The sequence below is a fragment of the Myripristis murdjan genome, chromosome 3, assembly GCF_902150065.1.
Source record: "Myripristis murdjan chromosome 3, fMyrMur1.1, whole genome shotgun sequence".
Lineage (NCBI taxonomy): Eukaryota > Metazoa > Chordata > Actinopteri > Holocentriformes > Holocentridae > Myripristis > Myripristis murdjan.
In genome coordinates this window covers 30,754,618-30,898,796 of record NC_043982.1, presented here as the reverse complement: position 1 = coordinate 30,898,796, position 144,179 = coordinate 30,754,618, and the positions used below count along the sequence as shown (strand labels likewise).

General features: G+C 41.7%; 5 protein-coding genes across 10 annotated transcripts; 4 read left to right on the top strand and 1 right to left on the bottom strand.

Annotated features, from left to right (window-relative positions):
• Positions 1–11,691: 11,691 nt before the first annotated feature.
• map1aa (microtubule-associated protein 1Aa) lies at positions 11,692–37,035 on the top strand. The gene is made up of 6 exons (XM_030047659.1): positions 11,692–11,811; positions 23,338–23,420; positions 25,434–25,574; positions 25,703–32,738; positions 32,870–33,096; positions 33,612–37,035. The coding sequence occupies exons 4-6, from the start codon at positions 25,865–25,867 to the stop codon at positions 33,765–33,767; spliced, it is 7,257 nt and encodes a 2,418-aa protein (XP_029903519.1). The 5' UTR covers positions 11,692–11,811; positions 23,338–23,420; positions 25,434–25,574; positions 25,703–25,864; the 3' UTR covers positions 33,768–37,035.
• Positions 37,036–40,593: 3,558 nt separating this feature from the next.
• On the bottom strand, positions 40,594–82,160 carry ppip5k1a (diphosphoinositol pentakisphosphate kinase 1a). 6 transcript variants are annotated; one of them, XM_030047759.1, is made up of 31 exons: positions 82,080–82,160; positions 78,839–79,402; positions 77,771–77,966; positions 77,338–77,428; positions 77,154–77,239; positions 75,814–75,968; positions 75,053–75,154; positions 74,164–74,325; positions 73,928–74,049; positions 73,697–73,798; positions 72,330–72,416; positions 72,161–72,236; positions 71,928–72,037; positions 70,481–70,566; positions 70,228–70,353; positions 67,665–67,786; positions 66,069–66,251; positions 64,933–65,074; positions 61,188–61,411; positions 60,121–60,248; positions 59,852–59,966; positions 59,652–59,759; positions 58,263–58,379; positions 58,023–58,163; positions 55,636–55,729; positions 53,714–53,839; positions 50,503–50,565; positions 46,748–46,927; positions 43,882–44,019; positions 43,679–43,792; positions 40,594–43,260 (listed from the first exon to the last, which is right to left on the bottom strand). In XM_030047759.1, exons 2-31 carry the CDS (start codon positions 78,980–78,982, stop codon positions 42,623–42,625), a joined length of 4,278 nt encoding a protein of 1,425 aa, XP_029903619.1. In that variant the 5' UTR covers positions 78,983–79,402; positions 82,080–82,160; the 3' UTR covers positions 40,594–42,622. The 6 variants fall into 6 exon arrangements, with proteins under 6 accessions (XP_029903619.1, XP_029903583.1, XP_029903593.1 ...); XM_030047723.1 differs by lacking the exon at positions 46,748–46,927 and having other exon boundaries at positions 58,023–58,379; XM_030047733.1 differs by lacking the exon at positions 46,748–46,927 and having other exon boundaries at positions 58,023–58,379; positions 78,839–79,073; positions 82,080–82,144.
• Positions 82,161–98,377: 16,217 nt separating this feature from the next.
• On the top strand, positions 98,378–111,726 carry LOC115356509 (aggrecan core protein-like). The gene is made up of 18 exons (XM_030047710.1): positions 98,378–98,459; positions 98,632–98,723; positions 99,128–99,419; positions 99,944–100,118; positions 101,004–101,131; positions 101,292–101,585; positions 101,819–102,130; positions 102,292–102,466; positions 102,578–102,705; positions 103,650–103,943; positions 104,051–104,149; positions 104,254–105,825; positions 105,979–106,092; positions 108,099–108,257; positions 108,386–108,468; positions 110,353–110,497; positions 111,065–111,247; positions 111,435–111,726. Exons 1-18 carry the CDS (start codon positions 98,435–98,437, stop codon positions 111,506–111,508), a joined length of 4,344 nt encoding a protein of 1,447 aa, XP_029903570.1. The 5' UTR covers positions 98,378–98,434; the 3' UTR covers positions 111,509–111,726.
• A 4,332-nt stretch (positions 111,727–116,058) lies between these two features.
• Positions 116,059–132,255, top strand: znf408 (zinc finger protein 408). The gene is made up of 9 exons (XM_030047770.1): positions 116,059–116,199; positions 118,641–118,905; positions 119,973–120,031; positions 120,655–120,860; positions 122,458–123,341; positions 123,885–124,094; positions 124,448–124,571; positions 127,257–127,490; positions 130,357–132,255. Exons 2-9 carry the CDS (start codon positions 118,645–118,647, stop codon positions 131,160–131,162), a joined length of 2,784 nt encoding a protein of 927 aa, XP_029903630.1. The 5' UTR covers positions 116,059–116,199; positions 118,641–118,644; the 3' UTR covers positions 131,163–132,255.
• Positions 132,256–138,500: 6,245 nt separating this feature from the next.
• On the top strand, positions 138,501–143,678 carry LOC115356636 (alpha-2Db adrenergic receptor-like). Its single transcript, XM_030047857.1, has 2 exons — positions 138,501–138,885; positions 142,512–143,678. Exons 1-2 carry the CDS (start codon positions 138,559–138,561, stop codon positions 143,676–143,678), a joined length of 1,494 nt encoding a protein of 497 aa, XP_029903717.1. The 5' UTR covers positions 138,501–138,558.
• The last annotated feature ends 501 nt before the right edge of the window (positions 143,679–144,179 follow it).

The following is a 144,179-nucleotide window of genomic DNA, read 5'->3' as shown; positions in this document are numbered from 1 at the left end:
GATTCAAAGGAAAAGGAAAGTAATGGAAATTCCTGAATTCAGCAAGCTAGCACGCTGTGATTTTGATTTGAACCGGTGTGAGGACTTTTAAAGAATGAGGGACAGACCAGTCACTTACAGTGGGGAAATTTTGTGACTGGTAATAATGCTTTTCTGAGGCTGTGCTGCCTCAATTGCCTCAGAAGGCTCATAGTGCTATCGGTGGTTTGGGTAAAAATGAGCAAACCAATACAATTGATTTTTCAAAGGGTCATGACAGGAGGCAGGAATGAGACAGGACTGAATGTGTGTGAGTGAGTGAATGTGTGTGTGTGTTTATGAGTGTGTATGTGTGCAGGGAGGGTAACAGCTCAGTAATTGTGGACCTAAAGGCGCCATGAGATGCAGTGTGGTGAAAGTAGCTGATAAACAAGCTTGTTTTGCTTATTGATGTGCTTCATCCTCTATTGTGATCTGCTGTTCCAGGAAACATAATGTGTTTTTACGGTATGTTGGTTCCTATATTGCATTTAAGGTTGGCTGGATCTCTATTAAGCCCCCAGGGAACACCGTATTTCACATCCCAGCTGTAGTGAATGAGGTGGGACAAGACAATAGGGTGCTACATCAATTACTGGCATGGAAAGGTCACATTGTAAAAACTGATCACATCCAAGCCATAAAAATATCTATTCAGAAGGATGAACATGCTTAAGCATTCTTCTAGTGGTTCCTTTCACGCTAGAAGCATTCAGGGTGTGTGGGTGATTTAGAAATAACAGTAAAGATTTTCTCCACCAGTCAGGTCTGTTTCCACTTTTCAGTAAATCTCACAGTGCCCACAACGTGTTGCGGGAGTGCCTCGGCTGCCTTACTATGGCCCCTCCTAGGCTGTGCCTTGAATACTAATACCCAGCCAGTGGAGCAGTGCACAGTCATCATGGCCGACAGTCTCACACAGAGAAAATGCAAAGGAAAGCCTGAAATCTAAAAATATTTACTACAGAACAATTCTTGTGATCACACAGAATGATGAAGATGAAATGTTCGTGGTTTATCTGCTTTTAGTACTGATGTGGGAATTGTTTGAAAGTGACCACGCCAAAATGACACAGATACATAGGGACTATGTTTAGAAGTTTTATTCATCAATTAGTCAGTCACATTAATGATCAATTATCTGATTAATCTTTTTTTTTTTTTTTTTTTTTAAATATATACAATTTTGCTTATGAAGATAAAGCCCAAATGTGTTTTGTGTCTATTAAAGCTCTAAGACATGGATGAACGTTTAAAGGGATAGTAAACTAAAATGTGTGATTTTTCATTAAAATGGCTGAAACAGAGAACCTAAAGTCCTGTCCATGTGGATAGGACTCCTCTGTCAGTCATTCAACTACATAAACCTGTATTACTGACAAATAGATGAAAAATAAACAGGAAATAGCCCACCTCTAAATTATATATATCATCACTGATTAATCAATTGTCATTAACATGTCATTAATGAATCAAATTCTTACTGCCGATTAATCAATCACCGATTAATCATTAACATCCTTATAGGGCTACATGGGGAATTCCAGTTTTCCTTTCAGCCCTTACATTATCAATCAATTTTTTATTGAAGCTCTTGTCTTCGGACTGAAAGAACAGAAGAGGCGCAGTTCCTCAGCAGGAAAAGACAGATTTAGATCCAGGTCACACTGCGATCCACAGTGTCCAAATCTATATGTCATCTCTTCTACGAGGAAAACTCTCTTAGAGGAGCCATACTACTGTAGTGACTCAGCATTTGTCCCTAAGCTCCGGACAGAGATGTATATGAACAGTATCCCAGTAAATTAGCAACTTAAAATAACATTCTCTGATTAAACCATCCTGACAGACAGAAGTCCCCTGACACAGATGCAGAAAGGCTTGGGCAGCCAAAATGGCACTGACTTCCCTGATGGGTGGCATATGTGCTGAAAGACAGCCAGTGCCCATGAGCCTACAGCCTTATTAAAGTTCCTGATTTATTTTCACTCTGCCCGCCTACAATAGAGCAACCTCTCGCATGCACATACACACAGTCATCTGTATAGACATGCAGCCACACACTCGGGCATGCACATGCACGGCAGACAGGGAGGCAGACAAAAAAGGGAGAGGAGGGTTACTCACAGAGTCTGGGTGCCAGAGGCAGGAGAGGAGATGATGAGATGCTACTGTAAGACATTTAAAGGGAAAGACCACCCTAAAATAATACTAAATTAACACTTAAAAACAGTTAATGGTGACATGCTTTGCATTTCTGGACCCGCTCACCCGATTCAAGTGTTATCACACCATTGAATGGACGTTTTCTGTTGTAATCACTCCTACAGGTATGGGTTGGTAGGTCCCTACTGCACCTTTGAGCAGGTCAGAAGGCTGTTATCATCTATTCCTATCATCAGTGTCAGTGTCATCCAGTCAAATGGGACCCTGGAGTCAGACGTACTATGACGGAGTACAAAGACTGATGAAACTGGTTGCTTAAGTATGTGGTTGGGGTGGTGGATGGATCAGTCACATGGACCTTTGTTTCAAAGACCTGGGATTGAGACTCATTTCAAGCTAGAGCTTTGTTAATTTTTAATTAGCTAGCAATGTTAGCCAATGTTATATTAGTTTTATAACCTTAACCATGACCTTTTCCTAACCTTAACCAAGGAGACAGATGATCACAGCCTTCTGACCTACTAGACTGTGCAGTAGGGACCCACTAAGTCATGCTTTGTGGGGGTGATTATGACTGATAACACCCTGGTGGTATAGCCAAGCAGGCAGTGTTAATTTTGTCAGATGAGACTAGACGAAATATATTCGTCAACGATGGGTTTTTTCATGACGAAAACGAGACGAAGACGAGACGAAATCAATACCCTTAAACACTGACTGTGACGAAATTAACACGCATTTTTGTTGACGAAAAAAGACGAGACGAAATCTACTTCATTAAATAAAAACTTAATAAAAAGTCTCTTTCCTTTTTCGTCATAGACTAGCACATACACGAGCACATGCACTGTCACGCACGCAGCGTGCGAACGTGGATACGACGTAAATCATGCAGCTTTCCTCCTGCCTCTGCAAAATTGTTTAATGCGCACAGCAGGATTACCGGCCTCGTTGCGCAATCAATAATCAACCGCATATCAATAAAAGTCGGTTCATAATCAAAGTACAGCAGTCTATGTGCGCGGCGCACTTGTCAGATCTGGCAGACCTGGCGGCCAGCATCACGCCGGCACCGGTTTGTCGTTATCAGGCTCAACCAGGTCTGGTCTGCCGGATCTGACAGCCGGGGACTGGGGAGGGGGGAATTTTTGCTTTAGCATGATATGGGGCCAAATGGACCTAATGTGAGCAGGCCCTTAAATTACAATCCAAAAAGTGCATTCATTGGATGCGCGTTAGTTTTTCTCCTCCTGCGCTCCTGTGTGCTCATGCCGGTGTGTGTGTGTGTATGACTGAGGAGCAGACACCCACCGGCGCTGTCTGAAGCGTAGCGCGGCGCGAACAAAGTTAAAACCTGCTGCCAATCAATACACAGTCATTTCACGTGTTAACCTATGTTTCAATAAATGTATTCCTGCCTGAAACACACTGAACAATAGAAGATAAACTTATTCCTGATTTGAGATGTTGTAGCTGCATGTGGATCAATATGCATATAAATTTTTTAATTTGATTAGAATATGTCAGGCTTTATTTAATACCTATTTTTATTTCAGATCAGAAAGGTGGGTTTCTCATGTTGTACTTATGGCAAAAGAGTGTTTTAAAAATATATTGGTGCATGTTCTGCTATTTTTTTTTTTTTATCTTGACTGTTTTAAAGTCCCAAAGAGTTGTTTAATCATGTTGGTTCATAATAAAATAAGCAAATTGGAACATGGATGTTTTTCTGTGAATATCAGACCAGGCACCTTTAGCAACGTAGCATTCCTAATCATTCAACATGTGGAGCTACTTCATCAGGTAATAATCACATAAACCTTTGAGATGAGTGAAAAAAGACTAAAATGAATCTATTGGTTAGACAAGATTTTTTAATTAACATTAGTGTCAATCTGAATTCAAAGACTAAAAGACTATTGACTAAAACTAGACTAAAATACTTTGGAATTTAGTTGACTAAAACTAGACTAAAATACTTTCAATTTTCTTCGACTAAAACTAGACTAAAATGCCAAGACTTTTTGTCGACTAAAATGTGACTAAACAAAAAAGAATACAAGTTCACTAAATATGACTAAAACTAATAAGGGCATTTGACACAAGACTAGGACTAAAACTAAATTGAAAAATAGCCGACGAAATTAACACTGCAAGCAGGTAACCCATTTTGGTGGTTTGGTGGTCTAATTTCCTTATTCCCAACACTTAAAAATAACGGAGGGGCAAATCCATTGTAAGAGGCAGATTCACATCTTCTTGACTGGGAAAGGCCTTGCTTTTTTGCTCTTACAATGTGTCTACTAATATAACCCACAGGTGAACAACAAGGTCATGCGCATTGTCTGGGGGTTGTTGAAGTGCAGTCTGATAATCACTAACTGAGGTAGATAGACAAAGTAGGTCGCAGGAGAGCATGTTCACAAAAAGTTGCAGCACTTGATTCAAAATATGTCCTTGGATTCAGTGAATATCACACACCGATGATCTATAATAGTGTATTATTATAGTGCTTACAGTGTAGTGTAAGAGGGCAGTGTTTTCCTTCAAGTCAGTGTTCACATGAGTTAATAAAACACATTTTATAAAATAATTCATTTTAAATGTTGACATCATTGGACAATGTCTGACAAGAATTCTTTTCATGCCAATTTAAAACCATTTGTGGCCCTTTACAACTATCTCATAGACCTCATCGAGTCCCTATGGAGCCATGCAGTACTGATGGACTGTTACGTCATGATGAAATGGATATGTTAGACCCATAGGTAATCAGTCCATCCATCACAGTGTTGTCCATTTGTCAATGATGTCTCAGAGAGCCTATCAGTCTCCAGCATACCTTCTCTCCAGCCACCGGAGGGTTTCCTTTTGCACTGATTGAATGATGAGGTACAGGGACAGTCTGGCAACATGAAAGATCACTTTGCATCCCTGGAGAGGAGGAGGAGGAGTCAGTAATAGTGTCCATGAATGCAGCTGTCGCCCACACTATACAATTAATAAAGACTCAGTGGTGCTACAACCTAGACTGATGGTGGATAAACAAAACCTAGCCAAATGTACCCCTCATCAAAAAGCTCTCAGGGGAAATGCATTCAACAGTAGGCAATAAAGCTCAGTGGATGCAAGCATATGGCTCAGTACATACATGCAGGAGTGAGCCAATTTTCTCACAGCCCTAAACCTAATGTAGGAAATTCAGTAAAGACTGAGGGAACATGCTGACGCTACATCTACATCTACACACACAGTGAATCTATGCATTTATACAACCAACTAATCAACAAAATGTCCATTTATCAACCACTTCGGTTGACAGTAACATGTTAGTAACTACTAAATTAACTGAGGACTTATTTTCTGGCAGCTAGTAACTGAGCATGCTAGCTGTTCTTGTTATTTTAGTCTGCTATTACCGTATCAAATTAGAAAGTTACTTTTGTGTCACATTATTTAAATTGTTGCTTGTGCCAGTAGAAAAATCTCCAGGGATTTCACGCCTACAACATGCTACTAATTGCTAGAACACAGTTTAAATCTGCTAGATAAAAATGGAATTGGTTTATTGTTTTAAAAATAAAGCAATAATCATGTATTGCATTTTCTATCTGGTCAGGGATGCCTTGGCAGGACAAGCCATATTGCTATGACATGGTTGTGAAGTGAGTAATGCAAAAAATCCCTTTAATTAATTACCTGTAATAAAAAGTAATTTTGCATGACATACTTCCAAGAAAGCTGTTAAAAGGCATGGCATTTGTGCTGTATTTTATTGGTAAATCAAACATGGACATCCGGCAGCAAGCTAATTTAACAGTTCATGCAAAAATTCGTTATTAATAACTACTAACACATAATAAAGATGCATGTGCTTATTTTCGTACTGCTGACTGACACAAAACCTGATTTACGTTGTGAAGGTTAAAAAAAGGTTATCATCCTGTCATAACTCAGTCATTTACACAGCAACATTTTCAGAATTGCTGTCATAATTTTCCAAATGAATGACGTTCATGTGAAATTTTCAAGTATGGAATTAGTTTTTATGGTATGTCCAATAGCACGTGAATGAAAGGAGTGTTTGCAAATAATAGACTTCAATACCCCATGCAGTACACACATACACACACACACACAAAGGCTGACTGAGTGTTCATGGAGCGTGACGGACATTATAGCAGGCTGAATCTGACAGGCACAGAAAGATGAGTGATGGCCGCCACAGAGTATAGGCTGTCCTGGGAGCTGAGCTTCAAAATTAAAGGCTCTCCATACACACACACACGCACACAAACACACTCTTACATGCAGAGCACATACATGTATTACCAAACACCCCCCATGTACACACAGAAGACATGCTGGCAGTGAGAAAAAAAGAGCAGAGCAAACAATGTTCACAGAGAGATGGAAGCAGATGCATCGTGAGTGGGCAGTAACATGGTATTGCAGTGTCAGCAGGCATAGTTTCAGCTTTATCATTATATATACACTATATGATTAACTGCACTCTCTTGTTCTCTTTATTCTCTCTCTAATGCTCTTTCAAACACCACCCCACCTCAACCCCACCCTCCCTTGGGCTATTTGGTAACAGCGCTGACCCCACAAAAGGGCTAGTTGTGAGTTTCTCCTCAACGCAGCACACTCTTACAGATCTGTCTCTGTATTGATTTGTGCCTGAGACAGACTCATATGTACAGCAAAGCACCGTGACGTGCTTTGAAGAGCAACTGCTGCAGGTCATACAAACCACCGGGGTATTGATTGCTATTGGTTTAAAAAAAAAAAAAATCTTTAAAGGGGACAACTTGCAATCTGTGTCATTGTGAGGTATCTAATGCATAGTTAAAAAGTTAATGATGTGCTTTCAAATTTCCAGAAGTCATAAACAGAGCTTGTCCTGGGTGGGGTTGGGAGATTGTGTGGACTGTTTAATAATTCAGTAGCTGCTATTGATCTGTCCCTCAGCTTCTCTGCAGTGAAGCCCGAGCATCAGCAGGAAGGACCCCTTGCTCCAGTGTCTTTCATCTGGACTGCACCTGACAACATACACAGATACATGAAAACACTTGCATACACTGATACATACGTACACAGTACTAGCTGCATATGAGCGTGCATAAAAGCCAAGTAAGAAGACCTAAATCAAATGCGAATGGCGGTGAAATGGCTGTATCACCAGCTGCTTTGTGAAAAAATCTGACACTGATGGGATTTTTATAACATTCTTGCATTTGTAATTTGGCACAGTACTCGGAAAGGCGCTGCATCTTGTTACTGATGAGCTCCAGAGTTGCCTGCATCATTTGTAGTGGGTGACATGTTTACTTGCTTTGTCTTACCTTGGCTTTTAATGCTATTCCTGCTCAGAGTGGATTCTTAATGATCTCATGCTTAGGAAAGTGAATTAAATACTGCTGCTGCCTTTCAGATGAACTGCACGGGGCACAGAGGATGAAGTCATTCAAGTTGAAAGCAGCCGGTGCTAATACTCCAGCAGACCGCTTAGAGGCACATTGCTCTACATTACTTACTTACCAGCCATGTGACCTTGACCAGCTGCTATGTGGGCATGTGTCCTTCCATGTGTGTATGAGAAAACAGAGTGATGTAAGGAGGGGAGGAGGGAAGAGAAGAAGGCTGGAATAGTTGAGATATTCAGTGGAGAGCAATTGGCACGTCGGGAGAAAAGGGTGTGGCAGGCTGGGTATCTGAACTGCCTGCCCAACAGCTGTCTGACATTTAGAGGAGACTGTATGTCATCTGAGATCACGACGTATCGACTTTGCTTATGACTAATGTGGGTTTGATGCACGGGAATTTCTGTAAAAGCTCTTTTGTAGAAGTGTTTTAAATACCACAGCAGCCATCTCTATGGATTTGTTGTGAATTAGTCGAAGACCTGAGACTTTAGATTGTCAATACACCCATTAGTGGAAGTTGTTATTTTTTGTGATTTTGCATGCAGTCGATTTGCTTTTTCACCAGTTTGTGTGCAGTCCAAAGTCCTTCAGAAAATATGAATGTGCTTCCCCAAAAGTGCCAGAAATAACACATGGGTGGAAATTATATCCATGAAATACACTATGTCTCATGGGTTAGAGTCTTGAGCTTTTGGTTTTGTTACCAGTTTTTACTAACAAAGTGTTAATCAGTTGGGAAAACAGACTACAATGAGTGACTCGTATATTAACACATCTCATTTTTACCAGGATGCAGTTAGGTCCTGTGCTGCATATCTCCAAATATGATTGATGGTGGATCACCATGAAATTCAGTGACAACATTCATGTCGCCTAGAAGCTGAAACCTACTCATTTTGGTGACCCTATGACCTTTCCTGTCGCACCACCAGCAGGTCAAATGTTAATATTGCGCACAATCTTAAAAGTTCTTTTTTTTTTTTTTTTTTTTTTTTTTTTTGCATTGCTGCAAAGCTTTGAGAGACAATCTTTACACACCTGGCCTGTATAAACACCTCTGCACTGAGGCATCTGTGTTTGAAATAATATTCTTGTTGCTTAGAATATAACCATGTAGGCAAATTCAGAGCTGTCCAAACTCATGTTTTATATACAGTGGTCCCTCGCTATAACGCGGTTCACCTTTCGCGGCCTCGCAGTTTCGCGGATTTTTTTTTCGTGCAATTTTGCATGCTTTTTTTTTTTTTTTTTAACAGCGCATTGTGTTCTGCGTCCTGATTGGCTAAGGGAGAGGCCGCGCATTGTGTTCTGCGTGCTGATTGGCTAAGGGACTGTAGACCATTGTCAATCAATCTCCTCCGTGCCGTGTCTCCTGTACAGTACAGAATGCGTTCATTCTATAATACTGGACTTATTTTTCTACGAAGGTTTGAACTTTGAGAGTGTTTAAACAAGAGAGAAAAGTGAGAAAATGTTAATGCCTGTCTGAGAAAAGTGTATAAAGTGTGTAGTGAGGGGTTTTACAGCCTTAAAACATCTATAATAATTGTAAAAAAAAAAGCTGACTACTTCGCGGATTTCGCCTATTGCGGGTTATTTTTAGAACGTAACCCCCGCGATAAACGATGGACCACTTTAATACTAAACTAAAAACTGCTAACTAAAGTGTTAAGATGCATGGTTAAAAAAGTTTTAAAACCCTTGTTTCAGTGAAACTTCTTTCTAGGAAAAAAGTGTCTTTTCACATCAGGTTGAGGTCCTGAAGGGTGAATCTCTGCTCTTATTTACAGCAATCACAAACTAGAGAAATGACACTAACATCAAATATAAGTGTTTGAAATGATCTTGCCTCTCAACTTTGTGAACTATTTTTGTATCAAGGAAAACAATCCCTGTGTGATCCAATAAAAGCTGAGACAGTTTCTCTAAAGGAGAAACTGATAATGAAATGTCTAGACTAGGTTTTGATTCTGCCACCGGCTTGAACACTGTCATCCATCGCCCTGAGTGAGCATCAACCCCTTCTCTCTCTCTCTCTCTCTCTCTCTCTCTCTCTCTCTCTCTCTCTCTCCTTTATTCTCAGTCGAATGTTGTGATTCATGGCTTGTATTTTTGGGTTGGGTTGGCAGAGCTTAGAGTCTATTTCGGTTTGGCTCTGTCCCACCCAGCAGCTGCTGTTTGAGTCACAGCTGTCTGAGAAGTCCCCATCCCAGGACAGACAATCCACTTGCTTCCCATAGAATAATAATAACCAGCTATATTTGTGAAGCTGAACTATTTTTATATATTGTCCACCTCCCAAATACGACTGGTCTACAATTTGGGCTTTGCCTCCACAACAAGAAGATGCTAATGTGTAGAAATAGAGTACATGTACAGTATAATATAATGCAGCAAACTCCAAAAATGAGCAGTGTGTCATAAAAATGATTGTACCTTGTCAGGAAGTATATTATAGAACAATTTTATATACTGCATTTGTTTTTGTAATTAAAACTTAATATTTAACAGGATTACTCCATAATACTTGTTACCTGTATTCTACTCCTCCTCCTCCTCCTCCTCCTACTACTACTACTAATACTGATAATGGCAACAATTGTAAATGTTTTACAGATCACTTATCAACCATTCTTTACTCCGTTGCCTCCCCACCTACTGTAAAGAGCATCCATTAAACAAAAGAGGAGGATGAGCTGTGGGTCACTACTGTAATCCTCAGCAGAATAATCAAAGCATCCTGCTGCTGTGATGGGACTGATGCAGCAGCCATTTACAAGCAGACATGCAGAGATATGAAGAGGCTTAGGGGACACATAAGGGAGGGAGGACATTGTTTTAGGATCCATTTGTTTCATCTTGGCTGGATGCACATGGAAGCAGCCACTATAACAGCCATTTAAGGGGGGAAAAAAAAAATCTTCCTCAGATATCCTCACACTGTTAGATTTCAAAGCTGCGCTGCTGAATGGACTCCAGGACTTATTTTGTGATTGTGTTCCAGTTAGCTTTATGGTGCCGCTACCCACTCTCTCGATCATCCTGCCTCATCTCCTTCCACTCCAATTAGTGATTACCTACATGGTAAGCACTTACTATATATACACTACATGACACTGCATTATTTTATGGCAAACCCTCATGAGAAAGACCTGTAGTGATCATAATAAGTAGGCTATAATATCCTGTAACTGTAACACAGGGTATTACTATTGTTTAAAATACACTCAGTGTCCACTTTATCAGGTCCACCTGTACAGTCTAATGCAGTTCAGTGCAACAGCTCTGCCATAAATTTTGTATTTTAAGAAAGTTTATAATGTTCATTTTTTGCTGACATTGTGGAGAATGTGAAAATTTAATTCTATGTTTATTACTGAGGTTGTAGTTTGACAAAGTGTTGTACTGGACGACATTATATTGAGAGGTGTTTTTAATTTTTTGTGCTCCCTATTTATATACATGAGGGGTACAGAATATTAGAAACAGCTCTCAATAAAATGCAGTCCAGTTCAACAGCAGCACTAACTATGAGCTCAATGCCAAACATAGAACTGAATGAACACCTCTATTACTGTGACAGAGAGAAAACCTGAGCATTATAGGCATCAGAAAAGTAAACTTTATGGCAGAATATTTGTACTGGATGGTATTAATTAGATGGTGCAGGTGGACCTAACAAAGTAACCACCGAGTGTATATGAAAGGTGTATGTGCACCTTATGAAGCCTTATTTATTTATTTATTTATTTATTTATTTATTTACCATTGACAGTATTTATTTACCATTGACAGGCACAAAACTTGATTTCCCTTTGTGGTTGGGGGCCAAAGATTATCACTGCGTTATAACTAGCAAACTCGGGCGCCAAATTTTTATATATATTTATTTATTTTTGTATATATTTTTTCTTTAAGTAGGAAATGCTGTTATTCGATATCCGAAAGCGCAGGTAAGGTTACGCGTTCTCAGAAACAGGAGCCTCCGACGGGTACTTGAAGGCAACATGAGCCACATGACAGCGCGGTGTAGGTGGTAGCTGAGCTGAGCTGAGGTACCAGGCCGCCTCATCCCTCATCCCAGCAGCAGCAGCAGCAGAAGCAGCGGCGGCGCCCCTCCCTCCCTGCCTCTCCTCCTTCAGACCTGCTGCCTCTCAGCCGACAAGCCGCTGCGCTCCTTCAGCTTCGCCGCAGAAAGGTAAGCCAGTCCACGGTTTCATACGACAATATTCACACCATCACACCTCAGAGGAGCTCCAGGAGGAAGGCGGTGGATGTCGGCGCTTTTTTCGGTCGCTGGCGTCCTCTCCGCCGTCATGTAAGACGTGAGAGCGAGCGGCTGTGGGAGGACAGAGCCTGGACTAACCCTGTCGGATGTGTGGAGCTTCAATAGTACTGGGCTTGGCGACTTGTTTTGTAACACCGTACGGGCGTTCTAGCGCGTCACACCGCCTGTAGATAGTCGTAATCACTGGAGGAATCTGGTTGCGCGTAGAGAGGATTTTATTATTGATAATATCGGTGACCGTAGGGTACCAATCTGCCTTGGTGATGTTGGAGGCCAAATAGGCTAATACATGAGATCCCGTGGATTATAAACCATGGTAAGCTTCACATCTTTATTCCAGCTGTAATTAGAAAACCTCACCGTGTCGAAAAACCACTAGAATATTCCTATAATATTCCTATCGCGATTTACGGCGTGTCTGTGGTGCTCCTGCATGGGCCAACAAGTTTATTGACCTTGTCATACCGTCAGGCCTATTTCATGACCTCTCACAGAATCACTACAATATTCTCATAGGATTAAAAACCTAATAATTTTGCCGGGGTATTTGTGCGCCAAATATTTCAAATGTAGGCTATTGTAGGAATAGCCTACTAACTGGTTCTGTTCGCCAGACTCTTCCATATTTTCTATCACAGTTTGAACAGTCTGTCCCCATACTACTTTTAACACACAGTTTATACGCATTTGTCAGTGCCCTGGTCTTAATTCGGTTGAATAAAACTGGGTGACCTGATTTATAAGGTGGGAAAGCGGCGCATATCTCCTGACCCGAAGGCAACAGCTGAGATTCATATGGACCACAATCCCTACTAGTGTGAATGTTTACCACAGCAGCTTAGCTGTAAATGTCAAACCTGTAGGGACAGCTGTTCAGACTAATTTCACTCACAATTAACCAAATGAATGAAACTGTCTAAAAACAGAGAGGTCGCCGACTGGGCGATATATCTGTATTATATTGATATAGATATATGATATAGAAAATATTATATCGATTTTGGATATTGTAATAAAATGATAGGGTGAAGAGTTGCCTTTTTCCCGTTCTTAAAAGCTGCATTACAGTGAACAGATGCAGTTTTTTGAACTTTGTTGATTGTTTTAATATTTTGTTATGGTAGTTCTTGGTTAAAATGAATGAAAAATGCCTTTTGGTTGACATCTCAAGTCATCTGTTAAAATCTGTTAAAAAATATAATCACATGATGGACCTTGACTCAATGTCATGCAGGCTAAACTTGAGTGAATGAGACAAGATTGTGTTTATGTTTTAGTCTCTTCTCATCCTTAGTGCCCACCTCCCCTTTAAAAGACCCTCCCCCTCTCTTCCCACCCATACTAATGTGTGTGTGTGTGGTGATGTCCCAGGATGCTTCAGGGTGTGTGAGGTGGTATGCTGAGCTTAGCACAATTGGACTGGGTGGAGTGTGGCTAGGCTGGATGCGCAGGAGAAGGGATTGTTGTTGTACTTGCTGGTGAGATGTAGCCGTGGTTCAAACTGGGTGGTGCAACATTTCACCCCACCAGTATGAAACCAGAGTGAGCAACGGCCTGTTATTCTCAAAGTAAAAAATCAGCCAAAACACTTTCTTCGCAGGTTAAAATATCTCTACTTGTGAGGTATGTTGCATTTAAGGGCTTGCAGGTTTTGGTGTGACATCCTTAGAATCAAGCAGCCAGGGTTTTCTAGAGCCGCCATTTTGCAGAGATGTTAAGTAATCATACAGGGAGAAATCCACCACAAAAGAGGCAGAGATACCAGCCTCTCCGCTGACTGTAGTCTCAATAGACCAGCACACAATGCAGCCAAAAGACATGTCGTGTTCTGAGTTTGGGGCGAGACACTCACTTTGTCTTGACTGGAAAAACTTGGTTTCTTGCTCACACTATTAGGTCTACTGTGTAAGTATATATGTATGTATTGCTCTCTCCCCCCATGCATGTAACTCTCACAACATGAAACAAGTTCAGGAGAGTTCAGAAATATTCGATGAAATGTAGGAAATCAATCACTCACTGAAATTGACGCGAACTGAGGGAGACTGGGCACACCAAAAAAGTAAATCACAATGCAGCATCACAAAATAACCTTTGGGATCCACTGAAAATCACAAGGATCCCACAGTGTTTTTTTTTTTGTTTTTTTTTTTTGCCGTTTACAGTGCATCAGCAGAGAAGGCACAGACCTCATCCATTTGACTGGCAAGACATTGTTAATTCAGGCTGTTGTTGATTTTCCTGTTTCTATTATGAATTCACAAAAACACATAACTAATTTGACCTTGACAGTTGTATACATAGAGTTTATTCCATGTTATTTACATGCAACATATAGTGCTGTTGGTGTAGTATTTCTATACTGACACCCAAGTAGCAACACAGAAACTTCCCATTATGACAAGTGGAAGAAGTGTTAATGCCCAAATTAAAAACACAACACCACTGAATTATAAAAGTGTTTGTATTAATGACTTCTGTTGGGAAACTGCCTTTCCGTCTAGCTTCAGTGTTCAGAAACCTATTAGGACCGTAGGTGGGAAGAAGGTAGCCTTCAGAGAAGCCAGCTTGGTGCATTTTGGTCGTGCTGTGAGCTGTAATTAGGCTCTGATCTGTTTACCCCCACCTCTTCACACTGGAGCTTTGCATGTTATCCATCTCCCACAGACCACATTTTGATGAATCACCTTTGAATTCTCTTTCATTGCACTCAAACAAAGCGTGGAAGAAATGCTCATTTAATTAGGTCTGTTTACTTTCAAATTGCACTGCATTAAAGGAGTTTTGTCATGATTTTGTGTTCAAATACACTATGGTTCAGGGCAAGTATAAAGATCTTAATGATGTTTTGAAAATACAAAAAAAATAGTTAAAAGTGATTTAGTTAAAATGAATCAATTAGAAGATTAATTCCTTATACACAGTTCATCCTATTAGATATGCATAGACTCTCAACACGCTCTTACCACGCATAATATGCAATTTGTCTTCATAAAAGATGACAAAACATTGGATCTTGTTTTCGGCTGTGTTGTTGCATCCCTTCTTTTATGAGAACGCTCTTGATAGCCACTGAAATCAAGGTTTGCATGATGCAGGAGGCCGGCAAATAGCAAACTAAGTAACAAGAGGTGACGGTAACCTCCAGCATGCTGCACAATCCTCCACATCAACATAACACAGCTAGCTGCATCTTCCTGCGATGATTTGATCTGGAGCTACTGGACAAAATATCACTTTTGACCTTTGGGTGACCTTCACCCTTGACATAGATACTCCAAAATTTAATCACTTCATCCTTCATCCTTTATCCCACTCATTACTTGCTCCTAAATTAACTTTAATCCGAATCCGTCTGTTAGTTTTGAGTTCTCTTGCTAACAGGCAAATAAATAGACTCTTGTCCCCGTAGATTTTTCTTTTTAAGGACAAAATTAAGAAGACAATTGTTTTACCTTTTTGACAGTTTCGGCGTGAATCTTCCGCCTTCATCAGAAGCGGAAGGTGGAAGATTCATGCCGAAACTGCCAAAAAGGTAAAACAATTGTTTTCTTAATTTTGTCCTTAAAAAGAAAAATCTGTGGGAATTTACTCAGGACATAATGAACTTACACCACCAATAGACTCTTGTGGTTGCTGAGGTAAACTGCCAGGATATTCAGATAGTTGGCCATGCTGGGAAGCTTGTGCTTGTGTTAGGTTATCCAGCTAAGGCCACTTTAAGCTAACTGGCAACATAGATTGTCGCCACTAATGTCTCGAGTAAAAAGTCAAGTAATAAAATAGATATTAAATAAGACTAATTTAAAACATACATTTTTAAGTTTGAAATTTAAGGGGCAATTTGGTGGCTCACCATTTAGATTGTGTACTAAGACTAAGTGGCAGTGGCCTGGGCTGGAATCCAGCCCAAACCCTTTGTTTCTGCATGGCATCCCTTCTCTTTGCCCTGTCTGTCCTAGCTCTCTCCACTGTGACTGTCTAAGAAAATTAGATCTAGATCTAGTCTAAAAATTATCTTAATCATAAAAAAGTTTGAAATGTAGAAAATTTTCAACATACCCATCACTCCAGTGTGAACAGAGCCATTTTACTCAATGGTGCATTGTGTTTATTCCCTGCTGTGGAGGCCCTCTGGTGGAGCCAGCAGAACTAACAAACATGAATTGTGTACAAGACAGAAGTCCTCCCAATATTGAAACATGTTTGGGTTCCAGCAGCAGCTCCACTAATTCAAATGAGGCAAACCTGTTGAGTGGAGGCTTTCCAGTTCAAATGCTAAGAACCGGCCTAACTGGAAGGATATCAGCAATTGTTTAGCGTGGGAAACAAATCAGGACCATGCCGAACTGTGATGTGTTCACTGGAGTTAGTCAGGGAGTGTCTGTAAAAAGAGGATGGATTTATGAAAATGAAACGGTTTTAAATTTAAGTACTCAAACAAAAGCAAATTATAATGTATTTGATAAACATATGTAATCATATAAACAGAGGAAGATCTTAATGCCTTAAAGTAAAGCTCTTAAAGTATGGGATGTTTATGATGGCCAGTTTTTTACAACAACCAGAAAGTCAGGCCCCATTTTACAGTGTGAAGAGCTCTGTCACAGCTCAGGGTCTAATTCAGCCGTTTGATTATTCTCCTCAAGGCTCACTTCTACACTACATCCGTATACTGCACCTGACAATGAAAGTAGCAGGTCCAAATTATCCACATGTGACTGTAATGTCTCTCTAAGGGCATGCACAGTACAGTGCAATTTTTTATTATTAACCCCGTCTGTGTTGATTGTAGTCATGACTCACTCCACTGTTCCTCCTGCCTTTACGATGCCGCTGCTGGATATGGAACCAGTCCCAGCTTGTGCATTTTCTGCAGAGATCAGTTATTAACTGCCTGACAGAGTTAATTGATGTTTTTCTTGACTGGCTGAACGCTCTTGCTCCTCTGTACAATTACTACAGCTCTCTCTGAGTGCTAACCTTCATCTGAAAGCAGCAAGTCCATGTCCGCTCGCTTGGGGTGGTTGAAAAGCATTCTGGGAAACTAGGAAGCAGAGTTAGGTGAGACAGGCTGAGAGAAAGTAGATACACAAAAAATGTAAATTACAATATTTTATCACAAAATATCTGCACTAATGACGATTTACTGAAATCTCCCATATGCAGTTTTTGAGAGCCTGGAGGCGTACAGCTCCACTTAGAGTCAAAACAGAAAACTTTGCTGCATCAAGAATCACTGTTGTCATGTGAAAACCTCGTAACTCCAACTTCTGTGACAGACGGGTGAAAGCAAGGTTTCACCCGACAGACACGATATATCATGAAGCAAGGACAACACTATAATAACTGAGACGGCTCTTAAACAGTGTGCCTATCTCACAGAGTTAGATGATGATACCTTTCATCCTGACTACTAATTTCCCCCTGCCTACTTCCTGTTTGTCCTCCCATTCTATCACTCTGCACTCGTTCCGTCTGCTCTTCATGTATTCTTAGGAGTGGAAATGCTAAATCACGAGAGGCATTGTTGGAAATATGGAGTCACACAGTGACATATGTGGGACATGGTCCACTTTTACCAGTGGGGTTCACAAACACACATGCGCACACACACACACACACACACACACACACACACACACGCACACACAGCTGACATTTCCCTTGGCCTCAGGTGGTGTGAAGGCACACGAAGCTCTGGCCTCCACTAGTGAGTAGGCAGAAAATTTGTCTTTACCAGCTAGGGAGATACCTGCTGTAAAGCACTTCCCATCATGCATCAGAGGCACGAGTGTGTAGGCTCGCTCTCCTCTCCTCTCTCTCTCTCTCTCTCTCTCTCTCTCTCTCTCTCTCTCTCTCTCTCCCTCTCTCTCCCTCTTTCGCTCGCTGTGTTTTACTTTATTCCCTAATCCTGTAAACACCCACTCACTCACTCACTATCAGACATCTCACTTACATCTCCAAGTGCAGTACATGGCTTTTGTTTTGCACCTCGTTTCCTTTTGTAAAGCAAAGTGACACTAGACCAGTTACATTTTCTAAAACACTGTGTATGTGTGTGTGTGTGTGTGTGTGGGAGGGGGCTGTGTACACAATACAGTAGGACTCTGTAGGAGTTCATATGGCGGTGTTAAGTTCAGAAGGTTCAGTACAAGAACATTTAGTATGTGTAAAAATCAAGTTAAAACATGAAATTATGAGTAAGCACTCATCTGAGAGAGAGAAAGAGAGAGAAAGAGAGGGTGTTTTATATTGGTATAGTGGCCACATATGGGCAGAGTATTAAAAGCCATATGACTCAGCACATTTTTGTCTAATTATAGAGTAATTTTATATTCTAAGCATACCTGACATACCTATTAATTTTTAATTAGAATGGCTTTTCTAGCGTGACATTTTGGGGAAAAAAGACTATATTCACGGGCCAACATCATTCACTGTAGCTAGTCGAGTAAACTGACATCAAAAACCTCCACTTGCACATTTGTGAAGATAATCTTCATAAAAAATTGCAGAGAAAATTCATAGCACATTTGTTCCAAAGAACTGACATGTTTGCACCATAGCTTTAGTATGGGAAAAATAATAAGAAATACCATCATACTAATATAGCAGTGAGGTTTTGATATTCCTCTCCAAAACAGAGTAAACATATTTCAACAAAAATAAATGGTCTGGTGGAATGGCTGTTTGTTTTTGTTTTTTGTTTTTTAACAATAACATCTTCTGTGAACAATGCATCAAATGTTGAAATGGTCAAAACCTGAAAAGATGGATTAATGAAGAAACAAAGAAAGAAAGAATGACAGAGAAAGAAAAGAGAGGGGAATTTTATAATACAACATACATGAATACCAAAATATAAAATACAAAGGGAAGCTGTAGTTTTTGATGTTTACTCCGCCTGAGCAGTCAGTATTTGCCTTAATTAACAATGATAAATATTAATGGGATTCTCATACGTGCGTACTGTTGTTGTCTGTTAAGAACATTAACAGTAGCAAAAAGATGGAGCAAAGACGTTGGTGAATTGGAATGGGTGACTGGATTTTATTTCATTTCTTTTTTATCAGGGAAATGTTGGCATTGAGTCCCTCAGCAGGATCCAAGGCAGAGAGCTGATGCCAGAGCAGATTATAAAACATTTTTAACAGATTATTTTTCATGGTGCTCTGCTTTATTAGATAGTGTGTCTAATTGAGGATGAAAAGAAATAATGGGGAGAGGGCGTGGCATGCAGAAAAGATGATTGACGTTCACATTGCAAATAGAGATTAGTCAGTATGGCTTTTTGTCGGACAGTAAAATTATTTTTGGATTGAAGCTGCCAGTAGCTGATATTTTGTATATCTACATTTAACTATACAAGTATTCAGTTACGGAATTTATTATGCCACCGGCTGCATAAAATCCCATCCCCTCCCCCATCTATGCTGCTGACTTACAAGTTTCCATTGACCATTGAAAAGCCAATTTTGCCTCGATATATCTAACCCTGATCTCCAGTGCATGGTGCCGTACAGAATGCACTTTATCCTGTTTAGGCCACAGGGCTGCCAAAAGGTCACAGTTTTACCAGCATCGCCCCTCCAGAACATTAGTCATCGCTGCGTTAATCGTGCAGCGTCTGACAGCCAGGCAGCTAGGAGGCATGAGCCACAAAATTTTGACGAACATTTGTTTTTGTGTTGATCGTCTGAATAATGTGTGGGCGCAGGAGAGGCTTAACAAGACATGTTAACTTGAATAGGAGCGGGACGGTTTGTAGGCTTCTTAGACTGGCAGGGTCTTTATATTGTTTGCTTCAGGTTGGATATGTTTTGTCATAACACAGGTGTGCAGCTAGGAATTATGGGCCCTGTGCACTGGAAGTGATGGTCCCTCCTCTCCATTGTCCCATCTGTGACAAACATCCACCGTATGTCCACCCGTTCAGAACTGAACACAGCTCCATACATTGATTTACTGAAAGATTATCAGACACAGTCCTGATTGAAACTCTGGCCTTGGGTGACAGTTAATGCTGACCAGCTGCCAGGAGCATCTTTCACCTGGAGTAATCTGTTCCACATCTGTCAAGAGAAGACTATTTAGATTGTACAAAAAAAAAAAAAAAAAACTTTTTTTTTTTTTATTTCTGCTTGTTCCAGTTTTTCCTAGGTAACACAACAGCTTCTGTATCATATTTTTATTTTATGCACCACCATGAGGTCTGATGGATATAATGGACCTGCGATCGACAAATGCAGTGCAAGATTTTCTTGTGAATGCTCCTGAGGCTACAATTATCGACCAGTTCTTTCAGTACTGGGTTATGGTTATAGCCACAACATGTCGGCCTATGTGTTTTTGGTTCCATGGCAACAGCATTACCTGAATTCACCTTATTCTCAATCAAAATACAGACGCAGCCAGTTTCCTTTTTTAATTTTTTATTTAAAAACTTGCAGGTGTTGTTCACCAAAATTACTTTGGTGAAAACTCTTATATATGTACAAGTACGTGGTCGTGAGTGACTGAAGGTTCCAGTTTGTTTGCAGTTTTGAAAATTTCAACCAAATCCTTTTTTTATAACCAGAGCAGTGTGAAATAAAGCATTCATGAATCGACACTTGTGGACCACCAAAGATATTTTGCTCCCCCACACTGAAGAGCTCTCAGACAGCCTTGGGCCCTGGGTATTCTGGCCTCCTGTCTCCCCCACTACAACCCCCCCACTACACAACAGATATTGTGCTTGGTGAAATTAGTTTAGATTTATGAGGTGCTGTAAAATCACATTCCCATGTTTAACACAGACAGCAAGTTCAGTATTCCTATTGTGCCTCTGGTTCCTCTTCATTGTCAACAGGGAGCGAGACCGGCAGAGAAAAGGAGAAATTATCTGCTCTGCATTCCTTTGGAAAGATGTCAAGGTCGTAGAGACAGATGCTGATGATTCTCATTGTGATTGTGTATTATAGAAACACAATATTATCGTCTCTCTCCAGCAAGGCCCACTCTCTCTCATCCATTCTCCATGGATAAGAGCTCAGGGTAATGTCACAAGACTTGTCTGTGTTGAGCGAGTTGACATAATGACAGCTCCTTACAATGTGAGATTGGGTTTTTAGTTAAGCACTCCTCTGAGAACCCACATTGCTGAAGTGCAGCCTTTTTTCCTGCACCTTTATAAATATGTTTTAGTGTTTCCAATCTCATTAAGTGTCTGTTTGGTATTGTGGTGTTGCTGGGCTTGGCAGTTGTTTTCCTGGCAGGAACATGGCACCATGTGCTAATGCTGTCAGATTTATATATCAAGACTTCCTGCCACATTGTGCACTTACTGCCAGCAAACTCTGGGATGGTGTTGTGACACCTGGACCCATTTGTTTTTCCTGCTTGGAGCAGTTACTAATCAATACAAGGTGCAGTCACTTTAGGTTTTAGAACAGGTATGGTAATTGGATGAAAGATGAATTAGTCAAGTGGCAAATTATGATACCAGATGTTTTAGTGTTTTTCAGTATTTGGTAGTAAAAAAGCACAAACCACAGGTACTCAGGCCTGCTTCACATTTTGATCATCAAAAGGGTGAATAGTGTATGATGATTAGTTTTCAGACTATATGATCACTCGACTGCTGAAAAGGACTTCACTTTTTTATGAAATGCCAGAAATTAAATATTGGCTTTGTTTTTTTGTTTGTTTTTTTCCTCTCCCAGGACTACTCAATTCATAAGTCAAGGTACAATGTGTATACTGCATACTGGCTGTCGCTCTGGTATTATTATGCTTATATTCACCCAGTGTCCCTGGATAAAAACATACAATCAGTTCCACTCTATTTGTCTGTTGAGATCAGAGAAAAAATCAAATTGTTAACCTATTTCCGAGGTGAATGTGACAGCTACAACTACATCTTTAAACTAGGCCACACTATGTTTACTCACGAAACATATGCCACTGATCTAATTTTAGCTGTTTGTATGCACAAATTGGCTTATGGATGTGAGTTGCTGGCTGACACATGCCCCCAGATACTGGAAGAGCTGTTCTAATGTTAAACGCCACCCACAGCAGTGCCTCATGTATCTGCCTTGTTTATGGATGTAAGGTTCGTGCGCTGACCCAACATGTAGCCCCCTCCTCAGATACAAAGGCATGTCATTTTCCTTCTGGATTCCTTTACACCTCTTTGTCCTTGCTTCCCTCTTTCAGTGGTGAAGGAAGAGAGAGAAGCGCCGTGCCTAGCCTTCTCACATTTTGCTGGGGCAAGAGTCAGTAAGATCTTTCATGCTAAATATAGATTCCCTGATGAAGCGCCTCCATGTTTATAATACTGCTGCTGCTGCTGCCTTGCCACTTGCCTTCACCTTGCGTGTGACGCTGTGTGAATACTCTCATGCAGTATGAGCCTCCTCTCTCCCCCTCTCCCCTCCCTCTCTTAGAAATGCTGCAATGCGTCTCCCTCCGCCAAGACTGGGTCAGTGTAACTCGGCTAGCGGCAACAGCCAGATAAGCGTACCCATAGCAACTGCCAATGAGGTTTGTGGCTGAGGGATTTTTGCGTTATTGTTGTAATTGTATGGGAAGAGAGTGCATTCACAGGATTAAGCTCGTTGGGGTGCTTTGGTTAACGAGAGTGGAGACAGAACATGGCAAAGGGAGCAAAATGGGGGGTGGGGAAGTAGCGGTGTAAGGATGCTCATGCACAGCCATGTGTGCAGCGTAATTGTGTTTGACAAATGCTGGACGACAGCGTGTGGTATTGTCAGTGACTGGACCCGGTCATGTGCTCATACACGGCACAATTGTTGCCTATAAAAATTCTGCTTGATTCAGTTTTTCTCATTTATCTCATAGATAAAAAGCCATAAGGAAAACTCCATTCTCTGATGCTCTTTTACTAAGACACTTCATCGGTCCATAATGTTGAGTGCATTCCAGTAGTTATTTTGTGATGAGGTGTTGATGAGGTGAAGTAATTTACTTTTTTGGTTTACCCTTTTCCCCACCTCAACCTGCCTCATCTACTTCTCCTCCAGTTAATAATTTTCTACATTTCCCAGAGTGCCTTTTAACAACGTTGAGAGGAAGAGCATGAGAGTGGCTGCATTCGGTAATATCTAGCCTACCCACCAGTTTGTGAACATGTGGCTGCCATTATGTCCGTCATGGTGGCCACACCCTGACAATGCTCTGGAAAGACTGACACCGGAGCCTGATGTGTGTGGGTGATGAGTTAGAAAGCTCAAACATTTTCTGCCATTAAACTCCATTGTAGCGGCACTGGAAATATCTTGTGACAGCAAAAGCGCATCATACAAAGGCTCTGTAACTCAATAATATTTTATTTTTTAACCTTAATAGATTCCTATATTTAACAGTGTTTTTTGCACAAATTTTGGTATTGTAGTTATACAGTTTATTTTACTGCCTGTTTTCCTGTAGGCCAGCGAATCCTCCAGTACCAGAGTGATGTCCTAGAGACAGTTGTGCTGGTCAACCCATCAGAGGAGACCGCTGCTTCAGAGGTGAGTCAGACCAGGATGATGCAGACAGCACCATACGGGGCGATGATGACCAGATGCTCTGAACAGTGCAGGATCCTTCAGGATTTTGGCCTTTAGCCCTGCGTCACTCAACAAGAGTGAATCTGAATGTGAATGTGCTGCACTTTGATAAAAATCATTGCGAGGGGTTTCAGACCAAGTTGTTCAGTCTAATATAAGTTGGGTTCACCCACACACAACATAGCAGCACATACTCCTCACCACTTAGTCCCAATGGGAAGTGGCTGGCCAATCCACTAGGGATCGTCACTCCTTCAGTTCATTGGTGAGGTCTTCGTCAGCTGAAGCCCACAGTGTGAGACATAGTGATGTCTTTGATAGCTTTCTATAAATAAACCCACTCAAATGCTGCACATTTTCTTGCAAACTGTCAGTGTGAAAATGAGTCAAGTGCTTGTTTGGTGGCTGGACAAAAAAGAGGGGGAGCTTCTTGCACACTTGGATTTGGATGTATTTGGATGTTTTGTTTCAGCACATTCCGTTGTGAGGACAAATTTAAATTTTAAAATAAATTACAACAACTAATGTTAGAAATCTCAACATTTTACTTTAGGTGTCAAATGAACATGACATGACATGAATAAATTATTTTTTGACCACTATATTCACATTTCCAATATATGTCCTTCCTAAAAGGAATGTTTGACCTTTAACAGATTTAAAACTGTCATGATCTAAGATTATGATTACGTTTTGTTGGTATTTTGTCATTTGACAGAAGAATCAGGCTGAATTCAAACCCAGGACATTGTGGTTACATGGTATACATCTTCACTCAATGGGCCACCAGGACACCCTGTAATACTCCATTTTGATTTGAATTCTTCTAAAATCCAATTTGTTCTTAAGTGGAGTGTGCAAGTTTTGTTTAATTATTATAAATACAACAACTGTTCAGTGTTGTCTGGATGACATAAGTTAGAGGACAAATTTATTAGCTCTCAAACTCAAATGCTCAAATCAAATTTAGAAACATATGGAAGGATGTATATAAAATATCAGCTTTGCATTATGTATTTACTGTTATGCATTTCAGTTCATTTGATACTGTGAAACAGATAGACAGTCCCTGATCAGGATTAGCCATGAAAGTCATTAATCCCATTATGTTTTCCTTTAACAGCGTAAAGTAAGGCATTACTGTTCCAAATGTAAGTCACAATTACTGAATCCAACAGATAATTCATAACTTGTGTTATACTAGCGTTTTAATCTCTTTATTTGCACAATATACATCGATTCCCCTCATCTTATCCCGACTTCATATCATGTCGGAAATGTCAAAATTACCAGTAGCCTAAAGCAACAAGCGAACAAGCCAACAAAGTCGATTGTAAATACAGTTCTGACAGTCTGAATTTAAACATGCCTCAAGTAGTTTTAGATTTCATGAGAAAAAGCTTATAGCAGAATAGCTAATAGGCCTTTGTATTATTTGGGGAGCAATGATATCAGCGATGGCTGATTAGCCCTCTGGGTCAAAGACAGTGATTTACTGTCACATATTTTTTACCTGTCATGGACCATCCTGTCGGCTCTATCTTTATTAAAACACTTAAAAGAGTGATTTTGTGCCTGTCATTATTCAGAGTAATTTGGCTAGTAATGTCTATTTGCCTGATAAAGTAGCACAGTCGTTTGAGGGCATAACTCAAAATTAATGTAACTAGTAATGTGCTTATTTTCCTCAAGGAGAAATTAGTGAAGTAATTCATCACTTTGTGAAAGTATAAAAAGTAACATGTTATTTAGTGTATTTTTTCAGTAATGACCCCCAAACTGTCACTGACACATCCTTTGTAAGTTGTTGTACTGCTCAACAAAGGTCAAAATGTCAAAACTCCATTTCAGCTAACACCTCTGTTAATAGGTATGGTTCAATTAGAATTTTTGGTGTTGATGAAACAGGAAACATGGAAACTATGTTAGTATAAAGCATTAATCTTAACAGGGGCTTCACCATCCTCTTCCCAGATCCGTTCTCTGATTACTGATTCTGCTGGGCAGAAGTTGCTAATACTGAGTGGCCAGAGCTCTGACCAGGGAGGTGACGTCATACTGCAAGGTGGAGCCTTCACCTGGAAACACTTTTCTGACATCATCTCTCATCCTGAAGTAAGCCGTGTACACTGTCTGGCCAAATACTTGCTTACAGGGTACGTGTGTAAGTCTGTGTGATTATATAGCTTACCTGATGTCATGCATCTTAGCTGGTGTTCTTTCTTCTGTGTCTGTGTTCTCAGGTGATTGAAGTCCTGTCCAGGGCATCTTCACAGCAGCGGCCCAGGCTTACTGTTTCCTGCCAGGGAGACGGGGGCTGGAGCTCCCTGGGCCACAGCCAGGAGCAGCAGCCTCTCCACAATCTTTTAGAGTACCGCCTGAACCCCGACCCGCAGCTCCCCAACATGGAAGGAGTCACAGAGTTCACCGAGTATGTTTCAGAGACAGTGGATGTCCCATCCCCGTTTGACCTTCTGGAGCCCCCTACTTCTGGCGGCTTTCTGAAGCTGTCTAAACCCTGCTGCTACATTTTCCCTGGTGGCAGGGGGGACTCTGCTCTGTTCGCTGTCAACGGATTCAACATTCTTGTGGATGGAGGGTCTGAGCGGAAGTCCTGCTTCTGGAAGCTGGTACGTCACCTCGACAGGATTGACTCTGTCTTGCTCACCCATATTGGGGCAGACAACCTCCCAGGTATCAATGGCTTGTTCCAGAGAAAGATTGCTGAACAGGAGGAGGAACAGACCCAGGGATCTGGCTCCGGCACCTATGGTGACTGGATGAAGAACCTGATCTCTCCTGAGCTTGGGGTTGTGTTTTTCAATGTCCCAGAGAAGCTGCGGATGCCTGAGTCTACGCTAAAAGTGAAGCGAAGCATTGAAGAGGCATCTCTTACATTGCAGTATCTCAATAAGCTTGGTATCAAGCCAGAGCCTCTTTACAGGGTAGTCAGCAACACCATTGAACCAATTACACTTTTCCACAAACTTGGTGTCGGAAAGTTAGACATGTATATCCTAAACCCTGTAAAAGAAAGCAAAGAGATGCAGTTTCTAATGCAGAAATGGGCTGGAAATAGCAAGGCCAAGACAGGGATTATGATGCCTAATGGGAAAGAAGGAGAAATATCTGTTCCTTATTTAACATCAGTTACAGCCCTCATTGTTTGGATTCCACACAGTCCTACGGAGAAGATAGTGAGGGTGCTGTTCCCTGGAAATGCACCACAGAACAAAATCTTTGAGGGCCTTGAGAAACTGAAACACCTGGACTTCCTGCGATATCCAGTAGCTACCCAAAAAGACATATCCTCTGGTGCACTGCCTCCTATTATTAAACAAACTAAAATTAGATCAAGAACCGATAGCAAAGAGAGCCTCAAATCTTCACCCAAACCGCACACTAAAACAAGCAAGAAAGAGGTTAGCGGGCAGGACGAAGAATCTAAGAGTGACTTGGTCAAAGAGAACAAAGTAGAAAAGAAAGAAGAGAAGAAAATCAAAAGTGAGAGTGCAAAAGCCACCAAACAACAAAAGAATAGTCAGGTGGCCCCTGAGGCAGCCAAACTAGAGAAAAAGAAAATTTCTAAGGAAAAGACTGTCAAGAAGGAAAAAACATCCAAGATGGATGAGAAGAAAGACAAGGAAAAGAAGGAAATCAAGAAAGAGAAACGTGAGGTAAAGAAAGATGATAATGTTAAAAAAGAAGAGAAAAAGGATAGTAAAACAAAGGAGGATAAAAAGAAGGACCCAAACAAGCCAGAGCTGAGGAAAATTACCAAACCTGACCTAAAGCCACTCACCCCTGAAGTGAGAAAAACTCTGCACAAGGCTAAGGCTCAGGCAAAGCCCAAGACAGACAAAAATAAAGCAGTGAAAGAGCAAACTGATGAGAAAAAAGCAGTCACCAAGAAGGCCCCTGAAGAGGCACCAGCAGCTGCGTTGGCAGACAGGTCCATTGTGTCCTCCCCAGAGGACCTCACTGAGGACTTTGAGGCTCTGAGGCAAGAAGAGCTCTCCAAACTTGGGAGTGAGCCCATCCAGAATGATGTTATGTCTGGGCATACAGATTTCATGGATACTAAGCTTCTTTCCATGGTTTGCCCTGATGGGAAAATTACGTCCACAGACACTGAGACTAAATCTCCTTTGCCCAAACAGGAAGAAGACAACAAAGGTAAAAGTGCACCAGAACAGGATGCAGACATGGAAAAGAAGGACGTAAACGATAGCTTTGACAGAAAATATGAAGAGGAGAAAATGGAGAAATATGGCAAATATCCCACAAAGGATGACATGAAAGACAGATCTAAGAAGAGTGACAGCTCAGAGGAGGAGGGTGATGTCATTGAAAAAGCTGAAGTAGAGGGAACAGAAGATGATGAGGAAATGAAATATAAAACAGAGGAAGCAAAAAAAGAGAAATCTGGAAAAGAGTGGGACACCAAGCCAACTGAGCATAAGCCATTATCAACCATTGCCCCACCTGGGCAAGCTGCAGTGGCTTCTGCCTCAGATCAGTTCTCTTTTATTCAAGATGAGACCATCCCTGGTTACTCTGAGACTGAGCAGACCATCTCTGATGAGGAAATCCATGAAGATACAGAGGATAGGATCCCACAGCTGCGTTACGATGTAGGTTCTTATGACATCTCCGTCCCTGATGTCCCCGGCACCTTTGACTCCATGCATGGTATAAAAGAGATGAAGAGCTCAGTCGTGTCTGATGTAGCAGATGTCAAACCTAAAGGCTTCATGGCCAGTCCTGACCCTGTGCTTGCAGCCTACCCTAGCATCATTGCTGCTCCTCTAGCAGAGGAAGAGCACATCTCCTCTGCAACATCCATCACAGAGTATGACAAACTGTCCTCATTTGCCACATCTGTGGCAGAGGACCAGTCCATTGCATCAGTGACAGCACCTCAGACTGAGGAGACTGGGAGGAGCTCTCTCCTACTGGATACTGTCAACAGCGTACCATCCCGCACTGAGGCCACCCATGGGAAAGACTATCTACACTCTGCTGGAACTATCTCTCCCACTTCCTCTCTGGAGGAAGACAAATGTTTCAAGTCTCCCCCATCTGAGGAGTATCAGCCCATCATTCCTGAGATGGAGGCTGGTGCAAAAGTTAAACCAGTCCATGAAGAAGAAGATGAGGAAGATGAGGACGAGGACCAGACTCCTAATGTTGACATTCCTTTGGGTAAACTCCAAGAAGGCTATGAACATGCCACCTCCATAATGCTTCAGGAAAAGGAGAAATCTCCCTCTTCAATCATGCCTTCTGCCCCTGTCTCTACCACACAGTACTCTCTCACAAAGGCTGGTGGAGAAAACGAGGCTCTCTTTAGTGAGGAGAAGTCAAAGCCTCTCTCACCCCCTCCATCTTTCTCCACTGGATTTGATTCTGGATCCATGCAGGAGAGTGAGGAAAGGTGTACAAGTCCAGATGACAGCACCATGAAACTGACCTCACCCACACATTCTGTGCCTATCAGCAGAGGTTACTCTCCGACTGAAGAAAAGCCCTATAACGAAGTGGAAGAAGATGACACTGTGACCAAACTGAAAGCTGACACACAGAAAACAGAAAAATCAGTTACTATTTCAGACAGTAGCTCCGTTATTGGCTTGCCTGGTGACCGGACAACTTTTGAAGGATCTGAGGAATCTGATGAAAATGGTGAGGATGACTATTATGTCAAAAAGGATCTACAGCCCACTGTTAAAGCTAAGTTAATGGAGGAGAAAGAGGGGAGGTTCTTAGATGATGACTACACTTGTGAGGCAGAGTCTTTGAAGAAGGAAAAAGACAAAGGACTCTTGGAGGATGAAGACATCAGATCAAAGTATCTGCAGGATACACAGGCCAAGCCCTCAGACAAGACACAGCTCTCTGGTAGCACAGATGAAAAACCAAAACCACAAGTGATGTATTCAGATGAAGAAGAAGATGACGAAGAAGAGGAAGAAGAGGAAGAAGATGATGGTGATGATTTCCCAAGTGGGTTAGGATCTAAGCCCTTATCAGTGGATCAAGGCAAAGCAGACATAAAACAGGACAGCCAGGAGAAAACGGATAATATAGCATTTAAAGAGCAAGAGAGAAGTGTTCATTTCAGTCTCTATAATTTCCCAGAAAGGGAGAGCAAGGAAAAAGGGTCAGGAAGAGACATGAGACAAGACACTCCCTATGTGCATGGCAAAACCTTTTCTTACAGTGACTTTTATGACAGCAAAACAAGCTCAGTGGATTCAGATTCATATCAACAGGATTCCCCAAATAAAATGCAGAAAGACAGTGCCAAGAGTGAAATGGATTCACAGAAACCTAAGCCCCCCTCCCCATCAGCTTTGACAGACAAGCTCTCAGAAAAGGAGGGATTCACTGACTCTTATGGAAAAGATTTCTCCAGCTCATCTGGGCTTGGTGCCAAGAGCCCACCTGCTTTTGAGAGAGATGATAAAGATAAGCAGCCATTTGAATACAGCAGAGAGACCAGATTCCCTTCTGTGGCTGATAGACCTGAGGCCTCATCCACTTCCTTATCATCAGAAAAAGACATCTATTTTAAAGGCCAAACTGACAGTGTAAAATCCCCTACATATTCCTCAATGACAGCATTTGATGCAGACAAACCCGCTGTTACTAGCTGCCTTGAGAAGGGAGCATCTTTGGAGATTGATATGCGAAAACTAACTGCAAGGGATGAGGAGGACTATGATGATGATGAAGTTGTTGTCGATGAAGATGATGAGGACGATGAAGATGAAGAGGAGGAGGAGGATGAAGCTGCTAGCAGTTCAGATATTGAGAAAGGGGCCAAAGAGAAATCTGAGAAAGAAGTAAAAAGTCCAGTCAGTGAAATGCTTGGATCAAATAAACCTGAATTTTTGGTTTCTATGGCTGGCTACGGCTATGACAGCCAGGGGAAGCCAAGCACCAAAGAAAGCAGCCCTAGCCCCCCCTCAAAGGGTGAAGTTGACTCCTCATCCCTCAGTGGGAAGCCGGCAGATATGGGAGCTACAGGTTTCTCTTGCTACTCCTCTGGATTTGAATATTCATATGGAGGTGGAGAGAAAGACTCATTTTTATTGAGTCAGACAACAGATAAAGGCAAGGAGGATTTCTCTCTGAAATCAACTGAGGACAGTTATTACCAGAATGAGAGAGCAGATCCTGAGTTTGAGAAACAAAAGACACCAGATCTTTTGAGTAAGAGAACACTGGACACAAGCTTCCAATATTCTACTACTGCAGCTCCTGCTTACTCCTCTTCTTCTGCCTACAGTTACTCCTCCTCCACCTCAGGCTCTCTCTCCACCAGCCGTCAGTTTGGGGAGGAGCTGGAGACACCTGCCACTGCTGAGCCTCTCTTTGAGTACTCCTCCTTTAAAGACGAACACTCACTGGTCATGGACTCCCCGTTCTCTAGTTCTGGTGGTGTAAAAGATGAATATCTGGAAGTGTCTGAGAAGCAGATGACCACTACCACAGCAGAGTCTACCTCCAGCCTAGCCCGCTTCTCGCCCTTAAGCCCTTTTGAGGAAGTCAAGTCTTTCCCCTCTCTCTCTTCTGCTGCCTTGACTGAGGAGAAAAAGGAGCATGCAGCTTCTGTGGGTGCAGCTATGGACAAAGGCCCTCAGTCAGACTGCTTCTATAAACCTGATTGGTCTGAGGGGTCCAAACTGGACACAGCCAGTGGGTTAGGGGCCACAGCAGCACCTTTTTCAGAGCCCCCAGACCTCTCCAAGGACAAAGAGTCAGCCAGTGCAGCTCTGTTTGGCATCACTTCCTCACCACGCCCAGACATAGCAACCAAACATTACTTTGAGGAGACTGACAGCAGTGAGGAAGAGGAGGATGAGGAACGTTACATGCGTGAGATGACTCAGAGGTCTCCTTCCAGCAATCTGGCTGGTGGTGTCTCATTCTCCGACAAACCCAGTGCCCCTACCTCCAGTGGCAAGACAGGTGGCACACTTCCTGATGTACTTAGCTCCTACATGTCCTCACCTCTCCAGGTCAGCAAACCAGATACAGCCAACGGCCCCACAGAAGTCAGTATGAGCTCACCGATCACTGGTGGAGTAGCAGCCAGCAGTGCAGACTCAGGCCCGACTAAGGCTGAGCCTAGAGAAGGAACTGGTTACAGGAGCTCCTATGAGTGGGAGATGGCAAAGCCCCAGATGGGAATGGTTCCTGGAGACTCCCCTCCTCATTACCGCCATGAAGATGAATTTGAAGAGGAATGTGAGATGGAACCAGAGCGCCCTGCCCGCCCTCTCTCTCTCTCCTCAACAGATCAATCATTCCGCTCTCCATTCTATGCAGAGGAGTGTAGCCGAGGAGGGAGGGATGACGATGACGATAGTGACCAGGACCTCACTGTAGATGCGCACATGGGAGCCACCTCCTCCTACACCAGCCGCACCTCCCCTGGCTATTCCTCCTCTGATTACAGACAGCACAAAGGGGATCTCTCACCTTCCTTCATAAACCCCTGCATGCAGCAGCTGTCCAGCGATGAGGATGAGGAGGAACAAGGACGCAGAAGTGACCAGTCTCAGGAGGGTGATGAACACGACCTGTCAGTCAAGAGAAGGGCTCACAAACAGCCTCATCATCACCAGTCACAGAGCAGGGATGGCAGCTCTCTGCACCAGCCTGGGGGGATGTCAGTAGGTCTGGGTCTGGCTACTGAGGATACCCCCCCAACCTCGGTCAGTGAGTCACTAGCTTCTCAGTCAGACTCAGATATGCCCCCAGGCACTGAAGAATGCCCCTCTGTCACTGGAGATGGCAACATGGATTCAGACGAGGATGCGGACTACATGCCTGTAGATAAATCCTCTGCTGTGGGAGGAGGCAACCATCACTCTGCCTCCAGGGGGAGCCGTGACCCTCCTCCCGCCCCCCTCATGGACCGCTACCCACACCCTCCCCACCCTGATGTTTGCATGGTGGACCCCCACTCTCTGGACAATGACCAGAGTCAGGCCCAGGAGGGCTCAGTTAAGAAAGAGCTGAAACCCAAAGGCTTGAAGAAGACCTCAGGAAAAACCAAATCTGCATCCCCAGCCAGGCGCAAGAGGTCTCCCATGCCTGTCAAACAGACATCATCTCCTCGCAGTGCCTCACTGAAGAAGAAAGAGGCAGACAAGAGCTCTAGGATGTCTCGTCTCTCGGATGGACAAGGCTCCAGGGAAGATGACGTCTCCAGGTCCAGCTACAACCCTGGCAAGGGGCTGACTAATGGTGTCAAGAGCAGCTCTGGTGAGCAGGAAAACTAAAATTATCCTGAGACCTTGAGATTTAATACTATGAGATAGTGTATTGGTTGATTTTTTTTGTGTGGCAAAAGTAGTTTTGAAAATACAAACTCTTCTCTTTTGTCATTCATTTAGGTTCTCAGAAATCTGCCTCAGTGGTTGCCCCTGGTCTTCCTGTTTATGTGGACTTGGCATACATTCCCAACCACTGCAGTGCCAAGAATGTAGACCAGGAGTTTTTCAAGCGTATTCGTTCTGCGTACTATGTGGTGAGCGGGAATGATGCAGGAAGTGGTGAACCGAGCCGAGGAGTCCTGGACGCACTGCTGGAGGGAAAAGCTCAGTGGGGATCAAACTTACAGGTAACATTTGGAAATTTACACCACTTTAGACTTAGTAGTAGTCTAACATGATTTTTAGGGTTCAAAATTAGTGCCAAGTGCTGAAGGCTATTGCTACTGTATTTACAGGATACACAGTGAACATTCTCAAACTTTGACTCTGCCGGCCATCATATGTTCTCAATGACCATGGGCTAATCAAAATAAATTAAGCAATGGCTCTGTATGATTGGCTGCCTGGCAAAGTGGTAATGGTTAAACTTCTCCCAACTTGGACATCTTCCCGTGTGTACATTAATTATCTTGCTGGTAAAATCACTAAAATTTCAAACACTGTGTTTTTTTCTGTGGAAGGTATGGTTCTCTATTCTATTCTATTCTATTCTTCTCTCTGTTAATGCCTGTCCCTCCTGAATTTCTCTCCAGATGTATCAGACTTTTCATTTGCTGAAATCTTGTCAACCCTCTGTTTTCTGTGTTTCTCTCCCTTCTCTCTGTCTTGTCTTTGCTCCTCTGCCCTTCCTCGCCCTCCTCAGGTGACGCTGATCCCCACCCATGACACAGAGGTGACCCGTGAGTGGTACCAGCAGACACATGAGAAACAGCAGGATCTCAACATCATGGTCTTGGCCTCAAGCAGCACCGTCGTCATGCAGGATGAGTCTTTTCCAGCCTGCAAGATTGAATTTTAAGAGCCCCCTTCTCTATGATGCTACACCTGGCTTCCCCTGTGTAGATCTGTTTTTAATTGCTCTTTTCTATAGCCTGATATGCAAATCTGTCTCTGCTGTGGGCATCTAACTAGGTCATTTTGCCTAAAGCTGAACCAGATCTGGCTACCAGTCTACTCTTTTTTTTTTTTTTTTTTTTTTTTTTTTTTAGATTTTTATTTATGTACAAGCTTGTCTTGGCTATCATCATCATTTGTATTACAAAGGTGCTTTTCTGACAGCCGTGACCATGATTATTATTTCATCCTTTGAAATGGAGGATGCAGTTTTTCTGTCTTTTAACTGATTTTTTCTTAACCCTTTGAGACAATGACCTATTTTATCTATTAGCCAAGACAATACTTGCTCACAGCCAGCTGTAAAAAAAAAATATCAGTAATACTTGGGAAACAGTGTAAAAGGTGATGCTCGGTTCCTTCACTTCTGATTGGCCTAAATCAAAGCACAAGATTGCCCTCCCTTGTAACTTGAAATTTTAAGCCAGCAACATATTACAGAACCCAGACATAAAATCTTTCATCATACAAATGATTAAATCAAGACTTTTTCTGACTGAAATGATTATTATAGGTTGCCAATTGTGGTCGTTCTTACTTTATTTTCCTTTTTTGTCCGTCGGTCAGTCGTCATCTAAAACAATGATAGTCCTGTTGTTGAACTTTGTGCCTACTATTGACATAGTGACATAGAAAATGTTCCAAATAGATTCCAGCAGTCTTTTCAAAATGTCCTTTGAATATATTTGCTGTAGCATAGGGGACATCATATTCAAAAGTTGTATCGTAGTCGTGAATTATGATATTGCCACAATTATCTCAAAGTGAATACCAATTGTAAGAATTTCTCAGTGGCTGTTTTTTTTTTTTCTTACAGTGAATTCTAACTCTAATAAGTTCTAATTATTTCTGCATTCTTACTAGTAGCTGTATTTTTTCAGTGTACTTCAAGAAACCACATCATTCCAGTGGATTTTTTTGGTGGTGAATGGCATGATAGAGGATAGCACCAATTTCAAATGAGAATGAGAGAAGTACAAAACGGACAAATCTTTGGATTATGCCTGTTGAAATCATTATGTACAGAACACTTTACTGTGTTCAAAGCTGATTTGAGGGGGAAGAAAAAAGACTGTTGCAAGCCGCTTCACAAGAGAAACCTCTTATTGGTCTCTGTGTCAATATGACCCTTATACAAATGCTGTGTAAAAGAATGAAGAATGTATTCCACTACAGCAATAGGAACATGTGGCTGTGAGGAGAGCAGACTTGAGTTTTTGTTTGCCTGATGAAGAAAATGTGGTCTGGTTTGATAGGTGGTAGAGGTTAGACTGTCACCCACATGTGCCTTTCTGTCCTGGTGTGCTGGAAGGGAAATGTAATGCAATGCAAGGTATATTTGTTAGAGTCAGAGAACTTTACTGTAAATCAGTATGCAGCATATCTATGGCTCTGTGGTATAGGCTTAGGCGAGCTGGTCTCCACTGTTGTTGTGAGTGTGTCAGTAAGATCATCAGTGCACCACAAGTAAAGGCCCAGTTTGTACATATTAAGTGGCACTTTTAGGCATCAGTTCAGTATTTCAGAGTGTCCTAGGTTCCCTGGAGCGACCACTTGCCAAGAAGCACAAACAGCAAACTGTTCCCAACAAAGCAACACGTGCGCAAAATCGTTGTCTGCCCAGTGAAAAATACTCAAACCTACAGTATGATCCGTGTTTTTCGTGTTATCTAATTTAGTAACCTAATGTTTTATAATTACTTGCACTGAAAGTTGTGCTTTTTTAATCTCTTGTTTTTTTTTTTGTTGTTTGTTTTGTGTTTTTTTTGTATTGATTACTTTTTAATTAATGGAAAGGATAACTTGTGTCCTGAGTTAGTGTTTTTAGGGTGTTTATCTGTGGGATGAGAACCCACATTGTTTTTTTGTTTTGTTTTTGTTTTTGTTTTTGTTTTTATTTTTTAGCCAAAATCACCTCAACCCATTGACTCATTGTTTTTAAATGTACAATTTAACTTGATATTTCCAGTAACAATTTTAATTTCAGTGGTAATTCAATGGATGGTTTTTTAGTAACAGTTTACTAACTTACTGTTATGTGTAAATGTATTTTAATTTGATGTTGATGGTTTTATATTTTTAGCTGTGTTTTGCGATTCAATAGATTGAAAGTTCAAAATCAACTTTGTAACAAATGGACCAACAAGGCTCACTCGCTGAATCACAACATTGGTGCCATTTTACAATCACAATGGAAATCCAAATATTCTGCTCCATATTATTTCATAATGTCAACAGGTCCAGTGACAAATGCGCTTAAATAATGACGATATTTGTCTCTAAAAGACAACGTGCAACAGATTCCAGTGAGTGCTGCAAGCCGCGAGGGAAGCAGAGCATGACATTCGGGGAATGACCTAGATCTCAGCGGTTTCAGGTGATTTGAATGTGAAGAAGCAGATTACCTTTACGTTCTCTATGGAGGACTTTGATCTCTCGGTTGCCTTGGTTACTGTATGGTACATCTGTATCCCACTGACTCATCAGTTACACTGGCATCAACAACAGTGTCCTTACTGTACCCTGCGCACGTTTCAGCTCTGTGCAGTGCGGAGAAAGTCCAAACCTTTGTTTTCTTCTCACCATCTATATCTGCACAACCTGTATGTAGAGTAGCCCACAACAGCTCTTTTATTTTATTATGAAGAACAAGTCAGTGAATGTTAGGATACTTAGTCGCCAGATGAACAACAAACAAGTTTGATTTCTGTCTGTACAGAGAAGACGATAGCGTTGTCAGTACAACAACAAACAGCCGTGTCTGTCGGATTGAGCCGAGAGGGATTTCGAGTCGATTTGCATCGTTGCGTAGCTCCAGTAATGGCTCTGATAAAACAGGGTTAATCATGACATCAGTATTTTCCTAACAGCAGAGGGATCAGTCTGCATACCCATTACGCTGAACAGGCAGGCAGTTTAACCAGTCAGTAAATGATGGTGTGAACAATGTAATCTTTGCATTCCTATTAAAATACTGCATCATTCTAAAGGCTAATATTAACACTACTCACATATGAGCAGACCACTCAAAAACCAGACTGCCAGACAGAGGGACTCCGTTCACTCTGCCAGTACATTTTTATCTAGAGGATTTCCTATTATTCACACTGACTTTTTTCAGAGACAACTAAGTACAACCATGTATAACTGTTACATTTTTGTATTGTGGAAAATAAGGGGGGAAAAAAAAGAAAAAAAATAGCTGTGGCATTCAGACTCTGAATCCTGATGTAAACAAATCATCATAAAGACTGTTGGTTTCCAGTGAGCCCTGCTTGTATGTGCATGTGTAATTTTAAGTTCTCCTGTATTGTAATAGTTAAAGAAAACTGACTTACATTGAAATGCTATTTTAAATGATGTATATTTAAGAAGCTAAGCTGTCTGGTACTGAGGAGGCACATGTAACCTGGCCGTGCTATGCTGTAAAGAAAGCATTGTGATCGTTTTTCTCCTTTTTGCTTCCTAGTTCTACTTTCGACTCTTGTTTTAAGTGCAATATTCTTCTCTATCTCTCTCTTTAAATGCTTAAAAGAAAAATAGAACTTCAGCAGATTTATTGTAAAAGGGAAAAGTGTGGTGAACAATAAAACATCATTTATTGAGGAAAATTATTGCCCTCTCTTGTCATTGCATGCCATTTCATGACATAGCATGAAACTTCTATCACCGTTCATCTTTTCATGAGAGAGGTTATTAAAATTCTTTCATTAGAGTGTTCCTCAAAAGTGTTAGGGCTTATTATTTGTTAGAATGGGACCAGTCTTCAGCCTCACTCACCATTCACTGCCGGTCCCCCTCCCAAATGCCTCTGAGTTTAGGGATGATGTCATGCTGCAGGGTCAGAGGGCAGTCTGAACAGTGTGGGGTTTGTTCTGCCAAGGCCACTGGGAAACAGGTTGTAAACCCTTTCTCCACCCTTTCTGAATAGGCATCGAAGCCCCACTGCAGCAACAGTACATGTTTTTCATGCATATGCACAAGATGAAAAGAGACAGCAGTGATTCATAGAGCATCAAGCCTCTGTCTTTCAGTTTTGCATCAGAACTGCAACAGTTTGGGGAAAACTAGCCCCTGGTGTGTCTTTGTAAAACACAAACAAGACACTGTGTGGTAGGAACGAACCAGGGAGTGTCTGAAGGCAGGCTGGGAGTACAATCCCTGCTTTGAGAGGCTTGTGAATGAGCACCGAGCTGCTGAATAGCAATGCTGGCACAGCCTGAATGGCCACCCCGATGACATCACCTCCAAGATCACATGAGCAGGGTGTAGTGATGTTACCACTGGACAGTTTCCCTTTTCTTTCTTTAATACTGTGTTTTCTTTAATGAGGGGCGGCACCGGGCTGAGGCAGGCTGGTCAGCAGACACGACCACAACAGACACTGCAGACACACAGATCTGTTATGCACTGCTTAGTCAAACGTGGAGCAGTGTGTCTGTGTACTATTTTGTCTTTTATGCTCTTATCATCCTATTCCCTTTCTACCATAGTTTTAACCTTTGAAAGAAATAATTGGATTTAATTTTACAGTCATTGACTCATATTGATAAATATTTCTACTGCACTGCAACAACGTATCTAAAACATGAGAATGGATTATTAGTATGCTGCTACCTTCCTTCTTGGCAAGGCAGGTTTATTTGTGTAGCAGTTTTCCAAGACTACTCCTTTACTTGTATCTGTTCTCTTCAACAAGAGGCTACTGACATCAACTAGTAGAGGCTGGACAGGACAGACATGCTGAATCATGAATCATTTACTGTAAGTGAAACCAGTGCAAGAGTGAGAGCATTATTTATTCGCCTGGAGGCAGGAAAAAGTCTGGCTGCACATCAGAATGTCTTCATTGCACAGTTGCATCCTCACACTGACACAAGGGATCGCCAAGAAATTCAGTTTGACTCCAAACACATCAGGAAATCAGAGGAGTTTCACTTGCAGCCACGTGGAAGGTGAAGTCCTGCACATTATAGGGGAGTGGGATGTTGACATGGATGGGAAATAAAACAATAAGAATAATTTCTATAATAAACTTTTTCTCAAAATTTTCAATATAGTTATTTTCGATGATACACAAATAACCAATGGCTGGAATAGAAGTCTGGTTGTATGGCCAGTTACAAGTGGACACACACACACACACAAACACACAGGCACTATATATTATATAGCATAATCAGCCCTTTGGTTTCTTCAGATTGCACTCAGAAGCCGAAAGTTGGCTTTAAATGTGACATAATAATTATTTGATATGTATTGAGATATGAAATTTATCGACTTATATGATACATTTTGAATCTGCCTTGCCTATTCTAGATAAATTAATGATACCCTTATAGTGTGTGTTTTTTTTATTTATTTATTTATTTATTTATTTTTACTTTAATGCATAAATGACTTAATTGCTTCACAGCCTGGCTTCACAACTGACTCTATCATTTGTTCTCTTTTTAGAAACATTTATATTTGTGTAGCATGAATCTAATGCATATTTAAGCTTAGATGCACTTCTAGATAATGAAACACGGAATAAAAAGAGGGTTTAAAATGGCAAAGGCTGTGCCAGATAGAGTAAACATGTTCAAAATCTCAACTGTTGGGGGTGACTTTCCTGATGCATTTCTAAAGCTCCAGTGTATAGGTGTCTCTCACCCCTTTCTGTCTGGTTGTTAGTCTTAGTAATGAAGGTATGATGAGGCCATCAGCCCGGCCTGAACATCACTCTCCCCTCACGGCGGTGACCTTCACAATGACAGCACACACTGATTATGCTGACTCCAGGCTTCTGGCTACATTTACCACAATAAGATTCACTGGGCGGTGTAATGCTATCTGCCTTCAGAGGTAATGCTTGTGTATTGATACAGTCACGAACCTGTTGACATCTGAGGAATATAATCAGCAGGGAATAAGACACTTGGAGTCATTATCTAACACTAGGAGTGAAGAAAACCTGATCCTGATGTGCTGTCCTTCTCAGCTGACACTTAAAAAAGAAATGTTCTGCAAAACCGTCTTTGAGTTCAGCTAATATATTATCAGCGAAGTTCAGTGCTTGCTCGTAATTATTTTCTGACCGAGTATTGCAGTTTGCTTTCTTGGTATGCCCATTTTCCACCAGCCTGCCTTGTCTAAAAGTGATTTCCTATATTGCTATTTATTTATTATGCTTCATACTTTGCTATCCACTTTGCTGCTGTAATGCTGGAAATTTCCCCACTGTGGGACTAATAAAGGAATATCTTATCTTTTCCAAAATGCTTTTTTCAAAGTCCAAAAGAATGGACCTGAAACTCCTTCATGATTGTAGGCCTTGTTGTTTGAAGGTGCACAAAGTAGAATTACGTTAAATGATAAAACACTGACTGCATTTATTATGTTTTTATTGCCTAGTCAGTCTGACACCTGCGTCTCTCATTTTGGATGTGCGTGCTTCGTCTTTGCTGTCTATGTGGTTCTCATCATCAGCCTCACTCACTGCTAAATGATGTGCTTATATCAAGTTCTGTCAGTTCAGTCTAATCAGTCCCTATTTCAGTCAACCCTCATAGTGGATCTTTGATTCTGAGGAACTGGCACAAAACGTGACATTTACCACTGATGTTTCAGATGGCTGCACGTTTTTCTGCTATGACAGGCATTCATAGCTGTGCTGGAGATTTCTGCAGCAAAGAGCAAAATATGCCAAAAAATGTAAGGTAAATCAACAAGAGCTAGAACAGTTCAGGTATTTTAGGGTGGATTTTGTCTTTAATGATCTTCACAAATCCAGTGACCAGATATACATGGATGAGATCATTCCAGAGGAACACTTTATTCACAACATCATGACATTACAAAGAAACCGTGTTTGCCAAAAATGTCCACACACCATCGGGTTGTTCAACCCACATACAGTAAGCACAGAGTTGAGGGAGACACACGTTGTTTTTGTTTTCAGCCAGGTAGAAATATCAGATGTAGCGGAAGTAAATGCATTACAGTTCACAAAGCTTACATAAGAGAGGCGCTGCAAAAGTTCAGCAGGGAGGGTTTCATTAGATTAAGTAGCCTATTAGTTGATTCATCCTTGATGATTGAACTGGATCTCTCAGACCGAAGTTAAGCAGGTTTTAGAGTGCCTACGCTGCACGTTAACACCCACAGAGCGAGTCCAAGATGCACATAGAGACAGGAGCAGATTGTGGTTTCATCTGTATGGAAACAGGCCCACTGACAGGATGATGCCACAGCGTCAGTAACTCATTTGTTGTGTTTTTCACAATCATCTCAACAGTACATCATAATGCAATACATCAGATCCCATCAGTTAAATACAGAATCTTATTTCAGCTTAAGTCGTCAGTCTGCACAGCCTAACAAGCATGTGCATTGCACCCCCCTCCCACCCCCCCAACCCAGCCAAACCTCCCAACAAACATATGCCTTGCTACATACTTGCAGTATTGTGCTTGCAGCAATAAAACCACAGAAAACCAACTAAAATGCCCCACCTGTTTGTTCAGAGATAAAATGTTTGATTTAGCTTTCAACTTTTCCTACATAAAGAGGTGATTTTACAAAAATATACAATAGCTATGGTACAATTGAATTCTATTTTTCTGATGTATTGGCATTAAAAAACGCCGAACATTTGCAATCTGCAATTTCAAAATAAATATACTTTTCTTTCTCTATGATTTCCTAATGATTATATTAAATCTTAGATGAGGCTTAAGGACTTTGGCAATAAGCAGTGCACATGTGGTTGACCTGGAATTAAACACTTTTTATTTTACTGGCAGCAGCAGAGTTTGGGCTATTGTCACTCCTCAGCAGTAACTTTGCAGCTCAGCTTTTTAATAAAATCACCAGCAGATTCTACACATGCAGTGCTGAAAAGGACGTACACCAGCATTTGTTAAAAACAAAGGAACCAAAAGGGCAACCACTTAGCTGCTGATTGTAATTTCTGTGGTATTTTCACTTCTTGTTTGTTCCATTAGCCATTTCCTGTGTTTTTCACAAATGCAGCAACTTCATAAGTCACTATATCCCATCATAAACGGGGAAACAGAAGGGTCTTGGTTTATATATTGCAGTCGGGATAAGCATCATGACCCATGCCAGAAAAACAACTTCCAATTCTGCCACCTAGTGATGTTGGCAGATCTGAAAAGAAACAATGCTAACACCAAGGTTAAAGCTTCACCTACTGTAGCTTTTCATGGGGAACAGGACAAAGGACGCTACTCTTGGAGTTTGGATGTTTTCAGCAAAAGGGATGTGTGCAACAGCATACAAGCGACAGCAACACAGAGATTTTCAAGTTAAATACCATTTTAAAGCTTCACTTTACAACAAGTGGCTTTCTACAACCTAACAGATAAATGGACAGGGTTGTTGGACTGTAAGGAGGCTCAGTGGTTGCACTGGTATCTGACCAGAGTGCTTTACAGAGGCACTGAACAGTATGTATGGCATTGCCATATGATGATCCTACACTCAGCCTAGTAGATAGCGCTGCTCATACGTAACTGGTGGAGAAGCATGAAGAACAGCTGCCTATTACCTAACATACAGTCAATACAGAGTCAGAGGGGAGGAAAGGTTGGTCTGCTGAAGCTCAGTACAATGCCCCACTGCACAGTTTGAAAACAAACATGCTCCAAAAGTTACAGTAGTTATAGCTGTGACCAGAAAGCTTGTGATGGACCTGCAGGCTTTAAAGAAATGTAGCTTCTTGTATTCTGTAGCTCTCCAAGCCCCAGGGAACCCCTACGGCTCAGCTGTGTGAGTGGCTCCAACCTCCAGAGGTGTCCCAGGATGGGACATGCTGCCTGGGCTGTCTCTCCACAGCTCCACTGACTCCTGGGTGTCAAAGAACTCATCTGGCCCCTCAGGAGACTGGGGTGTCTGAGAGCTGGAGCCTGCCTCACTGCTGCTCTCTCTGAGCTCTAGCAGCACAGGTAGAGAACCTGGGAGGCCACAATAACCCTCCATCCGACCCAGAGAGAGTTCAGCAAGTGGGGAGCAGGGCAACCTTAGGCTGGGATCTAGAGTGTCATCATTGGAGGCCTGTAGTGCTGCAGGAGTCTCACCTAGGCCCTCCTGCATGTGTTCAAGATTCTTGTTCAAAGACTGGTGCTCAGCATTGTCCTCTGCTGGGTTACAGGGAGAAAGTGGGTCTTCTGAGGGGCAGGCTAGAGCAGAGAGCTCAGGGCAAGTTGGGTCAAGGACTTGTGAGCCAACAACAGGTGCTGACTGGGAGGAAATGTGTTGACAGGAGTGGGTCTCCTCGCTGCTCTGAGGGGTGAGGGAGATCTTATCACTAAAGCTGAAGCGTGGGGAAGTGTCTGCTGTGGTGGGAGAAGATGGTCCAGCGCTGGACACTGTACTGGACGGACCACTGCTATCTGCATGGATAGAAAATAAACCCACAGTGCTAGTGTAAGCCAATGAGAATATGGGCCAGATGAAACACAGAACAAATTTAGCACCTCTCCAGACATTTATTATGATGCATTTAGCTCAGCACATCCATGGAGGACAAAAATACAATCTGTGCACAGCACAAAGAAGTGGAAAATTAACAAGGCAAAGGATCTGATTTGAACACTAGAGAGTATGTCTTCAGTTTCTCTGTTCAAGACAAGATGACAAGATAGCAGTGACAGGAAGTGAAGTGGGACCTCTGAGTTTAGCAAACCAAGTTTAGCACAGATTGTAATGGGCAACATGTTTCCATAAATAATCTACAGAGGCCTAAAACTGAGAAAGCCAAGGGAGGCCAACCTAGAAATGTCATTAACACAGAGATGTTGTAATACTTACACCAAGGAGGCCTGTCAGAACGAGATCTGAGTGACATGGAGGAGGAGAGAACTCTCTGAGGGATGTACGAGTCCACTGACGGCTGGTTCTGGGTGTCAAACATGGCAGACAGAGCTGCAGGGACAAAGCAACAACGACAGATCAAAAATGTGCTTAGGACTGCTTTAATGATGAATGCAAATGCAAACGTGCTCATTTCTTACCTCTGGTAGTCCTGGAGTGTGCGTCCCCTGCGCTCTCACACACGGCGGTGAGGAACTTGTTGACCTGTTTCAGTGAGAGGCAGTTGTGCAGCGTCTCCAGGGGATAGATGGAGGGCACCATGGAGCAGCCCTCAAAGCCTGCAGCAGAGGAGAGAAACCAGGCCCACAGGTACATCAGCCTTCAGTTAGTCTGGGCTAACAAAGGAGGACCAGGTAGAACCACTTCAATTTACACCCAACAATACCACCCCATGCCACCCATACACCTCAACATACTGCTCTGAAGTCCTGCAGATCTGGACTTCTTGGTTCCAGTCTGAGAAATAATACATTTCACAACACGCTTAGTGAAATCAGGTATCACTTTGGTTTGGAAGAGCTAAAAACAGCTGGACCTACTGTGAATCCCTGCCAGCCTCTATGGTCATTTCCACTCAGGCAAGTCGCAAAACCATGCTACATGTCCATTCAACATGAAACCATAACAAACACTGACAAGTCTTCACATCCTGTATGTCTCACTCCATTTACGAAAGCAAGCAGATCTCAAAAACATACCGTTTGCCTTTTGCCAAGCAGTCCTTTCTAGTCAGTCCAAACACCATCACACTGCAGCTCTAACAGCACCATACAGCAGTCAAAGCTGTCCATACTGCAGCAAAAGTCCAACAGGTTTATGGAAAGGCAGTTCATCCACTGTTAGTTTACCATCAATGCGCATTTCACAACAATCACAGAGAGCCATTTACAGTCACAAAGCATTAAACCACACCTTGCCTCGATTATCTACACCTCTGGAGAGGACGTTTTACTGACTGCAAAGCCACTCGGGTGTGAGTATGCCACAGATAGACAAGCAAACACCACATGCTGGTTAGGGTCTGATAGGACAGCAACTGGCATTCAAATTAAACTCAAACACAACTGGGGCACTGATTCAAAATACAGACCACGCATTAGATTAGAATGTAAGCTAGATTACAGACACTGTTTACATTATCTGTATCGAATAAACATGAGTGTGCAGGCTAGTGAAACAGAATTATCTGCATATAGAGTAGGGTTGAACAATTAATCAAAATTTTATCGCAACTGCCATATGGCCATGTGCACCATCCAAATCACAGGAGTTGCAATGCTTTGATAGAGGTAAAATGTGTCACAAAATACTGTGATAAATGAATTGCTGAAGTATTGTGGAGCTACAGAGATTCCCTGGCATATAAATTGAATTCATCAGACGTTAGAAAACATGTTTGTTTTGTTCAGACCACAGCAAAAATTACATTATCATCATCATTTACATTTTTTTCCCAGTGAATATGAAAATCATGATGGAAAAAAAATAACATTCCCATTAAAATCATTAATTATATCACAATATATGTCAAAATAATTGCTATATATTATATAAAGATATCCTCCAGCCCTAATATAGGTAGGATTAACTACATTCTACTGCCAAAATCGTCATGACCATCCTGACTTGAGACAGCATGATGCCTTGTCACAACAGCAATCTGTTTTTGTGAGGCCTAAACATCAGCATTCAAATATCAAAGTGCCAATCCATCATGTGCTTGAGTTACACGCTGTGAGCATGTGTGAGGAATAAGCAAACACAGATTCATACAATACTGACATTACATGGGTCAAGACTGTTTTTTCATTGCTCATTACTGTCAGGCAGAGCGTCTAAGCCTTGCAATCACTATGCTGTGCAATATGTTGACATGTCATTAGGGTGGGTGATTGTGGCTTTTTATTAGCTTTTGGTGATGCATTTAGGTATGTGATTTATTATATGATTTGGGTATGTTCCATGTTTGTTGCTGCCATGACAATAACATTTCTTGTCAGGATAAATTAAGTACACATTTCTTTATCTGGGTAAATGAGTGAGCCTCACCACCTACTCAGATGACTTGCTTTCACTGACCTACGATAAAATACTCCAGAAGTTCAAGCTGTGTTTCTGTTGCATTGGGTGAAATCATTAGCTACAGTAATGACAGATTGCCTTGTAGTGGTTTATCATCTAGTATGAACCCCTGAGAGACCAGCTTGCAGAAAACACACCATGCAGCAGCCATTGTTATGGAGCTTAGCTGTAGGAGTTCTGTGAGTGTATGTGTGTGTTATAAGAGGGAGTGACAGAGAAAGTAGGCACACCACAACACAGGGTCTGAAATTACTACCTGTCTTTATCTCCTCTCAAACTCTGAAACTATGTTTCAAAGTGCTGTCCTGAATATTGTGAAGACTGCTGCACTTCATGATGAATGACAAATTTGATTTGTGGTATGTAAGTGAGCAAGCTTTACATTAACCCAAAGGACCTGATTGTACTCACAAAACAGCACTGAAGATGGGTAGAGTAATATAAAGAGATCAAAAATATCTATTTATTGTTTTAGCCAGTAAAATATATTTTGGCATAGATTTTTTACTTTGGCAAATGGGCCAAAAAGAAAACTTTCTATTTAACTTGTGTTCACTGGTAACATAAAAACTCTAATCTGATGAGCAAAATTACAAACTCTGTGCTCTGACTCCTATCAGGGTTTACAGATTATTGTTAAGGGGAAAAAAGTGTTAGGATTTGGGGAGAAAAAAGCCAAACACTGCAGGAGGGGAAAAACAGTGGTTGCTATAGTGACACAAATGCCCCAAAATCCAATTAAAAACAACTTGCACCACTCCAGTTTGCCATCTGCATAACCAAAGTATCAGGCAAGCATGCAGAAACAAGAGGCAAAGCACAAGAGCCAACTGCAGAACAAGCACAATCCAAAACTAAACGGTGAGCAGTGGTTTGACGGGGCTTGAGGCTGAAATAAGGAGGGCGGGGGGGCCGAGGGCTGACCGTAGAGATATTCTAGGGGGTCCTGGCCGGAGATGAGCCAGTTTCGGAAGAGGCGGAGGTGGTAGGAGCACTGGTGGAGGTGGTGGGCCAGCGCCCCGTCCAGAGAGAGATGCCGGCCCAGGCTGGGGTCGGTGGAAAAACGCCTCAACAACTGGGCCACTTGGTGCTCCTCCAGGGGCTCTGAGGAAGAAGAGGGAAAGCGAGGAAGGACAGAGCAGTGGAGGAGGAGGCGGAACAGTGTAGAGGAGATGAAACAATGGAATATAAACTAGCAGGAGGGGATCAGTGGAGGCACAGATGAGAGGGGCGATAAGATGGAGAGAGTGCAAAGGTAGGAGTAGGTAGAGAAAGAGGGATGAGGAGAGGGGAGAGAAGGGAAGGAAGAGACAGAGCAGGGCATGGCAGTGTGTGTGTGTGTGCATGTGTGTGTGTGGAAGTGTGTGGGGAGGGTGATGAAAGATGCAGCCAATAGCTTATGCTGTCCACCACACGCAGCAAAAGAGCAGCAAATCACACTGAAGCAATATTCTACACTGAAGTCAACCACCGCCAACACCTCTGCAGAACCTCGTCTGTTCCAGTGCCACAAGCCAAGCTTAGAGCAAGAGAAAAGGACATTGCTCCTCTGCAGTATCTCAATAAAACCCTTACATCAGAAATATGTACAAGAAAGACATTACCACTACGATTATCACTGATCCATGTAATAATGAAACCCCACAGAGGAGCAACTGCGATTCAAGTGCATTGATAATAAGCAATAAAAGGGTCTATCAAAACAACAACTGAGAACATGAACAGTCTCCCAGCCACGCTTTCAGTTTTGTTCTCCAACAAAGAAAGAAAAGTGGAAGTTGTTACACATGCAGAGAAAGCTTGTCGCGACATAATCGATTGGGTCAATCGATTTCACTTGTCTGTTTCTGTAAAGCTGCGGTTGGATGCTGGACATAAACACAAAACTGCATCGTCAGACTGTCGTACCTGTCACAGCCCCCCATTGAGATGGGAAAACTGATATGATAGACGCATCATCCTGTGTCCCTAAAATGAATGATAAGAACATACTAAACCAAATACAGTGTGTGTGGAATCCCAATTTGGACTGAAGGACTTCACATGATACTATCTTTAAAGGGATGGTAAACTAAAATGTGTAATTTTTTCTTTAAAACTCTTTTTTGTCATCATTGGGTGTAGAAAACATGGAACTGTGAGAATCTGAAGTACTGTCTATGCACTGATTTCTCCTGAGTAAAATGCTTGGGTTTGCTGAGGATTGTAAGCCACTTTCACAGGTACTTCACAAGTTTCACTGGACAGATCCAATCAGAACACAACCTCAGCTTTTATTCCTACCGCCCTGTTTGATTGACTCTTCAGCTGCACTCGCTGTTATCCTCGGCTATCCTCAACAAATCGTAGTGAGTAACATTCACCGTTAGCCTGTTAGCACGGCACAGCTGATTTTGTGCTATTCCTGGATATAAATCCATCATTTTGCCCCGGATTATTTTACCAGTCTAAGACTATATCATCTAATATAGAGCTTTAGTGAATAGTGTGACCCCACTGTTCACTTTTCTCACATCAACTCTACTGCCACAATTCCCCAAAGTGAAGTTTTTATCAAGTGTTTACAGCAATGCTGTAAACTATATAAATCATTTCCTAACATATTGTTTCAGTGCTACTAAGACCTATGGCTATTTCAACCCTACAATTGACTTTTGGGAACTTTCACATCTTGGTGGAGGATGAAGATATTGGCAAAGAATAAAATCTATGTTTTCTAATTGGGTTTACCATGCCTTTAAGTACTCACTTATCATGGTAGTTTGAACTTTTTGCAGTTAAACACTGTTGTCAATCCAAGAGGATCATGTTTTCTATGAGCTCCTGGGCATTTTCAGTGAAATAACTGCATCTCATTGCCTTGAGTGACAGAGCACAGTGGACTATGAAAGCAGGAGGCAGGTATCTCACACAGTTCAACACTCTCCTCAAAAAGACAGCTCTCATAGCTGTTTTCTACCAGGACACTGCATCAGTGCTGAATGAACACACCAGTTTTCAGCAGTCACAGCAGTCCAGTGACCAAAAGGACGATGACTTTCCTTTAAAGGAAGTGACCCGTCTACATCTACAACATGCATCGACACACAGAATCTTGACTGACCTCCGCTTGTTTATTTGAATCACTGAAACCTGTCCATTTTCCAATAAAGAGGGATGAGAATAAGTGAAAAAAGTGGTGCCTTAAATTCAGATTATATAGCTAAGTGATACACTGACAATATAGTACCTACTGTAGTAACATACAACTTCCCACTGTCTATTCTCCCCTGCCAGCTGACCATCCATATTTAAATGATCAAAAATCAATAAAAAAAGCAATGTGCAAAGGAGGAGATATTCAGTGGTAGCCACAAACATTTTCCACACCAAAGAACATTAAAAATGTTCATTTAAACAACTGACTTGAACATTTGCCCTTATTTTGGGTCTTGAACATGTTTTGCAACCACATTTGTGCACTGAAAACACTGGAAAGCATGTGCCCTCTCAAAAAAAGAAAGACCAGAGTTGCTCCAGTTCACAACAGACACAGGAGATGGGATGAGCAATGCTTTAACCCTTTCCCAGTTTATCAGTAAGAGCAGATCCAGGCTCAATTGGTTGTGACTGAATACATTAACTGTAAGCCAATTAATACAGGCAGCACTGATCAATTTCGTAGACATTACTGAGAGAGAGTCAATGAAACCAAGGTCAAAAGAAACAGGGGAAGGGTTAAACACTGGTGAGCTGTTGGTGGTGTTTTCACAGATGGGTTCCTGCGAGATGGCCAGATGTGTACATTTTCAGTAATTACAGTATATAAATAAACACATATCCACACACATACCCACACACCTATCCACTGAAAAAATACTCAATCATTGGGTGATGGTGACAAATTTACAAACTTTATGCAGGATGTTACACAGGGTTCCCACCCTTGGCTCAGAATAAAATTACTTCCTGGCATGGTCAAGCTACTATTTTATAGAGTTAGTTTTAAAAGGGACGATGAAGTTTTGTTTATTTTTCCCCTCCAAGTTTAAATAGAGATGATGAGGCTGGATTGCTGGATTGGGACAACCAGGGCTTACTAATTACTTACGTTAATAAGTTTCCTCAATCACAAAAAAGTTTCATATGTTTAACAACTTAAATTTCTACAAACTTTCCAGCTGGCCTGTAGTTTCTGATTAATAAACTGAATTTAAACATTTGGGCCTCCTGATCCTGGTAAGCTTGACTCGGCCTTGTGTCAGAAAAGCAGCCACTTAATGTTTGTAACATCTGATCGATACCTGTCTGATATCTAATGCAATCACTGCATATAAAACACACAATGGAGTTATTTTTGGTATGCTCCTGTAAGGCCTGTGTAAAATTCTCTGACATTCCCTCTCTGAAAAACATCTGTCTAAATTTGTATGATATTCCACACAGATTCCTTGACCAGTGGGAACCCTGGTTAGAGAGAGAATGTGAGGTAGTGTTAGAAAAGTAAGAGTCCAAGCATATGGGTAGACAAAATAAAGAAATAAACTCAACAGAAAAAGACTGAAACCTGGAATGCTGGAGGGCCATGGCAATAACCATGTGAAATAAAACTCGGAAAGGTCAAAAAAGCAAAAGTTTCAAGACATGCAAGACAAAGGGAGGTGAAGAAGTGGAAATATACTTGAAAGAAGCAGACGTACCATTAGTCGGATGCTTTGCAAACGACACAGAAAATCGTTTTACTGCCGGCATAGACAACAACTCTGAGGAAATAAAAAAAGTTCACTAGTGTTACCAGGAGCCACAGTGACTGATAGCATCTTGCATCAATCCCTACTCTTTTCTGATGAACGCAACAGTGTAAAAAGGTGCTTCTACACAAATGAGTGCTTTGGGCTTACAACAAATATCTACTGTGGTGCATGAGGAAGCCCTGACTGACCGGCCAGGAAGCTTAATGTTCAAATACAGCAGTGTGTTTTTAGGGCAACACATGGATGAAATATCTGCTGATGACAAAATGAGATGAGATGGTATCAATTTAGAAAATGAAGACAACGGTGACACACAAGAAAAAAAGCCTCCCCACTTTCCTTGCTCTTCTTCCTGCTTGAGGTCTAACTATGGAATACAGTGGCAGAGTGTGCAATATACTGCATATAGTCCCAGTGAATGGTTTAGGCCATTTCAGCCCCTCTGTCATGAAAAGTGACAAGAGGCAACAATGAATAATTTCCACCGGTGGACAAGACTGGGTTTAGACTGAAACCCCTGTAGGCTAAAAAGCTCCAGCAAGCCAAAAAAAATAAATAACATAATAAAATAAAAATTAAAAATTAAAAAGGACCAACAGTAGCCTGACAAACCAGCATGTACTGAGCCAACTAGGTTTCAGGCCTGCTGACAGGGCCAATCAAATTTCACCAAATGGGCCTATGGAATCACGTGTAAAACGCTTCCCTTGATTGTCGAAACTGAGGTGTAACAAGATGGATGACAGAGACCAAGACGAAGACTACATGTAAGACACTGAACGACCACGAGGATGGCAGCTGAATGAAGACAAGGCCTGTATGATACCACAGTGACACCTAGTGGACAACATGACAACAGACATCATGTCAGCTAGACAAAAAAAAAAAAAAGGTTGAGCAGGAACAGCTTGATGCCCATTGTTTCAAAGCATCATTAGCCCCTCCATGTCATATCAACTCTATACTTGATGTGCAAAAATATTATACACTATCAAAATAAAGAGTCTTCAAATACAATTTTAGCTCAGTTACAGTCCTTGCCTCCAAACCAATCAATTGTAGAGAAGTATGTGTAAAAATTAATACAGGTTTATGTGAAATTGCTGTATGACCTTTGGTGTTACGTAGCAGTATATTCTTAAGTTTAAGAGATATTTAATGATCACGTTCCCTTATGATTATATGGCTTTTTTTCCCCAAACTGAAGGCCAGTGGGATGGTTTCACTGTTGGCTACTAGCAATTTTAACTTTCTGCAATCTGAATGAGTGAGTCTAAGAAATATTTTTATGTCTTAATTGTGTTGCATCAGGTTCTACCATTTGACTGTTTTGCTGCAGGTGTCAGATCGACTAAGCTATGCATTTACTTGATAGCAGTGGGCTTGCAGTTTGTAGATTAGGTGTTCATTCACTGTACTCACAAGAGGAATTTGATGCTGAACTGATTCAAATGGGAATTCGTACTCGTGGACCATGAATGAAAATATCGGAAGATTATGATTGTGAGGATCAAGGGGCAGTTAACCATTTCTCATATATACAGAAGTCCTATAAGAATGTCAGAATATGATTTCTGTGTAGTTCAAAATGGAAAGACAAATTGATACCTCGGTACTTAACATGTCAGACTAACAAAATCCCTTACAAATTTCAGTACTGACTGTACTTTGCAGGTGTGAAATGTTATGATATGGTACAGGCTTGCCAAATTAGTAGCAGATGCAACCATACTTTTTCTTGGAGAGCAACAAGGTTACATAGTCTTAATAATTTCTAACTTCAAAAGAGACGCAAAATGCTGTTTAAATGCTAAAGCGGTCATCTTCCAGTGTATCCTGAAGCTCTCCAGGTCCAGAGCTGACCACCTCTGATCACAAGTACAGGTAACAATGAATTTAATGACATAAAAATATTCATGAGAGTAATATTTTCCTTGACAAAAGACGAGACAAAAACTTGACAACATGAACTTTAACCAACAGTGAAAAAGTTCAAATGATGTTGTATTTTGCTTAGTAAAACATTGAATGACATTCATTTGGAGATCAATGGGTGTTCACTTTGATGAAGCCTTTCTTACACTTGCTTGTGCTCTTTACTGAGAGAGCATAAATAAACTGTCCCCTTCTGCCCATTCTCTTAACCCCATGAATGAAAACTTTTAGTGGGCCTAATGCACCCAATGTGCACATTCAAGAAGAGAAATAAAACAAATACATTTGACTGAAATCTGACTGTAATGTGGGAAAAAACATGGAAATACCTTGTGATTTTGCTGACTAGAAGGAAACAAATCTAAAAGGTCAAGTTTGTTGATCAAGTTTGACACTGTTTACAGTCTCAAAGGTCTTTACAGACCCAGAGGTTATAGGAAACAAAACGACACCCCTTGAACTGAAACTTGACGAGCAAGAAAAAAATTCTAAAAAGCCCCAACAGCCGAAAGAGTTAAAGACGGAAGAAATCTTGGGAGAGATCACAGAGAGGGGAACCCCTTCCAGGCCGGCCAGGACTGCGGTGGGTGTCAAACGGTCATTGTAAAATGATAAAACTACTAAAAACATTATTATAATACACTGTAGACCTCCTGAGGTGAATAAGAGCACATTTTTGCCCATCATCCATGTGTTGTAATTTTAAGATTTTCTCTTCATATTCCTCTCATTATTTATTGAACATAGTGATATTTATTTCATGTGTATGATAATATCTGTTCTTTATTCATTCAAAAGTTTCATTTATTTCATGCTGCAGCTATTTCTCATTCTTTTGTCCCATTATGTTCTATTGCTAATGTTATTTTACACAGTCTTTATGGTGTGATGTGATGTTATTCATACTTTTTCCACAGTTTAATCCTTTTTTCTATTTAATTTAAGAGCTTAAAATGTTAGTTGTACACATTTAAAAACCACCCATTTTCTTTTTCTTTTTTTCTTTTTTTAAATACTCTCTTTATGCTTGCTGTATCATTTATGCCCTGTTGGAATAGCCTGATTGGCCCTCAGGGATTGTTAAAGATTTATAATTTTCTTAAAACTAGTATACTTTTATCAACAGTTTAACACTAAAAGTAAATGTAGTTTTGCCAACAGCGACACTACCCTGCAGCTGCTCTGTACAGGTTAGAAAAGGAGCTTGGACTGAAACACATACCGTCTTTGTAGGACAGACTGCCCGTGGAGAATTTTTTGCGGTGTGCGCGTGCGTAGTCCTGCAGGTTGGGGGCGCTAGAGGAACCACCTAGGACAGTGGTACTGAAGAGCCCGGCACACTGAGAGCCTGCGAGGGGACGGGGGGCGGTTAGTCACCACTACACAACATGCAGTTATTCAAACAGTGGAAAAGAAGAGAGCAAGAGAGACAGAGAGAGAGAGAGAGGGAGAGACGTGGCTCAGACCAACGTCTCTCTCCATCTCAGGCCCCTTCTGAGAAGTTGGAAAAAGATTTTAGCAGCCACTGAGTCAGTCTGTGTCTCCAAGGAAAAATCGACCCTATGAAACACTGTTATGTATCAGCAATGTGTGATGTTCAGCACATCCAATTATTTTGTTATGAGGTGTTTGTCGCTCAGTTAATGTCTCTCTGCTCCAAACCGCCCCCAGAAAACGGACCTGAACTTGCTGCATTCAGCTGTGGGGTTTTTGTGTGGGTGGAGAGAGTTACAGTGATACCATCGAGAGAGCAAAAATCTGTCTTGTAGATAAGAAGCAAGTTGGCCTGTACTTAATATCCAACACCTTGTGGCTGCACTGCATTCTGGTGTATTCAAGCAACTGTTAGTGGAGCATCTCTGCCTCTTCGCTGATGGATTTCATCCAGTATGACTATGCAAAATGGCTTTTCTAGAAAGAACTCTTTTAATCTGAGATGCCAAAACCTGAGGTTTATCGTTGATGTTTCAGATTACTGAAATATTTTTCAGCCGACAAAGTCCATCATGGCGGCATGAAATATCTCAGCATGGCATCACTTCATCTCTTATCCGGGGGAATGAGACAAATTCAACACCAAACAACAAAATGGACCTCGGGATGCCAAGTGTAGCACCAGCAGCTGTTTGATCACAGTGCTAAACAGTTTTCAGGTGGATTTTTCCCATTAAAAGCCACTAAGTCAGGTTAGGCTTAAGCTGAAAGAGGAAGTTATCAGGTTACTATGATTAAAAAGAGCAGGCGCTGGTATGTTAATCAGTCCAGAGCTGCAGGCAATAGTGGTTTACATACAGAAAAGGAAAACACTGTAACTCAATAGAGAGCTTAAAGCCTCAATCCAGATTCTGAATATGCCACTTGCCCCAATACCCAGAATGACTCACTGCTGTCGTCTATCATGTTTCTTTCAAGAGAATGAAAAAGCAATTTTACAGTGAGTGATTCATTTCTTCATACAGGAACTGACAGTGTATGTCAACACCATTTGAAATCAAATTACGTTTTGAGAGCATTTAAGCTTCCCGAGTTACAGTGGAACTTGTGGAAAGTTGTCTCGATTACTTATTAAAGAGCAACATGTGTAGTATGTGTTTACATAATTGGTATGTGGAATACCAATTACTGAAGTTGTATGCTAAACAAAATGGCTGCTTTGGGAATTCAAGCTTTACGAAATTACAAGCCGCCTGGTTGTTACACATAGGTCATTATTAGTATTGATGTTAATATTAAAGCACCACAATTTGAGAAATTCTGAATCTAAAAACAGCTACTGTATATTTATATGTTGGGGCGGTTAAAATTGTATTAAAATTGTATCCACAATAGATACACAGATAACCAGATAACCAAAGCCATCATTAATTCAGATCTAGGTGAATATTGGATTTCTTTCAATACAAGCAAAAACAAAAAATACACATATTTACAAAATGATGATTTTTAAGTGATTTTAAAATCAGCCGACTGTGTACAACTGTAAGCATAGTGAGAGTCACAGCGCATCTACTATTTCCATTTACAATCACCTCCCTCCAGATCAAAGCACATTAACAAATCAGTGTTTGTTCCTCCCACCCCGAAATCCCCTCATGCTGTCATCTATAAACATAGTTGCTATGGCGACAGAGCAGAAACACCTACCTAGTCCACTTTGTTTCATCTCAGGGGACTGACGTGAGCAGGATGAGAACAGACGATAACTGCCTACTTTGGAGGATGATGTCTCCGACAGAACCTGTGAGAAATATCACACACACACACACACACACACACACATCAGACAGTGGTAACAGGCTTACTGACAGCATCTAAAATCATACACTGATCCCCTTTGCTAGCTGAAAAGTGAAATAGGACCTTGGTCCAGGGGAGAGGACAAAACCATAGCAGTGGAAGGTCCTGGTCTATAAAACACAGTTTAAAGCAGTAATTAATCAATAATTAATGAGGAATTAACCATCTTTACAGAGGTACATGGGTATCAGACTGGTGTTTTTATGTATGACAGCGTTATAATGAGTGATAATGTAACTCTTTAGGTCCACAGTGACAAAGAAACTTTGAAAATCACTTAGTATCAGTTAGAGATTTCCCCGAGTAAATAGTGTATCCGGTGTCCAAAGTAATGTTGCATTTTATAAATGAGCATTATCACAGAATTTCCAATATATTTTAAACAGGGTAAATACTGAAGGACAAGACATTTTGTGAAAAAACGGGAACAATGATAATGATGATACAATTGAATACTTTTAGCGTTCTTAACCTCCTTACAGTTCAGAGCATTTCTAAATGCAAATGTAGGGCCAGAAATGATATCCTGCCTTCAAACAAGATACACTATATTACCAAAAGTATTCGCTCACCTGCCTTTACTCATACTATGAACTGAAGTGCCATCCCATTCCTAACCCATAGAGTTCAATATGATGTCGGTCCACCTTTTGCAGCTATTACAGCTTCAACTCTTCTGGGAAGACTGTCCACAAGGTTGAGGAGAGTGTTTATAGGAATTTTTGACCATTCTTCCAAAAGCGCATTGGTGAGGTCACACACTGATGTTGGTCGAGAAGGCCTGGCTCTCAGTCTCCGCTCTAATTCATCCCAAAGGTGTTCTATCGGGTTCAGGTCAGGACTCTGTGCAGGCCAGTCAAGTTCATCCACACCAGACTCTGTCATCCATGTCTTTATGGACCTTGCTTTGTGCACTGGTGCACAGTCATGTTGGAAGAGGAAGGGGCCCGCTCCAAACTGTTCCCACAAGGTTGGGAGCATGGAATTGTCCAAAATGTTTTGGTATCCTGAAGCATTCAAAGTTCCTTTCACTGGAACTAAGGGGCCAAGCCCAGCTCCTGAAAAACAACCCCACACCATAATTCCTCCTCTACCAAATTTCACAGTCGGCACAATGCAGTCTGAAATGTACCGTTCTCCTGGCAACCTCCAAACCCAGACTCGTCCATCAGATTGCCAGATGGAAAAGCGTGATTCATCACTCCAGAGAACGCGTCTCCACTGCTCTAGAGGCCAGTGGTGTGCTTTACACCATTGCATCCGACGCTTTGCATTGCACTTGGTGATGTGTGGCTTGGCTGCAGCTGCTCGGCCATGGAAACCCATTCCATGAAGCTCTCTGCGTACTGTACTTGGGCTAATCTGAAGGTCACATGAAGTTTGTAGCTCTGTAGCAATTGACTGTGCAGAAAGTCGGCGACCTCTTTGCACTATGCGCTTCAGCATCCGCTGACCCCTCTCCGTCACTTTACGTGGCCTACCACTTCGTGGCTGAGTTGCTGTTGTTCCCAAACGCTTCCATTTTGTTATAATAGAGCTGACAGTTGACTGTGGAATATTTAGGAGCGAGGAAATTTCACGACTGGATTTGTTGCACAGGTGGCATCCTATGACAGTTCCACGCTGGAATTCACTGAGCTCCTGAGAGCGGCCCATTCTTTCACAAATGTCTTGTTTCACAGTCTGCATGCCTGAGTGCTTGATTTTATACACCTGTGGCCAGGCCAAGTGATTAGGACACCTGATTCTGATCATTTGAATGGGTGAGCGAATACTTTTGGTAATATAGTGTATATTCCCTTGAGGGAAGCAAGAGAGAAATAATCATCATTTAAACATTTAAAAAAAAGGAGTTTAAGAGTCCTGTGAAGTGCATGATTATTTTGGACACCAGATACCCTAGATATTCAGAAAGAATATTCAGTTCCAGTTGCTCTGAGGAAGCACACCAGGGCTGAAACATTAGCATGAACAGAGTAACTTGTTAGAAAATTAAATGCTGTGATGCCTAGTGATGAGTGTTCCTACTGATACTGAGTGGAAGATTAACTGCCTTATTTTTTTTTGTCTACATACAAAGTCTTGCATAGTAGAGCATCTCGCCTCTCTCCAGTGTTGCAGCACCCATGGTACACAAACAAAAAAAAGCTCTGAAAATGACTGGGGCAAGAACATTTTGGTGGACTGAATCCATTCCTTTCTGCTGCCTAGTACCATTTGTATGTGTGTCTCACCTCCATGGACCCAGTCTTGCGATTGCGAATGAGTGGGGACCTCCTCTGAATGCTGATTGGCTCAGATAGTGGAACAGCCCGGTCAGTCTCGTCACGCGATAGGTCCTCCAGGCTGCCAGGGTCAGTGTGTTTCTGCCCATTCTGAATTTGGGAGAGTGACACCAAAGGGAAAGAAGACACATGCAGGTATTTACAGGCAGATACACAGTGAGAATGTTTTGCTGCAATTGCGACCGCTACCTCTGCAGAGGCAGGCCTGAAGCCGAAGCCTGTCGGTGCGTTCTCCTCCTCCTCGACACCTTTGACGCCCGGGCTGAAGTGAAGCTCCACGTGGAAGCGCTCCTCTGATGTGAGGTCCTTTAAGGGGACAATGCAGACATTCTCATCAGATATGCACATTAACATTATCAACATGGTGTTATAATTGGCCTTATAGTTCATGTCTCTTGCAGTATTCAATGCATGTTAAAGTTCAATGCTTCTTGTATTATTCAGAACAGCTTGGCTATTAGCAGAAGGTAAACAAAGCTGGAACCAGACATATTTTCTCTATCTTATTTGTTAGGTCTATTGCATTAGATACACGCCCAATCAACATACATACACATAGCATCATACATTCCGAGATCAAGGCATGGACAGTGGTTGGCCTGTCCATGTCCGGTAACTGGCCAATTACTCTCGGTTGCGTTTAAAGTCCAACCTATGTACGGGGCAGGCCCAAGCCCAAGAACATAAATATGTATCATTTCCTGATATCGATACTCATTCTGACTGAGATCCTGCGAGAGCTCTGTCACACTGAGACCAGCGCTGCTTTGCTTTACATGTGACCAAATAAATATTATATCTGAGAAGCTGAAGATTGACTCCGGTCTGTCCTTGGGCATTCAACAAAAGAATCGGGTCCTAACAATGGCAACAAGAGACGCGTACTCTGTCATGTTCCATCATAATCATAGAAAATCACAGTTCATGGTAATCATAGCTTTTCAGGGGCTCCTCTTATACCTAGAAGCTAAAAAACCATTTTGAAAACTTTTATTCATTATTAATGAGCCACTGGCTGATGATTGATTGGTAATACTGGCCGCCTCTCCTTGCACCCTGGTATTAACAATGACAGTCATCTCAAATAATTGGTTTATTTTTCAACACTGGCTTGTTTTTCTGGTGACATAATCTCCCACAGAGAACTTCATGAAATAGCAAGGAGGACTGCGCCTATCTTATATCATCATTTGAATAATATTCCAGACTGCAACATTCATGCCCAAACTAGGAAAAGCCTGTTTTCTGTAAAAGCCCTTTTAAACAGAAGCAGTTATGCTGATGAGGTGGTTAATTAGACATGGGTGTTATTATTCTGAACTTGACACTGTAAAGAACTATAGAGTAGTAGTAGTTTCAGGAAAATCAGTTCTTCACTTTTACTATGTAAATTTATGCAGCACAATGCTTTAAAGTCTAATCTGCTGTATGGGGGATCTGTGGTATGAAGTCTCTGTGTGGTTTTTCAGTTACTGTGTTCATAAAAGTATGTCTACACACTATCTATCCATCCATGGTGACATAATGTCCCGTGAACCATGTACCATGTTGTCTGGACATGATAAGCAAAAACAATACCTTATTGTTGTCCTCATACAGCATGATTACTATCTGGGTCATGTAGTTGAGTTCAGACACAGCGCTGAGGTAATCCATGGCACGCTTCCACTGCTGGTCGTTCTCCTCCTATTATAAACACACAGATAACATCCGCTTCAACTTTTACCCCTGTGTGTGAAAGATTCATGGTGCTATGGGGCTGAGGTTTGAGCACTTACATCTAGCAAGCCTCCATAGCGGAAAATGCTGAGCAGGGAGTGGACGTGACTCTCACTGGTGAAATATAAACGTGTCCGGACATGACGCCCAGGGGACAAGACTCCCCGAGAGTATCTGCAAACAAGACATCACCAAATCAGGTCATGGAAAAACTCAGCATGGTGTGTTTCTCTTAAAAGAGCATCCCATTAAATTCCATTATAATATGATATAAGGTTTGAGGAATGTTTAGGTGAGCCTTGATCACGCTAAAGGCTCTCACACTCACAGAGGATGTAGTTTGTTGACCGACTCATCCTCGTGGGTCCTCTGCAGATCAAGCTGGATCTTTCTGATCAATGGAAGGCAATAGGCATATGCTATGTCCAGCTTCTCTGCTTGATTAATACCATATTCCTGATAAAAACACACAGGAAACACAGACAAAATACACAGTTTGGCTCAGCTGATGACAGACTGCACTTATTTCTCAACGATAATTCCTGTTTTCACCCAATACTGAGTAGACTGTTCTTGGGCATGAGAGGTGAAGCTAAAATGAATGGCTTGGCTTCTGGTAATCACTACAGAAACATTTACTGAATTGGACAATACATATGATATTTCCTAAATATTGACGAATTTATTTAAATACCTGACAACTTTATATTAAGTAAGATGACAATGGTTTTGCCCCAAATTGGAAACACTCCTTAACGTTACAATGAAATGGCACTGTGACAGCCTTTTGCATCCTTAATAGAGTTGGCAAGCAGCGTTCTGGAAGTAAAATTCCCATTCATATTTTCCACAATGAATGTGATAAGTGGCCATGAAAAGACCTGTTCCAGATACACTATGACTCACAATGTTATTATATGATGGTATCTGTTGCTCTAGAGGCCATTATTTACTCTGATGTCAACTTTGTTTTTAAAACATCAACTTTACACCCAATGCTAATGCAGAGGTACTACATTAAGTTGTATCACTCAGAGAGCTGTTACCATGGTGATAAGAATGGCATTGAGTGTGTGTGACAGTTTATATGGAGAAAGTTTTCGTTTCTTGTTGCTTGCATGATTTCGAATCAAATTTTTGTGTTTCTTAGCCATGAGGGAGCGGGCGTCTGCAGGGGTGAGGGTCATGAATAAGTAATTATTTTTTTAAAATACGACACATACACAATCTTATACCTTGCCCTTTTTTTGTGATGGCACCACCACATCACATATTGTGGATTGTCATTATCTTGAGAACAGCTGCAGAAAAAACATCTCTTTGCTACCCTGTCCAGCCCCCCACCCCGCCCTCAATTCCTCCCTCCATGCCTCTAGTCTTCCTTCCCTCTCTTACCTGTGGGATGACGATGTCGGCCAAAGCGCGGGACAGTCTGAACAGCTCCAGCGTGTCCTCCAGGCCCAGGGTGGAGTTGTGGATAACATCATATTTAACACAGTCGTAGATGTCGGGTATCTTACTGATGTCGTAGCGGCCACTCTTCATGCGAAAGTCCCTCTCCAGCTTGGACCAGCGCTGCAGCATCAGCTCCAGGGTTTCACTGTGGTACAGCTGCAGGTCTGAAGGGGAGAGGACGAGAGAGAAGACAGGAAGGATGTAGGAGGACGCTTTCTGTAGGATTTTCACTGTATGCATTGCTGAAATCAAAGCTGTAATTTATTTTTTCGGAAAAATACATCAAGTTCATCATTCTGAATCACAAAGTTGGCCTGCAACAGAGAGGACGACACCGTTTGATTTGAGATAGCAAGAATTTTATATATCCAACTCATTGTATATCCAACTCATTGTCCCATACCCATCACTGTGTACTTTATGATCTGGTTTCCTGGCCTTCATTAAGCCTGAGGAGAAAGCAGCATTGGTATATCTTTATGTACAAAGCCATGCTGGGTAAACTCCCTTCATATTTATGTAATCTATTATCATTCACAAACAGCTGTTATAACTTTCGTTCCACTAGAAGGCTGCTCTACCAGGTACCCAGGATTTGCACGGCACTTGGTACAGCAGCTTTCTCTTATTTTGCGCCATGGTCATGGAATAATCTTCAGAACACATTACAACTTAATGATTTGGTCTCCCTGGGAGAGTTCAAAGCTCTAATAAAAAACTGTGTTACTGAAGAGTGCAATTGCTATTCTTAAGCTGGATTTTGTTGCATGTGTCTGTTGTCCTTTGTCTGTTCTTAACGTGTTTTATTTTAGAACTCTGTAATGGTGTGCTCTTCTTGGCCAGGTCTCCCTTGAAAAAGAGATTTTAATCTCAAGGGATTTCCTGGTTAAATAAAGGTTAAATAAAAAAATAAAAATGTTGAGTTTTTAATCTACACTTGAGCCTAACAGCCCAGAGAAGTCATGTCACCATTTGTCTCCGATTAGCATTTTTAAGACCTCTATTTTCCGATATGGAAGTTAATTTATATTTGAATAGAAAGTTTTTGATACAACTTCTATTGAATTATAAAAGGCAACACTGTCTTCATCACAAAAAAAGATAGATATGCTTCCACATGTGGTACCGCATGTCCTGTATGCATACAGGAAAAAACAGATTTAAGCCATATTCACTTGTATCAAAGTAGAAGAAATGGAAATACCAGCAACATAGTATGTGCTTACAAGAAAAAAAAAGATGTCAGATGGTATCCAAAATACTATTCTGATATTACATGAATCTCAGTGCTTTAAAAATACAATAAAAATGTTTTAAATGAAAATAAAAACACAAACAGCCCTGTCTATCAATCAAGCGTTGAGAGGGAGCTGAGAAGGGCCAAAAACAGCTACAAAAGGAGGCTGGAGAGCAAACTTCAGCTGAATAACGCCAAGGAGGTGTGGAAGGGGATGAAGAAGATCACAGGACTTAATTCATCTGGTCCAGCTGTGGAGGGGAGCCATGATCTTGCCAATGAGCTAAACCAGTATTTTAACAGGTTCGACTCAGCCCACACCACCGGGATATTGGCAGGGCATGTCTCCTCTAACAGCCCAATCCACAACCCCCCTGTCCCCACCCACACTTCGGCTGCTATTCTCCCCTTTCCCCTTCTTCCTCCCCAACCTGCCACAGCTGCTGCAGGGGTCAGTGCAGGAGGCAGCATAGCCCCCTCCCACCCAAACTGCCTGGCGACCCCCTTCCACCCCCCCAGTCCAGCTTTTACATCGAGGCAGGTGAGACTGGATCTATCCAAGCTGCGTGCCAACAAGGCAATGGGCCCAGACCACATCCACCCCAGACTGCTCAAGGCATGTGCAGGACAGCTTGCAGAGGTGTTCCACCACATTTTCAGCCTCTCACTGACACTGAGAAGGGTTCCTCAGTTGTGGAAGACCTCCTGCATCATCCCAGTACCAAAGGTGAAACATCCTAGAACTCTCAGCGACTACAGGCCAGTGGCGCTGACCTCACATGTTATGAAGGTCTTTGAGAGACTGGTACTGCAGCAGCTGAGGCCCCAGGTGAGCAGCTCCATGGACCCCCTGCAGTTTGCGTACCAGGCCAAAGTAGGTGTGGACGATGCCATCATCTACCTCCTGCACAGGGCGGGCTCGCACCTGGAGGGGTCGGGGAGCACAGTGAGAGTGATGTTCTTCGACTTCTCCAGTGCGTTTGACACCATCCAGCCCTTGCTGCTTGCAGAGAAGCTCAACGCCATGCAGGTAGACCACAGTATGGTGGCCTGGATTACAGACTACCTATCCAACAGGCCACGGTACGTCAGACTGCAGTCCGCACGGTCTGATGTGGTGATGGGAAGCACCAGTGCCCCCCAGGGAACAGTACTGTCACCGTTCCTCTTCACAGTCTACACCTCGGACTTCAGTTACAACTCTGGAATGTGCCATCTCCAGAAGTTCTCTGACGACTCCTCCATTGTGGGCTGTATCAGCGAGGACAATGAGGAGGAGTACAGACAGGTGGTGGGGAGCTTCGTCCGCTGGTCGGAGAAGAACCACCTCAAGCTCAACATCACCAAAACCAAAGAGCTGGTGATGGACTTCCGGAGGAGCAGGAAGCCCCCAACCCCTATTACCATCCAGGGGGAGGAGGTGGAGATAGTGGACTCCTACAAGTTCCTGGGGGTTTACATCAACAGCAGGCTGGACTGGAGGGACAACACTGACGCTGTATATAGGAAGGGCCAGAGTCGCATGTACTTCCTGAGGAGGCTCAGGTCCTTTAATATATGCAGCAGGCTGCTGGCCATGTTTTATCAGTCCATGGTGGCCAGCCGGGTGGTTGGACTGCAGCTGGACAGTGTGGAGGTGGTGGCGGAAAGGAGGATAAGGGACAAAATGAACAACATCCTGGAAAACCCCTCCCACCCCCTCTATGAGGAGCTGTGGCTGAGGGGGAGCACCTTCAGCCAGAGGCTCACTCTCCCCAGGTGCAGGACGGAGCGGTTCAGGCACTCCTTTGTACCCACAGCCATCAGACTGTACAACAGTGCCTGAACACCCCCTCGCTTCACACACACGAACACGCACGCACACAAACATACATGTACACACGTAATTACAGGGACAGGCCCCCAGCACCGTAGTGCTTTTACCTATTTATTTATGGTCTGTGACCATACTGTTGTCATTTATTTATTTATCATGCACAGTGCTACTGTGATTGTGTGTCCGGTTTGTATATGGTGTCTTGTATGTATCTGTTACTTTTGCCGCTGTGACAATTTGAATTTCCCCTCCGGGGGATTAATAAAGTCTTATTCTATTCTATTCTATTCTATTCTATTCTATTCTATTCTATTCTATTCTATTCTATTCACTGATGGACTATTCTGGCCAAAGCCTACACAGTAATGCTACTTAAAACTCAGAACTGTACGGAAAAGTCATTGATGGTTTAAAAGTTGTTCATGTGGGGGCGCTCAGGTAGCTCAGCGGGTAAGAGCGCATACCACTTGTTAAGGCTGAGCTTGGATCTGGGTATGAATCCGACCGCAGGCCCTACTGTGAAAAAACACAATCTAAAAAAAAAGTGGTTTATGGACATCAAACAGACTAAAACCTTATCATAATTGCAGTTTACTCTGTCTCTAAGTGTGTGACAGTGGAATTTGCCTCACCAGCAGACTTTGGGTCCTCCATTCTTTTGCGGATCTGAGAAGTGAGGCTCTGAATGAGGGCGTATACCATGTCACATGTGTTCACTGGGTTTTGGACGATCCTCATTGAGTTCACCAGAGAGGCACTACAGGTTGGGGCAAGCTGTAAAAAAACAAAACAAAAGGCTTCAGCAATTTTCACATCGCGATTAAACCCGAAAAAGAAAAAAAAATCCTGTACTAGAATAAGTTACTTTGTCATTTGGTTTCAGTGGAACAAAAAGAACAAAGGATATTATTCCTCAGCAAACAGTAAGCTTAAAAAACAATCCTCTCTGCTTTCATTATGACCAATTATCAACCCACTGCATGATCAAAGGAGATAATATCACATAAGACTGGGGCCCAGCTTATAAGGTAATCACCTGTCTCTACACATTTTACCAGTTACCACACTGTACAAAACTGTTTTAACCCCTGGTGAACCACACAGCTTAAAATGCATGCCTACTACAACTTTCATATGGTGCTACTGACTCTTGCGCAGCTCCTCTGACACAGAGTGAGGTGTGTAGTTTTGGACACAAGATGTGACCTATGGGTCATTTTCTTTCATTGTGGAAATTTTTAAAGTCAGTCTGGGGATTTAAATCAGATTCAAAACTACAGCATTTTGAATTATTAACATACACCAGCCTTTTGTCCTCTGATTCAAAACTAGCTATTTATACTAAGTTTTCAAGTGTGTCTGTTTTTTTTTTTTCTATCACTGGATAATAAATATGATAAGAGACGAAGTTGTATCACATGGAAATATTACTTTAGGCAAATCAAGATTATTGTGCTAAAAGCGGAGGTGGTATCTTTCCACTCATTCCTTAAATAAAGGTTATCAAGGCCACATTTTGAGATCTAATGGCAGCTGTGTGGCATATAATGCAATTCATAATAATGTCTAGGACATTACGCATGCCTCTTGATTCCAAAAACAACCACTGAAGGCTGCACTGGAGCTGCCTGCAAATCTTATTATTATATAAAGTCTCTCAGAGTTATTTTCCTCCTTCGACCAGGCAGCAAGCCATCCCACCACAGACAACCGCTTAGCTGAGAGTCTGAGACTCAGTGGTAAACTGCAGATTGTGGAGGTTAGTCACCCTGTCATAATCCTCCTCTGTGAAATCCTCATCTTTCTGCATAATCTCGTGGAGACGGGCCTTGACGCGGTGCTGACAGCTGCTCAGCGAGTCACTGTCGCTGTCCAGCAGCCCGTTCATGTTGGCACTCTTCACCATCTGCACCAGGATGGGTGTCAGCTCCCCTTCCAGTGCCAGCAAACCCTGGTTCACACAAATACACACACATAAGTTAAGGTGTAAAACCATCTCACTAACATCTTGATAGGCTGTTATTGGTGTGCTGCATTTCTCAGAGAACAATTGCCATCTGTGGCCAGCACTTTGACAATGACTGAGAGCAGCTGCCACACCTTCAAACTAATGAGCCTGACCTGTTCCACAACTTATGACATTATATAACAAATTACTACAGTACTGCACATCTATAACTTTCAGCAGCTGTAAGCAAATGCCTAAGTGATAATAAGCTGTATATGTATTCACTCAGCAGAGGCAGCAACAGTAGTTTGTTTGGAATAAACAGAAGAACTAGGTTGTTACCATGAGCACAGAGACACAATTATTGAACAGACAAAGCAGAGCATTCCACTTCCAGAAACTCACAATGCATTAACAGAGCACTCAAGGAAAAAGAGACAAATTAATCATTCACAAGAAGGCAAGCTGCTGAAAAGGAAAGTGACGGTCTCTGGGCAAAAAGCAGTGTGAACATTGCTGCTGCCTTTCCAGGATGGGAAGCACTCTAAGATAAGAAGAAAATGAGCAGTGATGCAGATGGGGCTCTTTTGTCTTTTCGACTGGTAGAGTCACAGTCTATATTGAGTAACTTAATTAATGTGGTGGGCCATTCCCTACGCTGGTATGCAGCTTCTCAAGTCTACTGCACTAACTGCACTGACTGGTACATACTGAAATGAACTGAAATGCATCATTCCATGTGCAGCAGGAAGAGTTATGTGCTTCTGTGCGATATTATCAATCCCACTCCAACTCTTGGCAAAATATGGCTACATGTTTCAGGTTAGGGTTATGGTCGGTTGAGGATTTTCCTTGCTGTTATATCTCAGTTCTTTTTCTAAATTTTCTGACCAATCAGAATTTTCCAATGGTTTGCCCAGAACTCCGGTGTGATTCATAATCACATATTTAAAACTGCAGACCTTTTTTTCACAGCGGCAACTTTTCCATCAAATAACAGGGTAAACACAGGTGCTACATTAATTGAGGCTCCATTCCATTTAAGTGGACCATAGTCTTTCTGGTGAGCCAGTATGAACAACACCAGTGCCCTGACTCTGTTAGACCTGAACAGAACAGAACCTTAATTAATGTCATTAGTAACATCTGTGTTTACCTGCTATTCACATCAAAATGGCTGCTGTGAAAGGGGTCCATTAAAAGCTTTCACAAACTGGGTATAATTTCAATCATTATGGCGTTGTGTTACTCAGTGGTGGAGAGCCGTAGCAAAACAGAAATTCCATTAGAACATCTGGATTATTCCTTTTTCTCTGCATGGAAGGCTGTTACAATGAAATGGTTATGTGACAATGATGATTAGCAGATGTTCTTCAGCCTCACAGACGGCACCCCCTGTCCGTGACCCCTGGGTACCTTGGCAAAAGCAGCAGCCGTCATCTGCACCCTTCCTTCGTCAGAGGCATAGATCTTGAGGTCGTGTCTGTAGGTGCTGTGTAGCCGCAGCAGCCCACAGCCGGGGAATCCAGCGTAGTCTCCTAGATGGACACCAAAACAAGAACAGCATTAGTCAACAGAGACCTTGCTGCCAAAGGCCACAGTATACTAGCTGGTCGTTCTCCCTTTCCTTTTCTGGTTCATTTAATCTCTGTTTCAACTCAGCTCTTTTCAAATGAATCATCCGGGGGCTCGGCTTCTGAATCCTCATACTCCCTCGGCAACCTTTGTCGCGCTTTCATCACACACTATTGTTCATCTCCAAGTTTGGTCACTGCTGATTCCAGCCTCTATGGGTTTTCTGGTTTCCCCTTAAAAGTTCCCTGTTTAATCTTTATGCACCACACATCTACACACATTTGTATGCGATGGCATGTTCAACTGTGTTTCTATTTTGGGCAACATTGACTTTGCTGTAAAAATACCCCCACATGGACCAAGGTTAACCTGTTTACAGGAGTTTACAACCAGGTGGGGTTGGCTGATGCAAACAAGAGAGTTATTAGAGAAGTGGAAAAGACAAACATACAAACATATAAACATACAGACATACACAGAAATAGCCAGACTGATTACTAGCGCAACAGAATAAAAAAAAAAAAAACAACTAGATGTGGGACAGAACATAGATGAGGCAAAATAAATTCGGGTAATTAAAAGATTAAAAAACACTCTACACATTAGAAGAATGCTGCAGTTTACAGACAAATATATAAGAAGTCATTAAGACAATATTTATTTCTGGAGATATTCTTGTTGCAATAGACAAGTGTAATGGCCTTTCTGGCCCATGTCTCTGTCATCACTTCTCCACTCTCCAGCTCACTCTGTCTGTGTCTCATTTTGACTTTATATGGATCAGTGGCTGCACCCACTCCACAGCATGGCCGGCTGTGTGTGCATGTGTGTTTACGTATGCTTTACATAATAGTGACACTTTTTGTGTGAAAATTACACTCACCACAGATTTCCTCATGAGTAAATTCACCGACTACCAGATGGCTTCTCATTTTGGAATTTTGAATATGAGGGGAAACGTCCCGAGTGGACGGATGGAAGTGAATGGAATGTTCTTCACAAATGGCAACAGGAGGACAACACAAAACCAGATGGTTCACCATTTTTTAAAAGGATGGTAAACTAAATTATGTAATCGTTCATTTAAATGTTTTTATTGTTATCACTGGGTGTAGAAAACATCATGAAACTGTGAGAATCTGAAGTCCTTTCTGATCGTAGAGAGAGGCCTATCAGTTGATTTCTCCTCTTGAGTTAAATGATGACTTTACTGGGGAGGGATTAAACACTTGGGGCCCTATCTTGTGCCACCCGCTATCCGCTGCCACGACCCGCTACCCGCAAACTGCAGATTTAGGAACTTCCGCTATCCCTAAACGGTATCTTGCGCCACCCGCTACCCGCTATCCGTTATGCCGACTGCATCATTTGCGCCTGGAGGTGTGTCTGGGAGTGTTTCATGCGCTATCCCTAAAGTTTCTATCTTGCGCACACACTTTAGGAGAGCGCGTCCAGGCGGCTTCAATGCGCGCCCCGACGGAGCCTCGCCACGCACACGGTCGGACTGATACCGGGACGCCGCCGGAATGGACTGAGTATATTACTCATATAGACTGTTTAGAGGAAAGACTGTTTTAATTGGACACTTACGCCAGCACGTTTTATTGTTTTATCATAAGCCAGCAGCTGTGCTATATTTTTATTTTTAATATTTTATTTGCCCAATCTACCTTGTCAATAAATTAGTTTACACATAGTTCCCCCTCTGCCTCTTGTGTGTGTGTGGTGTGACCCGGGGATTTTACTCAATCAGTACAACCTTGTGACACGTCCACTTGGACACATGTGCCTCCACCTCCCGAATTAACTCGCCTATAATATATAATATGTATATAAAGCCAACTTGCTTTAGCCTCAGTAGAAGCCCTGAGAAAATCTACCTCCTTCTCTCCATCGCGGGTTTAGGATTTAGGATTTAGGATAGCGCAGCCTGCCCTTAAAGGCAATGGCACCTGGCACACTGATTGGTTTAACTGGCGTAACGCCCAAAACACGCCTATGCATAATATAGCGGGTAGCGCAGGTGTTTTGCAAATAGCGGGAGGTGCACAAGATAGCAACTTTTACGGGGGAACGCCTCTTCCTAAATCCTAAATCCGCAAATAGCGGGTTTAGGGAGTCTGGCGCAAGATAGGGCCCTTGGTTTCACACATCAGAGTGCAATCTAATCAGAACATGACCTCGGAACTCTGGAAATGTTGGTGAATGATAAAGAGAGAATTCAAGAATAATACTAGATAAGAAAATATCCATTTTTAACTCGGTTTACCATCCCTTTAATAAATCTGATTAGAATACTGTATAGGTCTATCACAATCTCACTCAGAGCAAATCAAACATCAGACAATGATGAGCTGATAAATACAGGTTTCTGTGTGTGTGTGTGTGTGTGTGTGTGTCTCACCTTGTCCTCCAGGGTACATGCAGCGAAAAGCCCGCCCCAGCTCCTCGGCCTGTACTCTGCCAGCAGGAGTCAGCTCTCCTCCCCACTTCAGCACCAGCAGCAGAGAGGGACCTTCCTTACGTGAGTCTGACCAACCACAATGCAGAGAGACTCAATCAGCAAGCTAATTTCATTTTTTTTTTTTTTAAATCATCAGTATGAGCTTTATGTTAGCTACAAATGAAACGGAGAGTTTGCTTTGACTTCCTCCTACCTTCCTCCTCACTAGAGGTTTTGGGCTGGCCATGGGGCAGATAGGTTAGCTGCACTTTCCTGTTGATCCCAGAGAAGTGGCCATACCTAATTAGGAAATTTGGAATCATTAGTCCAGTCATTAAATGATAAAGCTAGTTTACACATATTTCTAGCAAATTATAGCAAAAGCTATAATTTTGATAGCTGATGAATACTTTCTGTGAATTACCAAGTAAAAACACTGAATATTTGCTGGATATGGCTTAACTAAGATGACTAAGATCCTAAGATTTGATTACCTTTCTCTGTTCATATTATTATAAATGTAATAATTTGGGTTTTGTGACTGCTTGGTTAGACTAAAGAAGCAATGTGAAAACCTTGCTCTAGGCTCAGCTAGCCTCCCATGGGCATTTGTCATTATTTTTGACAGTTTATAGATTATATGATTAATCAATTAATTGAAAAAAAAAATTAACTGACAATTAAAATAATCAATAGTTGAAACCCTAATGTATTTTCACGGCAGTACTCATTTATTAAAAATTACAATGCTCTATCATGTTCAAGATTCAGTGAAAAAAAAATGTTGCAGTGACTCCTTGTATGGTGTTTTAAATGCCTTTGGTGCAGTTTTAGCAACTGGCTCTGAATGCCTGTGTTCAGCTAAATGGCTTGGAAAGTTTTTTGGGCCAACAGCAGTCAGGTTTTTCACTGAACGCTGCTGACAATATGATGATGCTTTGGCTGTTGTCAATGATGTGGTGGCTGCGATGGTGATGGCAGTGATGTTGATGATGTTATTAACTGATGTTATTTATTTCTTGTGGTGGCATGTGTATATCATTATGTTGCACAGGACTGTGATTGGCCTCTGTTATTCTGGCTGGCTTGATATGGTAGTTTTATTGTGGAAAATGTGTATGATGTCAAACTAATTTCCCCTCTGGGGACGGATAAAGTGTATTGTTTTGCATTGTAAGTTAGCATACCAGTGTATGTGAAAGAGAGAAACTGTGATTAAAGGCTTGTGCAAATTTTCTTTGAGACAGCATGGGATTACAGTTTCTATGCATGCCAAATTGTCATAAAGACAATATCTTTTCTTCTCCACTCACTTAACAAAAAAGAAATGAAAAACAGTATTTTAAGAGTTTAGAAATGTTTTGAAAGTTTTTGAAATTGTACAGTATTAGGCTGTTCAGATAATTTTACTTACTAAAATAGATCCAATGCTTAGTTGTTTTTTTTTTTAAAGTATATTTATCATACATTCATAAGTAAATACATGGCTTGCAAAAGAACTTTGCAGACAAATACAACTTAAAGACACTTATTCCATTATTTTTTCCCCACTGTCTATTACAATTGAACAAAGCGTGCTGAAATGACCCAGAAATTAGTGAGACAGATGTAAGGTTGGGGATATGCGGTTAATAAAGTGACCCAGTTCACTCATCACTCACATCTCTAGAACAGTCTTCAGCTGCTCCAGTTTGGACTTTTTCTCCTCTATCTCACAGTCATTGTGCTGTCCTAGTTCTGCCAACAACTGCCGCGTGATGTCCAGCACCTCCTGTGAGGGTTCAAAGTGACAAGCTGTCAGAGAGGCCACAGAGATTCACACAGATAACCCCGCAAAAGCTGGGATATATGTGAAGTTACACATTAAACCATGCCTTTGTTTGCCTTTTGTTACCTGCAGCTGTTTTGGCTTCTTTAGCTTTAACTTCCCTGTTTTGTAACCTCCATATTTTTCAAATAGATCAAAGAACCTGGATAAAAACAAGCACATGGATCAAATCAATCAAAAGGTCGTCACCATTCAAAGCACTCAGCAGAAGAGTTATGACCACGAGAAAACCTACATGGGGTTTCGAACTTCCATCTTCATCTTCTGTTTGGGCGTTCGGTCTCCATGGCGGATGACTGCGATGACACATCGCAACTCCATCCTAAAGAGTGCAAGTGTAAGTTCATGGTGAGGCACTTTCCTTGTTAGATACACTAAATTTAGAAACATCCATCTAATGAATGCATTCCATTATCCATTATCCAGCTGAATTTTGATAGCCAAGGCATTTCCTATCCTGCTGTTTTACTGCATACCAGTGACTACAATTTTGCGACTTAAGAGAATTTGGAAATGCTATAATTCCTTTCAAAACAGAGTTGCACAGTCCAGCTTAACAAGGACAAACAAGAAACTTTTAAACAATTTGAACACATTAGATAAAGATAATTTCAACTGCAACAAACAGCAAATTGCAGAGATAAAGAGCAGACATTCTGCCAGCATACATTATGAGTGTCCTCCCAACTAGTATCTGTGACTCTTTGACCCCAAAAAAAGAAAGAAGTGGGTAGGTGTTGTGACTGTGTTATTTCTTGTGAGTCATCTTAACACTGAATCAAGGCCCTGGTGTCTGCCTTGCACACAGTGGTTGGCCGGCAACCGCTCAGCTGAAAAAACGTCAGCTGATTCAATTTTTAAATGTTTATGTAGACAGGCAGGAAGGACACAGCTTAATATTTACATTTCTGATGTTGTTGTACACCAGGTTACCCATTAGACTGATGCTATATCCTAGAACTATTTTGTTCACTGAATAACCTCAGTGTATTTCTATACAGGTTTTCTCTCTTAGACCACCCTCTGCCTGCATGACTGATAGGTGTAAAGATATATAAGCAGGCTCCCCTGTGTAGAATATACATTCTTCAACTAGCAAAATAGTTCCAAGATATAGTATTTGTCCAGTGGAGCAATAAGCATTGGAATACATTTTTTGTTGCATTTTGTTATGGATAGTTTCAACATTTTTTGGTAGCTAAGGTTTTTTGTGGCTTCAAATGTTAACCATACCCTATTGGCTGCTATTCATTTAGCTACATGCTTGCATGGACAGTTAACCCCCACTCCAACCACGGGGTTCACCTCTGGAGCTAATGTCCATGCATCAATTTTCTAGTAGCAAATGAGTAATACTGCTTTATATGCCTTATAAATCCAATTTATCCCCTTAAAAATGCTGCAAACTCCCATTTGAATGACATATCTGGCAACCTCAGAGGTAAGTGTGTTGTTCAGCTCCATGCCAGATTTCTAGACCATCAGTCATGATTCTGGTTTAGGAACAAGCCAAACTGATATGAAGTACCGTGAACACATCGCTACAGTGAGAATCTCGTATGTTATTGGGCATGGCTTTCATTTTCTACTGTTATGACTCACATTGTCCCAGATGTGGTGGGGACGATCGGGATATCCTCGGCCTCAGTAGGGATTGACCAGGGAATCTGAAACTGAGGCGCCAGCTCACGCATCACGATGTTTCTGAAGAACCAAAAAGAAGAAACACAAGGTCAATGCATTTTTTCTCGACACTAGATGAAAGTCAACCAAGCACAGTGTTAAATACTCTTGTGAATTGGTGATGAAAAAAGTAAAAAAAAAAGTTGCTACCCAAGGATCTTTGCACAGTCGTCATAGTACTTCATGGAGTTCTTCACAAAGCTGAAACCGTTGACATCACACACATAGGAGTGTCCATTGGCTCGAAGAAGGTCAAAGCCACACACGGTTTGCTGAAGAGGAAGGTTAGAGGGGGACTAATCATTATTTTCACTGAGACGCAACAGGGCCATCATCAATAATCAATACTGTACTCCACAACTCTACTCTACAGAGCCACTGCTTACCTTGAATGCAAGGCAGACCTTACGGGCAACAAGTTTCTCCATGGCAGAGAGCATGACAGGGTAGCGGATCTCCTTCCCCTCACTGTCCCTCTCCACTTTCCCGTCCAAGGCAGGGGACTTCCGGGCCTCAGCATGAGCGTAATCCGGTCCAACAGTGTACACCTGAGGACACATGTATATCATCCACAGTCACCAGCCATCCTGACCATCCTTCTCCTTTTAATACTAATGTAAGTAAGATTTGTAATGTCCAATAGCAGAAAAACACCAGAATACATCTGCAATCAGTTCCAATGACTCAATGATCGCTTTCTAGCAGGTACTTTGTTTTGGAAAAAATGCTGACACCTTTATATATTTATTTATTTATTTATTTTAACAGGCAAATATACAACTGAAAGAGCAGTGTTATTTTGCATTACAACACATAAAATCTTCACTCAAGGTTTTTGGTGGACCTTTCCTCTGACTGGCTAGCTTATTCATCTCCATTGTGAAAATGTCACTTTTTCACAGCAACCATTTTGACATGAAATAGCAGGGTAAACACAGGTGTCACGAATGACATTAATTAAGGTTCAGTTCCATTTAGCTCCAGCTGAGCCAGGGCCCTGGTGATGTGCATGCTGGCTCACTGGAAAGGCTTCGGTACACTTAATTGGAACAGAACCTTAATTAATGTCATGGGTAACACCGTAACACCTGTGTTTACCCTGCTATTTCATGTGAAAAATGGCTGCTGTGAAAAAGGTCTCTTACAGGGTACTGCAAGGTGTGTCACAGACAGATCAATAGTGTTGCAATTCTTTGGTCACCACAGAAGTTGATAAAAGTCACAGACTGTTAAATGCGTTTCAGACCTGAGTCACCGCTGCACATTGCACTTTACCTTAACATCAGTACCGTCGGTTGGCATGAACTCTTCATAGATGTAAGAGCCAGTCTTTCTCACACTGCTCTCTGGTGAATACACACTGCTCCGGCTCCCGATCTGAAATATGGACAGCGTTACACTGAACATGTAGGTTGGTTAATTGCACTGGGAAGAATGCATCAGTAGATTTAGAGAAGCACATATTAGGGCTGCAGTGGAGGCAATAGAAATATAAAAAATGTGCATTACCATGTTGAAAAATTTCAAGATAATTATATTCCATGATTGATCCAGAAATAGCAAAACATGTAATAAGAAAGGACAGCAGGCATACAAATGACACACACAGCAACTATCCACCGCAGTAAGAATTAAAGGCTGCATCTCCATTGCTGACAAGAGTGTAGCTCATGTATGATGCATGCTCCTGCTCTTAGGCAACAGAGTAATATAATAACAGTGTTTCATCAGAGGCTAGTGAGTGGTGCAGCTTAGTGCTCAGTCTGCTGTGTTCTATTTCCGTTCAGATGATGTACTTTATAATAGCTGCCATTATTACTTGACAGATAAGGGGAAAGGGAAAATAGAAAACCTCCGGCACAGCCATGGGCCTGCAACACATTCCAAATATAACATGGCTGCTGTTACTTTAGGTACAGACACATAGGCGCACATACATAAGGAGAGGGGGCCTTTAGTTCAAGGTTAGGAGTGTGAGACTACAGCACTAAGTTTTAAGGACAGGCGTGAAGAAATGAGCCACGGTAGCCAAAGACCTTTCTGAAGAGGCGCTGACTGCCGCCACCAGCCGAGGTGGGGTAGTAGATGTACACATTGTGGTCCTCAGCACAGACGGGCTTCTCAACAAAAGGCTTGGGAAACACCTCTCCGTTCACCTCCACATGGTCCTCTCCTTCCACCAGGTTACACTCTGACACACACACACACACAAACACACAGAGCAAATGTTTGCCAGGACCCCCGTTTCATTACTCTTGATATCATACACATTTGATGCATGATGCAACTGTGCAGGCACTGTAAAACAATCCTACACTCTAAACTATGTTTTTAACTGTTAAAAAAAAAAAAAAAAAAAAATCATTACGGTCAACAATGGGGAGACATAAAACACATGATCAGCCGTCTCTCTGGAGAGTGTCTACATGTTGCTGTGTAAAAAGAGGATTTGAATGCCAGACCCACCGTGTCACAGTACTTTCGCAAGTGCTTCACATTTTGATACTATATTTATCGACACACTGAAATAAAACCTATGCCATATTGAATTAATAGCCTTGGATGCTGCATGGACATGGGCTTAAGACTGTAACCAGATCTGGTCAACATCTTAAGATATAAAAATATATAGATAAATATAAGTTCTAGGTAATTAGAGATGGAGTGAAGGAACTCAACTACAGATTGTATTTTTCATCCAGCCAGTCTACTGAAAGGGACAAATCTATACTGTAAAAAAAAGCCGGACATCTTGGCTGTCTCGAGTTTAGTTTCAACTTTTATAGAGCAAGTCATAACTGTCCCAGCCATGCCTGCCAGGGCTGCTTCAATGTTTTACGGTTTGAAGGCCTGGAATGTCTGTCTCCTCCGATGCAGGCAGTAAAGCCAGAACAGAAAGTGGCACTAACAAGCTGACACTGATGCAACTTGTGTATTAATCGGCGAGTGCACCAATCAATACTCTAGGTCTTTGGACTATGTTATGGTGTACCTCAAAACCTCAAGAACTGCTTAAAATAGACTGTATGCCTAAACCTTCTCCTATAAAACCAATAACCCCGATGCAACTGGTTACCCCCTCTTTGGCAGGGTCTGAGGGTCTGACATCAAAACTTGATGTTTACTATTGTTTTAGATTCCTATAATATACATTTAACAATAAGTTTAATGCACCATCAAACAGAATAAGGCTCTCACAATGCAAAGTACATCAACAATTGCTGATTTTTTTTAAAACAGTGGCAAGGTGGATTTGTCCTTTAAAAGACTAAAAGGAGTACTTTGTTGTTTGATAGTGTGTACAAGCAGCCCAAACCATAGTTGACATAACAAATAAAGAACATATTGATTATCACTAATTAGCTTGTGGACTGACCATCAGGTTTATCTGGGTCGCGGTTCAGCACAGCATAGCGTGGTAGATCAATCCCTTCTTCCTGCAGGATACGATACACCTCTCTCCTATTAAAACAAAACACAGCACAATGTTTTGTATTTTAACTTTACAGGCATCATTTCAACCAACACTGGAAATATAGGGTCCTAGGTATTTGTTGTACCTGTCCTGTATGAAGTACTGCATGTTCAGGTCATTGATGAGTAGAGGATTTCTGAGCTTGGCGTAGCTCACTGCCTTATCCAGCGGGAATCCTGTTTAAAATGCACAAAGTATAAAGCCATCTGATAAAACCGCAAACTGAAATGTAGTCATAAAACAGTCTAGACAGGCTGCTCAGGAAGACACGATGACTCATTTAGATTTAACATGATAATGACATTGTGTTTTCAGAGAGGCAGTGTTCACCATGTGAATGGTCAGGCAGCTGTTGATGAGCTAAAGTCCATGTGATCACACTGTGTGCAGTTTGTGTAGCGCAGGCATCATGTGTTCATGGCACCAAGTGCTTCTCCGTGTGCTAAGTGCAGGTGCTCTGTGTGTGTGTGTGTGTGTGTGTGAGAGAGAGAGGGAGGGAGAGAGAGAGAATATTCCACCTTTTGAGTGGAAGGAGATGAGGCAGTCACACAGAGGCCATTTGTCCACAGGCTCGTTGAGGATGACATCCTCTGGGAAGATGACCACAGTGATGTACTCAAACCTGCACAGCCTCTCCAAGATCTGGGTCATTGGCTTGGACTTGGACTTCTTCATCATGCAGCAGATCCCCACCACGATCTGTCGCTCCGGGGGCTGAGAGAGGGCCAGGAGGAGGGAGGAAACATGTCAGCAGCCCGTCTACGGGTGATTGAAATACCTGGTAAGACTGTCAAACAATAGAGGCTTTGTCACTGTGTCACAAATCTCCCAGCAACCACCTAGTGGAGAAGTGGCTGGGCACAAATAATGATTAAAAAAATGAGCTAGGGAGACAAAGAGCTAGCTGAAAAAGATTGTTGTTGTGTGACTGGAGATCCATTTAGTAATGTCCTAAGTCAAAGCGAGTCATGATGAGGTAGATTTGTTTTTGTCAAATTGAGGTTACCATGACAAGGTAAATTGTCTCTAGTCTCATGTCTATTTATCTTGAGATGGGCAAGCTGTACATTTAGGAGGAAAGGAAGGAGCAACAATCCACTGACGTTAAAAACCAATTTGTATTCTGAAAATCGACAAGACTCCATCATCAATGTATAATAATCTGTGAGTGTTTCAAAACAATACACTCAACAACATATATGTTTTCTGTTGCATGTATGGTTGTTGTTGTGTATTGTTCATCAGGCTGATTGACACCAGCAGGGCTTTACTGCATATTGCTTATTCTGCAGTCCATAGATCAGTCCACTGACATATTATGATGGAGTTTTATAGATTTTAACAATAAAAGTATTTGCAATTCCTTCTCGTACTGATGTCTTTTGTATTTTTGCAACACTCTAGAACTGTTGCTGGAGCACCCATTTCTTCCTCCATACTGCACATTTCGAGGATGATCTGCTGTTCATAGCCACTGCTGACCTCAATTATGGCTGTCAGAGGTACACCACCTGAAAGCCCTCTGTCTGATCTGCCAGTTATAAATGGTAATAATAAATGTGAATTGCTCAAGAGGGGCCTCTTACCGAGTCTGCTTCTTCATCGTCCTCATACAGCTCCATGTCTGTCCTCATGCTGCCCTCCTGGCCTTCGCTCTCATCGTCCTCGCAGCCCACGAAGAATCTGGGAGCGCCACGCTGGCTCTCGCCCGGGCTGTTGGGCTCTGACATCACAGTCCCCCGCGGCAGCCCTCAGCGTCCCACCGCGCCATCGTACACCAACACACCGCCGGAGCGGCCCGCCGATGGAAGGGCACGAGGCCTAGGGAGAGGGGCAGATCCACTCAGCCTGAGCTGGGCAGGGCAGCTGGGGCAGCGGCACAGTAGCAGGAGAAGATGTGTCCAGGAGGGGAGGAGAGTGAGACTGAACAAGGGGGTCAAAGTGCAGGCATAAAGGGTTATGGGAGAAATGATAGTGCTAAGCAGGTCTCTGGGGTAGCGCTGCTGCTCAAGTTTCTCATTCTTCATTCAGCAGTTTCACATCTCAAATGAGCATAATGGGTTTCTCAACAGTCTTCAGACACTTAGAGGCTGTGGCTTCAATTATTTTATGATAGTCCATTACTCCATTTGTGTTCAGGAATGACAGTCCTAAAAGAGAAACAAAAACATAAGATATTGTCTTGGCAGGTGTTTCATGGTCTCTCTGTTTTATCTGTATACCCCTTAATCGCAGCTTAAGTCTCAAATGGCTTCACAATGACCACATTATGAAACAATGAATGAAAATTAACTGACCAACCTTAGATGCTCAATAAGATAAAACTCTAGAGGAATCCCCCTTCAAGGATGGTCAACAGTACAATGGACGCCAAGAAAGAGCAAAGCTTTTTTTATCTGGCTAATTATTTTATAAAACTGGTCCCCATGTCTGGCAGCTCTGCAGAAATGATGATAATAGTCGTGATAATTACCTCCAGCACTTACTCTAATGTTTGCCATGAAAGTGCAATGTGGCGCACTGCAAAACATCAAGTTTCATCTGCATTCACATCACCAATACTTTACAGTAGCTGTTGGTATAAACAGGCACTGACCCACCTTTCACACTGCAGGCACACCATAAATACTCATTACCCTTATACGCAACATTGTAAGTCATCGAGTTGAACAACAAACAGTTGACCATTAGGCACAGTCACTGAGGGGTCAAGACAGAACATCTGCACAGTTACACGCTGTTATTAGATGAACTAGCCTAGATACAAGACCAGCTGAACATTAAATAAATAAGTGAGTGTTCCAAGCCTGGAGAATGTCAAATGGAGGGAGCACAGCTCTCCTGTTGCTGACAGAGTGTAGGATTCTTCAAACATTACTGAGCCCTTGAAAGGTTCTCAGACTTGTGAGATGGGAAGACGATACAGGGAACGAAAACTGAAGTGTAGTGTACAGCAAAAACGCTTATTTAACAAAACACTCTATCTGGAGAACAGAGCAGCGATGGCAGAATGACAACACATGTAACATAAGAGTTAAAAACAAATAAACAAATATAAGTACCAAGTAGGCCTGAATGATGTGGTTGTTATGTTAGCTCGAAAGTCCTGTGTGAACGCCTTATCACACTGCTGCAACAACTACACATGCTCAAGCAATGGTCATTCCAGGGTTCAAGGTTCTCAGCAGGTCAATCTTCTGCAAGATGACGACTAACCAAGCACAGATGAGAACACAGCTGAAAAAAGGCCACAAGTTTAAAGGACTAAGAAAGTCAATGACAAAACCAAGTCAAGCTCTGTGTGTGTTTTTTTTTTTCTAGCCTACATACTCCATGCTGCATTGCTCATGTGTACACAATCACATGTGGTGATGACTCCTCCTTGCAACTCACTCAGACAAAGACGTCTACTTGAGACAAGCCAGTGCAGCTTTTCAGTATTAGCTGCTTAATAAATGTTCAACTGATGCCTGGTAAACAAGCAGGAAAATCCCTCCTCACGCTGTATGTTGGCACAGAGTTTATTTAAAGAAAACTCTTGCCATGCTGAAGTGGATTACTTGGTGCACTGGATCTGGGACATAATCTCCTCTGTTACACCTGTTCACTTACAGTCATACAGCAGGGCTACTGGGGCTGCATGGACTGAACGATAGTGCATGACCTTCTGTTTAAAGCCCCTACACCGACAATTACCATTAAGTCAGATAATGCAATACTGCAATATGCAATAGATAGATAGACAGATAGATACTTTATTCATCCCGAAGGAAATTCACAGTTTTCAGCAGTATCCACAGAGTACAAGATTAAATAAATAAAAAATAAAGAATAAAAGATGACACTAGAGATCTAAAGATCTAAGTACCCAATGTGCAAAAAATAATGTGCAAAAAAACAAAAAAAAAAAACCAAAACAAAACAAAACAAAAAACAGTGTGCATAGACGTATACAATGTGCATAGATGTGGGCAATGTGCAAATTTACAATATAAACAGATGATAAATAGCAGCAAGCAATATATACACTATAAACAAGGAATATATACATATATATAAAAAATAGAAATATGAACAGTTTAAACAACAGCAGAGAAAAAATAACCTAATATTAGATGGTCTGACAACAACACATACCACCTACGCATCCATATACATATATACGTGTGTGTGTGTGTGTGTGTGTGTGTGTGTGTGTGTGTGTGTGTGTGTGTGTGTGTGTGTGTGTTGCATAGAGAGGCCAGCATGCAAAATAGCTGCACCTGCTGCTTCCAATGGGAAATGGGCCTGGTAGGTTGAGGAGGTGTATCAATCCAAGACACCAGGCAGGAACTAAAACAAACTAATACATTTCTAAAATTCATTTTTAAAAATGAAGGTTAACTAGCTTGCTTAACGTTAGCTATCTCGTCACTCGCAGCACAGTGTTCAATCACAGCAAAGGGATGTTCTGGCAATGGGAAGATCGCTGTTATTTTCACTGACGGTAACAGTTATCATTGAATAACAACCATGCAGTGCCAATGGAGGCATGTGTAAAACAATTAATCTCGTCTGTCATATCAAATTTGATAAATAAAATAAAATAAAATAAATACGCTGAGACCGTAAAGAGCACATTTAGCTAACATTAGCTAACGTTAGCATTAAGCCCAGCTAGTACGGCTATGTAAACAAGCCTTCCAGTGCCATTTTTTGCCGTCACTTGTGGCAAATACCCATTGCCCGTGTTTCAGTTAATATTAAAGCTTCAGCAACAGAAGCGTGTTGGGTGTAGCTCCCTTAGTAAAGCGCGACACGCAATAATCAACAAATATGAGTACTTACAGTGAAGGCAGGAAAATATGTTCTGTTGCTATCGGATCGTTTCCCTTCCTCTTGACAGCTTTCGGGTTCAACCAATCTTAGTTTTCTCTGCTCGAAACGAGGAGAGCAACGTCCAGAACAGCCAATGAAACACGGGATAGGCGCGAGTGGGCGTGACCCAAAAAACATTTAAGCCAATAAGAAACGGGAAATGTCTGACTTGGTGATTTACAAAACCTCCATAGAGACAAGAGCGATAGCGTCCTCTGGCGTTTAGTACCAGATGTGCGAGGTGTTAATCGGGAAAAATCACTTGCCTCTCCGTGGTAATTCAGTTGTGATGATCATCGTTACATTGAAAACGAAATTTGCGTTTACATTTGCATTATGTTATGATCAGTAATGCTTGTTATTTGTAGCCTTCCGCTGTCATTAACCATCCATTACTACTACAGCTGCTGTGATTATTTCTGCTGCTCCTACTAATACGACGATTACTACTATGACTACGCCGGTAGGTTAAAATAATATAGGTTTTATTATGACACATGCAGTATCTGCTGCTGAAAATACAAATTAGACAGTGCATACAAACTGTACATACACATATTGTCAACCATACACATGCTCTCTCTCTCTCTCTCTCTCTCTCTCTCTCTCTCTCTCTCTCTCTCTCTCTCACACACACACACACACACACACACACACACACACACACACACACACACACACACACACAGTAACTACAATATATGCACAAGCTGCCAACACACCTGTAGTGATCATAATGGTGTACATATTTGCAGTAAGAGTAAAGCAGCCCCATCAACAGAGTCACCAGGCATTAAGTGTACATGTGTAGAGTTCAAATTAAAAGCAGTGTTGCAGGGGTATGCCTCTGTCTAGCTTGTCATTTGGGGTTTTGATAGACAGGGGGAGTCTGCACTGGGGGGACGCAGGCTGGTACTCAGGGTGGAGGACATTGTTTCATCAAAGACAGCCTGGACAGTGGAATGCTGCCTGACTGCCATTATTTTCATGGCTGCCTGCGTTGGGCTTTCACCAACAGATACTCTGAAGTTGCCAAACCAGGCTGCCATACCACAGGATGCTCTCAACTGAGGCAGGGCAGAGGAGGAGCAACACCTTGACTGACACCAGAAGGTTGCTGCAGCTATTACAACCACTAACATGCTACTGCATCTGCCATTACCAATTAAATGACTATTACTACTATAACTAGTACTACAGCTCCTACAAATACTAGGCCTACTATTTCTAAGACTACTACTAAGACGCTACAATTACCACTAATACTGCTATTGCTGCTGCTTCTGCCAGCAGTTCTGTCATTACACTATTATTATTGCTGCCTCTGGTACACTCTGATGCTCCGGTGTACTTTGATGATTGCATTGAATCATGCGAATCCTACAAGAGGACGTCGTGTGACTTACTCCCCAACTTCAAGGTCAGCGTTTTTTAAATGTGGCCGCGCCCTCTTTCAGCAGAGTCAGGAGACTACCAGCCTGCTTTGCTCCTGATGTAAGAGCCAAGATTGACGTCAGAGTCAGAGTGACTCTCTGAGCTTCCCTGTGCAGACCAGACCCTGTCTGACCACACCAGTCCACTAGATATGTGCCTGTCTGCTGGCCAGGTGGGGTGTTGCAACCGTGAACTGCACGGGGTCATAGTGGGCCTCTATGCTGCTTATGAAAAGAGCATTTTATAAACAGCATGGTCAACAACGTGCAAACAAGGCTGTTCTATGATCAAACTGAGTATGGAGAAGAGACAGAAAGAGAGAGGGCGCACCCTCTTGCACAAATATTGGTGGGACAAAATAAAAATACCTCTGCCCACTCTGAAAGTGCTACTCTCTAGGTTTCTTTTAATCACAGTTTTCACCTTAATTTAACTATGGAACATAATATAATGTAATGTAATGTAGTTTTTGCATAGGGTTACAAAGGCTCATATGGGCTTGGACAAGAATGACATTGTGTAGTTTTGATCTTGTATGGAGAGAAGAGGCAGCCATTTTCAGTGTTTCAGTCAGCTTTATCTCACTGATCCTTATCGACTCCCTCTCACTACCTCCAGCTCCTGTCACAAAGACCCTCTGTAACCAGACTCGCTGCTGCCCACTGCTCTCATATGGCTTTGATTTGCCAGGGGTGTTACATTCTCTGTGACATACAGCAATGGGTCAGGCTAGGACAAGGAGCCTCATTATGAATGCAGCTCCAGTCTGTATTTCTGGCCCCTGGTGGCTGGTGGTTGATGCAGTCTCCTGGTCCATACAGGCTCTGGTGGGTTCTCCAGTGTTTTCTTATTATCAGCGAGTTATCCTATCTTTGGCTTTCGAAGAAGGTCATTTGCTGCGTACTCATAGCACACAGTGAGGGCAGCATGGTAAGGAGAGTTTGTTCACACTAGATGCTAAATTGCCCAATTGACACAGGTGGACCGCAGCCATCTGAATGCCCCTCCTCTCCTCCCTTAAGGTGTAGTTTATGGAATTTTCCACACAATGCATATGAATAGAGAGTTACTATGAATATGTGTTTCAGATCATTCTTCGTAATCACAGAATGATGATTATTACATGTACAAGCATAATTGGCTAGATTGGGTGTAGCCTCACAATCAGGCAAAGCTTGGTAACTGCCTCAGGCCTTGGCAGAGTGCCCCAAAAATAACTGTAGGCTCTGTGTTCTCAGTTTGCGTGTTTGTTGGTTCACTCATTTGTTCTCTTGTGTAACTCTTTTCGCCATGCGCACTGCTCAAGGGAATTACAGTATACCCTGTTAAAGCAGAGCACAGCCACAAAGCCCTGCACAGAGTTATGCACTGCAGTGTGCAGTACACAAGGTAGTAAGGCAGAAGTCACACAAGCACCAAACAACTGGAGGCAACCTCACTGTGCATACAGTGACGAAGAGGCTGATTGTCACTGTAGTGGCTAAATCAATGCTTTCATTACACATGTTCAGCAGTTTTCGTATTTCCAAAAACACTGTGCTGCTGCAGCACTTTGGTCTGATATGACAATTTTAAAAGTCATGTAATTTGATCTTACTTTTCATTTTTCAGTGAAAAAGAAAGTCAGTGGTTAATACCCATTCATTAAACATCACACCTGCTTTGCACTTAACTACAGGAGATATAAATGTTGAACAAGAAATATTTATTAGGACTCACTGTTGATAGTAAAATATCTTGATCAAATGGTGGTAAAAACGGGCAGAGGTATGGCTGTCATAATACACTGCAGAAAATGTGTGCCTAGCTATCTAACCAAACAATTAGTGCAACCATTAGTGTTATCACAGTTAGATTATTGTTCAGTGATTTGGCCCAACACAACAGCAGGTAATCTGAGCAGGTTACAGGTAGCTCAGAATAAAGCAGCTTGAATCGCGTCACTACCCATATTGAACAAGGGTAAGTACAAGGAATAATCATTTGGCTTAACTGTAAAAAGCAGGTTGCATTATTGTATAGTGTGCTTTATTAGAAAAATCATCAAAACTAAAACCCCAGAAATACCTTGTAATAACCTAACTTTTTTTCAGGCCGACGTCATCACTCTTTGAATTATCGAGTAATGATGGAATGGAAGTTTTTAATATCATACGTTTTTATCATAAGTTAAGATTGTATTTGTTTACACAAGGGATAATGTAGAACACTATATGACTTTTGTTATTGTTTTTATTTCTGCATCCCACTTTTATTTGTTATTTGTGGATTAAGTGTGATTCCATTTTTCTCAATCACTGTATCAAAGAGATGGAATTATTCCATAGAGCTATCTTATGAATTATATAGGTTTTGAGTTGGTACTGCTTGTGTGTATTTTTGTGATTGTGTTGTATGTGTCCTTAGGCTTAATGTGTAGAATGAATGTTATGGTGTATGTGTATGTATCTTTTGTTGTTAAAATTCAAAAATTCAAAATTCAAAATACTTAATGGGGACCCCAAGAAGAGTAGCTACAGTTATAATACAGTAGCTAATGGGGATCGAAATAAACAAACAACAAAACAAAACAACTTTTCCTCATATTTCAATAATTTTTTTTTTATCTTAAGTCATGGCCAGCCAGGATGACATGGCTCAGGAGGTAGAACGGTCATCCGGTAATCGGACGGTTCCTGGTTTGAACCCTGACTCCTCCAGAGAGCGTGTCAAATTGTCCTTGAGCAAGACACTGAACCCCTAACTGCTCCTGATGGGCAGCTTGGCACATGGTAGCCTCTGCCAAAAAATTCGCTTTGACTGCTTGGGTAATTTTTTGTTGTTGTAACAGATGTAAAAGAAATAAAGCAAAGCTCTTCATATGGTGCATACAAACAAAAAAAGAGAGGAAAATGAAAGCTTTGTTGACAACTTTTTTCATCAAAGAATCAACAGCTGCTAGTGTTTGCTGCTAGTAATTTAACTGCTGTTTCCATATGCATTGAGCTTTAGTGAAGCAAATGGTGGCTCCACATCTGGGACAAATAATGATGATGGGGCTGTGACAACCGTTTGCAGACAATGATGATGCATGGCGAGTCAGCTGCAGCTTGAAGATAATATATAGATAGGACGGTCTGAAAAGAATGAAGATTTGGATTTTTTGGGGTGCTTGTGTAGGGCCTCAAATGCTTCAGCCTGCCCCTGGACCTAACAGAGCCATTTCTCTTTTTTTTTTTTTTTTTTTTGACTTTTCCACGAAGAAATGACAGAGCAGCTTGTGTTATAATCTTGTGTTACAGCCCCAGAGCTCAGAGGAAGCGGGGTCCTGTGTCATGGAGAGCACCGTGCTTCCTGTCCGGGAATAGTCTGTGTTTTTTACACTCTGCCAACATTCATGCACAGCATAACATTTCTGGATAGTTTAGACTTAAGAGGATTCCAACCGTCACTGGCAATCCGTTCCATTCACAGAGGCAGAGCCAGAGAGAATAAGAAATACCCCCTGAAAGTTATGATTGTGGAAAGTTATGAGTTGAAGGGTTTGTAATAGACTAACTTATTGTAATTCTGCAGTTTCTTTATAATATTCATGGAATTATGCGCCAGAGCTATGCATCCTGGTGCTAAGACATCTTACCCTCTCCATCCCATAATAATATTGCATGAAACTCAGAACAATGAAACAGACTTCTATTGCAAAACATGGAAATAGATTTGAATGGATTATACTTTATTGTCAGAAGAATCGACTGTCTCTGAATCAAACAATTTAATCCTTGCCTTTGGAAGAGCAGAAAAAAAACTGTTCAGAGAGGCTGCACATTTAGGCCATTACAATAATTATTCAATATGTTTAGTTTATTATGAATTTAAGGAGGCTCTAAGTTATTTTAACACCACAAGTGAGCCTGACCCACCTTAATGTGTATGTGTTGTTGGAAAACCATATAAAACATGCTTACAAGAGCTCTTTCAGATGATGAATGCACGTGTGCCATGCCACACCACCCATGCAGTTATGCGAGTAATGCAGTGGTTAATGACTTTGGGTGTCTAGTAGATGTAGGCTGGCAGTAGTCTGGTTGGTGGTGGACGCAGCCCTTTATCAGCTGTATTTTCCAGCTCTGCTCAGTGAGAAGAAAGTCTGTTCTGTGCTCGGCCATAAGGAAACAGTGTTCTGTCAGCAACACCCTGAACAAGTTCACATAGATAAGTATTCATTCAATTCAGTTTCACATACAAAAGTGGACATGCACAAACACACAGAGACATGCATTCATTCAGTTGAAAACCTTGTAACTCCAGTTTTAATGTTTTTACTTGAAATGAAAGATCACATGACCCTCTCAAGAGCTGAGAGGCATGTGACCATTGGGATTTTGAAAACTTCTCAAAACCCACTGGATAAATTGAAAAAAAAAAAAAAAAAAACGCATGGTGGTCAAGCTAAAAACAAGTGTTTTTCTTAGTTCCTTAAGAGCTGACATGATAGAGATACCAGACATGCTGTATGTTGTAGTATGTTGTGGTAAATCATACATGGAACACATATTTTTCAGTCACAAAGCCGCAATTTAACATTGCCTTGTATAGTTTTCCCTTAGCTGGGTTGCCACTTGTGGTATAATGAGCAATTATACGCCTTGATTATTATATAAAGTTTGCTTAGTGTTCCTATATAAAAAAAAAACACCTTCCCAGCATGTTCTTATAAATACAGGTGAGGGCCAACATCAACTCAGTCAAAGCAGCTCTATGCAGTTATTTATTTTTCCTCTTAACCCTGATCCTGTTAAGTCCAAGACTCCTCCGTGCTAACAAAACTCCCCTTTCCAAAATAAATACGATGCACTAAATAACATCCATTTTTTTATTTTTAGAAGTCCATGAAACCTAGAGGGAGACTCGGCATGTTATACATAAGTCCTGAGACTTCATGTACAACGGGAATGAGGATCTTGTTTTTGATTTCCGGTAATCGTCGAAGCTGCAGACTCAGTTGTGCTGTGATGCGGCAGGTACAGAGAGGCCTCCACACACAGCAGACATTCATCCATGTGAGGCACGAAAAAATAAATACTCTCTGCTCTCAACAAAAGTTCTCCTGAATGGTTTCTAACAAAATCCTTTCAGCAGTGGAGACATGGAGACCAGCAATGTATGGAGACTTCAGGGCGGTTTACAGTTCTCAGGCCAAAACTGTTAAAATTTAAGTGGAGAGAAAATCAGTAGACTGGTTTGTCCTGTTAAAATCTCTGCTGGCAAACAGAAAGAAGTAAACAATGATACAACATTCTGCAACCAGGCAAAAATGAGATCTCTTCTGAGTTTCATCACTGAATAAATGCATGTGTTTTAACCGAATTTTTTGGGTCTCTATTACTGCCATGATCTCATTATTAACATCGGAGCAATTACATATAGAGGGGAGGGGTGGGATTGATTGAGACAATGGTTACTGCAAGACCATACACTCTGCAGGCAGTGCTCACTAAACCACACTGAAGATGAAATTCACTTTTAATTAATTGTGCAAAATACCAAACTATCAGAAAAATAACTTTTTTCTCTAAAAACTAGCTGAAATACCTGACAAGGAGATGATGCCAATGATACTTTTTTGTTGGTAATTATATATGTACTATATGTACATATTGATAAACTGTAGTGTATGTTATGACACACTGTGAATATATATATATATATATATATATATATATATATATATATATATATATATATATATATATGTATATATATATATATATATATAGAGAGAGAGAGAGAGAGAGAGAGAGAGAGAGAGAGAGAGAGAGAGAGACCTGCCTTCATTACTGTACTCCATGTCTTGCAGGACTCAGACAGCCGGGCTATTGAGAGTGTGGGCTTTGTTGTGAAAGGAGCTTATGAATAAAGAGGAATGTCTGCCAGTCCCCCGAGGAATCATCTGAAACTGCCATTTACACCACCATGTCACTCCATGTCAATCACTCTGCAGCCGTGTGGCACTCAGTCCCAACACCATGACAGATTTAGATAGCAACCTACCAGTGGCTGTTTTGAGTGTAAATATGATTTCCCTCTAACACAGCCAGGGGCATGAATTATTATTCTCTGTACTTACATGATGTCATGCATTGCAACACTGCACTTTATTTGTGGACAGGTTACAAATAGTACTGAGGTGGGCAGTGGGAGAGAATTTGCTTCCCTCAGTTCAGTTAGTCTAACAATCTTGTCATTTTGTCCCACCCAGCATTCAGTATAAATAGCACAGTCTCTATGTACACCCTGTCCCAAAATCTATAGACAAATATTCTAAAAGTGGAATGATATAAACAGTCTGCAGGAAATATGGGACAATTGCCGACACAGTTTTGCCATAAAGGAACACTGTGCACAGCCAGCCTTTGAAGTTTGGTCCAGGTAGTTCAGTTACACTATTCAAACCTAAATGTAATGAGGTTGACTGACTGAACAAGTCCAATCCCGACCTCTCAAATTTGTCATTCCTATCATGCATGCATCTCTTTATCCTCTCATCAGAGCAGTTCATATGGAGGTGGAGAGGAGGACAGGATCATAGCATTCCCACAGAAGTCAGGAGCATGATCTAGAATGAATTAATAAGTTAATAAATACCTTGTTTTTATTCTATTTTTAATTTTTTATTTATAAAACCCCAACTTGTTATAACAAAACATGGACTAAGCACAATGCAATCTCTCTGAATACTTTAGATGTCACCCAAAACATATGAACAAAGCAGCAGTGGGGCTGATTTGTGTAATCCTATACAGCAAGTGCTTGCAGAGGGAGAGAGTCGACTCAGAGTTACCTGCTAAGCCCCACTTAAACTCCAACTAGCAGTATCAGTCAAGTGGGGCTCATTCCACCCACACCGACAACTTTTTTTTTTATGTGTGAACTTTCTGTAATTGCACATGTCACTATTTCCTGTCCTATGAGTGCTCACAGGTACCTAGCTGAAAGAGCAGTTTTGTTTCTGCTCCCCTCCTGTTTGGGTTTTTTCCTCTCTTTAATCACTGGAGTGAAAGCTAGTGGGATGGAAGAAGTTAAAGGGGTGAAGCATAATGCCCTCAAGTTTACTTGTAAGGCCAATAAGTGACAGTAGGACTGGCTTAAATAACAGACAGACATTTTTTTTTTTTTTTTCAAATTTTGATCCCAAATGATCATTGATTAATTTCTTTGAGGTAAAGAAGGCACAGTGTCACCCCTGGAGGTGAAAGTAAAACACCAAAAGAACACTAAGGTCTTTATAAGGTCACTGTTGAGTGCCATCACTAACGTCTCTACAGGAATAATATAGTAATTTTTCCTCAGTGGAACCTGGGAGCTAGAAAACTACTTACGTTACTAAAAATATGGTTTTGACTGAGTACCCCACCTATGAGGAGCATTACCTCATTATTGGCATATTCCAAAGAGTAAGACGCCCCCCTACCCACTCACCCAAAGACCAGCCAAACCCTTCCCCTCCCTTATTTTCCCTGAGCTGAGTCAAGCCCACCACATAGAGCCAGAATAATACTGGAAGTTAGATGACATTTCCTTAAAAATAAAAGAATGAAGTTTTTCACCTTGGGGAAAATATACTAGGGTGTAAAAGACATTTTTTAAAAATAATTAACAAATATTCAGAAGGATGGGTAGTGCATCAAATATGTAATGTGACTCAGGTACTGGAGATGCTTTTCTGGAAATGCAGCACCACTGCTATGAGTTAAAATGTCCTGTAATCAGACAGTACACATCCTTCAGGCTTGTTAATGTGTTTTGTGAATGTATTTGAGTTGGTTCTACTGTACTTGGCACCTCATTTTTGTTCACTCGATGCCGAAATACCTTTTCTTTGGCTTTTCTTTGTTTTTACATATTCCTTTCATTTGTTAGAAAATGAATATTTATTATTTTTTGCAGTTATTTCACACTGCACATAAGGTCTTTCATATATTTTGGTATATTTTCACAGTAGCCTACATTGTTCACGGGTCTTTTTGTCTCTCTAATACCCCAAAGTCAAATCATAATTAGAAAACACCCTAGACATTTGTGAGGTCTATGTTATTCTATGCTAAAGTCCTGTTCACACCATGTTGAATTTACTGTAAAGACGACCCGTCAACCTGGGAAAAACCTTTCACATCACCCTTCTTGTGGTCAGTACCTGTGGGATATGTGGGATTTTCTTCTATCTCTAACCTTGACTCATGAGTAGTGAAGTGTGTCAATATATAAAAGAAAGAGCAAGCCTTCATTTTGTCTCATTTTGCATTCAGTGGATCAGCCATCTGGTGTACAGCTCCAAATCCTTATGAGAAAAAAACAAACAAACAAACAAACAAACAAAAGGCATTGTTGGATGGATGTCCATGAGATATTCTACATTTTGAGTAAAAAATACATCTAAAAGCATCACCTTTGTGGGCACACTTCTTTTAGTTAATTTTAATATCTATTTCTGCAAACAAAATATCACTGGGGGAGCTTAAAGTGGATTTTTATTACCTCTGGTTTGTACTTTTTTTTGTCCAGAGCTTGACCTGCTGATTATCAAATTACAAGAACTTTCATTGTGTTAGTTTTTCTAGTTTTTGTTTGTTCAAATATATCTAACTTAACACAGAGAACCCTCAGATTTAGATTCTGGTTGGCCGCTCTATATGAAAATTAACTGAAGGCTGAAAATACACAAGTGTGCTGTTAGTTTATTAGATTTAATTTATGGAAGAAAAAGTAAAAATGAACACAATCAGGGTGAATGGTGTGTGTGCATTCCAAGCAGTTTAACATGTGAACACCTCCACAATAACAACATGTTACCTCAGTGTGTTACCTCTCTGGCTCCACCCGTTGTGGCTCTACTCAACTAATTGATTTAGTCCTCAGCCTAGGCTACTGCTAGAGCATCTCTTCGTGCAAGCAATGCTTTTAATTTGAAAGTAATGAGCAGAAGTGCTTTCAAAACAAACTTGTGTCTTGACGCCGGTGTGTCCCTCCACCCCTGCACTCTGGAGTTTGACAGCTCAAGTTGGTCCCAGCTGAAGGGAGTGTGTCCTCTCCATCCTGCCGAGCATCCAGAGCCTGTCGCCTCCGCCGCTTCACCGGGATTTTAAACTCACACCTGACGAGCTGCACCTCCAGGAGCCCAAAAGTGCAACACTGAGGAAGAGTGTGACCCGTTTTCTTCGACAGGTGTGGAGGTATTTCAGCAACAGGTAGGTCATACACTCTCCGTCAAGACTGTTTTTGGCCGTCTAGGTTTGTTGGGGCATATTTTATTAAGAAATATGGAAGTCATGAATAGCATTACAGCTGGCAGGTCCACTGCAACTTAGCTGTTTTTTCCCCCAAAGTAGTTCAGCCAACTTCGCCTAATCTTCTCATTAGGACAAAATTAGAGTCTTCCACTCTCTTAATCATATTTCAGGTGACTTTTGTAGTCAAAATTCAAAGTTATGTGGTTGATCATCATAAGTGAGGCAAACACCCTCCAACATTTTAAAAGTTAGACAAAAGCTAATTTTGGTTGTTTTTACCCCTCTTAAAATATATTCAGAAATATATGTTTATATATGATTCTGTGTGTTTCTCATAAAAATATATGCCACTAACAAAAAACTGTGTGAACTAAAGTTTTAGGTGAAATTTGCCCTCCACCACGTGCTTGATTCTTTCTGTTCATTCACAAAGATAAAATTAAAAGATAGCTTTTTATTGGTGGGGGTGCTTCTAACTTTTTCATATTGGACAACCAAAAGCACCGTATCATACTGTATCTGGAAAGTCCTGACTAAAAATGAATAACAAATTTACAACATCCCGGAGCTGATCTAACTGCTGAAATAAATGTGTAGAATTACACTAAATACACTATATAAACATAGTGCATGTCACCCCCCCCACCTCCATCACCACCACACACACACACGTCCCTATGTGAGTATTACAGGCTAGAGATTTTTCATCAGGGAGGGTGTGTCTCGTGCACAACATCTCTGGATTATGGATTATTTGCAGAGCTCATGTTTTAAATCTTGGATAGTTACATGAGAGATGTGCCTCATATAGAGATCAAATAAAAAAAAATGCATCAAGCACCCACTGCTATGATGCGATGATCAAAATGAACGTCACATGTTAAGGCTCTTGCTCGGTCTGTAGATCAAAGCCCTGTGACTGCGACTCTCCCTTCATGTCTTCCACTTTCCAATTCTTCTGCCTGAATGTGAGCAGTGTTGAAACATGATGGAAAGGGCCTCCTCTGGAATACACCGGGCTGTTTACATAGGCCCTAATGTCGTCAGAGCCCCCATAATACCAGCTTCAGGGGGAACAGATCTGGTCTTATGAGCCCCAGCCTCTATGGGAATAGACCTTACCACACCGGTTGAATGAGCACAGTGTGGAGTCGGCCACTAGCGCTGCTCACACATAACCCAGCTTCTAATGAACTGTCACTTGGTCAAAACATGACATTTTAGTCCGTGTTAGCCCAGAGAGCCACTCCCTCCAGGTCTGAACCACTTCTGACGTATTTATTTGGAGGCATGTAGAAATTTAAAACGCTCCTCTGTCAGCCCTCTGCTGCTCAGTCTGCTTTTTAGTTTTGCTCAGCGATGCTGCAGTTACATTACTGTGGTTTCAAGTATAGATTTATATAGGTATAGATTTCTAATAGCATCTCATTTCAAAAGATTTTATTTTTATTTTCAGGGAAGCATCAACTCATTCTCTTTTCCTTAAAGGACTGACTTTACCTGCTGTCACATCAGTTTGATACTCCTTCTTTGTGCTGAATGTGAATGTATGGGACTCAAAAGTGACCAGCCCACATACCATCTACCTTTATCACATTCATAAATGCTTCTAAGTTGTTTCTTTGAGACACCAGGTTGCTTGAATGAATACCCTGACATCGAGAGAATGTGGTACACAAGCTCATTCACTAGGACAGGCGGGGTGCTCAGAGTGAGTGGGATTGAGAAGTACATGTTACCAGAAATGTCAGTATTCTGGACTTTAACATTCCACCTCGTTGTTGAATCAGGTAGATGATTCAAGTTCAAGCTTATTTATGTTTCCAGCTTATTTAGAGCCCTTAATCATTATTAGTCAGTGTCAAAGGACTTTTATAGCATGAGGCCCATAAAATTACACCCTCTGACCTGAAACCTTAAAGGAAAAAAGTGCCACAAAATGCAAAACGCCAATTGAAGAAATCTTGGAAAGACCACAGAGAGAGGGAAGCCCTTTTTAGGCTGGCCAGGAGTGCAGTGTGTGCCAAGTGGCCAAATATTAGCTCTGATTATTTTAAATGAAATTATTAACTCTAGTCAAATAATGTCAAATAGTTAAAACGGATTAATCAAACCAAAACAAGATCAGAACAATACAATTATTACAAATTAATAAGCAACAAATAATCAGAGAAAGCAGATATTAGAAATAGACAGCAGGAGTAGCAGAGGGTCTCAGCCTCAGGCAGACGACACGGCAGCAGCACCCAGATGATTATGAGCCATTGAGCTGCAGCGCCAGCCAGGACCAGAGAGAGGAGGGACCCACTTGGGAATGGGTGGACACTATCACTCACTCACACTCACATAGGACACTCAGAAAGGGTCAGAGAGAGGAGATAAGGGCAGTGTTGGGGGAGAAAGAGAGCAATGGAAAAGATCTAGTAACATGGAGACAGACAGGGGTGAGCGGCAGGGTGATGGTTGACCGATCAAATGATGGGGAAAATCAGTAGGTCTGGAGTTTGGCTTTGAAAATACCAACAGAATTTTCCCCCCTGATATGTGCAGGTAGACCATAGCAGAGAAAGGGGGCATGATAATAAAAGGCATGGCAACCAGCAGACTTCTCATTGACCCTAGGAACAGCTGGGAGACCGTGTAGCTTTTCTTGTTTTGATCAGAATTGTAGCAGTGGCATCCTGGAGAAGCTATAGGCTTTTAATACAAGATACAGGCAGACCAGATAACAGAGTATTGCAATAGGGGCGAGGTGTGACAAATGCATGCACAAGGGTTTCTGCATGTTAACCATAGATTACATTGGATAAATTCTGATAATGTTATGGAGGTGACAGACAGCAGTTTTGGTAGCATTTTTGATATGTAAATCTATGGAGAGACTAGGGTGCAAAATCCCTCCAAGATTTCTGACAGAGGAACTCTTGGATATACAGTAGAGACTCCAAAATGAAATCAAAAATGAAAATCACTGTTAATATCATACGAAGATGTCTCTGTCTGACAAGACCAATAACTAACATCTCTGACTTGTCTACATTAAGCAACAGGACTTTGGAAGACATCCAGGCTTTTATAGCAGAAAGACACACCTTGAGGTTAAGAAGATGTGAGTGGTCACTACAGTTAAGGTGTATGTAGGACTGGGTATTGTCATGGAGTGTGGGTTGTTCTGCTTTTGAGTTCTGTATGCTGAATTCCAGTGGTATAGTCTACGTGATACGCAGGTATACGCCGTATACCCACTAGAAAAGGTCCCGAATTTCCGTATAACCACTTAAAAATGCGCAAAGATACGTATCAGTATGTTTTTTTTTTGACATAACATTCACTTTCCTGTTAATAAAGTCGCCTTCTCTGTGTTACGAAGTAGGCTCTTTTTGACCATATTTCGGGGGACACTACAGCTGGAGCTAACGTTAACGTTTCAGAAAGGGAGCCTGTGTGTGTGTGTGTGTGTGTGTGTGTACCTATGGACGGATGGATGCAGATGGATGCAGCACTGTTATGTAACATGTAACACACCAGCATTTTATACGCGCACATGCATGTGCGTTTGCGTGTATACCCACTAGAATAAACTAGACTACACCACTGCTGAATTCCTTTGCTGAGACACACAAGAAATATTATCACTACCATAGGCGCAGTATCTAAATCTTCAGTGAATCAATCACATAGAGATTGACATCATCATTATAAGTTATAAGTCAGTCTACAAGGAAAAGAAATGAATTTAGCCAAGTGTATTCCTGCAAATAAGTAAGCCATTTGTTTGGGCTGTAAAAAGTGAATTATATTTCCAGTGGTGCAAGTGGCTAGCAGGAAGATGTAGAATCTGCAGTGAGTGCCAGAGTGGCATCGTACCCGGCCAGATGGATTCCTTGCGCTCCTGAGAGGTTTTCTCAGAATTTCTGTGCCACTTTGTGGAATGCAGGATTACTGACTGGGTGCATGGGGCCAGGGCCCTGGGGCCCCAGACCTCCAAGGGTCCCTGATTGTTCATTATCTGGTTATTGGGTTCCCAGACACAATTTGTTTCATCATGCCTTAAATATTTTTACAGTTTGGGACAATCCATCAGTATGTGGGCCTTGTCTAGGTGTGCTATTACTATCTAATAGAAAGCCAGGCACTAAATGCAAAAGTAAAATAAAATATTAAAATATAAATATAAGAATTGTTGCATCATAGACATAGATGTCTAAATTACTCATGTTTGTCGAAGACAGCTATTCTACATTTGGTCCAAACTCTTCATGCTGTGTTATCTTATGTTTATATGATTGGAGATTTGCAGGAATGCATACAGAAAATATAGTAAGGAGCAGGATTTTTAAAATTTTAGCTAAGAAGAGTCAGTAAAGGTCTAACACATTACATGTTTTAGTTGTTATTTTTTCCATGCATTGTAGGAAGGTGGAACAGAAAGAAAGTCTCCTCATTTGTATTTTTTTCTGTTGGATATTTTTGACTTACTGACAAGTGTATTGAGCCTGTCTAGTTTAGTTTTTTGTACATTTCTTTTTGTATTCATCATTTTATTCAGTGTGGAGACAAGCCCACACAAAGTTTGCACCCAGGGCCCTGTGGTCCTATGATCCAGCCCTGGGAATGCTCCGTGCTTTTGCTTTTGCTTTGTACAATAAATTAATGTTCTCAGGTTTAGAATTTTTATGTCTTTACATTTTTGTATTCTGTGACACTCAACATCTCATGCACTTGTCCAGCAATCTCAGAGAATATTGCTGATAAATTTGTAACACTGTTATTCAGGTTGCTCCTATAAAGATTAACTGATTAACTAAGCCCATTTATGATGCTTCTGAATAATTGAGACACACACACACACACACACACACACACACACTCATCTGGTAAAAGTCAAAGCCTCCACTTTAAACGGAGGGAGGAGCAGGAACTGTTGCTCAGAAGTCTAACTGTAATAACAGCAAACATTCACTTTTGAAATAACTGGAGCTCTTTGTTTTCCGTCTGAGAAAATATGAGGCGGTTGTGAGAGGATGAGTCAACATACACCAGGACACATGAATATTACACACTTGTTTGGTCATTTTTTCCGGTTGCTTTATTCCACTCAATAAATGTGTTTTTTTTTTGTTTTTTTTTTAAACTTTCTTAAGTGTTCATTGTAACCAGATTTGTCAAGATTAAAATGGGAACAAGTAGGGCCTGCATACTATTTAATATGAATCCGTCTGAGGTGGAATCTGCTGCAGTGAAAATGGTTACATAGGTGCTACATTCCAGTCATTTCACTCTCAGGTACCGACTTCCAGTAGCATCTGATCTCAAAAGAATATTTTCATAGCAGTTCATTGCTCATGTCTTCCACTATGTGTAGCTGTGAGTCAGTAGGAAATGAGCTGCTATGAGTAGACTGGATGCACATCTCAGAGCTTGGATCTGAGATTTAGAATAGAATTAAATGTTGTAAATTGCATCTACATGGAATTAGTATTCAATATTTGATACAGCCATATGTTTTGAAGTTACATTGAATTTGATTTCGGCTTTGCTCCCTTTTTTTAATTTCAGGTCATGAACCGGTGGATTGTATTGCTGTCTCTGTGTCTGAATGTCATCTCAGCATCATTTGATTACATGTATGACGAGCATTCCTTTCTGGGTAAGAGAGCATCTCAAAATACCCTTAGTATGAGTTAGGCTGCATTGTTGAATTATGTGTAATATCACGAGAGTTTTAAAATATTTTCAGGTGTAGTGATCATGGTTCCTGGGATTAAGTGATATTCAAGTTTTGTTGTCCTTATTTTGTCATGTATTTCCCTCCTTCACAGACCCTGAGGATGTCCTGAGTGTGAGCATTCCCCTTGAGGAGCCGCAGCGCCCTCTACTGGGAGGAACATTGGTACTACCATGCTACTTCCAGGTGTGTTTATCAGCTGTGGCAGTATGTTTTCCACTGTAAATTCAATACTGTTCAATACTGTATGTTCTTATGATCTGGTGAATGCTTCATTTTACTCTGATTATTCTGATGTCACAAAGTGATTATGGACAAAGACATTAAAATTGAAAGATGTGCTAGCAAGCAGGAAAAATAACAAAAAAGGACAAAAAAGAAAATATAAAGTTATAGCATCTGCTCCCACTCACTTGCTAAAAAAAAAAAAAAAAAAAAAAATGGCATGGTACCAGCAGCAACCATAGAGTCCAGTGGTGACATTATGTGCCACCAAAGTCCAATGTGATGTTCTTTATTTTTAGCTGTCATGATGTTTGGCTGTAAGAATTAAACTGGAGATAAAATTGACACTGTTGCCTCCCATCTAGGACCACACGGTTCCTGATCCAGGAGCACCCACTATTGCTCCCCTTTCTCATCGAATCAAATGGAGCCGTGTTACAAAAGAAAAGGTCACAACTGTCCTAGTGGCCTTGGAGGGAAGGGTGCGTATTGACGAGAACTACCTGGACAGGGTCCACATGGTGGACTACCCTATGACCCCCACAGATGCTAGCATCAAGATAACAGAGCTGCGCTCCAATGACTCCGGATACTACCGGTGTGAGGTTCAGCATGGCATCGAGGACAGCCACGACATTGTCCATGTGCAGGTCCAAGGTATGTCTGTGTGATGGTTTCAGCTGCATTGGGACCAAAAGATTTTGTATCACATTAGTGTCAAATAAAATGAGTGAGTCAGTGAAGACTTGCAGACACTATAATAGAATATTCATAGATGGCTGCAAAATAAATGCCTGTGATTTATACACAATGTCTAAAGGATGTTTTTATGTTTTTTAGCAGGGTAAACACAGATGTTACTAATTACATTAATTAAGGTTCTGTTCCATTTAAGTTTAGCAGAGTCTTTACAGTGAGCCAGCATGCACATCACGGGGACCCTGGCTCCTTTAGACCTAACTGGAATGGAACCTTAATTAATGTAATTAGTTTACCCTGCTATTTCATGTCAAAATGGCTGCTGTGACAAAAAAGTCTATTGGTAGTAATTTCACACTCTGGAAATACAGCAGTCAGTATAGTGCAGTCAGTACTCTGAGTCACAGTTCAGTCACGACACTGAGTTATAGTTTTTGGTTGAAGTATTCCTTTAACCTAAAGTGCTTATTTGTCTTTTATAGGTGTTGTGTTCCACTACCGGGCCATCACTACCCGCTACAGTTTAACTTTTGAGAAGGCCAAGGCAGCCTGCATCCAGAACAGCGCAGTCATTGCTACGCCTGAACAGCTCCAAGCTGCGTACGATGATGGATTCCACCAGTGTGATGCTGGCTGGCTCTCTGATCAGACAGTCAGGTCAGTTTGTAAATGCCCATATCACAATCACTTACAGGGTTCTGGCTTCACACCCCTATGGGCTAAATATGAAAAGTCATGCACCAGTGATACAGTACGACAGCTTACAAACAAATATATAACAAAAATAGAGTAGTATATAATACAGCCATATGTCAAATGTGGACTCTTTAAGATATGAAAGGAAAAAATACACCCTAAAACACTGTTTAAAAACAAGTGCATTTCTAGGCCTCCTTTATAGTTTTGTTTTGTATCTTTCTTATTCATGGTAACTAGACAAATGTAGACAACATAACATCATGAGATATTTCTAGCAACTACAATGGAGTGTGATAGCCAAAAACATGTTGAACTATCTAAAACTTCAACAGTCCACATCAGGCTTTACTGTCAGTCCCTCTCAATCAAAGAGCAAAGGCTTTTTTCTGGACTTGTCATCTTACACTGCATAATCATACAGGGAAAAAAAATCCATCATAGAAGCAAATTTCTGAATTGAAGGTAGTCTCAATAGACCAGAATGCAACACAGCCAGAAGATATGTTATCTTTACAGTAGCTGTCACGTTTTCTCTTTCTTTTTCTTTTTTTTCTGGAAATACTCTCTTCTATTATTGCTGTCGCTATTGCTCTTTCCACCTGTAACTCCTTTAATGCAGTAAACGTTACAAAATGTCATTAAGATGCAGAACACTGGCATACAGTTAAATGTGATTTTTACTGGAAATGGGTACAACAAAACAGTAAAATGCAGCATTTCTTCACAATAAACTTCTGCATTACAATGAACATCACAAACAGATATCTAACAGTGTAAGAATGTCTGCAGTTGGATTTTCCTTTAAGCTGCATCTAAGATAAGCATCTTTTCAATAAATCCAAGGTACCCAATCCAAGATCCTCGTGAGAACTGCTACGGTGACAAAGATGAATTCCCTGGAGTCAGGACTTACGGAGTGAGAGACGTCAACGAGACCTATGATGTGTACTGCTTCGCTGAGAAGATGACAGGTAATTAAAGTGACAACCTCATACTCCTTCAAACGCTGCAGTGCCCCTTCATTTGGGATTCTCTGTTCATTGTTGTAGGATTGTCTTATGTATATTAATCTATATATTTGATTCTTAAAAAAGGTTTTTTTACTTTTTGAACCATCCTCATCTAATACAGGCAAAGTTTTCTACACTGGCTCTACGGCTAAGTTTACATATGCTGAGGCTGTGGAAGCGTGCTCGAAGCAGGGAGCCCAGTTGGCCACCACTGGTCAGCTCTACCTGGCCTGGCAGGGTGGCATGGATGTCTGTAATGCAGGCTGGCTGGCAGATAAGAGTGTCCGCTACCCCATAAATATTCGCAGGCCACAGTGTGGAGGAGGTCTGATTGGCGTGCGTACTGTGTACCTCCACACCAACCAGACAGGATACCCACTTCTTGATTCCCATTATGACGCCTTCTGCTACACGGGTAGGCTTGCAGCCATTTAGACCAAAGATTGAGATAATGAAAGAGCAATTGTTTGCAAAATGCCATTTGTTTTATTTGCTACCTGAAATTCATCAAGCAATATTTGAAGAATATAAATGATTTTGTCCTCAAAAAATGAATGGGAAGTAGGAGTGTGGTTAAAAAAATTGTTATGGTGCCTTGGTTGGAATTTGTATTTACTAATACTAATCTATCTACTTTGTTATATTCAGACTCCCTTGATGAGGAGGGCTCAGGCATAGACTCCTTTACAGAGGCTGGAAGTGGCGTGCTGAGTGTTGCCACAGTGACAAGGAGTCCAGACATCTTCTTTAGGAGGACGACTACAGAGAGCGAGGCGGTTGGAGAATTGTTCACTCAGCGGCCCACCGGTGTGGACTTCACTTACACAGAGAGCCCCTCTGAGCTGCCGCTGCCCCAGCCCCCCAGCTTTACAGAGGTGATCAGGGAGGAGATAAAGGCAGTCACCGCCCAGCCAGATATAGGCAGAGAGCCCAGCAGAAGCATCGCGATACCTCCAACTGGTCAGTGATGCAAATTCTTTTGCATGTTATGACATTTGCAGACATCCAGAATCAATTTCCTACATATATTGTAAAATTACCAAGAAAATCCTGCGACTCTTGATGAGAGGAAGTGGCTTTAACAACAGAAATGAGAGAACCATTGTTGTCTCTGCTTGTAGGAGTGGTGTTCCATTACCGCTCAGGCTCTGGTCGATATGCGTTCACCTTCATTGATGCCCAGCTGGCCTGCCAGAGTATCGGCGCCTCCATTGCCACCCCAGAGCAGCTGCAGGCTGCATTTGAGGCTGGCTATCACCAATGTGATGCAGGCTGGCTACTGGACCAGACTGTCAGGTAAATCTGATATCCTACTCTATAGATATCAGGTGAAGAGATACCTTCCCTGTGCAAATGCAGATACCTATAAATAGTCTTAAATAACTAATGTTGTTTACCCATTTTCAGGTATCCCATTGTTTCCCCACGAGATAAATGTGCTGGCGACTTGGAAGATCGACCTGGAGTCAGGTCCTACGGCTTGAGGCCAGCAGATGAGCAGTATGATGTGTACTGCTACACTGATAGTCTCAGAGGTGAGAAAAACACTATTTAGTACACTGCTCACTGCACACTGCTCCTACGTAATAGATTTAATAGACGTAATAATAACTCCCTTTTGTCCACATAGCTGTTAGAATAGTGTACAGAGAGCTGGTCTCTCGTATTATGCTGCCACTTACCAAAGACATTCGAAATTTGGCACAGAATATTGTTTTGAAATTATTTCATGACAAGCTAGAGTATTTTGTAAGGTTTCACTAAAAATACTTAAAGTTACATAGCCTATAAAAAGCATTCAGTGCATTCAGTCTAATGTCAAACGTGATTACACAATGTTTAAGCCTATCAACTTTTCATTAAACTCATATCATTGCTAATTTTCTGACCATTCCATGACAGTTTTTTCTCCCATTTTTTCTTTGCAAATGAAGATTGAATGGTATTTCCTGACCCAGAAGTGTGTTGTTCAAGCAAGATAAATCATATAGGCCTCATATAGAGGTTTAAGCTGGACTATAGCCTCACTGTATTCATATTATGTACTGTGAAATTAGTGTAACATTGTTTTTCTTTTTTCTATTTTGTTTTTGTATTTTTATTAATAGTTTTTAAAAATTGTGATAGCTTTTAAAACCTTTTTTTCTTACTTTTTCTGACTTTTCAAACATACATTTTTTTCCTTTCTGATATTTAAAAACACATCAATTATTTTTACATTTTGTATTAAAATTTTTTGTCTGCTGGTGCAGACTGTGATATAGTCTGATACAGTCTTCAATCAGTGACAACAACAACAATAACAACATCAATAATAAATGGTTTTAATTAGTTTTCAGAAGAAATAAAGGGAATTTTGTGCACTGATGAAGTGTTTAGATTTCAGTCGGTTTATGGAGAAATGTAATGAAATGGGTGATGCTCTTACATTTTTTCTCTTTTCTCATTTTTTCACCTCTCTTCTCCATCTGCTCCTTAGGTGAAGTTTTCCATCTGGGTTCCAGTGAAGGTTTCACCTATGACGAGGCTCTGTCCGGCTGTCAGGAGCAGAATGCTACCCTGGCTTCCACGGGAGAGCTGTATGCTGCCTGGAAACTGGGCTTTGACAAATGCCGTGCTGGCTGGCTCATGGATCGAAGTGTCCGCTATCCAATCAACAACCCCCGTGCACAATGTGGAGCCGGCAAGCCAGGAGTATACACTATATATACACACTCCAACCAGACAGGGTACCCTGACCTTTATGCTAGATATGATGCCTACTGTTTCAAAGGTAAGTTCTTGTGTGCTATTATTTACTGTGCTCATACTGAATTCTTATCATTTTCACTAATTTATGTGATTCATTCGTCACTTTCTCTCATCATTTAACTCCTACAGCGGATATTCTACTCATTGCCAATGAAACTGGATTGAATATCACAGAAGTCCAGGAGGCTCTGTTTAACCTAACATCAATAACCGATTTGTTGAGGCCTGGTAAGCTATATTCTTCTCATGATAGAAGTTCATAATTATATGCACCAAGAACATGAATAGGTATTATAACTTTATAATGTTTTTTTCCCACTGTATCATTCCAGCTTTTCCCTCCATCGCCACTCCCATCTCTGTGGAGTCCTCAGGCTCTGGTTCAGGCTCAGCAGACTTTCATTCTGGGTCTGGGGTCAGTAGCACCTCTGGTGATCATTCTGGAGATCTATCAGCTTCTGGGGATCTATCAGGTTCTGGAGACCTGTCTATCTCTGGGGATCTGTCTGGTTCTGGGGACCTATCAGGTTCTGGAGACCTGTCTGTCTCTGGGGATCTGTCTGGTTCTGGGGACCTATCAAGTTCTGGGGGCCTGTCTTTCTCTGGTTACCCATCTGGTTCTGGGGATCTCTCTGGCTCTGGAGACCTGTCTGTCTCTAGAGACTTATCTGGCAGTGGGAGTGCTGAGCTGGCCAGTGGAGCCTCGGGTCTTAGCAGTGGGGACATCTCTGGATCAGGATTCAGTGGAGAAGGATCTGGTTTCACAGTCATTTTCTCAGGCAGTGGCATTGTTATGTCTGGAGGGGCCTCAGTTTCTGGAGAACTCCAAGAGGCCGGAGAGGGAAGCACAGGGATACTCATCTTCCCCTCTGAGACTGGCTCTGGGATGTTCAGTGGTAGTGGGGACCTGTCAGGATCTGAGAGTGGGTCTGGCTTCAGTGCTGAAGGGAGTGGCTCCAGCAGCTCCGGGTCAGGTGGACAGTTCTCTGGCATGTGGTCTGGTTCCAGCCCTAGTCAGGAGTTTTCTGGGTTCAATGATTTCCTCTCCGGAGTATACCCTTCAGGAAGTGCTAGTGGGCTCTCAGGGGAGGGGTCTGGCAGTGGGGATGCTCAGATCCTCCTGATAGATGGTGAACTGATTGACATGTCCACCTCACGCACCCACAAAGAACATGAGCTTGGGGGAGGCCTTCTGGAGTTCAGTGGCTCTGGAGACTTTTCAGGATCAGGGCTTCCCAGTGGTGATCTCAGTGGCTCAGCCTCAGGGAGTACCTCAGGGTTTTTCTCAGGTGTGACCTTTGTGGGGTCAGGGTTCATTGACCTTACACCATCATCCTCTGGAGAACAGGAGGCCTCTGGGTTTTTATTATATGGCTCTGGACAGGGAAGTGGTGGACATTTTTCTGGATATGAAACCTTAGGATTCCCATCTGGGTCTGGATCGGGAATCTCGGGATCTGAGTCTTCTGCCAGTGGAGAAGAAGGAAGCGTTACATTCTTGACTGGGGATTTTATGACAGAAGTATCAACAACAACCACTGTCTCTATGGAGCTTGGACGGAGCCAAATAGAGTACAGTGGAGACGGAAGCACCAGCATTGACTTTTTCTCTGGTAGTGCAGATGCATACTCCCCCACAGCCAGCGGTGTCTCATCGGGTACTGCCTCTGGAGATCTCTCTTTTGTGGTGCTGTCCTCTCCGTCCAGTGAGTGGGAACAGACAGTGAGCACAGCAGGGCCAGAGGAGGCACTGACTGGGACTGAACTGATGGGGACCACTGATGACAACTATGGGACCTTCGGCCCTGCGCTGATGCCAGCAGGACTTGCTGCGGCTGCCACAACAGTGCCTACTATCTCTCTGCAGACACCAGGCATCATCGAAGGACCTCGTTCAGTGGAAGGTAAATTACTCTATTCATTCATGTATTTTCTGTTATCAGTGGTAAAGTAGTACAATGTGTTTGCCTCATTTTACGACCTTACCACCGTCATTGTAACCAATATGCGATAAGGCATTCATGTTTCTCTTGTTTATCACTTATTTCCATGTCCAGGTGCCTCTGACCCATGTGAGCCCAACCCATGTGGTGCTGGTTCATGCACTGTAGAGGATGGGGTTGCTGTGTGTCATTGCCCCCCTGGACTAACAGGAGAGGCATGCCAGTATGGTGAGTCCCAAGACTGTGGAAAGTTTACAGGGTGCTATGATCCTGCTAATAATAACTAGTGATTTTTTTTTTACTCTTCTCATCTCCTTCTGTGATAGACACTGAATTCAGTACTGTATGAACAACTCTCAGTCTAACAGATATATTGCTCTGTATTTTTCTTCATTGTTGAGCAGCTTGCATGTTTTGTGTTGTTGGTCTGGATTCTTAAGCCTGTTATTAGAAATTATATTCTCAGATGTTTAGTTAACTGGTACTTCACTATTGGTCTGGTTTATGAAAAGGCATTATGAGACTTACTAACACTAATTATGTTTTGTCTCTCTTGTGTCCTGTCCTGACGTGTTGTACCATATTTTTTATGTGTTGTGTTGTCTCTTTCATTCTGTCTGCATCCGGCTATGGGTTGCTTTGATTTTGTGTGTCAGATCAAATGTTAAGGTGTTTGTCAAATACATATGTGCGCATATTGCCTTGCACTCATGTTGATCATTATGATCTTTATGTCATCTGTATTCATCACAACTTTCTTCAGCCTATGTTGTTTTTGGTCTGCTGTGCTAGTACGCCGCGATCATTCTGCTGTATGCATGCTAACACCAGGGCACATATATGCTTTGTGGCATCATATGGGTGCTCTCTGCCTTGTGGAATTTGAACACTGATCTTCTGCTGCAACTAGCCACTGATTCAAATGTAAACTTACTGCAAACAATACAGACTGCCAAGTTTGTATTGTATTACCTATTTTAAGACTGCCAAGATAAAAGGAATATTCTTTTTGGTAAGAGATAAACCCAGCCCTCAAATAATAAGATTAACACTAAGTAAGTAAAATAAAAGAACATGAATGATAATTTTAGTTTGCTCATAGATTGATGCAGTAAGTGTAATCTGGATCAAAGGTTGCAGCAGCTCTGATCACTAATTCCATCAATCCTGTGGTGTGCTGTCACAGGTCCACCACTTCGCCTCGCTGCCCCCCCCAACCCCACTGAGACAACAGTCTCACCCCACCCCTTTTTTGCAGAGGTAGATGTGTGCCATTCCAACCCTTGTACCAATGGAGCCACCTGTGTGGAAAGTGCGGACTCTTACAAATGCTTATGCCTACCCAGCTATGGAGGGGGACGCTGTGAGATCGGTATGAGATCGGCTTCAGCTAATCAATACTAACAACAGCCTTTCAAAAACAACTGAAAGAGATGCTTACTTTCATGAGCAGATAGCATCATCATTTGCTGTGGCTCTGTCAAAATATTTGCGGGTGAACTCTCCTCTGTGCTAGGACAGCCGTTTGTAAAAGAAAAAAAGTTAGGCTAAGTAATTTAGGCGGGGTAAGAGAATGAATGAAGCCTTTGAATGATGCAGTGGAAGGAAAGAAGTGGAAATTCACAAGGTTGACTATTCACCATGTTCTGTTTAAAAACACCACATTCCTTTTGGGGAGGACCCTCCCAACTAAGACGAAGTAGTATGTATTATTTTCCATTTTGTCCTAGGGGATTTTTTGTAGTTTAGAATGGAAATCCATCTTCAGGTTTGTGCTGGATGTCAGCCTGAGTACATTGCAGCAGGAAAATGTTTTCCTCCCTGAGTCGCAGGACAGGTACACTACAGAGTATGCAAAGGTAAAAACATGTACCTCGATCAGACACAAACACTACATGGGTTATGAACAATATCAAGCACTGTATCAGCTGCTACACAAGCACCCCAGAGGTAGCGGAAAGAATGAGAAGACTGCAGAGAGGCTTCTCATTAAATAGATACTGTGCTTTGGTCATCCAACCCATCTGTAGTTGTGGATGAAAAAGGCTCTTTCAGAATCATAGCTGAGTTATGAGTTCTATTGGAGTGTCATTGTGAATGTATTCCCTGTTTAAAATATGTATGCATATCTAGGTCATTGATAAAACTATGCTTTTGGTTTTTAATCATGTGGGATCTTGCTGTAATGTGATGCCGTCTCTGAAAATGTTCCCTGCTTGCTGTCGCGGCTGCAGATGAGCAGCAGTGTGAGGAAGGTTGGACTAAGTTTCAAGGCAACTGTTACCTGCACTTCACTGAGAGAGAGACCTGGCTGGATGCAGAGCAGCGCTGCAGGGCCCTGAATGCTCATCTGGTCAGCATCATCACCCCAGAGGAGCAAAACTTTGTCAACTGTGAGTGACAGGGCCTGGGCATTGTGGTGGTGGTGGTGGTGGTGGTGGTGTGTGTGTCTATCTGTGTTTCTGGAGAATGAGCAAGAGAGAATGAAAGAGTAAGCCCTTTCACATTTTTCTTCTCTCAGCAAATGCACAGGACTACCAGTGGATTGGGCTGAATGACAAGACAGTAGAGAATGACTTCCGCTGGACAGATGGTATTCCATTGGTGAGTGAGACGATCACACTGGTTTATCAAGTTAGGATAGTACAGGATATTGTTGTGTAGTATTGTACAGTAGATTATAATGCAGCATACTGATGTGGAAAACTTCGGTCCAAATCAGGCCAGATTGACTGCAGAAAACTTCTTAAACTTGGTACCAAAAACCCAAATAAAATCTTGTAGACTTCCAACAAAAATCAAGTCCAGGCAGAATCTTAAGCAGGCAGGTTTATTTTCATTCGAGATCTCAAATGGAAACAAACAGCGAGTCGATCACAAAGGAAAACGACTGACCCTCTCAATTCGTGCACCTGTTTATATCTTCTCCCATCCCTGGGTGCCCCCCCCCCCTACTATTTTCTTAGTTCACACAAAGAGCTTGTGTACGGCTAGTCGGTGAGATAAAAGCTCCTAATTGGGCCATATTTACTTTTGGGCTTGTAGATTTTGGATGCCAGCCGATTCTTTGTTGCCACTTTTCTAGATAAGAAGAGGGCTAATTGGGCACACTCAAGCTTTGAACTGAAGTCAAGAATAACCCGCCAACATCAATCCATGACATTTTGTGATCAGTGCAGGTGGATGTCTATGCATTTAAATATATAGTCAGGCCTTCTTAAACCTTGCTACGGCCCTGCTCATGCTCACTAAAAGAGCAAAGTCTAGACTTTTCGGGCATGCTACTGCCCAGTCCATGTACCTTAAAAAAAGATAGTCCAGTTTTTCCAAGCAGGCTATTGTCCTGTATGGGCACCTTAAAAAAAGATAATCCAGCTTTTCCAAGCACGCTACTGTCCTGTATGGGCACCTTAAAAAAAGATAATCCAGCCCTTCAAGGCTTGTTGATGTGATGTCCATGCAGATTTAAAAATACAATCTAGCCTTCTAAACATTAGTACTGTAAGGGCTGTGTAGATTTTAAAAAATGCAATCTAGCCTTCTAAACATTAGTACTGTAAGGGCTGTGCAGATTTAAAAACTTACAATCTGGTTTTCCAAACATTAGTACGGTAAGGTCTGTGAAGATTTGAAAAACACACCATGAGTTTTACTTACATTTGCTACCCTCTACAGTGTGGATATTTTTAAGCTCAGAATTACTTCTACAATGCCTTAATATATTTTAATATAGAGTTTCAAAGTGGGTGGGGGTATATTAGGTGATCAAGGTTCCAGAGGGAAAAAAGGAACATTAATTTTCCCAAATGCAGTATTATGTGGCAGCCTGTGTGAGCATCTCTAACACTTGGATGGGCATGAAACTCTTACCATTTGAATCATCAGTACAAACAAATAGTGTCTACAATGAGATAATTCAGAATCAGAATCAAAAATACTTTACTGATCCCCAAGGGGAAATTGGTTTGTAATTCATGTTCACTGAAAAAAGTCAAAAGTACAAGACTGTGTATTTAAAAACTTCAGGAGGTAAGTCAGCTATGAGACCCACAAATTATTGCTTGAAGACACAGTCAGTCATCGAACCTCAAATTCTGTTGCCTGCACTGGTGACGAGGAGCTACGATGCTTTTTGTCAACTTTATACACACATTTTTCGATTATTTCAGCAACTATGATGAAATGTTTTGTTCCTGACTGCAGCCACTGATCTGGAATACAATATTATATTATACTGAATATATTTGAAATTATTTTGTGGCCTTAGCTGCTGTCTTCACCGCCGTAGCGTTGGATGAGGCTCACGGGTACCATAGTATTTAGTGTCGTTTGACATACCAAACTAAGATAAAAATGTGATTTCTTGAGGTCATTGTAGATTGTAGAGATCTGAGAACTGGTGTATTGTGTTCAGCTGTCAGGGATGTTGGAGAGATTTTTTGCGGTAGACCAAAAAGTAATTTAACATTGCTCCTCTTTCCTCCTCAGCAATTTGTGAACTGGAGGCCCAACCAGCCAGATAATTACTTCAACTCTGGAGAAGACTGTGTGGTGATGATCTGGCATGAAAACGGCCAGTGGAACGACGTGCCCTGCAACTACCACCTACCCTTCACCTGCAAGAAAGGCCCAGGTACACAGGCTCAGGCTAAAAGTTGGATTCTGGGACTTTTTCCCCCATTAATAAATAGTTCATTTTATCATCTGGTTTGTGAGGTCAGGTTATAAGAAGGTTAATACCAACAGGCAGTGTTACCATGGCTAGAGCTGCTCTCTGTAGACCTGTATTAAATTTTTCACCAGCTGGGACGAGGATGACTGACAATGTTATTTCCTAGTTCCAATTTAGAAGTTAGGCTACAATTATTGCAATTGTCAGTTCGCCTGGTCTGAGAAGCCATTTTTACTATGGTGGGAGCTGATTACTGTTGGGCTGATGGTACATATGTGACCCTGGCTGCTACACCCGCTTGTCTGTAATCTGAACATCATTTCAAATATTCACTGCAAGACATGGAGACAAAGTGGAGGTCTCCTGGGTTTTACTTTTAACATTTGGCACTGCTGGAATCCATGGCCTTTAATACTGCAACATCAGTTCACTACTAGTTTGGATAATGGATGTGGATATTGTACACTTTTTTAAGCAAATAGAGACAGTTTGTTCTTTAAAATAATTCCATCCCAACTCTGTCCACAGTGTCATGCGGCACCCCGCCGGAGGTGGACAATGCTAGCATGTACGGTCATAGGAGGGAGCAGTACCCGGTCAACTCCATCGTTCGATATCAGTGTAACTCTGGTTTTAGACAGCGCCACCCGCCAGTGGTACGCTGTAAAGCAGATGGACAGTGGGAGAAGCCCCAAGTGGAATGTACTCCTTGTAAGTATAAACTCCATATAGCTACTCTTTTATCCAGCTTGTAGTTATTAGACAAGCGACACTTTCATGATTTGTTTGTTTAACTTGTTTAACATCTGTAACGCTTCTGTTGGCAGCATTATAATTTGTTTGATTGTGCCCTGTGAAGTATTCATGAATTCAAACATATGTCTTGCCCTGGTTGTAGTGAAACCCAACGAAAGAATACAGCGGAGGAGTACCAGGAGTCAAGCAGAACCAGCCGGCAGCGAGCTTCACTAAGGGAAAGGCAAACTTAGTTATTTTAAAAGAACATTTACAGCACACAAATCAATTTTCCTTTTTTAGTGAAGAGGATTGAAGGATTAAAAGATGTACTGCATCACGGTAATGTGTTTTTTTGTTCGTTTGTTTATTTGTTTTCTTCACCGTCCCCCATCCCATGGCCTTTAATTATGTATAATAATTTTATTGTTGGGAGTTTACATTCACCATGTGTATTGTAATGTGTTTGCTGACGTCATTGCTGGAATACTTTGCGCTATGTGACTTGTCTGTCCACAGACAGCAGCGTCTGTGGCCTCTACTTGGTTCACCCTGGTCATCCTTACTGAAACATTCAGAGCCGGAGGGAAATAGTCCGCACACACTGTCTGTCATTTAGGTGAACTTCGGCACTTTAGTATGATCATGAGGAAAACTGGTTTAAGGTACTAGACAGTCATCTGTTTTATGTCATTTGTCAGCTGTTCTCATAATCATAGCTCACTATTTGCAATTTCATCGGGGAAAGAAAATGTCAGGAGAAAGTTTGAGAAAAGCTTAAAGGAGAATAATGGTGTTTTTTAAGTTGTGCCCGTGGTGTAGGTTGCACACAGTCACCATAATAGGAGATATCAGAACTCATTTTCCTCTTTCAGAAGAAGTCATTGGCTGCCATTCATTCATGTATAATATTTAAAAAAAAAAAAAAATCTCATAGAATGAGATAATCCATCAGGGTAAACATGATGGAGCTGTAATTTGGTTTGGCTAAAGTTTGTTTTATCCTTATTTCACTGGCACTGAGTTGAGTGTTTTCTCATCAGTGCTACATGACATTGAGCTCTGCTTTCTGTCAGTCAGCTGACACAGGAGACAGGACAGAATGGAGGTCTGCTGCGGGAAATAATTTCTCAAAAAATATGTCACCTTATAAACTTTTTTGTCACAGCCACATCTCTTTATTTTAGGGAAGTTTTGTAGGCTTGGACAGCAGTTAGTCTCAAACTAGTTCTGACACTATAAAGTTTTTTAAAATAATGAAAAATTGTTCTTACATCAAATGACATACAACATGTACTGCAAACCAACTGCGATGCACTGTAATAATAGTTAATAGGCTGTAACTCTAAATGACACCCGTATTCTCCTTTAAGTGTAGCAGCTGTAACTAACAGTCCAGCCTAAGTCATGCATCTCCATGCACTGCATGTCCAGCAAGCATTTATGACTTACCAATAACTAATCCTATAAACAAAAGTAGATTTTAAAGGGACTGTTGGATGTTGTCAGGTCTCTAAAGAGTCTTTCTTGTCCATGATATCAGATGTAAGTCTTTGGAGGTTTGGAAAAATCAAATGTGTAGTAAGAAAAGAGTTTTAATGACACAATGAGATGTTATTTATTTAATGTAATCTAAGCCATAGAGAGACAGCAAGCAAGGCCAACAAACTGTATAAGGTATATTTGCTATAGTGTCTGCTATAACTCAGTGGTTAAAAGCAGAATACTTTGCTCAGTGAGAATACACAACCATTTATTTATTGATTCCACACACGGACAGTATCTCTGCTTGACACACTGGATGGGCGTCGCTCTGCACTGTGCTGAGTCAGCCGTTGTCATATAGGCGGGGGTTGGGTGGAAGGGAGTTCATAATGAGGAGTGAATCTACAGCAGAATGAACAATAAGTGAGGGGGAATTCAATTCATCACTCACTGACAAGTTCCTCCCCTAGTGGATGGAGTTAAATTGTGCATCACCCCAGTTTGTCATGTTGGTTGGTTTGAGTCTTTTCTTATGTTTGTGCTCAGTAGAGTTGCCATCGTGTTCCTCATGGCTGTGCAGTGCATAGCATTTTTGTGGTACAGTTGTTAAAGTTAACTTATCTATTTCATGTATGTAACCTCAGAGGAAATGATCTCTCCTAGGTTATCACTGTAATCATTGCAGTGTGAAATGCTTGTTTCTCCAACCTTGACTGCTTCAGTTTGTGCACTTGTTTTGTGTCATTGTTGCTGTATACAGGAGGCTGTGCCTCCTTCACCCACACAACACATAATGTCACCTGCTGCATGATACGCCAAAGAAGCTCTGCATATGTCTACTGTGTGCCTATGTAATACAATAATTCAAAAGTTCAAATGCAAATCACAAATATAAATGTTTCAAAAGCGCCACAGTTTTCTCTCACTGGACAAAGCAATGGTGTATAAAATTATCTACAGCCATGAAACACTGATTCCTCTTGTGTGTCTTTACATGGGGCAGCTGCACAGTTACAGATAGAAACTGTTTTGTTTGTCCCATCTCCCCATATCATCTGCCTCTTTTGACTTGTTTTATGTTTTCCAGTTTATTGTGTAACACCAAACTGGTGTGTGATGAAGCTCTGCAGAATGTACTCACACTTCGGAATGTTTGTATTCTGAAAAAATATTATGGAATGCTAAATAAAAATATTTTGATTGTAATGAATTGCTTTTTCGAGACTGATAGACTGTATGTCACTAGATTCATACTACAAGCAAAAGCATGGGCCCAGCAATCTGTGAATTTCACAAGTGAGAAACTTGTATAATTTATAAACTGCAGAGTAATCAAGCCTGTCTCATTCCAGGAGAGTCACCACCCAAATATTCCAGGTAAAGTCAACCAAAGCGTCTTTCACCTTCCGCCCGCGTTTCAGTGAGCTCTGTGTTTCTGGGGCTGCAGCTGGTGTAAATAGACTACAGCTCTGACTCATAAGAATAATAAAATTACGGTAAATTTCTATTTGCCCAACAGGGTGGGTTACAAATGGCGTCAGTTTTGCCCTGCAGCTGAAAGGAGTCCTTTTAAGGATTCTCCCCACCCCAATTCAATCCAACTGACCGTTTCCCTGTGTGCACCAGTTCACCTCGCTCACCTGGGGCTCCAGGACTGGTCATCTCACTGGTCAACTTGCATTTGTAAATGAAATGGGAAAAGGGATGTACATGCTTTCAAAGCATACCTAAATTACTTTTTGCTTAGTTTATTACTAAATTGCTTCTTGCTCAGTTCAGTCTATACTAATTTGACATGACTGCCTAATAGAAATGCTTCACTAATTTGTCAGCTCACCTGTTGTAGCTTATGATCCCACAAAGAGGCTTAACACCAAACAAAAACAACTATTTATTAGCCTGGATGTAACTCCAGCTCTATGAGTATGGGTGTAGCCCACTAATGGGCTTTGCTATTGGCTGATGCACACGAGGCCCCGCCCCGGCATCCTGACAACTTTGATGCACCTACCAGCCAATCATGGAGGTGACCGACTTCTGAGGCAACACCTGGTCCAGATCGGACTTTTCTCCCAGATGAACTCAGCGCAGTCTCTGGCGACAGCTGGGCTCCATGTCAGAGGTCTTCGCCCAGACTCATGGACCACGAGTTCAATCTACTGCCTGTTAGTTGTATGGGCTTATGCCCTCTAATGGGCTTTGCAAGTGGCTAATAAATGGTGGAAATTTTAATTTTGGGCCAATGCCGATATTTAATTTTAAAGCCGATACCGGTCGATACCGATAAGGTTCCAATATTATTGGAACCATCTTTACTGACAGCCACTGGGTCTTGATCCAACACAGCAGCTGGATGAGCATCTGCTGAGGTGTGCATGCGGTAGTCCTTAAAGCCAGACTGAGAGGGCAAATGCATCCACCACCAGAGTTGCTCTGTCACTGGCCCTCAGGGGGAGCCAAAGAGGGCACTGAACAGACTCCTGTGAGGCAGATTCACCATTCAAACTGTTGCCAAAGCAGCTCTGCCAGGTCCAGACAGAGCTGCTGCCTCTCATGGTGACACAAACTCCCACAGGAAATCAAGTCTGCCCCTGTCTTGGGGCTCCTGGGGACGTGGCGGGCCCTAAGGGACCTGAGGTGCTGGGCAGCCCAGTGGAGGCTGATGAGTCACTGCTCAGTGTGGGCCGAGTTCAGCAGCACATCCCTGCCCCGCAGCTGAGAGGCGAAGTGCAGGAGCAGCTTTTGACCAGCCGTCAGCTCCAGGCGGATGATGTGACATGACGACGGCTGTGAACATGTGGACATAGTGACAAACAAACAAACAAACAAACAAACAAACAAAAAAACAATCAGGTGCACACTGTCATGGTATTTAAAACAGAACCGCGTCTACTCAAATATGATGATGCATGAAAATTAAGAAGCATTGCTTTGTATGTGTATATTCTGCCTCACTTCTGAGTCATAAATCTGTCAACTGCATATCCATTATCAATTTCTTGCACCACATACACCATCAATCAAAAACCTTTTGATGAAAAACAAAACAGATTAAAGCCTGATTTGATAATCTCATATAAAAAGGAGTATTACCATACACCTGAAAGCCAGTGACACTTTTGGTTAAAAAACTGAATCTAACGGGCTGGGAATGTCTATAATAATCTAATAATTACCTAATACCTCATCTAATCATTATTAGTGTGCTATGTCATGTCACCGATCACTCTGGAGCTTTTCAGATTTGGAAATGAAATAACGGTATGGACTCGAGCAGGACCAAAAGACACCACACCCTCTGTTCCCACCGGACTGCAAACGGACGAGGACTTCCGCTACCGAGATTTTCTCGCTGGAGAACGATGGCTTTCCCGGAGTTTTGAGCGGCATAAACAGCTGATCAGGTTGACAACATAGCGGCCCCGCCACTGAGTCCGGCTCAAGTTAGTGCACAACTACTTTCCTTCACGGAAGTCTTTTACGTTTAGGATCGTATGACGCACACACACTTGCTAACGTTAGCCTGTTAGCTAACCCGGTGCGCACGGTACATCTGGCGGACACCAACATCATCTCTGCCGTTGATATTTCCAATAAAAACATGTAACGTGTGTTAGATATTACATGGACGCTAAAACTAGTTTGTGACGAATTAGCTGGAGCTCCGGTTTCCCGAGCGAAACATATGTTTTGCTGTGATTTACTGGGAAACCTGGAGCTATAAGGCACAAAATGCAGCTGACTGTGAGTGATTGTTGTTGGCCACAAGTGCGTTTACCCTGCGTTAGGAGGCAGACCGATTGGTTTCCATAATATAATCTCAATCTGCTGTGAATATTATCAAAAACTGTTGATACGGCACATGCATGTGAGCATAGCTGGTACAAATTTAACTTTAATATCTTTAATATTAAAGGTAGGGGGAAATCCATTCACTCAGGCATCGTGATTCTTTTTTTTTTTTTTTTTTTTTTTTACGATTTTTAATCGATTAAATTAATTTGTTTTTTTTAAATTTCTTAATCGATTTGATGTTTTTAAAAAATGTTGGTATCTTATGAAACTAGACGACCCAAGTAATACGTTGGTTCCAAGCAGCTCTAGGTTGTCAAAATTTTAGCAAAGAAAAACTGGCATGGCTATTTTCAGCAGGGTCCCTTGACCTTTGACCTCAGGATCTCTGAAAGAAAGTGGGTCCTCTGGGCACCCATAGGTCTCCCCTTTGCAGACATGCCCACTTTATGTTAATCCCATGCAGTTTGGCGCACAAACCATGCAGTCCAAATGTGTTATTTTGGCCTGTTGTGAAATGGTGTATTTGTGCAGACTGGGGCCTAAACAGTGTTGGAGTTGCATAAATTGGGTTTGATTGCAACGCTCAGACTCTTGTGGATTCAGTGAGCCCAGTTTTCTTCATGTGTGCTAATGTAAGCCCCCGTAGTGGCCATTTCATTGTAGTGAGACCATTTTTGAAACGTGACATCACTGCATAAAATGACCCACTGTAACCTATAAGATAATCAGAGCCTCGTGATACTTTACAGCCACAATCTCTAGAGGATAATTCAGAAACTATAAATCACAATAAATGATAATACTGAATTGCAGTTCTTGTAGAATCACAATGCTAGAATCAGGAGATAAGCATGTCATCTCAGCCCTAGTTTACATCGTAAATGTAAATATCTGGCAAGTGGTTCGAGATGCTGTTTGCTGTTTTCCACCGTGTTGGAAGCCACTTAGTCCTCTCCGTGCTGTTAAAATTGTATAATGCAATGTTACGTGTGCGCCATTTCTCTCCTGCCCTCCTCTGACTACATTCCTCCCCCCAGCCAGTCCACTTATTAAAGTTACCTTCATCTAACCTGAGCTACTGTCTTGCAAAGTTTTGACATCTCTTCTGGTTTGTATTGATCTACCGGGTGACGGCTAATCAATACTTCCTTATGCTGTGACTGCCTCCAGCTTCCCGAGTCTTATATAATCTGACCTGAGCTGTTTTCTTCTCCAATTCAATGCCTCCCCACCCCTGCCTGCCCCTGTCCTATTCACGTCTTGTCTGCCTGTTGAGTATAAAATTTACTTTTTCTTCCAGACATCAATTTTTGATCAATTGACCATGATTTACAGCCATTTTGGATCTTTATTTTAAATGTGAAATAATACATTTCCACTGCATACTGGCTTGTAAACACTTGGTTTGTACCACTAAGATGTGTTTTTATTTTCAGTCATAATACAGCATCACATAAACCAAAGTGCTCTGCGTTCCTTCTGCTTCAAGCTGCTTACTTGTTTTCTTGTGAAAACTGCTCCATTTTTCTTTCCCAGAATGCTGTGGAAAGAATCACCTGGTCATCTGCTCCCATGAATCACCTTTCATCGCGCACATGGAACATTAGTCACATTCATGCATGACTAATTTGACAGCACAAACACAACAACAACAAAAAATAAACAGGGCAAATGCAAAAAAAAGAAAAAAAAAAAAAAAGGGGCACTTCTAATTTTCTGGAGTATATTTTTGCCTCATTTTTATTTCATATGCTGTTTTTTCCCAGAGTGTCTGTTGGTTTCTGACTCTGCTCACAGGGCCTCACTCATTAAAAATCTTAGATGTAGTGCGTCTCCTGTTCTCGGCATATTATCTAAAGTAAGACAAAGTCCTAAATCCCTAACATCAACTCTCAACACTTATTCTCAGCTGTTTTGTGTCTTACCACAACACGATGGAGTCTTGTAAGTCTAGCCTGTCACCCCTTCTCTCCCTACTCACCTCCGGTCACTCCAGCTGTAAAAAAAAACAAAAAAAAAACAATATTGTTTAATCTGACCTGTTGTGAAATGTAACCTGATATATTCTGCTTGCTGTTTGCGTCTCCAGGGCGATGGCCAGTCCTCCGTCTCCTCTCGTCTCGCTGCTCTCCTCCCTGATCCCCAGGGGTTTGGCTGTGGGACCATCGAGGCTCTGCGAGGGCCAGCTGGGTCTGTGGTGGGTCGGCCGCTCGCTGGGGGCCGGATCCCTGCTGGGGAAGGAGGGCGACACAGAATGGGCCTGGATAAGCCACGCTGACCCTGACGGTGACCTCATGATGACCTCTGACCCCACGTCCAAAAAGGATCAGAGCATCAACATGGAGACAGAGGAGGTAAACAGCTTTTTAATGTGATAATCTGTGATATTTAAAATAGGGCCGGGCAATATGGACAAATTCAAATGTCTCGATGTCTTGGACCAAATAGTTCGATTTTGATATTGTGACGACATTGTTTGACTGTCGGCGTTTTCGTAGGATATTTACACCTGAGATTTTTGCGTAACAATAATCAGTAATGTAGATATGGTGACCAAGCAGGTAGAGACAAAAAATTAAAACAGCTAGAACAGTGTAATACATGCAGAGAATTGCATTTCTTTGCTGTAATGCAGCCTTTAAAACCAGGAAAAGACATCAGTTATACCAGATCTCAGTATTACAATATCTGAAATCCCAGACAATTTCTATAAATATAAATAATATAAATAAGATCTCTGTATGCTTCTGTTATCAGTTGATATACACAACAGTGGTTCAACTTTAACTGAGTCTATGAAGCCTTTTACATCTGCTGCTCTAAATACTTGTTGTCTGGTATCTCTTTTCCTGGAAAAAGTCTAAAACAAAAAGTCAAGATAAAAGACGTCAAAGTGCTGGACACACTGTTTGATTGACAGGCGATCTGTGGGACGTGCAGTGCAGAAACACTGCAGCGATCAGCGCTCGGCACAGACTCCACCTTGTCGAGTCGGCTTCAGGGTCTGTCATAATCATTTTAAATGCACCATGTGCGAGACAGTTTTTTTCTGTTTGAAATCATGTGGTAATCAGTTCCAGATGGAGGGAGCAGAGTGCACGCAAGCCTTTTTGTCAAATTTAGCTGAGACACCGGGGACAAAAAAACAAAAACAGCTCCTTTGACGAGGCAGTAAATTTCCACCAGCCTTTTTAGCATAGCAGCATAAGGAGGCAGGCTCAGAATAGACTTTGAGATAAAAATATACCACTTAATAGATCTGCAAGGACACAGAATCAACAGGTGCATTCAAAGTGCAGCTGTACTCACCAGCCTGTTTTAATGTCTGAGTTTAAGACGTGGAAAATAATCCTAATTATTTGTCTCAGTTTTATGGAGCAACACTGCAATGCAAAGTTATGTGTTGTGTTGTTTTATGCAGGCAATGATGGAGTTAGTAGCTGATAAGAAAGCTCTACTAGATAAAGCCCTCTGGATCAGGTGGGTACACATAGTTTACCACACACACACACACACACACACACACACACACACACTCACACACACTTTGTCCTTTTCAGAGGTAATTTTATTGATCTTTGAAAAAATATGTTGCATTGCATGTTGGCAAATAAACAAGCTGTGCTGCCAAGATTTAAATCATATAATGCAACATTTTTCTTTGCATAAAGAATAGGATGGCACTGTTTTTTCTCTCTGTTTCCAGTCCATCTACCAACACCATTGAGTTGTTTTACCATATTTTTAAGATTTTTGCTGATGCAGTGTGGTGGTGTGTACTTTGCTGTTTTTGAAAAAAACACTCACTTTTCATGACAGTTCACCCCATAATGTCAGTAGGGTGAAATGCAAAAAAAACAGAGGATACTCCGAATTGTCAGGGCCATTTTCCTCCCTTTGCACTTTCAGTTTTGACAGGCATTTTATGAACTTTGCAGTGCATTTAACCCTGGGCCTTTGTAATGCCTAACCCTTCCTCACACTGACACAGCTGCACAGACAAACAGGTGCTACCACCGTCTAACATCTTCATGTTCACGTTCTGCTTCGCTTTGTCTTTGTGTGTGTGTGTGTGTGTGTGTGTGTGTGTGTGTGTCCTCCAGTTTTGCCTGCCAGGTGCGGAGCAGAGAACATGAGAACGTGACCATGCAGTGTGTGTGTGGAGAGACGTGCACAGGTGTGTGCGCAGATGTGCGTCTGCGTGTGTGTCGCAACATCCAGCCAGGGACGGAGCTGTTGTTGTACCACGAGCCTGAAGGAAAAACTCAGCAGGCTGACACACAGGGCCGCTGTGTTAGACAGCACAGAGGTAACTACACAGCACACTTACCACGGGAATAAGCTGTTTATAACCCTACTCAGTATGCACATCCTGTCACAGGAGTAAAATATCACAAATATCTAATTTATTAGAAGTATTAGAAGTATTTCGAGAAAGTGCTGATATATCTGTCCTTTTAGATCACCCACTTTTCTTATGATTTGTAATACCATAGCTTCCTAAAACAGTCTGTTAAACCCCGCTTCTAAATTTTAATTCCTGTGCATACTTTGTCTTTGAAGTGCTCAGTAAGGTTTTGTTTATGCCTAAAGGAGCAGCAAACCTTTAAAGAGTGTCACTGGTCTGGGTTTTAGTGGAGAGTTTTCAGTGTCCCATCATGGTCTTAATGCATTTTCAGATGAGTTTTTTTTTTTTTTTAATAATGATGGTAATGAAATTCTGGGGGCAAACTCTCAATTCTTGAAACTGACTGGCATGGAAATGTTCAGATTTGAAGATACTGAATACGTGCAGCTTTCAAAAACGAATAATGGTCAAACCGTACAAATGATCGATCATCTCTTTGAACGCGATACGTTATTAAAAACTGATCAGGTAAGATAAACAGAGTTACCTGGGTCTGATTGTTCTGCTCATTAGATGCTGGTTAGTGATGCTGCAGTAGTCTTCTTTGTTTGCATCCATCATGTCCACTAGGTGGAACCAAAGGGACATCAACCCCTGGAGTTCAGCAGACTGACTTTTTTGTCACATATCTAGCAACACATGTAGCCTCTCTGTCAGCTCTTTTCATTATTGTGCTTGTAGTTATAGTTTAAACAAATGTCCTGTAAAACAAAGAGGACAGCTTCACTGAACTGGATGATGATAAAAGAATTAAGACTTAAACATCACACAATGAAATCCCTTACTTGAATTGTGAAAACTGAAAATCATTACTGCACAACACAAATACATATCAGTAAATTGGGAAAAACAACCAACAAAGTTATGTAGGAAGGACATGTATGTTTATGTTAAATATATTCTCCAGCTGTCACCTTCTTGTGTTTTTTGGCTGAAAGAATTTGTGGATCATGGAGCGCTTGAGAGATGTGATTCATGTGATAGTTTAAGAGTTAAAGAGACTTAAAAAATTCAAACAGCATTAGTATGACGCTTGTGGAAAGGCATTTACACTTTTAATAACTTTTAATTTGTTAATGTGCATGTTCAGCTGTGGCCTCATTAAACTCTTGTTATTGCAGATGACTAATTTCAATATATTAAATCAATAAGTCTTTTAAAAAAAATGCTAAATGAGAAATAAGACGGTCAGATGAAACTTTATTGATTCCTGCGAGGAGATGACGCAGTTGCAGTAGCACATGGTAATTAACATGCAGCAGGTGTTCATAAGTGCACACACACAAATATTTGTTTTATATGTTGCCAGACATAAATTTATATGACTTTGTGAAAAATGCAGAAACAGTATAGTGATTTTATATACACGATGTGCAAACCATACTATTCTACCGCACACCACACATACTCTTTGCCCACAAAGTGTTGTAGCATCATAATGATGAGTGAAAAGGTATGAGAGGATTATTTTTCACAAAATGATGTTTCTCTCTGACAGATTACAAGGTCAAATGTCCTGAATACAAGAAAGACTCGGAGACAATATTTGCTGACACACAAACCAGGCCGGGAGAGGAAACGGAGAAGGAGACACCACAGGGGGCAGAGGAGAAGAAAGGGGAGGAGGAGGACAGAAAGCCCCAGAGGGAGGTTAAGAGGACTCAGCCGGCCTCATGCAGGAGGAAGAGTCGACCTGAGAAAATCCCATCTGCCTCAGACACTCCAGTGAAGTCCGGGCCAAGCTGCCATGCAGACAGACAGCAGGGCAGAAGTACTGACACACCTCCAGCAGCAGGAGGAAGCACAGAGGTGCTGCCCGCCGAAGCTGCAGACGCAACAACAGGTGGCGTCCCGGCTGCGAGGGGGGATGCGGAGGGACAGACAGCCGCCATAGAGAGGCAGTCACACTGTCCCGTTGAGGGAGGTGGGGACAAAGACTCCCGAGGCCCGTCTGTGCCCCCGCCCATCAGGCACAGCTCCCGCCTGGCTGCCAAACCGCGGCGAGTGCACTGTTTGATCGGCCGTACGAAACATTTGGAGGCACCGCCGCACCCCGTTCACCCCCACCCGCCCAAACAGAGGAGCAGCTACAGCGAGGGCACCCAGTACACTGCCAGGGAGACGGTTTCCATGGAGACACTTGGTGCTGGTGCTGGTGCTCAAGGGGCAAGGCATGTTGCTGGGGAGACTCTCGCTAGGCAACCGGAGGTTTTTGAAATGGTTGCTAGGGAGAGGCGGTACAAGTGTTCCAGCTGTGGTAAAAGTTTCTACCAGCTGTGCCACTTAAAGAAGCACCAGTTCACCCACACAGACACTAAACCCTTCAGCTGTCAGTACTGCGGGAAAAGCTACAGCTCTGCAGAAAACTACAAGGCCCATCAGGTGGGAGATTTGATTGACAGACTGAGTTAGTTATTACCCAAAGCATGGCAGCTGCATAAAATCACAGAGGAAATGTTGTACATGTATGTGGAGAGAGCAATAGCATAGAAAGAGCGAGAGAGCGCAAGAGTATTTTAAAGTCACTCCTTACTCAAGAGGCAACATTGCACTCTGGTCTATTGAGGTGACTGACAATGGAGAAATTGGTATCTCTGCCTCTTCTACAGTAGGTTTCTCCCTGTGTAATTGTTGAACACTGGTGCAAATTGTTGACTCTAGAAAGAAGCTCTTGAATTATGAGGGACAACAGCACCTAGCTTAGCCTATTTATCCACATGAGTAAGAAAAATACATCAGCAGCAACTACAGCTACAAAATTAGCCCTGGTTACATTGCTGATAGCTACATTAACAATGTTTTAGGGTGAAATTTTTCTTTCAAGATTGGACTCTGTTGGACACTGTCTTAGTAATTATGTAGAATGGCAATTTCCGTACCCCACTAACAGTAGCAGCAAGGAAATAAAAATGGTAATATTTCCAGGGGAGTCATCGTGGCGAACGTCCATTTTCCTGCCCTCACTGTGAGAAGAGCTACGGACTGAAGAGGGACCTCAGGGAACACATGGTCCTGCACACTGGAGAGAAACCTTACGTCTGTGACCTCTGCGGCAAGGCGTTCGCACGCCGCCCCTCCCTGCGCATCCACCGCCTCAATCACTGCAAAAGGGAGTCACACAGACAGCCTACCAAGGTGGGGACATGTTTTATTTTGCACTTCAGTCATCTGTCGTGACATTTTTAAATTGTCTTAACTTTGAAAGTACTTACTGCCTGTTCAACCAGGAGGAAGTTGGGCAGCTAGACATATCATTTTCTTATTTTTTTCTCCTAAAATCTATGCTGAAACAAATTTAATTCAGTCCTGTTGCTTCACCTTGCCCCTAGCTCTTTCAGGATTTTATTTTAAATTGTTAAATCCTTCATGTCAAATGTTACAATTTGCACGCTCCCCTCAGTCTCTCTACAAGTAGCAGTTACCAGTTAAAGGTATTTCAAATGAGGCTTGGGTGACATCACACACCGTATGTTTTGCTCCTCCCCCAGTTGCAGTGTACAGTGTGCTCCAAGCTGCTGGCCAACTCAGGCTCTCTAAGGAACCACATGAAGCTCCACACAGGGGAGAAACCTCACATCTGTCAGCACTGTGGCAAGGCTTTCAGACAGAGAGGTAATGTTGCTGGCATCAATCCAGTTTTCCTACCGCAGCAGGCAGGTGATCAGTAGTTAGCTTTGCTTCATTTGAAAATGTCACATTGGCCAAAGATGTTTCTCTGTCAACAAAAGATCCTTTTAAAGACTTGGTGGTTGTATTTATTTCATAATTTAGAGGAGTAGGCATGGTGAAGGTGCTACCCAGAAAGTGTGATCAAGCCTTATTGACTTTATAAATATGCAGCACATACAACGCATTTGGCTGCAGTTATAAACAGTAGTTCTCATTTAGCATTTCATACGCTAAAGCCTTCCCACGCATAGCACACCGAAACGTAACCCATTAATTTACATGCACAGTGCAAAATGCCTGCCAGATTCAAAATGAATGTCAAATAAAAAGTGCAACATGTCTGCAGGATAAGAATTATAAAGTGGAAAATACAATTTTCAATAAAAATTAGATAAAGCAAGTGCAAAGTATGCAGCATTATAAAAAAGAAACTGTGATATGACTAGACTTAAAATGAATTGATACCAGAGAACAGCTCGACTGCATCCATTTTGATCTCGATGTAGCTGCAATTGATTGATATGATTGATTGATGATGCTGATTTTGTATTCCTGCAACCATTTCTATATTAATTTTGATAAAAGGTTGAGGTCACTATCTTGTTGAAAGGTCCATTTGTAACCAATTCTCAACCTCCTGATAGAGGCAGCCAGGTTTTGAGCAAAAATGCCGTGGTACTATGGTGAATTCATAATGCCATCGATCTTAACTCATTGGCTGCCATTGATGTCTGTAGACGTCAATTCAAATCCAAACGTTGACTGCCAAAGACGGCATGTGACATCAATTAGACTTTTCAATGGGGTGGGTTAGGAGGGGGCTGGTGAAGTTTGTGTGAATAGTTTAAGCTCGTATCTGCATCAGAAAGGATAGAGATGAAAGAGAGAAGGCAGAGAGGATAGAGAGAAAAATGTCGCAACATTGCAAATCAGACAAGTTTAGGCAGCTTACACTAGAACAGAGTATGTGTTGCAGTAATTCAAGTAGTAAGACGCTAGCAAACGTGAGAAAGGATTCTTCGAATTCGAGTGACTCTGATGGTTACCATGGAGATGAGTGATCTAGGCAAGTGAAGCCACGGAGACTAATGTTGCGCTCCAGGCACCATCTGAAGAAAAAAAAAAAAATGACCACCAACCTGGGCCTAGCGATGAAGTTTGTCATAACTCACAGCAATCTAGTCGTGTTCTAGATCACTTAAATGCTCTAAAATGCTGGCAGTATGGGCTTTCTGTTCTGAAAATGGCTGGCAGCCAATTAACAAGAGACCACCAGCATCAAAACAACCATCAGTGCTCCATGATCCAGGTGCACTTCCTGTGATGCTTGGTAAAGTTCAGACACCTCAGTTTCTTGGTTTGTCTCAGTAAGCAGAGTTTTTAACATGGAGGAGGCATGATTTTAAAACTGTATAGCCCCAAATTTCACTAAACTGTGCAGTTCTGAACCTGTGATCTTTGGCTTCTTCTTTGCCTCCTTCATTGTCTTCCTATGGGGACAAAATGCACGTGTCCTCCTCCAAACAATTGTGCAACTGTTCCAGACTTCTGAAACTTCTGTGTTATTGTGTATGTGCTTAGCGCTATTTTCATCTGATTATGTATTTTTCATCTGTCTGACACCTGATTTGTGTAGGTCAGCAACCATCTGTCTCCTCTGAGGTGCAAACAGTGAATGGTGAAAGTCATCCATCAAGTTTCTGGAGACTGAGATCTATTAAAAAAAAAAAAAAAAAAAAAAAAAACGTATTGTTTTTATTTTAAATATTGCTTAAGGATACCAATAATATTGACCCTTAAGGTTTTGAGAAAAATAATATTATTCAGTATTTATGAGACTATTTTGTTAGACTAATACACTACTCACAAAAAGTTAGGGATATTCGGCTTTCGGGTGAAATTTCAGGATGAACCTGAAATGCATTATAACCTTTACAGGTGAACTTAATGTGACCTTCTGTAAACTTTTGAATGCACATGTCCAACTGTTCAATGTTTCAGTACTTTTTGCACAAGTTGCTGTTCTCTAACAAGGAGCTTAACGGCAAAATTCACATCAGGTGTTTGATGCTCCAGCTCATCGAGGTTGCATCATTAGGGAACGGCTGCTGGAGACTGGGGTACCTCAGATGGAGTGGCCTGCACTTTCTCAGACCTGAATCCCATAGAAAACTTATGGGATCAGCTGAGTCGCTGTGTAGAGGCTCGGAGCTCTGTACCCCAGAACCTCAATGTCCTGAGGGCCGCCCTTCAAGAAGAGTGGGATGCCATGCCTCAGCAGACAATAAGTCGACTTGTGAACAGCATGAGACGTCGTTGTCAAGCTGTAATTGATGCTCAAGGGCACATGACAAGTTATTGACACTGACATTTTTTGTTTTGGTATACCCACCACTGCTGTTGGCTTTTGTTTCAAGAAATTGTTTGAGATGAGGAAATCACCAGTGTATGCTTCTACTAAAATGCCCTACTTTCATGATATAATATCACTGTAGCGTGAACATTTTACATTTTCCATAAATTTCACGCAAAAGGCAAATATCCCTAACTTTTTGTGAGTAGTATAGTAGGTAGTTTTCCCAAAGGGTTTTAGAAGAAAATTTGAATCATCATGTCTGTGTGTCTCAGGGAACCTCCAGGGCCATCTTCGAATTCATAGCGGTGAGAAGCCATACGCTTGCTCCCAGTGTGATCAGAGTTTCTCCCAGAAACCAGAACTACGCCGACACCTGCTCTGCCACACCGGGGAGGTTTTCCTCTGTAGCTACTGTGGAAAAGCGCTGAGGGACCCGCACACCCTGAGGGCCCACGAGAGACTACACAGTGGAGAAAGGCCACATTGCTGCCATATCTGCGGAAAAGGTTACAACATTATTGACATTTACAAGTCACTTGGGGTTACATGGCTCAGTAATTGGGTTTCTCCAGCAGAAATTTAGCTTTGCCAAGTTGATGAAGTATGTTTGTCCTTGCTGGCATCTGTACCCACTGGTTTTGTGCTCGGTTGATGCCGAGATGATGCCATCACTGTTTTCCTCTTTTTTGCACAAGACCTTTCGTAGAATGACAAAACCAGAAAACCAGACAAAAACCAAATTGAAGAGGATACAAATAGTTTTTTTTTTTTTTTCCAAGTAGTTCTGTAACTTCATTGAAGCCACTTTTTCAAGAACTTTGGAGAAAACAGGGAGAATGCTAATTGCTCTTTAATTACATACCGCATCAGTAGCTCCAGATTTGAAAATTGGGATTACTCTAGCCTGTTTGCTCTCATCAGTAAACTTCCCAGATGTGATGGAAATATTAATTGACAGGGTGAGTGAATCAACTGAAGTTATTATTTTTTTTTTTTATATAAATGCAGCCAGGTTATTAAGAGCTTTTGAATGACTGTTTGCATATGTGTGTATAAGTTTCCACTGTCATGCTGTTGAATTCTTTATGGCTCCCAAATGCTTCAAACTGTGAAACTATTTGATGGCCTCTAATTTAATTATAGTTTGAATGGGAATTTTGGGCTTCCTTCTCAAATCTGTAGGTTTGGTTACATTCCATTTTAAAAGCAGCTGTCACACCACTGAACAAAATCATCAACCACCAGACCATGAGCCAGATCACTTCCCTGTAACAGAGTCACAATGACTGAGTCATCTAAATATTATATAGGAATATGTCTGCCAGAATGGGAACTTCTGCAGTCACTGGTTCACACGATGTACAGAAAAGATGCAGCCTTTGGGTGATTCAGTGGGAGAGCACAACATCTCAGACTTGGTTCCATTAACCTTTACCCAATCTTAAAATTAGACAAGTTAGACGAGTTTCTCAAGTGAAATGTGGGGCTGATTTGTGTTGAAAACAGAGGAAAAATGTGAAAACAATAGATGAGCAGGAGCCTTTGGCGCTTCAAGGTGCTATAAAAGGTTTAGTAATGCAAGAGCAGCATCATCAACCCTTCTTTTGTTCTTTTACGCAAACTGCAGGGTCTAATGCACCCTCTGTAGTCCCCATCACCCCCCTCTTAACAAGCTTTTCAAATCCCTTTATAAGTGGTGAAGTAAGAGCCACAGGTCTGAAATCACAGATAAGCCTTGGGGATTTATTTTTAGCCACTGGTACAATTGTTGTCTGCTTCCAGAGCTTGGGGATCTTCTGCTGTTCTAGAGAGCACATGGAAATGTGATGGAAAATGAAATTCAGCTGCTCTGCACAGTGTTTAAGAAGATGACCTGAAATTTTATCAGGGCCAGGGCTCTTGTTTGCCTGCGTCTGCTAAAGTACACCATGCTCTGCACATCAAGTACTAGCTGAGGAGTGGCAGCAGTTTGCCGTTCAATAACCCTGTTCCCTTTCTTCTGCGTACTTATTATAATTGAACTTTTACACCAAACACTTTTTAAATTGTTACTTTTGAATTACTCCTCAACTTTATCCTTGAGTTCGGATTTTTTTCATTTCAGCCCTGGCCAGTTATTAAAGTAGTGTTTGTCTTCATGATCATTACTGTCAAGCATTTTGTGATCCAGGGTTTATTGTTTGGATACAGTTTAACCTCCTGGGTTGGTAATAACAGACTCCTCACAAAATGTAATATAGTCAGCCACTCTGAAAGTAAATTTATCAATATCAATATCAATGTCATTGTCCTTGTTTGAGTAATCTGTTCCATTTGGGAAAACACACACCAGTTCGTACACTCCACACTTGTACCCTGCAGGCACAGAATAGAGTCACTTCACATTTTAAGTTTGTATTTCCTCCCTTTTTAAGACTGCCTTGTAGACAGGCTCTAGATGTATGAGGTTGTGGTCTGATGATCCTAAGGCATGTATCATAAACAATTTATATGCACCTTTAATGGACCCAAAACAGATATTAATGGTCTAAGTTGGGCAAGTAATATACTGAAAAAAAGTACTTGAAGGGGTGGTAAAACAGGGATTTCCTTATTTAGTGTGATTCTTGAGCACTATCTTCACCCTCCACCAGGATTTGAGAGTTCCTAAAAGTCAATAACCGTAATAAAATGGAGTTTTAGGGGCTGCTTGTTCTATAGTAATACTTTACAGCAAGGCTGGTTTGGCTTTAGTTCCTCTCGTGAGTTAATGCCTTGACTCATCTGGCCAGCAAGGAGGAAAATATCCTGCTTGTTGGAACTGAAATAGCTGTGGGTCTTACTAATCCTGCAACAATATGTTAGCAAAATATTCATAGTTAACACTGCTGAAGAGCTCACTTGCTAAAAGCTTACATTTTGATGGCTGGTACAGCAGTTGTAGAGTTGGGGTGAGAAAGTCAAAATCTGACACCACCGGTTCCACATCAGATGGAGGCACTTCTGATATAATGTTAGATTGCTAAAATAAACCTCCGAAAAATGATAGATGGTAGGTGTATTGTGCTAACAAGCTAACAGAGGCTGTTACCCACTACTGTTTGTTGGACCGAGTGGACAATAGCAGGTGCAGGTTAGGGGCCAATCAAACAGGACCATAAAAATTTTGAATGTGCTCTGAATTTTTTGAATGTAACAGGTAGCAGTACAATGTAGTCAATATCTCCAGCTCCCACATATTATTATTGTAACTCCCTAGATTAAATTCTTGTGTTTGTGTTTCTAATTTGGTCAGTGAGGCGCTCATGTTCAGATATTAATTGATCTAGTGATTGATCCTAAAGATTACGAAATCTATAATTTTCATTTCGTGTTGTCTTTTTGTTTCCTCAGGCTACATCCTGGCTACTAAGCTGAGGAGACACATGAAGTCGTCTCACCTGATGGAGAAACCGTTCAGCTGCCACTGTGGAGCGTCCTACACTCTGAGACAAAGTCTACTGAGGCACCAAACTCAACACAGGAGAGAGGGAATGAAGGAGGATGAGGAGAGGAGAGAGGGAAGGAGGGACGAGGAGGAAGAGGAGGAAGGGCAGGGAGAGGGGAGAAGGAAGGAGATTTCGCAGGTGCTAATGGCTTTAGATTCCAGTCACCCAAGACCGGTTCGAGGCAGACCCAGAAAAAATTCACTACCTCAGTTGACGGGGGAGACAGAGGCGAGGAGAGGAGCAGAAAGAGTGGAAGAAGTTGTCACAGCGAGGCGAGGAGAAGGGGAGGAAGCAGGGGGGGAACAGGAGGGAGCTGAACTCAGGGTAGGGGAGCAGAGAGCTGAAGGGAATGAGGTGGGGAAGATAGGAGGGAGGATTCGAGTCGAAGGGGGGGAGGAGAACACAATGAGGGGAGGAGAAGGAAGCAACCATGACGTCTCAGGACAAGTCGAACACACTGTGGTCTATGTTCAAACTGCAGGGACTCGAACAGGAAGCTTAACCGCATCAGACTCCTCCCCTTTGCTCCTCACCGCAGAGAGCCCACTCCCGCAAGCAGCCGGGCAGGAACTGGTGGAGGTGGTGATATCAGAGGCTGGAGAGCAGTGCATCTTGGTCCACGGACAGCAGACCGTGGGAGAGCTGGTGATCTTACAGGAGGAGGGCGGGCTCTGCTCTGTGGCTCAAACGGTGGAGATAGAGACCGTGTAGTTTCTAAAACCATCTCTGGTGGTTGGACAACACGACGAATGTGTCAGTGACCCTGAGTCCAAAGATGAGAAGCCCAGGATGAAAAATCAAAATTTTAATGGATAAGCCTGCCCTCAGATACACTGTTTCCTATCATCAAGCTATGATATTCAGTGCATTTCAGTATTGTAAAGTTTACTTTCAGGTGTACCCACTTGCGCTCAGACTGCATGATCTTTTCCTACATGTCCCAAAATGCCTTTCAAGAAGCCCCGGAGATGGGCTGTGAACACGTTGCGTTCAGCTCCGGGTTGCACATGTAGGTGGAGAGAGCGAGAGCAATACAGGGGGCAGTTTTTCCTGTTGAGAAAAAGTGAGGCTCATCCTCAGGCTGCATTGCGTTGTGGTCTATTTTTGCAACTGTGGGTAGAGAAACTATCTTTGCCTCCTCTACAAAAGATTTCTCCCAGGATGTTTGTTGATCGTCAGTGCAAAATGGCAACTTTAGAAAGAACCCCTCTTCTTCTTCTTTTTTTTTTTTTTTTTTTTTTTTTTTTTTGATTCTGAGGGAGTGACATCACCAAAAATCCGATGTTTACTGTTGATGATGAAGTATTTTGTGTGGTCAAACACTGTTAAAGCTGTACTGGAAATATCTTGACTTGGCATCACTTTGTCTGCTGTACATTTGGCTAGTTATCTGATGGAGGAAGAAAAATGCAACACAAAAGAACAAAACATACCAACTATGTTCAGATGTTTTAGGATAGATTTTACTTTTCAGGTATTCATTTAGGAACACACGTCATGCACCAAAGAAATGTCACTGTAGAGCCTTATCAAGGAGCCAGTGATGTGTATGCAACATCAAAGACAGACTCACTTATGAACTTAATGTTGACAACTTCAGCATCCTCTGGGACTCCCACGTGTTATCAGATTCTGTCACTTTCTGCTAAAATTGTCTATGGTGGGGGGGGGCCTCGGACGCACAAGGTGTAGCTTTCTCTGTGTGACAGTATTGTGAATTGTTATTAGCATTCCTCCATTTATGGGGTTATAAACACTGTAAAGTAAAAAATGCTGTGTATTAAACAAAGTTATAGATTACTTGCATTCGTCTCGGTGTAGATGGTGTTCAAAAACCTTGCCTCTTCATTAGTTGGTATTCAGAGACACCTGGAATAGTGTAATTAGCTTTGTTCCCTTGGCAGCAGTCGCTTTCTCACTTTGGGTTTTAGACTGAATGAAAGAAAAAGGTCTTTTTCTGAGCTATCACCCGTTTTATAAGTTGATAGCCTGAGAGAAATTGCATTGGCACACAGTCAAAGGGATCCTCTGCTTGCCTGTCTGTTGCTTTGTATAAATCCCTGCCGCCTGGTTCCCTGTCTGCCTATATGTTTATGTTTATCTCCTCTTCTGGCTGTGTGCATCTGTTTTCGTCTCTTCCCATTAACCTGTCTGCCTGCATGTGTCTCTTTTTGTCTCTTTGTCAAAACTGGAGATACATGACTCATGCAGATCGTCCACAGACGTCACCCCTCTTCGCTTTCCAGGCTACTGAGCGGAGAAAAAAAAAAAGAAGAATATGGGCAGCTTTCTTTTAGCCGCTTTCTGCGCTCCATCCTGATGTAGTTGCTATTGAGCTGTCAAGCAGGATTCAGGCTATTTTCCCAAACCATTGCTGAAGCAGCTCAGTGTAACTTCATAGTTATTCAACCATCTAATAGCTCTGAGTTTCCACTGTATTGCTTTGTTACTGACTGGGGTGGCTTCATTTGAAACATTTTTGAATGTTACTCAGTTTCTATCAGGAGACGTGAGGGGGAACCTAATGCATCAGTCCATTCTCTGACTTGTCCCATTAATGAGCTATTTTTGCGCTGCTGATAGCCCTGTTTGTTCAACACTTAACTCCAAGGCAACATGTCTTGATTGCTATGAAGTTTGTTAAGCACCTTCTCACTTCTTAAAGTATGAACTGTGTCTGTTTTGGTGACATCATGACTTGCATCACCACCATCAGGCTGAAATGTCAACTTTCAGTGATCATGCTGACTGACTAATTTGGCACTATAGAAACCACTCCTATTATGTTAAGTGCAAATGAAAACAGTTGTGCCATTTATTTATTTTAATTGATTCCAACTAGGCAAGGCAAGGCAAGTTTATTTATATAGCACAATTCAACACAAGGTAATTCAAAGTGCTTTACAGAAACATTAAAAGCAACAAGACACAATTTAAAACAATAAAAACAGTCAATAAAAAAGGGAAATAGAAATTTGGAATGATAGCGATAATAAAATACAGTAACATAAAATAACAACAGGCTCAGTACACTGCTTGAGCCATGCGGCCAAGGGCCTAGGGCGTGATAGGCCTGATCACCCCAGCGGCTCCTTGCCACCAAAAGGCAATAGGCCAAGGGCCCAGGCCGTGATGGCCTATATCACACCACCAAAAAGTGAACTAGACAAAATTTGAGTTTAAATTCAAAACCGGCTCTGTCAGAGATTTCAGCTAGGATCTCTTGTCCCTGGCTCTGAACCATCTTGAATTTGGTTGGTCGGGTCTGTTTTCTTTTTTTTTTTTTTTTTTTTTTTTTTTTGTATAGGACGTCGCCCTTAATAATACACCCAATGCGTGCACGCTATTTCCTCTTGAGTCCTTCACTCAGAGTCTTACAGTCCCGCCGGACACAAGTTCCACACACTGGTCTTTTTCAGATCGTAATGAACTCTAAAGATCCATCACAGGACGTCTCCCTTCTAGATCTGAATTCACAGCCTGCTCCCCACTGTCGAGTCACAGCAGTAACTGACTCAGACTTCCCGGTCACCCCCCCGCAGGGATGCCGACAGCCCAACCTCTTAATTCCTTAGACTCTGAAACCTCTCCTATTGGAGATTTCAGCCCGGACTCAGTCCTCAGCCCTGGAATCTCTGACATTTGCAGCCGATTTGACAATAAACCCAAATAGAACAGTCAGGACAAGAAACGAAGTAGAAAAATAAAAGGCATAAATCAACAGTGTGTAGTTTAAAAGTACGGGCAATCCAACAGGTAGTCCTTGGAGTGCGGAGGAGGCATAAATCAACACTGTAGTTAAAAAGTACAGGCAATACAACAGCCAAGTATTTAATCTAACAGTACGCTTCAGTGAACAATAGTGTTTTTAGCCCTGATTTAAAGGAGCTGACAGTGTGAGCAGACCTCAGATCTACAGGAAGTTTGTTCCACAGGTGAGGAGCATAATAACTGAATGCTGCCTCACCTTGCTTGGTTCTTGTTCTTGGAACACACAACAAACCAGTTCCAGATGACCTTAGGGGTCTAGATGCATCGTAGCGAACCAGTAGATCAAGGTCCGAGACCATTCAGGGCTTTGTAGAGCAGCAGTAGGATTTTAAAATCTTTTCTTTGACTCACAGGAAGCCAGTGTAGCGATTTAATGACCGGTGTAATATGGTCCAGTTTCCTGGTGTTTGTAAGGACTCTGGCGGCAGCGTTCTGAATCAGCTGCAGCTGTCTGATTGATTTTTTGTTAAGGCCTGTAAATATGCCATTGCAATAGTCCAACCTACTAAAAATGAATGCATGAATAAGTTTTTCTAGAACAGAGAGACAACGAGTCTATTTCTTTTTTGCCATGCCAGAGTTGTAGGTACTGTAGCAGCTGAAAGAAACATTTTTGCCTCAATAAGCAGTACTGTTTTTTTTTTTCATTTGCACTTAACATAATGGGAGTGGCTTGTTAGTAGATGGAGCGGTTCAGAGGAACCTTATCATCACCATGGGTGCTTCGGTGAGAATGCAAGAAGGCGGCTGCTGTGCCCATATAAGACATTTATTACCACAGTGCACATGTCCCTGTGATGTTGAGGCTTTGTATGGTTATGGTTATTATCTATAGGCCTACGTGACAAACAGAACACCACAAATTAATAAGCACCAATTACTTTCAGCGTAAAATTACAAGTTAGGTACCTAGATTCAGTGAACAGTAGTACTCTGCCTCCCTAGGTGGGGGAGGGGGTGGGCCTACCACTAATTAGCTGAACAGATCATCAGCACAAGTATATCCTTAATAATTACCAAGGACTCACATGATTGCATCTGCTGAATTAACCACAGTTAACAATCATGTTCACGGGCTATTACACACAACAATCAGTCTGTACTATTAAGGCAAACAATACAAAGTGACCAAACAACATTTAGCAATAAGAATACGTGTGTGCAGCATCTAGCCACATTCAAGCATGAATCCATAAGCATTTGACTGCAGCAATACAAAACTGATTACTTGCATCAATTATGCATGACCATTACTATCTGCATTAGTGAAGAGGACGCCCAACATGTGCTCAGTGTTGCTGCCAAAATTACAAAATTGTATAGACTGGCAGGCAATGAGTGACAATGAGATCAGGTGAGCACTGGGAAGCTCCAAGTGTTCCCCTCCTGTCACACAGACAGGCTGAGATTGTCCTGAAAGACTTTATTATGTAGATTAAAAGGGCAATGATTACTTTCATTTATTCTTTCCATCACCAGCTAAATGAATTCCAACCCAGGTTGACACTATCAACAGCTGCAATAGACAGTCAAACCACTTTATGAAAGCTAGAAATAAAAAATAGAAATAGAATGATAACTAAGAATGATGAATGAATGATTTTGTTTGTTTGTTTGTTTTCTCCAATTTGCCCTCATTGTTTCACATTTCTTTCCTGCTGTTGGCTGTTGTGGAAAGAGAACTGCAAATTACTACTCAAATAGAAATACTGTTACTTTGATATTTCGCTGCAGTAGCGGTAGAAGTATAAAAATCTACTGGAGTAAAAATAAAAAGGAGCTAATTTTAAATGTACTTGGATTAAAATTGACTAAGTTCCTTTTTCAAAACAGTAACTGTGTTAGGTATGATCTTTTCCATGCAGTTAGACAACAAATTTTCAAACTACATTCTTTTAAAGGTGCATTGTGCAAAATGGTTGAGTCTACATGATCTCATTGTCAGGCCATGTCACTGTTATTATTCCCCTTTTTTCCACACTTATTCCACATTTTTTTCCAGTTGAGTGTAAATGATCCTCACTTCCACTGACCATCTGTAGTTTTTCATTGTGCAGCTTTTATTGGAAATTTGTCCAATTTGTCCATTTGACATAAGTAATAACCCAACAAAGTAGAAGCAGATTCCTCTTCTCGTCTTTGCTGATTGAGCTTTTATTGTGAAAGGTTCCACAGTCTGTTACTTATCATTTGTTCTCTGTAACAGATATGATTTAAAATATAGTGAATTGCTCAAGCAAAATGTTCTTAAGTAAAAGAATTACTGACTGAATTGCTGACTGAAAAAAATACTCAAAAAAGTACAAGTACACACACACAAACAAATACATATTCAGGTGCGTCGGTGCCATTGCAGTTTGACTGGCATTGCTCTCACCTGGCAAAATGCAAAATGAGCCCAACCACAGGAGCAAACTCTCCACACTTTGAATAAACTGTTTCAAACCTGCATGGTGTGAACATGCTGTAAGTTTGTTGATATTTATCCAACTTGGCAGAAATAACTTGTGTCATTAGTAGGAAGCTGTGTGAAGTATATCCACCATGCTGATTCGTTGTTAAGTATGCCCATTGGCTATGGCAGCACAGGATTACTTATCCGCCTGGATTTATCTTGAGCGGGTATTTGTGACATCCAACTTTAGTGGTTAACTACCTCTAAAGATGATGTGAAGTCTTTCTTACAGGCAGATCAGTGTCATAGCGAGCACTATGGCAGACTTTATTCAGAAGCAGGAGAAATTCAACCAGATAAATTCTGCCGGGCTACTCTAAGTTGATCTGTGTACAAGTCATGATTCAGTGCAATCTCTGCCTGTGCGCCCTTGCTTCCCTTGGCCACTGCTCAGGCACGCCATGCAGGCTGTTAAATTAAGAGTGTCAGTGAATGATTAAATAAATCACCCATCTCATCTCAGAATAAATGAGAATGGATTGATGGCCACTCAAAGCTCACTGATCTCTCATTTACTCTTAACAGCTGCCTCATCCTCATCTGTCTCTGATGCCCTCTCCTCTCTGTAGAAAAACCCTCCTCTTTCTCTTTTGCTCTCTCTCTCTCTGACTCGTAGCACCCTCCTCTTCTCTGTATTGCTTTTTCTTTTTCGTTCTCTCTCTTAGGCTTTTATTGTGCTCTCTGCTGTCTAATTCAATCCTCTAATCTCTCATAATGCCCTCCTCCTCTCCCTCCTATTTTCTCTTTCCATCTCCACTCTCCTCCACTCCAACTCCCACTCCTCTTGTTTCTCTTCATACCATCCCCTCCTCTCTCTCCCGCTCCTCTCCACTCCCCTCTACCTCTTTCCTTTCATCTCCCTCTCTCCCTGCTATCTATTCTATTACTCTCTCCCTTCGGAGTCCCTCTCCTTTTCATGCTCTCTCTCTCTCTCTCTGCCTCCCTCTCTCTCTCTCTCTCTCTCTCTCTCTCTCTCCCTCTCCCAGCTCTGGAGGACCACTGAACAGCAGCATTAGCAGCTGTGTCACTCAGCCACGGAGCGACTCACATGAAAGTGAGGACCTCTTGTCTTGTTTTCCTACATTGCTTCCTTTTCTTCTCTCCTCTCCTTTTCTCTCCCTTCTCTCACCACTTTCTCCTTTTCCAGCTCATTTTTCTCTAAATATTTCTACTTTTCTCTTTTTCCATCTTTTTGTCTGGTCCTTTCCGGAGTGCAGCGTTCAGCTGTCTGAGGATATATTCCAAACAGGTTTTCTTTTCCTTGCTCCAAACAGAGCATATAGCCGTCATCACACTGGAAATAAGTAACGGGTATGTTTGGCTTTTTTTTTTTTTTTTGGATCACAACATAAAGCAAATCTATACTTTATTAATGAAATGTCTTGTTGCATGCACACTGACCTGAAGCATGCTGTGGGCATACAGTATGAAATATTCACCAAGGGAGCAGTAATGTGTTGATTTGAGATGTGTTCAACAATTGCGTAATTATGAATATCACCATTTTTTTGATGGACACATAATGTATTTTCATAGTTCATCCGGGTAGCATGTCAATATATATCTGTATCTAAGTCTATATAAGTTGTTGTTGTTGTTTTTCTGATGGAAACGTATGATTTCTCAGAGGAGAGGGCAATAATTAAAGTTTCTCTTACAAAGTAGCCAGAGAAAAACCTCTTCGACATTTTTTGCCATTTTCTATCTTTTTGCCCAGCTTTTGCATTTTTTTTTAATTTTTTGCTGTTGATTATGTCATTTGTTAATGTTATTTATATGCTTTTTTTTTGTCTGATATTTTTCACTGCCCTTCAGACTCTCTCAGCTTTGAATGCATGAGAGGTGAAAAATGGGGATCATGACGTCAGTCATTTAACCAGGATGGACTCAACAGAGTTAATAACACCTTTAATGGCCACGATGCCAGCCACTGTACCACCAAACTCTTCTCTGGACAACGTCAACCAAACCTCTTCTTCCTCGCCGAAATCTCCTCCTCTGCTTCCTCACTCACAAGTGGTGTCGGTCCTCATCGTGCTTGTTGTCACAGTCATCATCCTGGGGACTGTGGTTGGAAACGTGTTGGTTGTGGTGGCGGTGTTCACCAGCCGTGCTCTGCGGGCACCTCAGAACCTGTTCCTGGTGTCCCTCGCATCAGCTGACATCCTGGTGGCCACGCTGGTCATTCCATTTTCTCTGGCTAACGAGGTGAGGAAGCTCTTTCTTAAAGCCTTGTATATATGGCATGGTGCTTATGGGCCTCTGCTGGCACTGGTATATAATTGGGTTTAAAGCTGCAACTTTGTCAGCCCCAAGTGGCAGCAGGAAATAACTGTTTGATTGTTTATTTCTGATTGTTTTAACAAAATTTCTACCACAGGCAGAAGCAAAGGTGGGAAACCTTTTTGCTATCAAGGACCAATTAAAGTTTTGCAACACCTTTCAAGGGTCATACAGAATTATTGATTTAAAATTCATTGCAATAATTTGATTAACATTTTAATATTAACAATAAGAATTTAATTGTTGTTACCTTAATGTGATGGCTGGAACTGCTACTCTTTGGCGAGGTGTCTGATGTCAGGTGGTAGTGATGATGATGATGATGATGATGATGATATTCACAGCTGGTCTTCCAGGTTTGGGACAGTCAGTCTTCAACGGAACCAGTTCTTTGTCAGTTTTGAGAAGAACTGCTAACAGCGGTGGGTCGTCCCAAACACATTCTCTCTCTGAATGAGGTTTCAGCTTGCCACAAAACTTCCTGCATAACATTGTCTCTGTCAGGATGCGACCTTGTGAAAGCTGCTTGTTGGGTGCCCACACTCTGCAGAGGAGCGTTAACCTCATCCAAGCCCATTTGTCCTGGCAGCTCACCCAGTTTAGCATGTCATGTTTCCAGCTGTAATGGCACTTGTGCTGGCCCTTTGTCATCACTGCGAGCACATTCCCACAGTCACAGGCACACTGGCTGGCCTTTTACCTCAACAAAAAAATAACCATTTCTCCATTTCTTTTGGAAAGGGCTGACCTTCTGGATCAACTTTTCTTTTCTTGATAGTTGCCATGATGCATGTGAGAGATGACATGTATGAATGTGTTTACCCAGATCTTGATACTGACAGGCATGCGGTTGGCAGGGACCACCCAGAAGTTAGTCTACTTCTACATTCTTGAGTTGTTTTTTTATTATTATTCATTTTGTATTGAATTATTTTGTATGAACTGCTTCTCAAGCAGAATCAAATGGTCTTTGCCTGGATGGAGTTTCCCCACCCCTGACCCCTGAAGGCTAGTTGGGTTTGAGCAGCCTGGCAGATGCCGAATGTTACGTGACAGGCTGGACAGACATTCTCAAATTCTGAACACTGGTTTTGATTGGCTCTCACATTTGAATTGGCGACGCACCTGATCTGCCAATCAAATGAATACACAATTATGATGCCATCAGTTACCATCATAATTGTGGCTTTTTAGTTTCAAATGGGTGATGTCATCATTATCTGTGTAATGGGCTGACATTATCAAAGAGCCTTAAAAAAAAATCTTCTGGTACTAGGTTCAACCAGTCCCAGTTTGTGATTTAGACTGGTGCTCTGGTCTCTCCTATGGGTGACTGTTGCATTATTTCAGGTATATTTGGTGTTTCTTCAGCCCGACCATGAGTGTTGTGTTCTACACCTCGCAATAACAGTTTAATGGCTTGCCCTTTCTTTTCTCCAGGTGTCCACCCACTAGTTACTTATTAATGTCTCCCTCCTCTGCTTTAAGTAAAGAACCGCTGGTACTTTGGATCCACCAGGCTTCTCTTCTGCTGTTGGCTACCCTTTGTTTTCCGTTTAAATAAAAGAGTAATGGTTGTTTCTTTCCTTTCCTCAGTACAACTGCTGGCACTTAGGATGATCCTGATTCTCCTCCTGTCTAGCTCTGGACACTCTACTCATCATCTTACTTGCACTTGAAGTAGAGATTATAATGCCCTTTGAGTTTCTTCTCCCTCCCAGGTGATGGGCCAAATCAATTCATATTTTTAATAGTGTCATTATGTCAAGGGCTTTGACAAAATAGTTTGATGAAATAGCTAAGGCTGAAAAAAAATTACAATTTTTACCAGGATGATTAACCGACCATATTGTAGTTGCACACTGGCCTGTACAAAAGTCTTCTGCTGTTAGCTTTATTGTGAAAGCTCCTGAGGACAGTTATTGACTGATTCTTGCAATATTTGGTGTTTTGGGTTATTGGTTTTTGTTGCCATGGCAACAGTATTGCCATGGTACTTTTTTTTTTTAACTTTTTTTTCACATTTGGCACATTTCGCCAAAAACTACTTTGGCGAAAACTGTTTTTGTGAAAGCTCCTTAACTTGCCAGGGGGATACATCTATGCCGTCGTGACTGAACATTCTGGTTATCTACTCCTCTCCTGGTCAGTCAAATAAGTATATAAGTTAGCTGCTGTAATTCTCTTTCAGCCTTCTCCAAACTTTTTTTTTTTTTTTTTTTTTACTAGTGTCTTTTAACAGCAGGTAGACTGTCTGTAGGATTACCAATTTAAAAAATAATAATAATACTTTGTTGCTAAAATGAGAGTTTTTGAATTCCAGTATACTAACAAGGCATCAGTAAGTGTTGGTATATTTCATGTGATTTAAAGGCTGACTAGAAATCTTCATTGCTTTGTAAGGAGCACACAAAAAGTGACTAAGGGATCATAATGTTCCTCTGGCTAACTGTAGTTTGGTAGTTTCACATTATTTCTAGAATATTATATATAGAAGTGAATGGGAAGCAGAGTAGATGAGAAAATGTGGGGGAGGGTGGGTGATCAGCGAGTGCAACAGAGCATTTTTTTTTTTACATATAATTTTTAAGGTCAAGTTTGTTGTATATTTGCTAGTGTATGTTTACTACAGACTAAGACTGTACACAGAACTGCATGGAGGTCAGTGGTCTGAAGCTGCTGCCGGCTCACACTCCAACAAGGTGCAAAATATGAGAGCAAGACAGAGTAGGTGGTAGTTAACTAACTAACAATGGAGTATAACTAAAGTATTGAGTTGAATATGTGATACACAGAACATTACTATGTCATTCTAAATTAAAGAGCCATAAAGTCATTGCATTTACTCCCCATGATTTGCAATACTAACAGCCTGATGTGTCATTTCTGATACATTTGTGCAAATATGTTTTAGGCAGGGCTGACGCTTCATTTTCCAGCAAGTAAAAATGGAAAGCCTTTAGAGGGCTGAACAGTCCCATCTTTTTGCAGCTCCAAAAAAAAAGCTCAGCACAGTCCAATATTTACCCTTTTATCTCTTACATTTTCTCTCCTGACAGGTAAATATTAAACTTTTGGATGCATAGTGCAATTGCGTGGCTGCAGAGCTATTGGATTATGCTGCATGACTCGTTTAGAGGAATCTGATGGACATTTTATGTTTTTTTTTTTTTTTGTTTTTGTTTTTGTTTTTTTTTGGAGCTGTTTAAAGAGGGTCCTGTTAACATCAATAGTTTAGAAAAAGGAGAAGAGTTTTAGCGTTGGGCTGAGTACATAATGGCAACATTTTCATTTCAGGTGAATTATTATTGTAAGTGCTACGCTCAAAGCCTCCCTCACTGTTTGTATGGGGAGAGGTGAGTATTACCCCTTCACTTCTCAAACTAAAAATCAAAGCAACTTCCCTAAACGTGGGGCTACTGATGTTTAAAGGGGTCCCATACAATGAGACACATAGAACTGGGTGACTGGTACCGTAATGAGAGTCAAGATGGGCAACTTGTACTTAAATGATCAGATAAGACATCTTAAATAGCTTCTCCTCTCCCCAGGTCATGGGTTACTGGTACTTTGGTTCCACCTGGTGCTCCTTCTACCTGGCTCTGGATGTTCTCTTTTGCACCTCCTCCATCGTTCACCTGTGTGCCATCAGCCTCGACCGCTACTGGTCCGTCACTAAAGCTGTCAGCTACAACCATAAACGGACACCAAAGCGAATTAAAGCCATGATCAGCATTGTGTGGCTTATATCTATTGTCATCTCATCTCCGCCACTCCTCATGACTAAGAAAGAGGAGGCCCAGGAGTTTGGGGCAAAGCAGGTGGAGGAAGAGACGCACAAACAGGAGTGTCTCCTCAACAATCAGACCTGGTATATTCTCTCCTCCTGCCTGGTATCCTTCTTCGCCCCAGGAATTATCATGATACTTGTTTACTGCAAGATCTACCGTGTTGCCAAGCAGCGAGCTTCAACCGTGTTTGTGGCAAAGAACGTGATGGAGCGCCAGCCGTCGCAGTCTGAGACCTGCTTCGTGGGGAACACTGGGACCTGCCAAAGAGTGAGTGCAGGTTGTGGTAAATCCCGGTACGAGCTGGACAGCCCATGCCCGGCGTACCGACACAGTTCCTCTGCTGCAGACAGCAACAGCAGCAGTCACCGACGAGGAGAGCTGGACGATATTGACTTGGAGGAGAGGAGTAGCTCATCTAAAACAAAAAGCTCCTTGTCTTCTTTTTCCTCTTCTCTTCGATTCCCCAGGAGAGCCGGCGGCAGGGTGAAGGTGGAGGAGGGAATGGATGCTGAGGGAACAGCTTCCAGGCTGAAGCCTCCTGCTCCTCCTCCGGCCTGTGCCTCCATATCATGGGCATCGACTGACCACTGCTCCCATCACCTCCTCCTCCCTTCTCCTCTGCCTCTCCGCCGCAGGCAGATGTCGCTGTCCAAAACGAAAGTGGCGCAAATGAGGGAGAAGCGCTTCACTTTTGTTCTGGCAGTGGTGATGGGGGTTTTTGTTCTCTGCTGGTTTCCGTTTTTCTTCACCTACAGTCTCCAAGCTGTTTGCAGAGAGAACTGCACCATCCCAGACACACTCTTCAATCTCTTTTTCTGGATTGGATACTGCAACAGCTGCCTGAACCCCATCATATACACAATATTTAATAGGGACTTCAGGAGGGCCTTCAAAAAGATTTTATTTCAAACTCACAAACACACGTAAGATGTGGATATACTGTATGTGTGAGCGTTCAATATGTGTGTGTGCCTTCTGTTCACAAACACACACACACAGACACCCACACAGACACACACACACTCACTCAAACTCAGTTTTAATTCTGTTTTCCACTGTGCTGTCATACAGACATTAAAGGGCTTGTCACACAGCCTGCGTATTGATTAATTATTCAACAACTCACGACATATGTATATATATATATATATATATATATATATATATATATATTATTAAGTATCTTCTCTTCCACTGTAAACAGATAAAGGAAGGTCATTAACCCATTGATGCTATCAGAACAGGTGGCTGTCCTTCATGCGATAACTGTTTAACACAGAAACTTTGGATCTGAGTAAACCTCACTGGTAATTAGAGGAAAAATGGCTGCCTGGTAATGAACTGTGTCTCCAAAGTGCTGTGAAGAGATGCTGCTGAATGTTGAATTGAAAATCTCCTGTTACCAAAAGTTGGTTTTCCCACTGATGC

Excerpts from the sequence above, each read along its gene's own strand:
- map1aa (XM_030047659.1), top strand. The coding sequence starts at position 25,865 with ATGGAAGGAGTCACAGAGTTCACCGAGTATGTTTCAGAGACAGTGGAT. Across the intron at positions 32,739-32,869 it reads TGGTGTCAAGAGCAGCTCTG|GTTCTCAGAAATCTGCCTCA; the intron begins GTGAGCAGGAAA and ends TCATTCATTTAG. Across the intron at positions 33,097-33,611 it reads AGTGGGGATCAAACTTACAG|GTGACGCTGATCCCCACCCA; the intron begins GTAACATTTGGA and ends CGCCCTCCTCAG.
- ppip5k1a (XM_030047759.1), bottom strand. The coding sequence starts at position 78,982 with ATGTCAGAGCCCAACAGCCCGGGCGAGAGCCAGCGTGGCGCTCCCAGA. Across the intron at positions 77,240-77,337 it reads CAGTACTTCATACAGGACAG|GAGAGAGGTGTATCGTATCC; the intron begins GTACAACAAATA and ends TTGTTTTAATAG. Across the intron at positions 58,164-58,262 it reads TCAGGCCTGCCTCTGCAGAG|AATGGGCAGAAACACACTGA; the intron begins GTAGCGGTCGCA and ends TCCCAAATTCAG.
- LOC115356509 (XM_030047710.1), top strand. The coding sequence starts at position 98,435 with ATGTATGACGAGCATTCCTTTCTGG. Across the intron at positions 99,420-99,943 it reads TGTCCATGTGCAGGTCCAAG|GTGTTGTGTTCCACTACCGG; the intron begins GTATGTCTGTGT and ends TGTCTTTTATAG. Across the intron at positions 110,498-111,064 it reads CACCTGCAAGAAAGGCCCAG|TGTCATGCGGCACCCCGCCG; the intron begins GTACACAGGCTC and ends CTCTGTCCACAG.
- znf408 (XM_030047770.1), top strand. The coding sequence starts at position 118,645 with ATGGCCAGTCCTCCGTCTCCTCTCGTCTCGCTGCTCTCCTCCCTGATC. Across the intron at positions 124,572-127,256 it reads CAAGGCTTTCAGACAGAGAG|GGAACCTCCAGGGCCATCTT; the intron begins GTAATGTTGCTG and ends TGTGTGTCTCAG. Across the intron at positions 127,491-130,356 it reads CTGCCATATCTGCGGAAAAG|GCTACATCCTGGCTACTAAG; the intron begins GTTACAACATTA and ends TTGTTTCCTCAG.
- LOC115356636 (XM_030047857.1), top strand. The coding sequence starts at position 138,559 with ATGGACTCAACAGAGTTAATAACACCTTTAATGGCCACGATGCCAGCC. Across the intron at positions 138,886-142,511 it reads CATTTTCTCTGGCTAACGAG|GTCATGGGTTACTGGTACTT; the intron begins GTGAGGAAGCTC and ends TCCTCTCCCCAG.